General features: G+C 36.8%; 12 protein-coding genes and 1 pseudogene across 20 annotated transcripts; 7 read left to right on the plus strand and 6 right to left on the minus strand.

The window, feature by feature from the left end:
- Nucleotides 1-419: 419 nt before the first annotated feature.
- On the minus strand, nt 420-3415 carry LOC125189211 (zinc finger CCCH domain-containing protein 22-like). 4 transcript variants are annotated; one of them, XR_007170838.2, is made up of 9 exons: nt 2488-3415; nt 2149-2268; nt 1878-2057; nt 1730-1791; nt 1382-1639; nt 1201-1309; nt 904-1098; nt 737-796; nt 420-656 (listed from the first exon to the last, which is right to left on the minus strand). XR_007170838.2 is itself a non-coding variant. In XM_048086491.2 (9 exons), exons 1-8 carry the CDS (start codon nt 3264-3266, stop codon nt 783-785), a joined length of 1737 nt encoding a protein of 578 aa, XP_047942448.1. In that variant the 5' UTR covers nt 3267-3413; the 3' UTR covers nt 420-656; nt 737-782. The 4 variants fall into 4 exon arrangements, 1 of the variants encoding a protein (XP_047942448.1); XR_007170839.2 differs by having other exon boundaries at nt 733-796; XR_007170837.2 differs by having other exon boundaries at nt 733-816; nt 2488-3414.
- A 5534-nt stretch (nt 3416-8949) lies between these two features.
- Nucleotides 8950-11833, minus strand: LOC125186956 (zinc finger CCCH domain-containing protein 53-like). The gene is made up of 9 exons (XM_048083446.2): nt 11007-11833; nt 10784-10873; nt 10505-10684; nt 10342-10427; nt 9991-10251; nt 9773-9896; nt 9510-9692; nt 9363-9443; nt 8950-9285 (listed from the first exon to the last, which is right to left on the minus strand). Exons 1-8 carry the CDS (start codon nt 11576-11578, stop codon nt 9410-9412), a joined length of 1530 nt encoding a protein of 509 aa, XP_047939403.2. The 5' UTR covers nt 11579-11833; the 3' UTR covers nt 8950-9285; nt 9363-9409.
- Nucleotides 11834-12729: 896 nt separating this feature from the next.
- Nucleotides 12730-18910, minus strand: LOC125187177 (Saccharopine dehydrogenase). Of its 3 annotated transcripts, none has more exons than XM_048083707.2 (14): nt 18616-18910; nt 18375-18472; nt 18160-18242; nt 17911-18037; nt 17539-17602; nt 17035-17132; nt 16860-16944; nt 16155-16278; nt 15660-15761; nt 15494-15558; nt 15259-15340; nt 15108-15187; nt 14934-15037; nt 12730-13067 (listed from the first exon to the last, which is right to left on the minus strand). In XM_048083707.2, the coding sequence occupies exons 1-13, from the start codon at nt 18843-18845 to the stop codon at nt 14980-14982; spliced, it is 1296 nt and encodes a 431-aa protein (XP_047939664.1). In that variant the 5' UTR covers nt 18846-18910; the 3' UTR covers nt 12730-13067; nt 14934-14979. The 3 variants fall into 3 exon arrangements, with proteins under 3 accessions (XP_047939664.1, XP_047939665.1, XP_047939663.1); XM_048083708.2 differs by lacking the exon at nt 12730-13067 and adding an exon at nt 14076-14351; XM_048083706.2 differs by lacking the exon at nt 12730-13067 and having other exon boundaries at nt 14812-15037.
- A 792-nt stretch (nt 18911-19702) lies between these two features.
- LOC125187094 (NAD(P)-binding Rossmann-fold superfamily protein) lies at nt 19703-22590 on the minus strand. 3 transcript variants are annotated; one of them, XM_048083610.2, is made up of 9 exons: nt 22294-22588; nt 21737-21849; nt 21557-21610; nt 21329-21413; nt 21100-21205; nt 20599-20685; nt 20405-20502; nt 20079-20188; nt 19703-19915 (listed from the first exon to the last, which is right to left on the minus strand). In XM_048083610.2, the coding sequence occupies exons 1-9, from the start codon at nt 22547-22549 to the stop codon at nt 19850-19852; spliced, it is 975 nt and encodes a 324-aa protein (XP_047939567.1). In that variant the 5' UTR covers nt 22550-22588; the 3' UTR covers nt 19703-19849. The 3 variants fall into 3 exon arrangements, with proteins under 3 accessions (XP_047939567.1, XP_047939569.1, XP_047939568.1); XM_048083612.2 differs by having other exon boundaries at nt 21737-21862; nt 22294-22527; XM_048083611.2 differs by lacking the exon at nt 20599-20685 and having other exon boundaries at nt 22294-22590.
- A 10105-nt stretch (nt 22591-32695) lies between these two features.
- Nucleotides 32696-38064, plus strand: LOC148926650 (uncharacterized; annotated as a pseudogene).
- Nucleotides 38065-46621: 8557 nt separating this feature from the next.
- On the plus strand, nt 46622-59776 carry ATLIG4 (DNA ligase IV). Of its 2 annotated transcripts, none has more exons than XM_048084635.2 (27): nt 46622-47055; nt 47776-47867; nt 48135-48220; nt 48315-48451; nt 49326-49400; nt 49593-49684; nt 50208-50279; nt 50735-50814; nt 50907-50944; nt 51031-51037; nt 51256-51411; nt 51639-51714; nt 52387-52511; nt 52590-52624; nt 52718-52776; nt 54605-54688; nt 54977-55072; nt 55154-55202; nt 55441-55528; nt 55614-55814; nt 56105-56230; nt 56358-56457; nt 56572-56677; nt 56840-56967; nt 57064-57219; nt 57707-57862; nt 58812-59776. In XM_048084635.2, the coding sequence occupies exons 1-27, from the start codon at nt 46717-46719 to the stop codon at nt 59707-59709; spliced, it is 3657 nt and encodes a 1218-aa protein (XP_047940592.1). In that variant the 5' UTR covers nt 46622-46716; the 3' UTR covers nt 59710-59776. The 2 variants fall into 2 exon arrangements, with proteins under 2 accessions (XP_047940592.1, XP_047940591.1); XM_048084634.2 differs by having other exon boundaries at nt 46623-47055; nt 57055-57219.
- A 746-nt stretch (nt 59777-60522) lies between these two features.
- LOC125188222 (indigoidine synthase A family protein) lies at nt 60523-66413 on the plus strand. The gene is made up of 13 exons (XM_048084984.2): nt 60523-60679; nt 60752-60845; nt 61299-61409; nt 62158-62240; nt 62843-62902; nt 62993-63053; nt 63777-63883; nt 64134-64211; nt 64719-64764; nt 64851-64971; nt 65342-65427; nt 65613-65696; nt 66066-66413. Exons 1-13 carry the CDS (start codon nt 60608-60610, stop codon nt 66071-66073), a joined length of 1011 nt encoding a protein of 336 aa, XP_047940941.2. The 5' UTR covers nt 60523-60607; the 3' UTR covers nt 66074-66413.
- Nucleotides 66414-69279: 2866 nt separating this feature from the next.
- Nucleotides 69280-71257, plus strand: SCL3 (scarecrow-like 3). The gene is made up of 2 exons (XM_048084983.2): nt 69280-69530; nt 69607-71257. The coding sequence occupies exon 2, from the start codon at nt 69673-69675 to the stop codon at nt 71089-71091; it is 1419 nt and encodes a 472-aa protein (XP_047940940.1). The 5' UTR covers nt 69280-69530; nt 69607-69672; the 3' UTR covers nt 71092-71257.
- A 4830-nt stretch (nt 71258-76087) lies between these two features.
- Nucleotides 76088-88311, plus strand: LOC125189515 (PHD-finger and DNA binding domain-containing protein). Its single transcript, XM_089058115.1, has 9 exons — nt 76088-77796; nt 77887-78507; nt 80870-82022; nt 84318-84603; nt 84693-84817; nt 85133-85593; nt 86152-86180; nt 86435-87025; nt 87562-88311. Exons 1-9 carry the CDS (start codon nt 76262-76264, stop codon nt 88086-88088), a joined length of 5328 nt encoding a protein of 1775 aa, XP_088914241.1. The 5' UTR covers nt 76088-76261; the 3' UTR covers nt 88089-88311.
- Nucleotides 88312-92741: 4430 nt separating this feature from the next.
- ALB1 (ALBINA 1) lies at nt 92742-99971 on the plus strand. Its single transcript, XM_048086163.2, has 15 exons — nt 92742-93071; nt 93348-93526; nt 93981-94065; nt 94141-94457; nt 94844-94967; nt 96149-96241; nt 96716-96811; nt 97542-97682; nt 97832-98044; nt 98227-98382; nt 98546-98653; nt 98839-98973; nt 99299-99454; nt 99536-99656; nt 99739-99971. Exons 1-15 carry the CDS (start codon nt 92802-92804, stop codon nt 99822-99824), a joined length of 2280 nt encoding a protein of 759 aa, XP_047942120.1. The 5' UTR covers nt 92742-92801; the 3' UTR covers nt 99825-99971.
- Nucleotides 99972-101801: 1830 nt separating this feature from the next.
- On the plus strand, nt 101802-103001 carry LOC125191130 (transcription factor BEE 3-like). Its single transcript, XM_048088603.2, has 6 exons — nt 101802-102045; nt 102151-102270; nt 102341-102406; nt 102510-102578; nt 102649-102726; nt 102808-103001. Exons 1-6 carry the CDS (start codon nt 101857-101859, stop codon nt 102907-102909), a joined length of 624 nt encoding a protein of 207 aa, XP_047944560.2. The 5' UTR covers nt 101802-101856; the 3' UTR covers nt 102910-103001.
- Nucleotides 103002-110231: 7230 nt separating this feature from the next.
- Nucleotides 110232-112261, minus strand: LOC125187411 (ubiquitin-conjugating enzyme E2 19-like). The gene is made up of 6 exons (XM_048083999.2): nt 111979-112261; nt 111183-111210; nt 110861-111088; nt 110708-110771; nt 110556-110615; nt 110232-110454 (listed from the first exon to the last, which is right to left on the minus strand). Exons 1-6 carry the CDS (start codon nt 112092-112094, stop codon nt 110411-110413), a joined length of 540 nt encoding a protein of 179 aa, XP_047939956.1. The 5' UTR covers nt 112095-112261; the 3' UTR covers nt 110232-110410.
- Nucleotides 112262-115809: 3548 nt separating this feature from the next.
- On the minus strand, nt 115810-120761 carry LOC125190253 (hexokinase-3). The gene is made up of 9 exons (XM_048087501.2): nt 120198-120761; nt 119168-119318; nt 118885-119067; nt 118491-118565; nt 117817-117972; nt 117621-117719; nt 117384-117511; nt 116630-116711; nt 115810-116539 (listed from the first exon to the last, which is right to left on the minus strand). Exons 1-9 carry the CDS (start codon nt 120467-120469, stop codon nt 116156-116158), a joined length of 1530 nt encoding a protein of 509 aa, XP_047943458.1. The 5' UTR covers nt 120470-120761; the 3' UTR covers nt 115810-116155.
- Between the last annotated feature and the right edge of the window lie 11788 nt (nt 120762-132549).

Below are 132549 nucleotides of genomic sequence, written 5' to 3' on the forward strand. Positions count from 1 at the left end.
AGGCCAAAGACATGTGGATAGCAGAGGTCAGTGGGCATGTGAGTTTGTGGTGTGGAAAGTGAAAGGAAGCTATTATTATTATTATTATTATTAATTATTTTTATTATTTACTCCTACTAGGAGTACTATATCTCTCTCTCAAACATTCAAATTTTGTGTCAGCACCCATGTGCACTCTGCCCCTCATTTTATATCAGACAAATTACTCTACTATAAAAGTCCCTTTAATCATGCCTCAAAAACCCACCCTTTTCCTTTTTCTCTTGCCTTTCCACTTATTCTATGTTTCACTTCCTACTTTCTTTATGTGATGCATCATGACCATCATTTAGCTAATAATACCACCACCTGTGTTGCATAATAAAATACCAAGTAATCACACACCAAATGATTTTCACATTGCAAAAGTAAACACAGGATTTTGTAAATATGCTATTATATAGTATCATCACTGGTACCTTTTGTTTGTTATATGCTTTTGTTAAATAATGTGGTGGTCCCTTTACACATGAAGAGAGGGTACAAAATGTGGGGTAGTCAGAGAAAAGAGCCCTACTCCCATTCAATCAGCACTTTAGTAGTAGTAGTAATAGTAGTGCCATTATGTATTTTGTTGATGGAGGGGTATTGTTTTGCTTTAGCTATATTCAATCTTTCTGCATTAAAAAAAAGAAAAAAAAATCAGAAACAGGAATATCTAACTAATGAACTTGAAGATGAAATCAAGTTTACCTACATAAGTTAATTCTTGGTTGTTGCTATCCATTCCAACTCTAACAAACCTACATTTCAATGGCTTCTTGCCCAGCAGAAAACCTGAAGAGTCAATTTCACTTGTAAAATTTGGAATTCTTTCTTCACCTAAACTAGTAACTAAGCAATGGAGGAAGCTTATAATAGTACCTTGGTATTTCGACGCTACACGATTTGAGAGAAGCCAGGGCGGGAAGCACGAGGCTGGTAGTGTTCTTGGAGGAGGTCATTGTTACAGGTATACTATCATCAGCAGAGGCCGAAGCTTCAGAGAAAAGAGAACGGTGCTCACCGGCTACTTTTGTTGGAGAAGCAAAAAGGTTATCGGGAAGCATGTGATCAAAGCTGCACTCGTGTTTTATCCCAAACAAAAACATACAATCAGTCGAAATATGGGGATGGATGGATTTATCCACAGCAACCAAAACATAGTTTCATTTTGCATACCTGTGAGGGGTATTAGAATCATCGCCGTTGTCGTTGCCAACAACAATGTTGTTACAGAATTTAGTTCCTTCCGGCACCAAGTTAGTAGATTTAGCTGGACCATCAAACTCTGTAGTTGAAAACATGTTGTTAGACATAAGTACTAATTACTTTCCGCATACGAAAGAAAATTAGAGCAAACCTTCCGTGTTTTCTTGATTCGAGCCATCAGGGATGAAGTTTTGATTCATCAGAAACTGAGACTGGCGAGGCGAGGACATTGGAATTCCGGCTCTAAAACCTTGCAAGAGGTGATGATTATGCTGATGGTTTTTCAGGTCCATCAGTTGCAAATTCATGATCCTTCTTTCTTGAAGCTCGATCGCATGCTGTAATTCGGCCTCCTGCTCCAGTTTTCTCCTCAGCATCATCTCCGGTGTATTGAACAACATTCTAGATCCTAAAGCAAAACCAAGAGAAGCCTCAGCAACGAAGCGAACCACTAAATTCGCTATTACAACTCGATAATTCACCATCCACGCAAGCTTACCAAAGGGGAGCTCAATGTTCTCACTAGACTCCATGCCCAAATCCAAGTGGTGTTGTTGTTTCCTAGAACGAGCGTACAAGTCACAACGGTTCATTACATGAACGACCTAAAGTTTTTATAAAAGTAAAACGGGGTGGTTCGGAATTACTTTTCAGCGACTTTCCCCTTCTCCTTGTAAGGCTTGACAAGCACGCGAGAATCACAGACAAAGTGAGGATTCCCTTTTGCCAAGATGAGCTTGACCGTTTCCGGATACACAAACGTCACAAAGCCAAACATCCGCTTCTGCTGAAACGGAATCCTAACATCTTGAACAGGTCCAAACATACTTCAAAAGTAGATAGATCAGCTCACATTACAACAACAATTTGATCATCAAAACTAACCAACATCCAATCGAATCAGATCGAATCGCCTACCTAAAATAGCTAGAGACATCTTCCTCCTTGAAAGTACTATCTGCTGGAAATGTCAAGTAAATTTGCCGAGAGCTCGAACTCAAAGCAGCAGCCCCCAATCCCATAGGTAAAAACTCATTCCTGTGAGTTCAATACAATACCAATTCAGCATTTCCAACAGCATTGCTTCAAGAAACTCACCAAAAGCCACAACTTTCCTACTCAGTTACATTAGAATCTAACATTCACATTGCTAAATTAGATCATTAAGCCAGATTTTTACTGCTCCCAAAAAAGAACAAGACTTTACAAAAAAGGCAAAAAAAGACTAAATTTTTTCCCCCAATTTTATTTTTTTACCTCGGATTCTCATTGAGAAAGTCGATGCATTTATTGTAAGCAGAAAAATGGCCGCGAGGAGACGACGCCATGAGCGCAAGCCTCTGCTGCTGAATCGCCTTCATCCTCATCAACTCATCAAACCCCTTTCCCGGAGACCCCACCTCCGCCGCCGCCTCTTCTCCGCCGTGAAGGAACTTGCAAGAGCTCCCATTCTTGCAAAAGCCCCTGGCAAAGTACATGCAGGGGCGCCACCCGCCGCCGCCGCCGCAGTCATCCATGTTAGCAAGAAACGCAGCGTCGTTCACCGAGCTGCTCCGGCGGTGGAAGGGGTGGTGGGGGCTTGGCTCCTCCGCGCCATATGGGAAGACGAGGGAGTCACTCCGGCCACTTGGGCTCATCGCTGGATCCACGGAGGAGTCGTCGCCGCCGTAAAAATTGAAACTTTGGGCGGAGGGAGTGGTGGGGGCGTTGAGAGCGGCGGCGTAGGAGAAGGGCCTCGGGCTGAGGGAAGGGGTGGGGCTGCTGCTTGGGTTGGTGAAGTGGTGGTGGTGGTGGAAATTGTTGTTGGGAATCAAGATTCTTGGGGAGGAGGAGAAGGGCTTTGGGGAAGAGGAGAGACGGGACTTGGCTTGGTTGATGTAGGAGAGGAGGATGGAATCAGGGACGAATGCTAAGCGTATCATCTCCTTGTCGCCTTGATCCTGAATCAGAATGGAGCCCATGATTTTGGAGGCGTTTTCCGGATCCATGCTTTGGATCCTTGACATCACTACTTGAGTAGCTTCGTATGTGTCCATTTTGCTCTCAAAGTTTGAAGCTTTTTAGCTTTTTCTTCCTCTCCAAGAAGAAATGGGGGAGAGAGAAATGGGGGGGAGAGGAAGGGGTAGGGTTTTATAAAGGACACTATTGATAATCCATGGAGAAAGAGAGGGGGTTTGTTTATGTTTTGTTTTTGTTTTTGATTTGATTTATTGATGAAGGGGCGTATTTAATATGGGGAATTATTAGGGGGGAGAGAGGGGGTGGCTAAGATTCAATCATGTTAGAAAAGGTAATGATGAGTTGGTGCTTATATTTGGCTAATCATTACATTCCTAATATTAATATAATGAGGGTGATTATGAATAAAGAGGAAATGGAGAAAAAAATGCCAATATAGGCGGACAGGGGAAATGGGAGTGGATTTGTTCTTTTTCTCTCTCTCCTCTGTGTGTGTATTGATGAAGTGGGGAGCAGTTGTTTTTGGTGGTCAAAGTTTAGGGTTGGGAGGGGGCAAGTTTGCCCACGGAGGGGTAGGAAGGGTAGTTGGCGAATAAAGATGAGTATAAACAAAGTTACCATTCCTTTTCTTTCTTTTCTTTCCCAAAAGCTATGTACATTTTTCTTTTGTAACACAATACTCCCTCCGTCCCACAAAAGATGTCACATTTGTAGGATGATATGTGATTTTAGGAGGTTTTGTTTTTTGTATTAGATGGAGAGAGAAAATATAATTTTTATATTAACGTGAGAGAGAACTTTTTCCATGGAAATATGACATCTTTTGTGGGACAAACTAAAAAGGAAAGTGTGACATCTTTTGTGGGACGGAGGGCGTAATAAAATTACACCCATTTTTATATACTCGCTCCGTCCCATTCTAAGTAGAACATTTTTATTTTGGCATGAGATTTTTATTTTTCACAAATATATCATTTAGTTAGGGACATCCAAAAATAAAAATGGTTCACTTAAAATGGGACGGTGGTGTAGTAAATAGCAGTAGTGCTCTTTAATCAAGTGATGGCTGCATAGTAAAGTTAATTTGCTATGCAAGGTTAAATACTACTTCCTCCATGTCAAGTAAGATGACCACCACTTCCTTAGATGATAACATAATTTATACAGTTGATTTTGTGTATTAAGTGGAAAGAGAAATGAAAAGTGTTTTTATTTTTAGTAATTAATCACTTTAGTAGGTACAAACCAAAAAGAAAAGTCAGAACGATATAGTACATTTTAATACTCCCTCAGTCCCATAAAAGTTGAGTCACTTCATTCTGTGCACTTGTTTTTTGAAAAAATCGTAGTAATAAATAGTTAAAATGGAGAAGACTCTTATCTACATTATTCTCGATTTTACTTTATAATTTATCCATTCTAACTATTTATTATGATTTTTTCAAAATGAGTGCAAAAAATCGAATAACTCAACGAGAGGGAGTAAAATATATAGTGAACTTTAGTAATGTATGGTTCATTACATAACTTTAAAAATTAATTGAGAAAATTAAGAAGTCCAGACTTGTTCAAAAGTATCTCATAGCAAATCAATCAGGCTATATGTAGGAGTTATTCGCTTTGCAAAATTATATCTCGGGATTAAACATGTATTGTATTTGATTCATGAGATTGAATCTCACAACTAAATCTTAGATGGACAATCATGTGATAATTATTAATAGTCATCTCCTTCAACTAAAATAATCTCACAACTTAATTATAGACTACATCTCATGATTATTCTATGTAACAAACCAAACAACCACATAATATACTATTGATATTTTTCAATCATATAATATCGTTTTTTACCATTGATAACGTTCGCTTATGATTTCACGGCTTCATATTATATACAATTTCACTAAAAGAAATGTGTTGTAAAATTAAGCTTTAACATTTTTTTAGCTAGTTTTAAGTTGCAGGACAAACAAAAAGCCAAACTTCTAGGTTTTTTTTAAAGAAATTTGGTCAAACTAATATAGAATCGAGTTTTTAAAATTCAATTTTATTAATTTTCAATTATTTTTATGTAAATTGCTTAGTTTGGGTTAGGGTGCTTAAATTGTTCTCCGATTCTTGATTTATTGGAACCGGAACCAGAACTGATTGGTTAATTGAGGAATTGGGAATCGGAAAACCGAGTCTGATTCCGATTCTGGTACCGATTCCATTTAAGAAACGGTTTCGGTTCTAACCGGGATCAATCAGTTCCTAAACAAGAACCAAATTACAAATTCAATTCCATTTTTTTATAATTTAATATACTAATAAATTTAACTTAATTGTTTAATATATTGAACTGGAATAAAATAATTGTAAACATTGAGTGATTTTGATATTTAAACCATGTTAAATTTGCGAACTCTGTTTTCTGAAGTATTTAAAATGTTTAAACCATGATACTTTAAATCTAAAATTATTTTCCTAGTCCAATTTTGATGAATTAACTACTATAAGTAGGATATCATAACTTCATTTTTATCTCACACAGAGCTTATACAAATACTATGTTATTTATAACAAAATTTTTATGTAACAATTCATTTAACATGCGGTTTTAACATGTTTGTGAACAATTTATTAATTATTCAATTTTAAACCAAAACGTCACAACAATATCAATTAGTATTGATAATTCCGCTGAATATTTGTTTAGAAAAAGAAAAAGAAAAATGAAATTCAATTTAAAACTCCTTTTTTTAAATTGCTAATCTTTATAAGTCCTTTTTTCTAAAAAGACTTGCTAGAAAAACTAGTCCGACTACTATTTGTTAATTCTTTTGATGATTCTTTACAAAGTAGCAATCCATTCTTTCTGCTTTAATTGAAACGTTTCATTTTCTGCATTCAATTTGGAAAAATAATACTCCATCCGTTCCACTTTAGGAGTCTCATTTAAGTTGGCACGAGTTTTAGAAAATGTAAATGAAAGTTGGTGAAAAAAGATAGTTGAATGTGAGTCCTACTTTTATATACTAGTATTATAAGAAAATGTGAGTGAAAAAAAGTTTTTTTTTTAATTTTTTTTAATGTGAATGGAAAAAAGTTAGTGGAATGTGAGACCTACTACCGTTGATGGAATATTCCAATCAAGAGTCCTAAAGTGAGACACCCAAAAATGGTAATCCAGGACTGCTAAAGTAGGTTGGAGAGAGTAATAATTAGTTAAAGTGAAGAAAATATAAAGTGAGAGAGAGTAATGTAACGAAGACTATTCTATACATTATTCTTTCTTATACTTTATCCACTTTAACCATTTCATATTATTTTTTTAAAACGGGTGTAGAAAATGAAACGTCTCTATTAACATAAAAAGGAAGGAGTACTGCCCTTTCCAACATTAAGGACATGAATATTATTGTATTGTTGATTTGCATTTTTTTTTATGTTTATTTGAATTTTTAGGTATTATATTTTATCTCTCTAGACGTTGAATTATTATCTTTTACCATTGAATTATTTAAAATTACAAATGAATTCGGATAGAAATTACACATCGGTTCGAGTTTGGAACCGAACCTGCCGATTCTGATCCGATTCCGATTCTAAAATTTATAAAAAATTGAAACAGATTAATTGACTGAAACCAGTTGAACAAGCGGGCCTAATTTGGATTGAAATTTTGAATCAGCTTTGATTGTTATAACCAAATCAAACACTTTTACATATAAAATCTTACTGTGAAACGTAAGAAAATTACATTAAATATTTGCACATAAACTAACTACATTTATAATTAATTTAACTACATCAATAAAATGTTCAAGATTTCACTACCTTTGGTTTTCGAACCTATGCCCAAGAAGAGTTTTGATTTGAACCTCTTTATTTATATTACGATTGATGTTCAAGATTTCACTACCTTTGGTTTTCAAACCCATGTCCAAGAAGAGTTTTGATTTGAACCTCTTTATTTATATTACGAGGAATGATATGGTACATATCTTATGTGAGATTCTTACGTGAGCATCACTCTCGTTTAACGCACGTAAAATGTTGTTTGTTTCGATTTTCAATTAATATATTCAGTTAGATTGTAATACAATTAAAATGTTATTGAAATTTTTTTTACATTTATAAAAATCAAAACTAAGTTTATGTTCAATCTTAGCATACACTGGAGCATCAACTAGCAGGTCGAAATAAAAGTCCGAAAGAAAGTTGCGAAAAAAGACCAATGAACTCCATCCGAGCAAGAGCCATAATCGTCTGATAGCCTTAGGCGATCCGGGTGAACACTAGTCTCCCCAAACTTTTATTTTATTTTGTCTTTTTTTTTTCCCCCCATTTTGTTGTTATACCATGTGTTTAGTTTAGTTATATCAAGTCATATTCACACTAAAATTTTCTTGTTAACAAGCAAATACTAACAACAACAAAAAAGAAAATGTCTCACTTATAGTGAGACAGAAGGAATAAGATTTATGTGTGAGTAGGCGTAAGTATAGTTTTAGTTTTTTATTGCACAACATGCTAGTTGTTACTTTTGATCATAGCAGTAGGAGTCGTAACATAAAACCCATTGAAGGTGAGTGCAACGTTTGGAGCCTTGGGAGCCTTCCCATTCGTATTGGCTACTTCAACCCCATGGGGAGGCTCTCTAACTTCAGTCACGAGGAAAAATGCAAATTCTCTTTTATTGTGGTATTTAGATCGGTATAGGCACCGGTCGTAGAGTAATAGCCGAAGCTATCATTCGGGGCACAAGAAGCCTCAAAACCGTGCAAAACTGGGATTGCTTCGGATAATTGTCCGTTCTTGAACATCCGTCCTCCAGGCTCCAACTGTTGGCGAATGTCATCCCAATTATAGTCGCTAGGCCACATCTAACAATTATTGGTAATGATGGTGGCGAATTTGGAGAAATTTTTGTGCACTCAGGCCAGTGATCGTAATGACGATCAAGTACCCACACCAACTTCAGCCCATTGTACTTTTAGAGCAACATTCGCTAAAAAATTGATCATTTGGTTGTTGGTCTTTCGAAATATCAGCGAAGATGCGCGCCAATATTTTCATTTTCTCAGCCCCGTCTACTTTTTTGGCTCATTCTTCAGTCATCGCCTTCTCCTTTTCTTTTGCAGTCTTCTTCCCCATTTTCAGAAAATGTGTCAATCCACTCGGTCCGGTCCTATTTTACGGCAGCGTTAGTGATGCCCTAGACCCTCCTTACAAATTTACGGCGGGTACATCATCCTAATCCAAATTAAATTTGTTGATTAAGCCCGACAATTTCGTGAAAAACAACCTAGAGGGTAGAGACTAGACATAACCTTGTGTCATTAATCGGGAAATACAGATGATGACATCTTGAATCCACTTTATTGATTTTCATATTAAACACCAATAGTATTTTAGAGAAATATAGAAAAGATACCACATGAGTGTATGAGCTCTTTGCCCACTTTAAAGAAAATACAAAATGAGACAAAAGAGTACCATAAAGGCCTAAAGGTGGCCCTTTAATTATGGCACAAAAGAATTTACTTTTTCTTCTATTTCTCGTCTCGGTACAATTTATTTTGGTTACATGATTCAAAAACTTTTTCCTGCTTTATTTCCACAATAGTGATTCAAGAAATGTTAAAAGGTTATGCATAATCACTAAAAATTAAAAATAAACATTTCTCTAACTTCCAATTTCCTGTGTGTAAAATACTAAGGCATCCTATGTTTCTCCAATGCATATGTCAATACTATTAATTAAAGAGTAGCTAGAGGAACATATATGTATATTAATTGACAATATATTGTTGCTACTTGCTAGTGATTGTTATATGCTACTATTAGTTGTGTGGTGTGGTCCAGCACATAACTACAATGAGGTACAAAATGAGAGAGAGAACCCCACTCACATTAATGACTTCATCTGTCCACCCATTATGTATATCTTGAAACTAGTAATAGTATGGTATTGATGAGATAATGGCAACAATCTTGATGAAAAGCTTCTTCTAAAGATCATCTTTTGTTACTGCTGTGTGGGTATAGTTTTTGGCCATACAGCTAATCAACTTTCTTCTACTTCCTTGTATATGCTACACAAACTTTCTGCATTAACATAAAGTAAAAGTTTCATGGCATCAAATTAATGATGGAAATTTGCACATGGTTTTTCAGTTGCTTACCAAGCTAAAGCTAATTCCTGCTTCCTAGCATCACCACCTTCTAACAGCTACATTTCGATGGCTTCTTGCCCGGAGGAAAACCTGAACAGTGAAACCCGAGTGAGTTTAGAAAATGTAATTCGTGGAAAGAAATAAATATAGCAGTACCTGGGCATTTGTAAGTAACACGATTGAAGAGAAGCCATGGTGAGCGGAGAACCACCGGGCAGCAAAGTAGCAGCACCATTGGATGATGCAGGTGCGTTATCGTCACCTTCAGCAAAAGCCGGGTTTTCAGAAGCTGATCTTGTCGGAGAAGCAAACAGATTATCTGGAAGAACATGCTCCATGCTGTTTTCAATTTAAACAGAAGAGGATATTATTGTTTCATACTGACAGTTAACATTCTTGTCGAACAATTCAATGTGCACCTTTGATGGAGATCAGAATCATCAGCGTCTGCTAGATGCAGGTGATTGCCACAGTGAACATTGTTATTAAAAAATGAGTCACCTCCTTCAAAACCCGACTTCTCATCAGCAGCATGACTGGACTCTATAATAGCAAACACAAAAGGTGAACATAGGATACAGTCACTATAATTTCTTGAGAATACATAAATGAAAGATAAGCCATCGATTAAGCTGACCTTCTGCGTCATCTTCATTGATTGCATGATACGAAGAAGTGTCATGTTGATTCATAAGCAATTGAGACATTCTTGGCGAGGAATATGGGATGCCCGAAGGAAACATTTGCATATAGCTGTTATTATGGTTTTGAGCAGCTTCCCTCAGTTGCAATCTCAACATCCTTTGACCTTCGAGTTCAATGGCGTGCTGCAAATCCGCCTCTTGCTTCAGTTTCTTCTTAAGCATCATATCTTGCGGACTGAGCAACATTCTAGGTCCTGCACAAGAAACACAAACTTCAGCTAATGCAAACAAAAGCACTTTAGCCTATCTATTGGAAAACAAAAGCAGTAATTCAGTCGACTCACCAAAGGGGTGATCGAAATGCTCCCTAGAATCAATTCCCGAAGGACTTAAACAAGACGAATACTCCTCTTGCTGCTGATGATGTTTCCTAGAAATGATTCAATAAAAAATAACTAGTTATCATCGGCTGAAACAAAACCAAAAACCAAAGATGCGCATGCTTACTTTTCTCGAACTTTTCCTTTCTCTTTATAAGGTTTGACAAGCACTCTAGAATCACAAACAAAATGAGGATTTCCTTTGGCCAAGATGAGTTTGACAGTATCTGGATAGACAAATGTCACAAATCCAAACATCCGCTTCTGCTGATATGGAATCCTAACATCTTGCACAGGTCCAAACATGCTTGAATACATACAAAAACATCATCAAAAATCACAAATAAACGCATAAACACACCATCTCATCGTTCTTGAACAAAAATCACAAGAAAACCAATTATACCTAAAGTAGTTGGAAACATCCTCTTCCTTGAATGTGCTATCAGCCGGAAATGTCAAGTATATTTGTCGACTCGCGGAGCACATTTCAGCTCTACCAGTCCAACCAAATCAACCAAATCACAATCACAATAGCAGATAAAACAACAAATCATGAATTATTTCATGCTATACAACATTTTCCCCAAAATTAGGGCAATTATACTGCGAATTTGGGGGAAAAATACCTAACACTCTCATCCACGAACTTGTTGTAGGGAAAGAGGTGGTGACCCATGGCAGCGAGCCTCTGCTGCTGGAGCGCCTTCAACTTCATCATCTCGTCGAATCCGGCATCACCGTCGCTGCTATCGGCGTGAAGAAACTTACAACTGCTCCCGTTCTTACAAAAGCCTCTGGTGAAGTACATGCAAGGCCTCCAGCCGCCTCCACTCCCTCCTTGGTCGAGATTAGCCAGAAAGGCGGCGTCGTTGACGGAGCAGCTGCGGCGGTGGAAGGGGAGGGGGCTGAGAATCTGCTCCTCGTCGCTCCAAATCGGGCGGGGGCTGGCGCGCTGGAAGGGAGAGGAAGGGGCGGTGAAATTGAAGGGGGGAATGACTAGTTTGGAGGGGAAATGGGAGGAAGAGAGAGCGGCTTTGGCTTGGTAGAGAAGGAGAGCGTCGGGGCTGAAGGCGAGGCGTATCATCTCCTTCTCCCCCAAGTCCTGAATGAGAATGTAGCCCATGATTTTGGAAGCGTTTTCCGGATCCAAATTTTGAATCCTCGCCATCACCATGCTCGTCGCCTCCGATTTATCCATCACTCTAGAGAGAGAGAGAGAGTTTGCTTTGGCTTCTGGTTTTTTATGGTGGTTTTTTCAATTAAGAGAGAGAGAGTAGGGTTTTAAATTTAATTTAAGCAACTTTAAAGGAGTTGGTATGAGTGAAGGGGAATCTTGAATGTAGGAGGATTAACAACCTAAGAGTTGGTTAATTAAGTGGATAAGTAGTAAATATTTTGAGTTTGTTCATTTATGGTAAAGTGGCGGGAAATTAGGGGAGTTTGGTAATGGCATAGGCTGGTCAAACAAGGAGAGAAAACTTGGAACCATAATTTTTGGTGGCACTGCAAACCTGGTGTGTTGTCTTGGGCACTGTCATAACTTTGATCTCTTTTTTCTCTCGCTTGCTTTAATCAATTTGTTGTCGTTATGGAAGACGACAAAAGTTGGGAGATCTGAATCAGGAAATGTTCGTGTGTCCACTGTCTATTTCACATAATCACTTCATTTTACTCCAATTTTGGAACTATAGCTTGCTCCTGCTCACATACAAATATGGCTTTTCACTATTTTATTCTATGATTACATATTTCAATTTATACCTCAAGCTTGTTTATGCAACAAAACTACTATTACTACTACTGTACCATGTATTCTAATTAATTATAAATAATTATTACTCTACTAGTACTACTTATCAGAAAATTTTTAAACATTTTTTCAACTATGATTTCGTAGCTGCCCTCAATCATTTCTCTCAAATTTGTTGTAATACACCTTCATTTTCCTAGTATTGAGATATTTTTTAAAATGTGGTGTTTTTTTTTAATTAAGTGGAGAAAGTTAACACAAGATAGGTAATTAGGTAGAAAATAAAATAAATAACTGATATTAAAAATACAATTTTACTATTTAACTTGAGTCAATCTAAAAAGAATACTCCTATGAATCACGAAAGAAGGGATAAATGAAGTATTTTTTATATGTATACATCAAAATTATCAAATACAGTAGTATAGTTTTTATTAAAATTATAGTAATTATTTTGAACAGTCGAACATCATTTTACAAAGGTATACTTTAATAGTAGTAACTAATTTCATTTATACTGTTTTTTCATTAGTTTCATAACAAGTTTTGTTAATGCGTCATAGTAGTACATTATAATAGCAGTAACTTGATCAAATTAGTAAAGACGAATATCATATTTATATTTATAATCACAATATTTCAGTTCAATTTAGGACTCTAAGTTGCATCACTGTAATATTATTAGGACGTCGGTCTCATTGTGAGGCGAGCCATTCGTGCATCCACAACGCATACGAATAAGCGCTACAACATGAAGGGACAATCGTGTTGGATGGAGCCCATCACAACGATGTTATTTATTTTGGTTTTGACATTGTGAACGAAAGTGTTGGCCAGCTTTCTAAAAACGAGCCGTAAGAGCATTCACAATGGCTTTAGGCCAGCCACAGGCCAGCCACTCTCTCTCTCTACCATGTCATCAGCACTAAAATTCCACCTGTCACATCATCATTTTAAGCAAATAGACTAGCCGCAATAAAAATAATTAAAAAACAACTACATTTACGGAATTAAATTTACGATAAATTACGGAATTAAATTTACGAGACATATTAATTTACGGAATTAAATTTACCAGCAACTAGACAAGCAATAGGCTAGCCACATAATCAACACTATTAGAAAAAAAACTAAATTTACGGAATTAAACACAAAATACGGAATTAAATTTACGACACATATACGGAAAAATTCATTAATTTCATTTTTAAAAAAAAGTACATTAATTAAAAAAAATTACATAATTAAAAAAAACCGAGCTTCCACACACGAGCCCCCGCCGCACTCTACTCCTCACTAATTTTTTTTTAAAAATACATTAAAAATGCAATAAAAATGTAATAATTTTATATAAATTAAAAAAAAAGGTACATCCTAAAAAAATTACATAATTTAAAAAAATTCATAAAAAAAATACATTAAAAATGCATAAAAAATACATTAAAAAAATGCAATAAATAAAAAAAATGCATAAAAAATACATTAAAAAAATTCCAACCGGCTAGCCGAAATTGAGCCTACGATGGCGGCTAGCGGATCGGCCAGCGGTCGGCTAGCGCCCGCAAATCGGCTAGAGCTCGCCGATCGGCTAGCCTAAATTGCCGCAGTGGAGGCTAGCGAATCGGCCAGCAGTCGGCTAGCGCCCGCGATCGACTAGCCTATCCGCTAACCTCCATTGTGGATGCTCTAAAAGGGAAATGGAGTCCAATAATGTTATGTCTCATTTCTTGTGATTCGAAAGCACATAATTTTGTTTTACTTCTCAATTCTGGAAAGCTGAGAAATATCTTACTCCAAGGCCGTTAATCTTTGCATTAACGACGTTAGTTAGTCTAAACAATTAGATAGATATAGTAATTGTGGATATTATAGGAGTTGTGGCATAAAATGTTCAAAAATTAGTAAAAGCCTACAAAATCTTTAGGCATCCTATTGATTGCTATTGATTGGGTCAGTGCTGACCCTGTGTTTTTAGTGGATGTAACCAGTTTATAGTCAATATGAAAAATTAAAAATGAATGAACAAACACTTGATATTCTCAGTAATAAATGTTTAATAGAGATTTGAAATGCCTACCGGCTACCATCATGCATTAACTAAGAAAAATAATTTAATTTATAAAATACATTTACAAGTGTAATCTGCTGGTGCTGGTAGCCTGGAACAACTTTTATTGTAATGTATATATCTGGTCCAGCAACTTGTATTGGAATGGAAAAACTATAATGCAAAAGTACTTTCAGAAATGAATGGATCATATATACAAAAAGGGGAAGACACAAATATAACGATTTATTAATGATGACAAATTTATTAAAAAAGGCTTTCACACAGAGAAAAGAAAAAAAGTTTTCAAATAAATTAATGGCCAATAAAGATTAAGTCAACTAATTTTAGTATCTGCTTCTAGCCGTAGAATCTATCATAAATCTAAATATGATCGAATTTGTAAATGCAAGAGCAAAGAATATTTGAATTTGTTGCCACCATTTAATCATTCGAGTGCAGTGCATGTACCATTACTATTGTCTTACAAAAAAGGTGGTCTTTTGGCACTTTTCTCCGATGTTTATATGCTTTAAAGCAGAATTATTTCCAGCAATCTTTGTTTGGTGCAAGAACCTAATTCCTTGTACTTAATTCTATTTCATTATTAGTCCACCAATGAATACATGTCAAATAGATGAATGATAAGTAAGTACATCCCAAGACTCTCACCATAGGTATCATTTTGTACAATCAAAGAAAAGTGTTTTGGTCTAAATTCACTTGACATGAAAATTATTAGGAAAGCTAAATTACCTTTGCATCCTCAACAGCCAAAAGTGAACATGATGTACACGAGTTTTCAGTTGTAGATCCCAAAAGCTATCTCCTTTGGATTAGTCTCAACCATCCAGGGAGCCCTATCAACGTAACAAACGATTGAGTAAAACGGTGCAAGGAATAGACAGATTTCCTGATAAATGATCATACTTGTTCATGATGAAATTGTACGTTCCTTGTGCAGCACGACTTAGAAGGACTTCCCTTGCCTCCACTGCAATACCTTCAGGCTACAAGCAAGTGACGAAACGATTATGATGGGAGTAGACTAGTATGGTTTGTGTTTCGTGCTTCAGGATACCTCTTCAGGAAACCAAACTCCAGGCTTCGTGCTTCCTTCGAGAATTGCCAGGGCAAATGCAGCTGTAGAGATTCCTACTGATCTGAAAAGGATTTAACGGGACACCATATAAGTATAACCATAGAATGTGATACAATAACCTCAGTATGGCCTGAGTCCACTTAAATACTTGAAGTGGGAGAAAGATCAGATATACATTGATCAGACAGAAACAAACACGATGAACTGTACTTACTCAGATAGTTTTCTGTGGCTGAATATTCCTATTCTAGACTTTCCATCAGAACAGTCCAAATCAACCTGTTTGGCATTAAACATTGTAAACATTACTAGCTTAAATTCAAAACTTCCTCATAGCATAGTTAACAATTTACAGTTCTGGAAAACATAAGTAAATGTACCCTCATCGACACTTTCTCTCCAGCAATTGAATCAACTTTTCTGACTAAAGGGTCGAACAGGTCAACTAGCTGTTGAACTTTGCTTCTGTCTCTCAGGGTTTCCTGAAGATTATGATTCTCACAATATTATATTCAACAGAAAGCAACGTACCACTAAAGAAAGAGGTTAATTATATTACTCATTCAAGTGTGAAGCAGTTAAAAATAATTAGTATATCTCATTTGAGAGGGAAAGAATTTAGAAGTACTATATCATTGCAATGGAACAATGAAACGCAGGACTTAATTATTATTGCCGTAAAAATTTTACAAGTCTTCAGATGGGGAGATGATATGTCTGAGAAATAGGATGCATGAGACCACTGCACCTAGTGGGGTTTTTTTGACACATACACCTATTTAACTATATTGCAAAAGAAAATCAGATCTCTCCTATGAAGGAAGCACTGCACCACTTAAAAATGAATTTCAATTTCCAGAGATTAATATACATACAGCTGGAAGTAAGTATGTCATGGCTACCATCCCCCAATTCCAGAAGAAGGGTGCAGTCCCAAACCGTGCACTCACAGTTGGTACTCCGAGAATCTCATGGGTGCTTCTGACCTCGGGTAAATTCCTGAAAGAATAATTTTCTCAATTGCCTTCTCCAGATAACAGTGATTGGATAGTCCCTTTTTTCATGATGTCTTGGTCAAAAATCATTACTCCAACATGCTTTGCCAAAACATCACAGAAGTGGTCTAATAAATGTGTTTGCTCATAAGGCCACATGAAATATTAAGGGCGTCTTCTAAGACCATTCTTCTTTAAAAGGCTACTTACAAATAATTTTTTTAACATAACTAACTCCAAAATTTGACAACCTATTAAGAGTTGGCATGGGAAAGCCCTATACTAATGTGTTGTGTTAATGTGTGCAGTGGTGTAGTGAAATGCATGGTTTGGTTCCATAAGAAAACGACATTGACGATATTTTACGTATGAGTATGTTATCTGGATTAATACAATTGTCAAGATATAGAGTACTTGAGCACTGTTCCAGACATGCATAACACAGCTGGCTAATTGTGTCTCTCTCAAATCTCGTGGACTAGAAAGTACTAGCATACTGTCATTTAGCTGGGCCATAACTTAAGTACTAGTATCTTTTATCTGGAATAATTGATGCTAAAAACATAACTATTTTCATAAACTTACAACAGGAAAACATCCCTCTTCCCAATTCCACGTCCAAAATCAATGCTGAGCATCCCGCTATAAGGCTTCAGTTTAATTTTTTCCCCTGTCAAATACCGAGTAAGCATCTAACCAAAATTATCAATATGATGTCATGGAACAAAGAGAGCAGAGAAGGAAACAATCATCACCCAACCTTTGTTATATGCAACTACCTCTTCTCCTAGAAGTAGAAAGCTAGTAGATAATATTGTTGGGCCAGCACCACCAGAGCCTGCAGTATAATAATAGAACCTAAAAGCAAGAAAGCATGTTAATTAAACAAGAATTTCGAAACAAAATGAGAAAAGGATATCAACGAGTAGTTCGGATTTCCATCTCATTCGCAAAAAGCATGTTAATTGAACTAGAATTTTAGAAACAAAAGGAGATCAACGAGTAGTTTGGTTTTCCATATTACACATAATTTGCTCCTAAGTCTTCTAAGGTCATAAGTGTGTCTTCCTGTTACAGGCATCTATATTAGCATCGGAACAATAAGATAAAGCCAGCAGTAGGCTACCTGCAATTTTCATAATAATCAAGCTCCCCAGTTCAGTAAGTTTCAATTAACTTTCCCTTCATCAATCAACTATAATGATTATTCTAATGAAACAAGGGTTGATGATAACTACAATTTTACAGAGAAGATAAAAATCACCTCAGTCTCTCTGGTTCACCTTTGCCCTCACTTTTGACTGCACGAACTAGCTCTGCCGCCATTACTGCAATAGTACAGGGAATTATTTATGCAAGGAACTGAATATGTGCTTTAAAGCCAACCATGTACAGAGCAAAAGTTGGTAAAATGAGACAGTGATGCAAACGGGGCCAAAGGATAGCAATGATAATCAATTGATACATGAAGTCAATTTAGGAAATATTTTTGATACGAAAACCAACTCGCAATATGGGAGAGGACAAATGTATAAGAATGTAATAAAATGGACTTTTTCATCCCCATAAAGGGTAAAGGTAAAAATAGCAAGTTGTGAAAGAACTTAAAGGGTTTCTCGAGATAATGCGACAGAACTGTTGCTCACTCCTGGGTAAATCCCCCCAGTTGTTATTGCTGGAATATTTGCATCGAGTGCTCTGTTCATATATGATTTTGCACGCTGTGCGGTGCTTGAATCATCACACACGTCAAGATAGGCAACCTGGGAGACAAAAACAATCAATATCATGCTTGTGCATTGATACAGAGCTAATAATGAATAACAATGAGATATAAAACCAAGTATGTTCTGGAACAAAAGCATGCTCATTACCTTTCTCTCACCTTGTTCTGAATTGCAGCTTCAAGCACGGTACACTTGTCGGACTGCTGAAATGGCCCGGCAGTATGAACAACAAGATCCACACCTACACATAGGTAGCTGATTAAAGATAATCATCGAAACCAAGCCAACTCAGCAATTTGAAGCTAACACTTGTATAATCTAATTCATCTGACAATGATAAGGAATTGGAAAAGCAATTGGAAGAATCACAAACCCTTCAACGCTTTGTCTAGTGATAAACTATCATTGATGTCAACCTCCACAAATTCAGAGTTATTGCCTAATTTTGTCACCACTGCAGCACCTTTTTCCCTGCCAATTAACCACACATTGCCCTAATTAACTTAAGCCCTATTTAAACGACTGTGTTAATAGCAATACCAATTCAAATTAAACAACTAGGAATAGCTTTATACAGTAAATTCCTTTGAATTCATTGAAGACGTAAGAAATACCTGTTTCGGCCAGCGACTACGATGCGAAGATGAGGGCAGAATTTGTTGAGGGCGAGGGCAGTGGAACCTCCAACTCTTCCGGTACCGCCTAGTATCAGAATTCGGGAGGTCTTCACTTTTTCAGGTAGCTCGACTCTTTCGATATTACTGGCGCTGTCTTTAGAGGAAGCGATTGTGAGATTTCTGGCTATGCCATTGCCGGCGTTCAATTGCAGGCAGAATCTCGCCATGTTTAATCTGTTGATTTGTTTCCCCAGTTATCAGTTTATCGTTATTGGTAGTATGAATGATGATGATGTGGCATTGCTTTAGACACTCACTTCGCGCCCCATAGCGTTTAATTAATTCATCTTTATTCTAAATTTCAATTTTTATTTTGGGATCATTAAATTTTAATTTATAAATTTATGATATACTAGGTTTTTTACATAGTAGACTATAATTTTGATTGAATTCTGATGATAAATTTTGTAAAATATCACACCTTTTTTGCATGAGAGGTCTAGCAAAAAAAGATTGGTTTTTTTTAATTTTTGCTCAACTCAAAATTAGTATATATTCAAAGGGTGATGTTAGGGTGCCACCACCCCTTAAAATAACACCATACCACCATTCCTAGCCAATCATTTGTACACGTGGACGAATAATAAGCTGCCACGTGGCAAAAAAAAACTGAAAAAGACGGTCAGCAATTTATTGCTCTTTATACAACAATTTTTCTTGGTCAGCAATATCCGACACACTATACAGCAATCTATAAATTGTTGTGTAGTGTTTGTAATATTGTTGTGTAGCGTTTATAATATTGCTGTATAAGTGGTGTCACGATGTCACTTTAAGAGAGGTTGTCATTTTAACACAAACCTATATTCAAATTTATATCATTGTAAATTATTTTGGGTATATGGAACCATGTTCGTAATTCAATTCGTTGTTGTATGTGTTTGTTTTATTTTATACATTTAGTTTGACTCAAATATAAAATTTTTTGATAACATTTTTAATTTTAATTTTTATAATAATCACCATAAATTTAATTTGATCAAGTAAATTATTTTTAAAAATATTATGTAAAGACTACTTTACATTGTATGACCATAAAAATAATATTGTACTTGATGATTTTCAATCGTAATAGTTTTGCACGTACTATACAGCTAAAGAAGAGACTGAAAGATACATTTTCGCTTTGGTAATTTTTATACACAGGCTTTTGAAGTTTATGTGCATTGGGTCAGTTTAAAGTTGCAGCTTTGAATAGCTGTTCCCACTTTCTGGGATCCTTTCCAGGTCCTTCCCCCTGCATTCATTAACATTCAGTTTAACCACACCAAAACTTGCATTCAAACAGATATACCAACAAATTTGATTGTTACTGAAATAAACACAAAACACATTGTTCTATATTCAATGAGCATGGATTGTAACAAGTTTTGGTGAGCTAATAACGTAAAGAAAGGAACCTGGACTGAGTTGATTTCGTAGATCTGGCCTTCAGTGAAGTCGATGTCCAACGCCTGCACACAAGCTTCTGCTACGACAAGTCTACTTACCTCCCCGACAAGTTTATCCCCTGCAAAACCCATGCACATCAACAACGTGAAGATAACATAATACTGGCAGGTGTATAGATCACCATTGTTTGACAAATTTTACTCTATGTAAAGCTTGATTGATTAGTTATGTTCATCACCAAATTAGTTTTTCTCTAACTGCTATAAGAGAGCTACTGTCATTGCTAACGAAATTAATGCAAAAGAGTAGCCATCAATGTGAAAACACTCAGCACCTTGGCCTATAACAACTGCTCGGCGTTCCCCAGCAGTAGCCTGGAGTAGAGTATTCAGATCATAAGATGTGTAGGGTCCATCTGTTAACCTACCAGGTCTGCACAAAGAGAGTGAGAGAGAAATGTGAAAATATATTTTGATAACTGAAAAGTTAAAAAGAAAAAATGGCATCCAATTAGAAACTATATCAAACCTGATTATAGTATATGGAAGGCCAGAATTACGAACAAAGTCCTCCCCCATTTTCTTGTATTTTAGAACACCAAAAAGGTTCATGATGCTGGGCATAGAAGAAAGATGGAGTTAAGAAAAAGTTTGCTTTCTTCCATAAATTTATTTGAGTAAAAAAACCTGACATCTTTTATTGAAATCCATTCTGACAATTGGCATAAAGGAAGATATTACTACTATGCAAGCAAGTTTGTGTAATGAGTTTGTGAATCTTCATTAAGAACATAGTGCAATATTTAGGGTTTAGGCAAAGTATGAGAAGGCAAAGTATCATTTCAAACTTCGAAGCGGGTACTCAGTAGTCAATGTAAATCTCAGCACTTCACGTATGAGAAGGCAAAGTATCATTTCAAACTTATTTTAAGAAAGCATGCCCCTTTCCCCTAATTGCAAAACAACCATTTTTACCTCAGAGTGACATGCTCTCACTAAACATTGATACATCACAACATGGAAAGCATACCTCCATGGAATTTCATTGAACTTGGTGACTCCAACCGAAGAAACAAGAATGATTCTTTTCACTGATGAGGGCACTGCTGACACAAGATTTCTCACACCCTCCCAGTCTGCGAAGGAATGACATAAATGGTACATAAGGCACTGGGGATATAACATAGGATGATGGTAGAGAATACCGAAATACGGACAAACACCAAGCTTATTTATATTTGGGGAAGGAATATTCTAACCTGTTCTTTCAGGTGTGTTGTCTCCATCCCATCTCTTAGATGGAAAGGCTGTTGTTCCAGTGCAGCATATAACATGTGTAACACCCTGCAACATAAACTTATAGTATCATTTATGGCCCTGACTAGATTGCAAAAGATCATTTCACATACTACTAGAGCTAAAGTGGACGAAAATTTTCATATGTGAAACAACAAACCAAGAGCTAAACTGGACGGAAACCATCATACCTCAAATATTGAAGGATCCAAATCCTCTGGGTTCCGCGTGTCACCTTGCCGCACCTACCAAGTTTAGAAAGATACTTAAAGAATAAGACAAGCAAGAATTTAAAAAAAATGCTAGTAGTAGTTATTTTTCAGATGTCTAACTATAGCATGAAAACTTGGTGCATAGTTAAACTAGATAACCTGCAGTTTTTCCTCATCTTGCTCACCAAAGAGAGTGATGGCCTTTTCCGGATTACGGAGTAAAAGCCGTGCTCTAATATTCCGATCGAGCAGTGATGCTACAACCAATTGACCTAAATTGCAATACTGTAGTTTAGAGGTTTAATAAGAAAGTTTCTGTTAAAAAAGAGGTCAATGCATGGCTAGAATTATATACTCTTTTCTAACAAAAACGAAGTAATGGCATGGGAGGCCAAGGAAATTCCCACTCTAACAAAATTAATCATCAAGGCAGGAAAATCAATTTTTCATCAATTGATTTCGTGTGCCATCACTTCTGAATAAAGGCTTGTTTAATCCGTGCTCAAATTCACACCCCTGGCAACTGAATTGATCATCTTAATATGTAGATATTCATTTGAAGGTGAAACTGTATAAGAGCAATAACCCTAGATTTGAATTCAAAACCGAAATTGCAATGATTTTTGTTTCCCCCAGAATCATCATCATATCGAAACACCGAGTGAAATTGAAGTGTGCGAAAAGCGAAAAATTGGAAGAAGAGGAGAATCACTCACCCACGCCACCGGTTCCTCCAACAACGAGGACAAGCTTGGAGGAAGAAAGGGTAGTTTGGTTTGTGTGAGATTGAATAACTTGTTCGGTAACAGCATTTGAGCGGGACACCGAAGCTGCTAAAGTTGGCTTTCTCTTCAAGTTGCGAGGATGATACGGAGAAGTGAGAGTCCGGAAAGGAAGTAAAGGGAGTGAGTGAGAGGTTTGTGTGGGAGGTTTTAATGGAAGTGGGGCGAGTGTAAGGCTGTTGGGCGCCATGACTTGCTCAGTTTTTTTTGTTTGGGAAACAGATATCAAACATATTGTTTGTGGTGGAAGTTTAGTTATCAACCGCCAATCATGCACTTAATTTTATTTTTTATCAAAATTATTTTTATACATACGTTTTACTAGTACTACTACTATTTTTCTTTCAAATAAGATATAAGACCCTTTACAAATTACTCCACTTTTCTGCTAATTTAACTACTCAACATGCACGACTAAGTACTAGGAGTATATAGTAATCAGAATGATATAATTAAAAAGCTATAAATATTCTACTCATAGTAGTGTTTTTCGTAGCTAAGTTGGGACCATATCCAAGTGGTTTACTCTCGCCTTAGTTATTGAGTTATACGCATAGTATTAATTAAATTAATTCCCATATAATTGTATTTTAATAATACTAGTTTATAGTGTTATCGGTGCATAAGAGCATCCGCAGCGGTGCTCGCTGGAACAAATGCCGTCTGTGAGGCTGGCGCGACGCACCGCTGCCGCCGCTGCACTCTCGCCGCTGGTGATACGCTCGGATTTTGCACTGTTTTAAGGTCATTATTTAGTTCGTTTTTAATGTCAAAATCACATTACATGTCTATTATTTGCATATTTTATCTATTTCGGTATTTTGACGTGTTTTGTGAGAAATGTGCATATTTGAGCCGGAAAAGGGAGTCAAAATGCAAAGTCTGGAAATCTGGAGTTCAGACGGTGATAAGACTAATTTTATGCATCGGTTATATGGTGAAAAACACTATATTTTACTGGGTCTAACACAGTTTTTAAGCCAGGTGTGACACGAAATCGCTAGATCCAGGAAGAGCTGGAGGAAACGGACTAGCGAAGGAAAAGTGAGCAGAATTGAAGGAAAAGGAGGCTAGAAGAAGGGAGTCAATAGCTGAGGGCAACAAAGACTATCTATACCTCGCTGGGCCCCACTTCAACGCCTATAAATAAAGGAGCATGCAACACACAAAAGGACACACAATTTTTGCTCTTAGCTCACACACAACACACACACTTGGGAAATGGGAGTTCTGGGGTAGTTTAGGTTTTTAAGGGTCTCATCTTCCGAAAGAAGTCAGTCGTAACACCGTCCGCGTGAAGGGCGAAGAAACAATCTATTTTCATTCTGCTTTTGCACTTTATTTCGTTTGAACTTCGCGTTTGGAAGTCAAATTTGGTTGTTGCTGTTACAGATTATCTATGCATTCCTTTAGTTTCTGTTATATTGGTGTTATCTCGTGTTGATCTACGTTGATCCTGTTTGTTTGAAGTTTTATTTCGGCAAGTTGCATGTTAATCTCTGTTTTTGTCACTTTGGTGCTTGATCTGGGGAATTTGGCTGTAGATCTGTGGTGTTGTTGTTGATCGGAGGTTGTTTGGTGATTTTGTAGTTATGGAATGTTTTTGGCCGGAGTTTGTGTCGGATGCTTGGATCCGGAGTGGATTTAGCATTCGAGGTTGGATCTAAACAGGGGATTCAAGTTGTGCATGGATTTTTTTTGAGTTTTCTGTTTACTTTCTTTTTACTTCGTCTAGTAGCCGTAGATCTGTTTAGTTCCTAATTGTTCTTCGTTAAATTGTTAAAATCCAGTCTGCTCTGTTTTCCGATTACGCTTTGTACCTGTTTCTTCTGAGTTTTTGTGCAATTTGAATTGGAGAAGATGATGTCGCTGTTAGTTAGTACTTTAGTTAGTTGTTTTTCCAGCTTTTCGTCCGTACTCTGCTTTTTCAGCCATGGTCCCCACCGTCAGTTTATTTCCCAGGTCTAGGTAATTTAGAATAGTTTCTTAGATCTAGTGATTGTCTCGATTTCAGTTTACATGCATGATTTCTGTCCTGCCTAGATCTAGCTGTTAGCGTAGCAGATTTCAATTCCAAGTTTAGTCTAATTTCCTCAACCCAAAAAAAATGCGTGGCAGCAGCCAAACCAAAAATAATTTCCAAATCCTTGAGCACATTTAAATTACGCATCCGTCTCTGTGGGATCGATCCCTACTTCCCTGTGCTAATTTTTAGTATAAGTGGTTGAGGGTTTTTGAAGAAGTATTATGTGTGTCCGACGACCGAGATTTTCCAACGACCAGTGAGCTCCTAGACCCTGTGATCTAGTGGATTTGTTGGACCTAGGAAACTTGTTATTCTTTTCTGTGCACACAGTATAAAGAGATCCGATCTTCAAATGGCGTCGTTGCCGGGGAAGGATGGCGTTTATTGTTATTGCGTTTGAGGATTTGGTGTAAATAGTTTAATTTCTGTTATTTTGTTCTCCTTGACAGTTTATGAACACGGGCTTCCATTCTGGAAGTTGGGTTAGTTCATCTGGGTCAGGGAGCGGCCAATACAAGTGGCGAGTCAAGGAGTCTACGTCCACCATCACCACCAGATCAGGTTTAAGGACGGAGGACCCATTCCCGTTCGAATCAGAAAGTGAGAAGGAGTGGAATTCGTCAGGAGAAGAAGACCCGGAGTCGTCAACAGAAACAGAGCATTCCGAGACTGAGGAGGAGGAAGACCCAAATATGGCTCATTTAGTAGATCCCGATCCGGAGATAGGGTCACTCACCGCACATCTCGACGGTGAACCCGCCCATGCTATAGTCTCAAACCCACGCCGGAGGTCTATTGATATCAAGACAAATGTGCTCGGAGTTTTGCCCACATTCTCTGGACGAAGGAACGAATGTCCTTACGAATTCTTGAACGAGTTTAGTAAGCTGTGTAGCATTCAAAAGCGCCCCAACGAGGCAACTGAGGAGGACTACCGTTTACGCGCAGTTCCGTTTGCCCTCAAAGGGGAGGCTAATACTTGGCTGCTGAGGCTTCCACCAGACTCGATTAACACATGGAAAGATTTCAAGCTGGAGTTCTTGGATTATTTTTTCCCTTCCAACAAGACGAATGCCTTGAAGAAGAAGATTCAGGAGTGCAAGCAGGAATATGGTAAGTCTCTGAGTTCTTATTGGTCCCGGTTCAAGGGACTGTTGGATGCTTGTCCGAACCACAGGGTGATTGAAGCGGAGACTTACTATCTGTTTTACGAAGGAGCAAACCCTGAGTCAAAGGACTTGATTAATTCATCGAGCGGGGGAAATTTTACCAAGAATAAAGCAAGTGAAGCCAGAGAGACTTTGGGAAGGCTGATTGAGGCGAAGAAGGCCTATGATAACCCACGAAGCATATTGAGGAGGGGGTCAGCCAATGCAGTAACGGAACAAGATGACAAGAAGGTGGAAGACATGATAGATAAATTGGAGAAAGCACTGTTGAATGCAATTGAGAAATACAACCCTCATGCTCCACCAGAAAATGAGAAACCCCTTGGTCCAGAGGAAAGGCAACTTCAACCTTATTACAGTCAGCCCTGTGAAGGGGAATGCCAAGCTCAAGCAAATTCGATGGGGAGCTGGAATCCAGATGGAAGTTGGAACCAAGGAAGACAGAGGGATGCCCCATGGAGGACTCACCCCAATTTTAGATGGACTGACCATGATCAAAGTCAGCCACCCCCACTGCAGCTCACGAATTATGCACACCCTCCAGAGAGGCAGTCCAACTGGTCAGGAAAAAGTCAAGAGGGGCAATTGCAACTGGGGTACAGGAATCAAGACCATACTAATTGGGGAAATAGGAATCAGAACAACCCACGGAGCTCTTATGTGCCACCTCACCAGAGAAATAACCAGGGGAACTATCAGAATTCCCAACCGAATCACCAAGGGAATCAAGGGTCTAGCAACCAGTACAATAACCACCAAGGAAATCAAGGGAACTATCGACAGAACCAAGGTCAAGGATCGAATTTTAATCAATTCAACTCCAGGCCACAAAGGAGTTTGGATGACATGGTCCACGACTAGAGATGTCAAGTGGGCCGGGCCGACCCAGGCCCGACCCACCAATGAAATGGTGCGGGCTTGGGCTGGGCTTAGTAGATTAATCGGGCTCCAATTGGGCCTTTTTACAAACCCAGGCCCGGCCCAGGCTCAGGCCCACTCAAAGCCCGACCCAGCCCAGGACCAGCCCAGGCCCGGCAGAATGTAATTATGAACTTAGTTTTATACTATTAGGTACATTAGTTCTTTCAAGTTATTTGTGCATATTTCTTACTTGTTCATATGTATTATGCATATGGGTGAAGTTTGAATATTATTCATATATAATAATATATCGAATAATCATATCTCCTAGTTAATTTATTAGATGCATGATTATGGAGTATTATATTTGCACATTTGTTTCCTATAATTACATAGATTAGTTATTGACTTTTAAAAAAAATAGTGGATCCTATAATTGTTTGTGTTATAATAATTTTGATTTGCTTAATTATAGAGATCGGTTGTCAATCATTTATCTCTATCAAATATAATTCCATAAATATAGTGATTGATTAGTTATTTATATGTATATAATATATGTATATGAGTATGAAGATTGATTGGATGTATATATGTATTTGTATGTTTTTATGATAATAATAGATTTTATTAATAAAATTATGCAAAAATAATCAATTAATTCAATCACTCAACCTAAACCAAAATTTATAACAAATTTATTTTCATAATTACATTTAATTTGCATAATCATAGGGAGTAGGTTTTTTTATAGATTTATCTCCATTAAAAATAGTTTCATAATTATACTATTATGATTCCTAAATTTGGGGATTATATATAACATTTATGCGTGTATAATCTATAAATATAATACCCAAACTTTGTGGGAATATATAAAACTTCATGCTCAAAATCTTGATTCCTTATTTTGTGGTAATATGTATTTTTTACATCATTAGTACTACACTAACCCCCATCATTTTGAGGTGTTACTATATTAAATATATGCATGCACAATGATACATTTCAATCTTTACTCAGTTGGTTAGTGTAGCTGATTGGGAACCATTAGCACTTGGGTTCGAAACCTTCTGACCAATTAATTTTTAATTAGTCCAATTAAAATTTGAGCTTGGCCCAGCCCAGCCCAGCCCGGCCCACTTACTAACTGGGCCCGGGCTTGGGCTGGGCTCATTCTGTATTTCAAAACTCAGGCCCGGCTTGGCCCGACGCAAACATGGGCCTGGGCCGGCCTGGGCTCAAATACTGGCGGGCCATACCAGGCCCGACCCACTTGACATCTCTATCCACGACCTAGTGAATTCACAGCAGTTCATGCAGAACAACTTGCATTCCAACAACGACGTGGTGCACAAATTGCAAGACGCTCAGTCGGAACATAAAGCCGCCATGGACATGATGGCGAAGCAATTGTCCCAGATCGCAGTTTCTTTGAATGAGATGCGGGGAAATGAAGGGAAACTTCCTGCCACGGTTAAACCACCGGACCGAGCAAACATTAGTCAAATCACCTTGAGATCCGGGCGGGGCTATGAAGGATCGACCCTAGAGACTGACGAGGAGGTACCCATACAAGCGAATAAAGGGAAGGAAGGTCAAGTGTTTCAAGGGGATAGCCCTAGACCCAGAGAAGTCCTTGTTCAGGAAGACCTCCAGAAGGGAGATTTAGGGGGATCTCTGCCTCGACCAAGTGACCAATTTTTTCTAGATCCAGAACCTGAGGTAGTGAGCAAGGAAGGAAGCAGGGAAGTTGGTGAAACCCAGGCTGGGACTTCCACGAATGCAGTAAAGCGAGCAAAACCATTTCCATACCGAGGGGAAGCAAAGAAAAAGAAGGATAATACAGAGGATCTCATGGAGATTTTTAGCAAGCTGGAAATCAACCTGCCATTCTTGCAAGCCCTGAAAATGCCTGCCTTTAGCAAGTTCATCAAGGAATTCATTGCAGGGAAGACCAAACCAAACGGGAAGATTGTGATCGGGGAAAATGTGTCTGCTGTGATACAAAAGAGAAGGATGCCCTCGAAATGCACAGACCTAGGTATGTTCACATTACCCATTTCTCTAGGGGACATCAAGGTAGAGCATGCTATGTGTGATCTAGGGGCGTTTATCAATGTTTTACCGCTTTCGATCTACAAGAAATTGACAAGAGTAAGGATGGTCGCTATCAAAGTGGTAATCCAGTTAGCAGATAGAACTTGAATTTGTCCTGAAGGTGTGCTGGAAAATGTCATAGTTAAAGTGCATGATTTTCTATATCCTGCTGATTTCCATGTGATCAAAATGAATGATAATGAGTCTGCTGAGTTTAGTGGCGTACTTTTAGGGAGACCATTTTTGCGTACTGCTAAGACCATTATCGATGTCTTCGATGGAACAATTTGTTTAGATTATAATGGGGAAAAATATACATTTAGCATAGATGAGGGGATGAAAAGGCCATTAGATGTTGAGAATCTGTATGCTATTGATGTTATTAACCCCCTGGTCCAAGAATATCTTGAGACGGAATTGATACAGGAACAAATTGACAACTCAGAGTTGAGCCATTTAATTGACAGAGAAGTTGTAGGGTGGTGTGCAGCAGTGAACACAACGGAGTTAACAGATGAGGAACTCACAGAGGCCATCATGGAGTTTTGCAGAAATCCTGAGTCAGCTAGATCAAGGGGATCGGCTCACGTGGCTAGTCTGGAGAATTCTCCTGGGTCTGGGAAGGAGGCATTACCGGATATTGCAGAAAAAAATCCCTTGCCCCAGGAGACGAATGCAACAAAGAAGGAACTGAAGACACTTCCACCAGGCCTCAAGTATGCTTACTTGGAGGTGAATGAGACATTTCTAGTAATAGTCAACAGTAACTTGACCAAGGACCAGGAGGAGGAATTGTTGGAAGTAATCAAGCGAAACAAGAAAGCAATAGGGTGGACCCTCTCGAATTTAGTAGGAATCAGCCCTGATCTCTGTATGCACCACATCCGTCTAGAGGAAGGTGCAAAGGCTCATCGAGATGCACAACGGAAACTAAATCCAAACATGCGAGAGGAAGTTCTGAAGGAGGTGTTAAAATTGCTTGCTCTAGGGATCATCTACTCCATTCCGGACAGCGAGTGGGTCAGTCCTGTCCATATGGTGCCCAAAAAGTCTGGAATACAGGTTGTCAAGAATGATAAGAACGAATTGGTACCCACTAGGCTGGTAACGGGGTGGAGGATGTGCATCGACTACAGGAAGCTGAATGAGGCCACAAAGAAGGATCACTTCCCTCTACCTTTCATTGATCAGATGTTAGAAAGATTGGTTGGCAAACAGTATTTTTGTTTCCTTGATGGATACAGTGGCTACTTCTAGATCTACGTTAACCCAGAGGACCAAGGGAAAACCACGTTCACATGCCCCTTTGGTACGTATGCATACCGAAGAATGCCGTTTGGGTTGTGTAATGCACCAGGAACGTTCCAGCGGTGTATGATGAGTATTTTTTCAGATCTGCTAGAAGTATGCATTGAGATATTCATGGACGATTTTACCGTATACGGGAACTCATTCGATACTTGTTTGGCCAGCCTTGATCTAGTGTTGAAAAGATGCCAAGAGAAGCATTTAGTGTTGAATTTCGAAAAATGCCACTTCATGGTGACGGAAGGCATTGTCCTGGGTCACGTGGTTTCTGAGAGAGGAATACAAGTAGACAAAGCAAAGGTAGATGTGATATCAAAGTTACCATACCCCACGAACCAAAAAGAGGTTAGAGGCTTCCTAGGTCACGCAGGTTTTTATAGGAGGTTTATCAAGGATTTCGCGAAAATCGCGCAACCACTCACTCATTTGTTGCACAACGAGGTGGAATTCGTCTTTGACGAAGGGTGCAAGAAGGCATTTCAGTTGCTCAAAGACAGACTCGTGTCAACACTAATTATCAGGGCGCCAGACTGGAATCACCCTTTTGAGATAATGTGCGACGCGAGTGATTTTGCTGTGGTAGCTGTCCTGGGACAGAAGATTGACGGAAAAAGTTATGTGATCTTCTATGCTTCTAAGACTCTGAATCAGGCTCAGAAGAATTATGACACCACGGAGAAGGAAATGTTGGCTGTCGTATACTCGTTTGAAAAATTCCGACCCTACCTTCTTGGGTTGAGGGTTATAGTCTTCACAGATCACGCAGCAATAAAGTACTTACTGGCTAAGAAAGAGCCTAAGCCGAGGTTAATCCGTTGGGTGTTGCTCTTGCAAGAGTTTGATTGGGAAGTGAGAGACAAAAGAGGAACGGAGAATAGAGTAGCCGATCACTTGAGTAGAATATATCAAGGGGAAATAGAAGAGGCCATACCCGATGCTTTCCCTGAAGAACATTTGTATTTTCTGGGGAAATTTCCTAGACCAATTAGCTGGGAAGCAGTTTTGGCTTTAACCGGTCTAGGAGAGGCTGATAAAGGGAAGCGCACGCTTAACGCAGAGCCATGGTTTGCTGACTTAGCTAACTACTTGGTCACGGGAGAAGTTCCCAGCTCGGACGAAGTTTTCCGGCCCCAGAATATGAAAATTAAAAGCGAAGCCAAATATTACTTTTGGGATGATCCTTACCTATGGAAGATGTGTTCAGATCAAGTGATTAGACGCTGCATTCCCGAATGAGAACAAATAGATGTGTTAATTCATTTCCACACTTTGGCATGCGGAGGTCATTTTGGACCTAGGAAGACAGCAAAGAAAGTATTGACTGGCCGACACTCAATAAAGATGCCTTTGAATTTTGCCAGTGTTGCGAGAGATGCCAACAGACAGGGGGAATTTCAAGGAGGGACGAGATGGCTCAGGTTCCGGTGATTGTGTGCGAAATTTTTGATGTATGGGGGATAGACTTCATGGGACCATTCCCATCATCCTATGGGAACACATATATATTGGTCGCGGTAGACTATGTGTCTAAGGCCACCATAACATGTGAATCGAAGGAGGTGGCAAAATTTCTGAAGGCTAATATTTTCAACAGATATGGAGTCCCTAGAGCCATCGTCTCAGATCAAGGAACAAATTTCTGTAATCGCACTATCGAGGCTCTGATGAAGAAATACAATGTTCACCATAGAGTATCTACCCCGTACCACCCTCAGTCTAATGGCCAAGCGGAAATTTCTAACCGCGAAATCAAGGCAATATTAGAGAAGACAGTTAATCCGTCAAGGAAGGACTGGAGCAAGAGGCTCGGTGACGCATTGTGGGTCTATAGAACTGCTTTTAAGACGCCTATTGGGATGTCGCCTTATAGGCTTGTGTTTGGCAAGATGTGCCACTTACCCGTGAGTATCGAGCACAAGGCGTACTGGGCAGTAAAAGAGTTGAACATGAAGCCTTCAGCTTGTGAAGAAGAAAGGAAATTACAGTTACAAGAACTGGAAGAGCTGAGGCTGGAGTCGTATGAGTCTGCCATGTGGTACAAGGAAAGGACGAAGTTATGGCATGACAAAAATCTCCGGGTCAAGGAACTCCATGTGGGACAGAAGGTGCTCCTTTTCCAATCCCGGCTCAAGCTGATGCCAGGGAAGCTGAAGTCAAAGTGGATCGGTCCATATACCATCGTCGGCCTCCGCGCAAACGGAGCAGGAAGTGCCTCTAACTCGGTCCCTTTTCTTGTTAATGGTCATAGAGTGAAAGTCTATAGGGATAATTCTGAGCTGTGTGTAGTGGAGGAAGTTCCACTACGCGCACTCTCTACTATCGCCTAGACAGACTAGGAGGTATTCTCGATGAATTCCTGAGTCAGGTAAATTGGTTGACATTTTTGAAAATATGTACTGAACCAAGGAATCTCGGGGATACTCAAAAGGAATATAGTATAAACAATTTAAATCTCCCAAAAATATTTTCGAAGTACCAGACTCAAAGTGATAACCAATTTTGTATTCTCTAACCTTGACCTAGGAGTCTGGCGTCTTCATTTTTTTTTAAGTGTAGGGTCACGGTCAGGGAAATCAGCTAGGGAAGGGAAGCCTGGAGGAAGAAGTCAAGAAGAGCCTGGTCGAGGAGGGATGAAGATAATTTGAATTTCAAAAATTTGGCCGATATTTATGGGAGGTGTACGGTTGCTTACATCACGCCTGCAACCGCACCATCTTTTCATCAGAAAAGGCAAACCGTCACTTCTCTCTCCAATAATCTAAGTCGACGAAAACTGCATTTCCTCTCCCTTCTCTCTCCTTTCGTTCTCTCTCTAGAACACAAACCCTAACCAAATTCGACCAAGTTTCCTTTTTATTTCAGATCTACAGAAATGGATTCAACCCAGGCCACCGGAAATTCGCAGCCAACGGTGTATGATGCAGTTCTGTTAGCAGAATTGACACAAAAATTGGGAAGCGTTGAGAAAGCGAAGGAAGTATACGCTCTGTTCTCCGCTAGCCTAATGACATCCGCGGCGGCCATACCATCACTGACAATTCCAGCGGATTCATTGGCACAACCCGCAGTTCACCAGGAAGAAAAGCTTCAAGATTCAACCGGGGTGCCGGACTCTGGATCTCAACATACAGAAACCGCTTCACGGGAGGCGGATGCAGAAGAGGCAACGCATGAACGGCCGGAGGATGGTGGGCAGACGAGCGGCGGAACAGAGGTGGAGACCGAACGACAAGGTGACGAAAACCCTAATTCTGAGGGTAAGAAAGATGTTGAGGCGGAAACCCATGTTGTGGAAAGTACTGTTGAGGGGGAAACCCCTGTTGTGGTAGAAGTTGCTGAGGGGGAAACCCCTGTTCAAGAATCGATGGCTGAGGGGGAAACCCTTATGGAGACTGGGGATGAAACCCCTACGGATTTTAGGGGCGCGACCCCTGAACCCATGGAAGAGGGGGCAACCCCAAGTGATGTCAGGGGGGAAACCCCTGTTTATATTGAGGGGGCAACCCCGATGGTGGATGATGTGGGGGAAACCCCGGAAAAATTTGTGGAAGAAACAGATCTACATGTTACTGGAATACTAGAGCCCATTGAGGAAGGGCTCAATTTGATCGTGGACCTGGTGGATGACCAGGAAGAGGACAAGAGGACAGAGAGGAGACGAGCCAGGAGGAGTCTGCTTGACGAAGTTGATGACTTAGTTCCTGCGGAGAAGGAATTTCCTGCCCGTGGGACAGATGCTGAAGAGGCAGAGGAACATCGTCTGGTCAAGGAGAGAGCGAGAAAAGGAAAGGCAGCGGCGACCACGTCTACACAGTCAAGGAAATCTCCCTCCGTCCAGGAGGTTGAGGAGACTCTTTCCCCAGTGACCAAAGATACCTTTGCCGAGGAACAAGACAAGCCTACCCATGAGTCCGACTCTGAACTTGGGGAATCTGAAGAGGAATTTGTCCCCGGAAGACCAGAGATTTGGCTGACTAAGGAACTGCTAGAGTCGATGAGGCAGTTCGACGATCAGAAACGGGCCACAGTGTACAAGGAACGATACAGTGCAGGGAAAATGGCTAAGTCTGGGAAGCAGTACAGCTCCAAGGAACTTCAGATGATCGCATGCGATGAAGATTTCTGCGCATGTATCTATTCAATAGGGTTCGAGTGGTTGCTAAAGCACAGCCAGGAGAAAGTACCGGTGGACATAGCACGGGAGTTCTTCTCCACATTCTGACTGAAGAACACCTCTGACCTTGATGCGGACTCCGTAACTTTCAGGCTCTTTAATGAGGAACACGAGATGAGCATCCGGGAATGGTCCTTGAGGATGGGGTTGTTCACCAAGGCTGAGGATGATGAAGGAATATGGAACGAGAGGATGATCGGTGTGCCAAAGAATACGCCGGGATTCAGAGTACAAGCAGCATGGGAACTAATCACTCACTCCAAGGCAGGGACATTCAAGTCAAGCTACTCCAAGGCTTCTCACATCGAGGACAGAATCCTCCGTTTTGCTCAGACGTTTATCAGCTACAACTTAATGGGAAATGCTAATTCAGCTCTTACAACTACCGACCTTTATTTCACTTGGTGCATGGCAAAGGGCGTTAAGTTACATCTGGGTTATTGGCTGGCTCAAGCATGTCATCAAATGACCAGCAACCCTGCTCGACATATGTATACCTGCCACCTCCTAGGCGTCTACCTCCAGCGGAACGTTGAAATGAAGATAGCCAAAGCCGCACCTTTAGTCGTAATGTGCGAGCCCCCTGAGGTTTTCAGTGTTGAATACTTTTTCAATAAGGGGTTGCTTTAAGCCCACGAAAAACAAACCTTCTTCTACACGGTAGGAGAAAAGGTGAAGGCGGAGACAGAGGAGGTTGCGGAGGCCATGCCGAGTGAAGAAGTTGAAGAGCTGCGGAAGGATGTTCAGGATGTGAGAAAAGAAATGCAGGTAATGAGGAAGGAAATGGTGAAGGAACTTGGGGGGATAAGAAAAGAATTGAACGGGAGCCGGGAGGAGGTGAAGACCCCGCGGGGCAATATTGCAGATTTGGCGGTGAAGTCCGCTAAGCAAAACGAGCGCATGACGGAGGCGGTGGACCTTGTAATGAAGATGATGAAATGGTTGCAGAAGACACTCCCCTTGACCCAGTCGAAGGTAACTCATGGGTCCAGCAGTGAGGTCAAGCAACCCGTCCAGAGCAACCCCTCCGTCCAGCGACCACTGCAACCGCTCAAGCAGATGGTCTCCCCACCCGTCCCCAAGCAAGTGTCAATCCCTATGAAATCAAAGTCTCTGATTAAGAAGCCAGTATCTGACCAACCAGAACAGGAAGAAGAGGAACCGAAGCAGCCGGCGAAAAAGAAAGTGAAGATGACCCGACCCGGAATCCCACCCCAGTCTGGCTCTCGAGGGAGCTAGCCCCAGAAGTGAATCACCCCCATGACCAAGTAACTTTTTATTTTTGCTTTCAGTTATCTGTCTTTGTTTTTGTTTTCTATTTGCTAATTGCTATCTGTTTTTTTGTTTTCTCCCACTTAGCCCAATGCTTGGTCTAAGTGTGAGAAGTTTATGTTTTCTGTTTTGTTGTGTCTTCTCCCACTTAGCCCGTTGTTCGGTCTAAGTGTGAGAAGTTTTTATTTTCATAAACTGTTGTTGTATGTTGCATTGATCTCCCTGTTTCCCCCCTTCACAACGATGGCTTGGGGACAAGCTTGAGTGAAGTGGGAGGGGGAGAGGAGTTAATGCATGTAGTCGTCAGCATGATAAGAGTCTTTAGGTCTAGTTTTTGTTTGTGTTGCATGAGCCAGTGAATATAATACGGCATGATCTCCTTAGTGAAAGTAATTGAAAATAGGAGGTATTTCAACTTAGAAGCCTTTTCCTTTAATAAGCCAAGTCAATTTGAATGAAGCAAGAACGATAGATGATGCCTTTACTTACTTACTTGTGAAGCCCTACTATAAAAGCGAGTTATAAGCCTTAAATAACTTCGAGCTAACACATGTAAAGGGGCCGCCACTGAATGCTTAGGGAGAAGAGTCATGAAGGAGAAAAATAGGGGAATTGGGTTATGAAGGTATAAGCTGGACAAAGTCCAGGGTAAGGAGTTATAAGCTGGACGAAGTCCAGAAAAGAGAAGAGGAAAATGGAGGAATAAGCTGGACAAAGTCCAGAGAAAAAAAGGGGGAAAAAAAAAGAAAAAAAGAAGGAGATATAAGCTGGACAAAGTCCAGGGGGAAGGTGTCTAAGGGCAGGAACAATAATAACCTGACCCAGGAGAAGAGGAGGAAACTCTCATAACCCGACGCTTCAGTGGTACGGCAATAACTTAAGAGAGAATCGATCCTAACATCCCTGGCGAGGAATGAGTGATCGAGTGAATCCAACAATTGGGTAAGTAAAAGACTATCTTGACAAACTGACAGATTCGCTAGGTAGATGAAGGGAAAGGGCCTATTTGGAGGATTGCAGCCTGTTGGATTGACCTTAATCTTGTGGGGACGGTTGCCTAAAAGTTGGAGCTCATGCATATGTGTTTATGTGTTATGTGTTTTTCTTTAAGTGTTTTGTTTCAAGTTGTGTCTAGGTCTAGGAGTCTGTCTAGAGTCTAAAGAGTCGGACAGGGGATAACCTTGCTTTGAAATTCGCCTTATTCTTTTTCTTGTCTTTATACTTGAGGACAAGTATGGTTTAAGTGTGAGCAGTTTGATAAGGCTAATTTCATGCATCGGTTATATGGTGAAAAACACTATATTTTACTGGGTCTAACACAGTTTTTAAGCCAGGTGTGTGACGAAATCGCTAGATCCAGGAAGAGCTGGAGGAAACGGACTAGCGAAGGAATGAAGGAAAAGTGAGCAGAATTGAAGGAAAAGGAGGCTAGAAGAAGGGAGTCAATAGCTGAGGGCAACAAAGACTATCTATACCTCGCTGGCCCCCACTTCAACGCCTATAAATAAAGGAGCATGCAACACACAAAAGGACACACAATTTTTGCTCTTAGCTCACACACAACACACACACTTGGGAAATGGGAGTTCTGGGGTAGTTTAGGTTTTTAAGGGTCTCATCTTCCGAAAGAAGTCAGTCGTAACACCGTCCGCGTGAAGGGCGAAGAAACAATCTATTTTCATTCTGCTTTTGCACTTTATTTCGTTTGAACTTCGCGTTTGGAAGTCAAATTTGGTTGTTGCTGTTACAGATTATCCATGCATTCCTTTAGTTTCTGTTATATTGGTGTTATCTCGTGTTGATCTACGTTGATCCTGTTTGTTTGAAGTTTTATTTCGGCAAGTTGCATGTTAATCTCTGTTTTTGTCACTTTGGTGCTTGATCTGGAGAATTTGGCTGTAGATCTGTGGTGTTGTTGTTGATCGGAGGTTGTTTGGTGATTTTGTAGTTATGGAATGTTTTTGGCCGGAGTTTGTGTCGGATGCTTGGATCCGGAGTGGATTTAGCATTCGAGGTTGGATCTAAACAGGGGATTCAAGTTGTGCATGGATTTTTTTTGAGTTTTCTGTTTACTTTCTTTTTACTTCGTCTAGTAGCCGTAGATCTGTTTAGTTCCTAATTGTTCTTCGTTAAATTGTTAAAATCCAGTCTGCTCTGTTTTCCGATTACGCTTTGTACCTGTTTCTTCTGAGTTTTTGTGCAATTTGAATTGGAGAAGATGATGTCGCTGTTAGTTAGTACTTTAGTTAGTTGTTTTTCCAGCTTTTCGTCCGTACTCTGCTTTTTCAGCCATGGTCCCCACCGTCAGTTTATTTCCCAGGTCTAGGTAATTTAGAATAGTTTCTTAGATCTAGTGATTGTCTCGATTTCAGTTTACATGCATGATTTCTGTCCTGCCTAGATCTAGCTGTTAGCGTAGCAGATTTCAATTCCAAGTTTAGTCTAATTTCCTCAACCCAAAAAAAATGCGTGGCAGCAGCCAAACCAAAAATAATTTCCAAATCCTTGAGCACATTTAAATTACGCATCCGTCTCTGTGGGATCGATCCCTACTTCCCTGTGCTAATTTTTAGTATAAGTGGTTGAGGGTTATTGAAGAAGTATTATGTGTGTCCGACGACCGAGATTTTCCAACGACCAGTGAGCTCCTAGACCCTGTGATCTAGTGGATTTGCTGAACCTAGGAAACTTGTTATTCTTTTCTGTGCACACAGTATAAAGAGATCCGATCTTCAGACGGCGACCGCTACAACATGTACGGCGACCACCGGTGCCCGGCGGCCAGTGGTTTGTAGCGGCCCGCCTCGGAAATCTGTGCTAGAAAAGAAGTCTCGCCGGGCGACCGCCGGAGGACGTGTGACAGCCCGCCGCCTAGGAGGCAGAGACTATGTGGACTCTCGCGCGGCGACCGCCAAAGAAGGTGCGGCGGCCCGCCGTGAAAAGGCGGTGAATCTGATTGCCCTAGATTTCTCTCCAAGATTTACCATATTTTGAAGATCTTTTCCTTCTATGATGAGGTAGGCATGTCAAAATGGATATGGAATACCCGATATCCAAACCCGAAAAAATCGGGTAATTGGATACCCGAAACTCGATTTTTTTGGTTTCGGATCGGGATCGGGTAGTGAGAATTTGGATTATCGGGTAATAAGGCTAATTTCATGCATTGGTTATAGGGATAAATTTTGTGATTTCCTGGGTCTAACAAGGTTTTATAAGCCAGGTGTGTAGAGAAATCGCCAGCCCCAGGAAGAAGACGAAGATTGCCTGGAGGAAGAAGCTAGCGGGAAAAGTGAGCAGATGAAGGAGGAGTTACTAGACTGAGGAGCATCCGATTGGAGGGCAAAATGGGAATCACAGGAACAATGTAGAAGCTCTATACACTATAAATAAGAGCATGCGATTAACATGAATATCTCTCTCATTCCATTCGGCTCTTAGCTTAGTTTTTCCACTTTTCTCTACACACACTTGAGGGGAAACATTCTGGGGAGTGCCCTTTCGGATCTAGCTGTGGTGTAACACCGTCTCTGCGGAGGCGAATATACAATCCTTTACTGTTTTTCGCTTTACATTCCGTATTTCCCCGAGTCTTCGTTGTTCGAAGCTCGGTTATGCTTTGTTACTGTTTCGCTAGACACTTCGTATTTTGCTATGGATATTTCTATTTTGGTTTCGGTTATGATATTGTCCTTTTATTTGTTTGCCTTGGTGGATATTGTTGGTTGATTTGAGTTTGGAATTTGAAGTGCTTGGAGATTGTGGTTGGTCGGTTGAATCTAGTTGAATCTGTGAAGATCGGAGATGGAAATGGTGTTTGATTGTTGTGGATGGCTTAGATCCAGAGTGGATGAAGCATCCGACATATAGATCTGTTCGCATTTGCATGGTTATGATATTTTGAATTTTATTTACTTGCTTGCCTCGTCTAGTAGTTATGGATCTGTGTTAGTTTTAGTCATTCTTTGTTTCCACCAGTTTAATTTCGTCAGCTCTGTTTCGATCTTTGTTGCTCTGTTTTTCACCGGTTGTTTCGTAATAAAAATTAGAGAAGATGATGTCGCTGTTAGTTAGTCCTTAGGTTAGTTAATTTGCAGCTTTTTCAGTCGTACTATGCCGTTTTGGGAAATGGTCCCCACGTTTCGCTTTTCGTCTGTCTAGGATAGCTTAGGAAGCTGTTTACCCAGTCAAGTAGTCATTTCAAATACTTTTAGTCATTATGCATGTCCCTGCCTAGATCTAGCTGTTAGAGTAAACTATTTCATTTACCCAGTCTAGGAATTAAAGCTCAACCCCAAAAATTGCGTGGCAGCAGCCAAAAATAGCTTCCAGGTCTTTGAACATGTTTTTCTTACACATCCGTCTCTGTGGATTCGATCCCTGCTTCCCTGTACTAATCTTTTTAGCTATATCGGGTTGAGGGTTTTGAAGGGCGAAGGAAGTGATTGTATGCCCAACGACAGGTTACCTAAGGATTCTATGAGTTCCTAGACCCGGTGTCTAGTGGATTCTCTGGATCGGGGGATTTTATTTCAAACACATCTCGCTTACTCTTCGACCAACTCTTCATCGGGTATCGGGTTATACCCGATCGAGTATACCCGAATTATCCGATTTGTTTTTTAAAATTAATAAATTATGGTTTTATTTTAATTAAATGTAATTATCTTTCTTAATTATATTTTAGTAAATAATTAGCATAGGCCCCAAAATTCATAGCGCCTCCCTCCCCTTCCCCTCTCCTGCTCTCTTGCCTACGTCTCCCTCCGCCACCGTCGTGTTGTCTCTTCTCCCAGCGCCGCGTGCTCTCCTCCCAGTCTCCGCTATCCGCGACTGCCAAAGCCATGGAAGACGCCGGAATAATAGTCTTGTCACTGCCTCTTTGGCTCTTATTGACATTGTATTAAATCCCCATGTCAAATTAAAGTTGCTGCCACCTCCACCTTATTTGAGTTGGATTTCTTAGATTATGTTTGAAGGGAAAATTTAATGTCTTGAGAATTACAATAAGTTTATAATTCAAAGCCTTGATTCTAAAACACAAACTAAAAATGGTGTATTGATTCTAAAAAAACAAGAAAATGGATCTTGATTCTAAAACAGAAGAAAAATGGCGTCTGGATTCTGAACACTAAAGAAAAAGGTGTCTTGATTTTGTATAGTTTAATTTCTTATACATATATTTAATATCCAACTAACAGTAAAAATAATCTGAATATAGATGGCAGAGGGTGAGGATTCAACTTTGTATTAAATTTGCCATTCGGGATAAATAAGAGTATTAAATCAATTTTAAAAGTTTGTAATTAATTTTAGAAAAAAATCAAAATCACAATCGGGACTGGATACCCGAGTCGGGTATCCGGTTATCCAAAATTAAATTCAGATAGGGTATCGGGTATTGATTTTTGGGAATTTTGGGATGCCCGAAAATTTCGGATCGGGTATCCACGGGTATCCGATTTGACAGGCCTAGATGAGGAGTGACTTTCCCCTATAAATAAGACCTCAAGCTTCATCAAATTAGAGCTTCTTTTTGCAACATAATTCCTAGAGATTAAAAGCTAGAGTACTTCATTGTGCCAGGAGTTGAAGAAGGATTCAAGAACATCAAGAACGACAAGGATTCAACCTACGGGTTTTATTTGCTTTAGTTTTATGTTCCAATTGTTTTACCTTCAATTTATGTGTTTAGATTATTCCATTATGTGTAACTAAACTCATAGGATTCTAGGGATGTGTTAGTAACGACGTTGGTTATACAATTCTTTTTTCTATTTAATATCCATTTTGTTTTTATTTTGTTCTTCCTTAAGTTATTCTTGATGCTTCACGTTTGAGTGACACATTCTGTGTTGATCCAATATAACTTGCTTCATAACTGTAAGAGAGTTCTAGCGAGTTAAGTCCAGTTAGTAGACACTACAATTAGCTTTCTTTAAAACGACATTGTTAATTGAGAGTGGAGACTTTTCAAAGGTCTTAGGAGCTTTTCGGAGTTACGTGTTAGGATTGACAACCCTAATGTTAGTAACCAACGTTTGCATCGCATTAGCATAAGCTAGGTGACTCATCCTATCAAAGTAATAATTGTGCTAGGTTATTGTAGTTTGGAATTTGTATAACCATAACTGTGAACGCACATCCCTGGGATTCCCTTATCTCTATATTTTTATCTCCGTGTTTTATCTGCAACAAGTTGTTTATTGCTCTCTATTGCTTTCAGTTTTCAAAATTTTCAAAATCTTTCGGTTCTCCAGATAGTAATTGAATTTTAGTAGAAGGTAGACATTCTGTGTTTGTTTTCCCCGTGTTCGATATTCGGTACTGACCTTTAGCTATACTGTTGCTACTTTGTATACTTGCATGTATTAATTTAATAGTGCTAAAAAATAGTGCATCAGCTGGCATGGCACTACTCGATGCATCGAGCATGTCCGTGCCAGTGAGCACACTGACGTGGCATGACGGGATTGGCCAACGGCTTCGCATCGCTGCCGCCGCTGGCACGATGTTGCTCGATGCATCGAGCACGTCCGTGCCAGCGAGCACACTGACGTGGCGCGACGGGATTGGCCAACGGCATAGCCGTTGGCATTTTCAGCATTTTTTAAAAAATTATTTTTAATTTAAAAAATCAAAAAAAAAAAAAAAATTATTTTTCCACTTCCCAAAAAATTATATCCTTTTTCTTCCCACTTTTAAAAAAAAAATTTCAATTTTTTTCCCCCAAAATTCACATTTTTCATCTATAAATACCCCCACTTCCACACCAAAAATTTCACACCATACTACACAATTCTCATCTAAATTCTTTCATCAATTCTCAATCTTTCACTCTTACAAAAAAAATGTCTGGCTCTCCTGCTCCCGCGGTTGGAACCACGATTGGTTCGGCTCAGATCCATTGCTTAGTCCGGAAACGCAATTCTCAGCCCCTCCTCAAACCCAAGGTTCTCAAGTTCCGGATGGCTACCGGCCTTACCCGGTGGACGACCAAGATTCCCCCGATGGGCGATACGGGTGGACACTCGAACCCGGATCGAGCGGCTCTCAAACTGCTTCTCCTCCTACTCCTCCCCCTCCTCCTCGTGGCACCCGAACCCTGTAGACACCAGCGGAGATGGATCCGTTATTCAAAGCCTATTTGATCATCTCCGAAGATCCCGAGGTTGGCACGAACCAAACCGGGGATAGGTTTTGGTGGCGCGTCTCTCGTCGGTATAATGAATACCGGCCGGTTGGAACCATCATGCGCAATGAGAGTATGGTGGGCAATGCCATATTCAGAGCCACCGACGAAATCCAAAAGTTTCAGGGGTATTACCTCCAGGAAGAGCGGATGGCGGGGAGCGGCAAGAGCGAGCTCGACATCATCAGTGCCGCCTTGGCGACCTAACAATCCATGAATTTGAAACCGCTCAAGTACCTTTGTAACATCCATGACCCTAAGTGAATATAATAGATGGAGTAATATTTATAATAAAACGTGTGACTGTGACCGTGTATAGTAATTGCATTATTGCATACACAAATACGGTAACATGAGAATGCACGTGTGTGGGAGGAAAAAACATACGTGTTTCTTATATGATATAGTAACATAATTATAGTACCTATATATTATTAATAAGGAGGTGGCTTATATTATCAATTAATAAGGAACATATAGTTTCGAAGATAGTGTACATACGTGTCAAATTTTAAGATTTGCATGCATAAGTAAATAATAAATTATTTACAAGGGTTCGGAAGCAATAGTTATTTGGTTTCTCCATGTCGGCCAAGCCGACTTAAGCATATATATTTCATTAACAGTTCATTTTTAAAAAAAAGAGGGAGGAAGAATAGTTAAAAAGGGAAGGGGAGAAGAGAAACAGGGGATTAGAAAGAGGGAAACTAGTGAAGGAAAAAGAAATGAGGAAGAGAAATATCATTTCAGTAGGAGAAAATTTTGAAGGAACAAGGGTCGTAGATGGCAAAGATGAATTCAAAGGTTTAGACAACTATTATCATAGACACGTGGGTATAAATCACACTTTTAATTTTACATATTTTATGTGATTGATTGCTATGTGTTAAAATTGAGTGAATATTTGGATTATATGATATGAGCCTAAAATAATTATGTGTTATTTGATATTGATGGTGTAATATGGATATGTAATTGGTGCAATGGATATGTTTGACATATGGTATTGGAATACTTGAATCATTGGATTAAAGAGGATCTGTGACAGTCATGCCCTGGGTCTGATATCAATGGCAATGGAACTGCGGGTCATATACAATGACAATGGACCTTGGGGTCATATACAATGACAATGGACCTTGGGGTCATATACATGTATACAATGGCAATGGACCTACGGGTCATATATACAATGGCAATGGACCTTCGGGCCATATATATGTATACAATGACAATGGACCTACGGGTCATATATACAATGGCAATGGACCTTCGGGTCATATATATATGTACAAAGGCAATGGGACCTTCGGGTCATATACAATGGAATCCCGGGCAGATACCAGGCTTGATTTGTCACAGAATAATAAAATGGAATAGATTGGCATATGCATATGAACATGAAATTATTTATGATATTTGATGTTTGTTTATACATGTATTGATTAAATAATATGGTTGATAATTGTGATGTAAAATTAAATGTATGGTTTATTTTCACTAAGTTGTGACTCATGCAAGCTAATGCTATTATTTTTAAGGAGTAAGATATGGTTGATGTTTTAATTTACGCGAGTTATGTGTATTATCAAGATCGACAGTTGATGCATTTCTTTACATGAAATAAGCCTAATAAATGATAAATTTTGTAATTATAGTATTTTGGATGGCGAAATGATTAATATGTGATTTATTTACATAAATTTGTATTTATTTTATTATAAATATATACGTCAAAAAGGTTGGGGTGTGACAACCTCAGTTGTTGGCAGGAGTCGCGCCATCATCCGAAGTATAAGGGATGCGTAGTATCCTCCTCCAGCAAACGGTCAAGGTCGGTAGCCCTATCCGACAGTGCCTCCGATGAGGTGGCTACCCAGCTTGCCGCAACTAACTTGGGTAGTCCTGACGCTGGCCCGAGCAGTTCCCAACGCCGGCTGCAAGGAAGGAAGAAGGCGACGACCAACCGCCGTTGCACCGCGACTCCATCCGCCCCCGATCCCGATCCCGCTCCCTTTGTGCCACCTCAACCCTCCAACCACGCGTTGTGGCCCCTCTTGGCTCAACTCAATATGGCCGATACGTCTCGGATGACTCCCGAGCAACTTGATTCACATGTTCCAATGATATGGGGTCTCTGAAGAACATTGGGGATAGAGGACTAGTCTTCCACGAGGGTATTTTTTAGCTTTTAATAATGTAATTTTTAATTTGTAGGATTTTAATTATATATGTTTTTATTTTCTAAGATTTTAATTATGTATTTTTATTTATTAGGATTTTAATTATGTAATTTTTATTTTTTAGGATTTAATTATGTAATTTTTATATTTTAATGTATTTTTATATTGAAGACATGTTATTAGTAATTGAAGTATTTAAATTAAATAATGCAATGGTGGGACCCTTGAGCATGTCTTTGCGGAAAAGCATGAATGTGGGTGTTGTGCTCTTGCCTGAGAGCAGGGAGTAAAAGTCGGTCTGGGCTCACGTTCGTGCTCTTGCCAAAGAGCACAAATATGGATGCTCTAATGTCACGTTATTTTGAAAATTTTAATTTTGCCCATAAGTCTCACACTTGGTAAATAATATCACAAACTTTGACTTACTTATTAATTTCCCACTCGATAAATGTTAGCTAATGGGGCAAAATTTTGCGTAGGAGGCTAGTCAGAAAGTTGATGCAAACTACGGAAAATTATGAAAAGAGATGCAAAGAGTGAGGTGGAGATGGTCAAAACTCAAATGAAATAAGTGTATGTAAAAAGAAAAATTATAACTTGTTCACGATAGGTCATTTGTTTTTTTAAATAAATATTAAATGATTTTTCACATCATCAATTAAATATCGATTCGTCTTCCATGTTACTTTCAATAAGCTAGAATCTATCATCAGTGGAAAGTTGATACTCTAGTCGAAAATTGTAATATTATTTGTTAAGTTTGAAGTTTGTGGAAAAAAATTAAATTTTCCAGAAGTTGCGCAATATTATATGCCAATAACCCTATTTTGTATTATACTAACTAATATTGAACTCTTAATGCAGTGTCAAATTATGAATAATCTGAGCAACCATTTAATTAATTATTAGCTCATGTTTAAGACGTCTAAGATTCTGTTATTAATTGAACATCTTGCTTATTTAATTTAACTAACCTATTTTAACATTTATTATAGGGATATTGGTCTCTAAAATCATGAACTTTACTCAAATTTTGGTATTTCTCATGAACTTTAAAATTGGACTATAAAATCACAAACTTTACATTTTGTTTGTTATTTCTCATGGTGGCTCAATCACCATATCCAACCAACTTCCGTGCTTTTTTTATCATACTTAGCACTACTAAGTCAACATGATTTTCTATATGGTCTTTTATCCTACTTGTCACGAATTTAAAAAGTAATCTAAAATATTATAAACATCTCACGATTGCCAAGTATAATAAGATTTTTGCCGAAGATTTCTTATTTAGGCTGCCATGGGAAATAACAAACAAAATGTAAAGTTTGTGATTTTTTAGACCAATTTTAAAGTTCATGGGAAATACCAAAATTTAAGCAAAGTTTATGATTTTAGAGAGCAATATCCCTTTATTATACTGCTATTAGATAAATTTCAAGACTTCAAGTGATATAGTTTAGGTAGTATATAATAAAACATCAATCTTAAAACACATATAATCAATATAATATCGATCAAGATAAAATTTTAATTCAATAACAATACTAACCTTCTGGTCAATAGTTACTATCCAAGATGTCTTGATCAAGTACGGTTGCAAAAAAATCAAACTCATGTTAACAAGACAAATCAATAGAAAATCAATATCATACACTCAATGATATAGATTAACCTATAAACAATAATTTTTGAGATGTTGTCTTTCACTATGACAAGAAAGATTTCTCTTAATATGGTATTTTCATTGCAATGCCACAAACTAGTGCCATTCCTCATTCCAAGGTTAGGAAGATTATTTAAACTTGACAAGGTAACCTTTCCTATTGCCTAATTTTTTTGCAAGGAACATTTTATATTTTATTTCCAATAAAAATATACACGTACTAACAAAATGAATAATTCTCATTAAAAATGAAAAAAAGGATTATGTAAAGAGTAGTAGAAACGCTTTAGCAAGTGGAAGTAGTAGAGTGTAGCAGATACGCTTTGGTCGTCGAAATAGATCAAAGTTGACAAACCGAGGCATTAAACACGAAGAGAAAAATAGCGTATTCCTTCTGCCGGCAAAAATGTCGGCCACAAAGTTCAGTGTGATGGTGAGCCTCTTCAACTGGATGCAGAAGAGCAAGTCCTCCTCCCTCAAGCGCTCCAAATTCCGCAAGTTTCTCGACACCTTCTGCCGCCCCAAAAACGGCGCCGACTACTTCGCCGCCATCCGCCTCATCCTCCCCGCTCTCGACCGCGAGCGCGCCTCCTATGGCCTCCGCGAGCACGTCCTCGCCACCTGCCTCATCGACGCCCTCGGCATCTCTCGCGACTCTCCCGACTCCCAGCGCCTCCTCAACTGGCGCAAGGGCGGCGCCAAGTCCGGTGCCTTCGCTGGAAACTTCGCTCTCGTCGCCGCCGAGGTCGGTTATGCAATCGATTCACATTTTCTTCCATAAAGCAATCACTTGTTTTCAATGTTATTTTAGGTTTTGTAGTTTTTATATGTCTAATCCGAATTACATTTTGTCAACTACTTTCACCGTTTTGGCCGCTTGTAGTTGTCCAACGATTAGGGGCAAATGAAGACAAATAGTAGTTTGATAGAATCTGAAATATTAAATATTAGGATAGATGAAACATAAAAATTGGTTGGGGGTGATTGCTAGTTTTCTGGAATAGAAGTGTTTCTGAAGCATAGTTGTCACTCTGATTACTCGTATCTATGTGATAGCATTATTATTAGGAGAAATGTACACTCATCATCAGTCATTCTATTGTTCTACATGGCTCCATTTGTTTTCGAATTTTCATTGTTGTTACGAATGTTATCTTTTGCTTGTGTTCATTGGTGCTGCTCCTGCCAGACATAAAGAGCGTCTAACTTTGATTTTCTAGCATTTATCATTCTTTTCCTTAATTGTTTGATGAGTCGGCAGGCTATGTACCAGTATTCAGACTCCAGTCTCTGCATGCTACTGTTTTCCCAATAGTTAGATAATAATCCCCTGCTCTCCTAATCTATGTCAATTTGTTGATTTAATTGACCATCATTGCATTTTTTACGCATCTTATGTACCCACATATCGGTGTCATGGTTTACTCTCTTATAAGATGTCATTAGTTCTTGCATGTGTTGGCAGGTGCTTCAGCGGAGGCAGGGAATGTCTTCAGGGGACCTTACTATACTAGAGTTAAATGAACTACTTGATCGTTTATCCACTTCTGAGAATAGGTAGAATTTGTCCTATAGGCCTATCACAGCATATTTTCTTATTTCCAGTGAAGTTATTGCGTTCATAGCTTGCCTTTCAATATATGTTCTTTTTTGGCCTTCCTTTTTAGTGTCTTGAAATTGTTTTTGATCCGGTCTCATGCATTTAGAAACAAATGGATCCTATTCTCACTCTGTAGACCACACATTAAATAATCAAGAAGATAGATACTTTGGTTGATTCATATGCATCAGAATTAATACATGGATTTGGGTTTCTTGGTGCAGATCAGAAAAGATTTCTGTTCTTTCTGAACTGATAAGGAAAACAAATGTTCAAGAAATGAAGTGGATAATCATGATAATTCTCAAAGGTGGTTTGGGTTTATGTTTAATTCATCTCTTATCTTGATGTTTTTCTCTTAAGCTTTAACCTTCTTCATCTTCTGCAACTCTTCCAAATTTCAGATCTTAAGCTGGGAATAAGTGAAAAGAGCATATTTCATGAATTTCACCCTGATGCTGAGGACTTATTCAATGTCACCTGTGATCTAAAACTCGTTTGTGAAAAGTTACAAGATCGCAGTCAGCGGCATAAGCGACAGGTTGGTCTCAGACTCTGGACTAAGTATCATATCTAATGACATTTATTTATCAAAAAACCATTAACGGGGGAGGCATCAAACTTCGTATGTCCAACTCTTTATAAAAAAACTATGCCTGTATGGCTGTATGTGTCCAGTATGTGTATTAGAATTGACCTAATCAATAGATGTATGTTATTTGACTAATGGAATTTTATTCACCTAGTCTAATTATTTCTAAGACTGCCAGTTGAGTTTGCACTGTCCAGAATCACAATTTCATATTCTCTTGGATTTTTTCTACGTCATGCTGCATTCACTGTATTTTCTTTGTTTTAGAAAGTGATTTACTGGACAGTTATATCTATTAGACTCTTGAAAAAGTAACTTTCATGACCGATATTGCTGTTTAGCTTTTCTTTATTTTCCTAACTAGGTTTTACTCCATTGCCAATATTAGGCTAAAAGCATGGGGCCTTTTTGACTTTAGATAGATTCTCATCTCAGCAGACTATGCTTTGTCAACTTCTGAAATTAATATCCAGATTTTACGGATAAATTAAGGTTTGTCAAGCTGTGACTTCAATTTCTTTCTCAACCAACCACAACACAAATGAGAGACCTCACCCACTTTCTTCCCTGCTAAAATGGAGCGTCTCTTTGCTTTTTCCTTTATCCCATCTGAAATCCCCTGATCGGTAGAGAAAACACCCTATTTAACATTATTCATACTCAGATAGCTCGGTTGTTTAATATTCTAAATTTCTAATCCATGCTCACATGTCTTTTCTTTTATCCCTTCTGTGTTATCTCTTTTCAAGTTTCGTATTAGATAATTAGTCCTTTCATCTGCAAACATGTGATTATGATCATGATGTTTTTTATTCTTATGTAGGACATTGAAGTTGGCAAACCTGTCCGACCTCAACTAGCTTTGAGAGTGAGCAATGCTGCTGCTGCCTGGAAAAAGGTTGGCCATTCAGTCAGAAGAATCATTTGTTAGAAACAATTTTATTTATATATTAGTATTATTTATATATTAGTATTATTTTTTTGTTTATTGGCAACATCGAGTTCAACTATTAGAAGGATATAAAATTGCCTTTTTGCCCCTGAATCCCAGCTTCTTAATTGTCTTGCATATTTCTTTCCGACCAAATAGCTTCATGGAAAGGAAGTAGTCGTTGAGTGCAAATTTGATGGTGATCGCATCCAAATCCACAAAAATGGAGCTGACATAAAATTTTTCTCAAGGTAGTTTGCTTTCTTAGAACCAACTCTTTAGTTACATGTGCTGAGTAGTTCAAATAATTATGCACCTTTCTAACTGGCTGGCTGGTACTACAAACTTTTATTTTTGGTTACCTGAGTGTCAATTTAGAAAGTAACTTGGGATCGTCTATATAAACAAAACAAAACTAAGGCGATTCAATCTAATTTAAAGTTCACAAGATGTCATGAAAGTGCTTGTAGTGCAGTTGATACTTGGTAAGGTGTTGCTTCAAAAAAATTTGACAAACCAGTTCAACTGGCTGACTGTTCACGGCCGAACTAACCGTTTTTCTGGTTCATAGCGGCAAAAAAGTTGCCAGTTTTAATGTTTGAATCAGACGGGACCAAGCACTGATTTGCGGCTGAACCGGCCACTCCAGTCCAGTTTTAAAAATAGTGTGCACCCCATACTTTAGTTGTCACCTTATAAGTTTCATGAATTATTAACAGCTATGCTTCAATAATTAGTTACTTCTTTTTTAATGTTGACACTTGAGTTTGACAGGAATTTTCTTGATCATCCAGAATATGGATATGGCATGTCAGACATTATAAGAGAGAATATTCTGGTGGACAGGTGAGTATTGCGAAAACCAGTAGTTTGCCTCAGCTTTTCGTTCATCTCTCTATATTTAACCTTTATTTAATTCTATCATCTAAAAAATGCTGATTACCTATTTTATTCTTGATTTATAAAGAAATGCTGTTATAATTTGAAAAAAAAACTCCATCCTTTGAAAAAATTGGAAAGGGCATCTTGGCTGGAAATAACATTTTGACCAAATAATGCTAATTAATAAATTGAACTTTCTTTCCCTCCTTTTGCAACCATGACTAATATTTCATCGGATCCCTCATTTTCCTCTCTCACTCTAGTCTCTACATCAAGAAACAGGGTTTTAGGAAATTCGAAATCATATCATGACCTTAGCAGTATATCCAAAAGAATCTGAACAGATTTTAGATGCCATTACTTCATCTTCATGTCAACTGATGATTACATGGCATAAATAGTTGCTATCTCTACTACAGATGTATTCTTGATGGTGAAATGCTGGTCTGGGACAAATCTGCAAATCGTTTTGCAGAGTTTGGTTCAAATCAAGAAATAGGTGTCATTTCACTGCCTTTGACTGTGTTTGCTGTATCTCTAGTTGCTATGTGTATAATGTTAAGCAGTCTTATGTATCCCTTGTTTTGTCAGCCAAGGCTGCCAAGGATGGGCTCGATAGCGATCGACAGGTCTCTTTATTTGTAATATATGCAAATAAATTTTCAAATTTAATTACATCCATTCTGTTTTTGACCTTCACTTTCTTCTAATGCAGTTGTGCTGTATCCATATATGGTTTAAGCAAAACGGGACATGATTTTCTTGAATTTCATGTTTGGTTCTAGTTGAGGTGTACAAGAAATAAAATTAATTCCTATCAGTTAAGAAGTTTTCTGGCCTTTGTTACAACCTTCTCTTCCCTTGTTCTCCTATTTTTCTTCACTGCTACTTCCCAGCCCTCCCCCTTTTTTGAATTTGCCTTAACATGACATTTGGCTAGATATTGCGTTTGACATCCTTTATGCTGGAGATACCAGTGTTATTCACCAGAGCTTGAAGGAGAGGCATCAACTTCTTCAGCAATTTGTCAAACCTATAGTAGGTCGTTTGGAAATTTTGGTTCCTAATGGCGGCCTTAATACACATCGTCCTGCTGGTAAAGATAATGCACTTGTTTCTTACTTCTTTTGCGGTATAATCTGTTGCAGTTATATTTATAAATGTCAATGTTAAGGAAAATAATACTCCGTTTTACTTTGTAATTATGATAGTGTGATAGGTTTTTACCATTGTATAGTACTAGTCGGCAGTGCTTTGATGTTGCTATAAGGAAACAAAATTCATAGATTTCCTGTCATTCTGAAGCATATTGTTATGACACAGGGGAACCATGTTGGTCTCTAATTGTTCATGATGTTGATGGCATTGAAAGGTTTTTCAAAGAAACCATTGATAACAGGTTATGTTTCCCATCCTTCTCACTTTCTTGCTTCCCCATTTTCTCTCCTCTTTGAGCTGTTTTTGGTGCTTGTGTCCTTGCATGAGCTTGTATTCCATCGATCAATTTGGCTTTTGCAATCTTTACCATGTGATTTTACTTCACGGAAGATAAAATATTGGGCACACTCACTTAACATTTTCAACGTTTACATTTCAGTTGAAATTATAACTAATGAAGTCCATTAAATTATCACGATTTATCTAGCATGTTACAAAGAAGACGATTTGCCCCATTTAATGATGCCATTGAACAAGTAGAATTGGTCTGTCTCTTGATATTTAACTAATTAATAATGATTAGAGGTTTGATTTCATTTACAGGGTTAGGTTCTTTGTGACCATCTTGTATATGCTGAAACCAAACAATATTTAAAGCCAGACTTCATACATTTATTTGTTTCTATACAGCACATATCTTTTTCGAGCTTCATTTCTAGGTTCTTGTTTAAATATAATCTACGATTAGGGTAATGGGACTATAAATATGAGGATGAAGGAGAGGATAGCAGACGTGGAGAATTGTCGCAGTTTTCATTTTCCAATGATGCTTTCACTTGAAGCTGTATTTATTTTGTTTAATTTCGTGATATCCAGCTGAACTTAGTTTCCTTTCTTCTACTGGTAATGTTAGAGATGAAGGAATCGTCCTGAAAGATCTCAGCTCTAAATGGGAACCTAGTGATCGTAGTGCAAAGTGGATGAAGTTGAAGCCTGATTACATCCGAGCAGGCTCCGATTTAGACGTTCTTATAATAGGTCTGAGATTTACACTTCTAACTTAATTTTAGAAGTAATTTTGGTGTTACCATCCTGTACTTAAGCTATTCAATGCAGGAGGTTACTACGGTTCTGGACGTCACGGAGGCGAGGTAAGAAAAGTTGCTTTAGCTGGTTGATTATGATTGCAATCTAACTCCCTCAAGAAACTATTTACATTGTGTTCAATGATTGAATCATTGAAGGTAGCACAATTTCTTGTGGGCCTTGCAGAGCGTCCAAGCCCAAATGCATATCCAAAACGGTTAGTCTTTCTGCAATCATTGGCTTCATTGTTTAGTCATGTGTTGCATCGGAGTTATGTATAGTGTTAAAAATGTATTTCTTTTACTTTATTCATCTGTTGCTTGTTGATTGTTTAACATTTTGTGGATGAAAGTTGTCTCTGCATCATGTATGTAAACTTCACCGGTTATAATAATAGGTATATTTGGGCATTACTCTACTTTAGCAATTTGTTACTAATCGTTTTCCTGAAATTATGTAGATGATTACATGGATTTTGTTATTATCTTTAGTTATTATTTTCTCAGTTGTTGATTAGTGGTGTCTTAGAGATAGGTTTAATTAGTAGAGTTCGAGTAGGAGTGGTGTCTTTATGTAATTGTGACAAATAGCTCTTCATTAGATGAGCTATGGGTCTTTGGAAAAATTAGATTATGCCGATAATTTATCTTAGCGATGGTAGTTTAGGCTAGCCGTAGGGCCTTGAAAGAGGATTATCTTTGTAATCTGTCGTTCAGTTTCTATCAATTATATTCAGTTTTTTTTTCTGTCCCTTGCTGATATTCCTGCTTGTCTTATGTTCGTTCTTCATAACAGCCGCCATATTTCAACACAATTATGCTCTTAAGTGGGATAGATTCCACCACCATAGTTCACCCAAGTAATATTATAAGCTAAGAAGCATAGTTTCAACCGAGAGAGCCAAGTATATATTTGTTGAGCAAGAAACGGCCTTGCTTTGATTAATAAATGTTCCATGTCCTAATATTAACTAGAAATCCCTAAGTCCTTCATTCAAATATCTTGGCCTGACATCTTTGAAGCTATAATCAGAAAGATAAAATTCTTAGTAAGTTATGCAAGAAAAAAGATGCATGCCATGGAAATTCAGTTCTAGAGTTTATCCATCTTTCTTTCAAGTAGTGGAGTTTCCAGCTGTAGGCAGTGTTTGAGATTTTTGGAGGATTTTTGGGGGGAGGATGTTTCCTTTGCTGTGTCTCCATCATTCTATCAGCACCTTCATTCCATAATCAATCGTTTGCTTCGCTTATCCACTTTTATTCGCCCCGCGTTCTGGATCTGCTCTCTCAGTGGAACTCTGGCACATCTGATCTTAGTAACATTTTGGGCCGATTGCAGAGTACCAGGATATGCAGGGATCAATTGGGTTTCTTCTGATGTTTTTTCTTGTAGACCTTTATACTGATCATACTTTTCTTCTCGTCCTTGTTTTCTTTTTCTTAATTTAAATAAGGATATAATATAATCGGTCTACCAAATTTTTAAAATAAGGTTCTTTTTAATAGACACAGATTTGGAGTGGATTCCTTACACTGTTTGTATCTTATCTTCTCATTTAAAATTTCAGCTTCTTCTAAACGACAATACATACAACACACTCATACACAAAACACCCTAAACGATCATTCCTGTTTTTTACTCATGTTAATTTTACGCTATTATCTTGCCATACTAACTATATTTATTTTATTTAAGATTCCTACTGCTTGTTTGGCATTAGGTAATTGGAATACTAAAACCTTGTTTATCTTGTATGCAATTTAATCAGTGAAGCTCCTGATGTAAATGGATATTTTTATTTTTGGACTTTGCAGTATATTTTTGTACGGAAGAAATGATGTACCATAGCTCATCTTATGCCTTAATTTTCTTTCTCCTTTTCAGAATGCATTTGCTTCCTCATATACTATAGCATATTAATGGTAGTTACTGCAGTCTACTCCTATAAGTTGAAATATATTTAGCGTTGGAATGCTGTGGGGGGTTTCATCATCAAAGTTGCAGTGTTGGTATTAGCTCCGATTCTGATTTTTCTGGTATTGCAGATTTCTTTCATTTTGCAGAGTGGGTACAGGACTTTCTGACGAAGAGCTCAATGCTGTTGTCACCAAATTGAAGCCCTATTTCAGGTGACTCTTAATTAACTATGTTTGAGATTGGGAATTGGGTATGCAATTTTTTTGGCTGCAAATTCATGCTGGGAAACTGTCACCATTTTTTATGTTTATCACAATTTACAGAGTTTGTTGTTTAGGAACTTGTGCCACTGTTTTATCTTTTTAATGCATTCCGTTACTTCTTATTTATATGCATACCACAAAGATGCATGCATTCTTACTCTTTTGCTGAGTTGTTTCTACTTAAACGGTCAACACTATGTCCTAACAGTTCCCTACATTGCATATACTCTATTCCAGGAAGTATGAATATCCAAAGAAACTGCCTCCAAACTTTTATCAAGTTACAAATAATTCAAAGGAGAGGCCAGATGTTTGGGTTGAGAGCCCAGAAAAGTGAGCTGAAAGCTTCAGTGATTTGTACAACTGTTTAAAGTTTTTATCTATTTGCTTACCATTACCTTGTTGTATACACAGATCAATTATAGTTTCCATAACCAGTGATATTCGAACAATCAGGTCAGAGGTATACAAATTGAACTGCTTCATTTTTTTCATAGTTGTGTACAAGTATTTCATCGTGCAGTGATACTAAAACTATCAGGGACTTTGATTGTGCTCCAGTTCCTTGTAAATTTGTTTTTCTCCTTTTAAATATTATTACTTGAGTCAAATGGAAATAATTCTTCAACACTACCCTATATCCTTTTGGGCAGTGTCAAATGCAATTAATTTAATATAACTTGCAATCTTTGGTGATCAAGGTATTTACTGCTCCATATAGCTTGAGATTTCCGCGGATTGATCGTGTGAGATATGACAAGCCTTGGCATGAGTGCCTTGATGTCCAGTGTGAGTATATATATTGATAGTTAGTTATGACAAGCATTCTCATCCATTTTAGGGTTTCTTATATAGACCATTTTACCTCTTGCAGCTTTTGTTGAATTAGTCCATTCAAGCAATGGTACTATGCAAAGGGCAATGGACGACACAGTTATTCCGGAAAATAACCCAAGACGTAAAAAGTTATCTAGAGGAACAAAGATGAATGTCTCTGTTGTTCCTTCCCACTTCATTCAAACTGATGTTTCTGGGGTTAAGGGTGAAACATCGATATTTTCAAACATGATATTCTGTATCCTATTACCACGAACATTTTATATCACTGACTTATTATGCATCTTGATTGTGATGTTTCCTATCAATGAGAGGAATGCATCATGACCTTTAACACTAGCATGGTATTATGCTATTAACTTGAATAAGACTGAGGAATTAATCAAAATTTTATCTGTTACTGCTGAAAGTCACTTGTAGAGCTTGTAATGTTTTTCAAATGCTGCACAGATGCCTTACCATGACACTTCTAATTTGTATAGTCGATTACGACAACTTCATTCGTAATTGTTCTTCTTTAACATTTAGACTTTGTTAACGTGCCTATATTGCATTCTCTTGATTCCTTGCACAAATTGGTGGTTGAGAATGGCGGCACTTTTTCAATGAATTTGAACAGTTCGGTTACTCACTGTATAGCATCTGAAAGTAAAGGTCAGTCACTCTTGTCCGAACAATCTCACACTCTAGTCACTCTACGTAACAAAACTTGGCCATCAACTTTAACCAAAGTAAAGTAACATGTGCTTCAAAAGGAATGACTGCTGAATATATATAATAGGAATCAAATTTCAAGCTGCAAAGCGCCAGGGAGATGTTATTCATTACTCTTGGCTCCTTGAATGTTGTTCGCAGAAGCAGTCCCTCCCTTTACACCCAAAGTCAGTCATAGACTCGTATCTTAGCAATTTCTCTCTCTCTCTCTTGGATTATTTCCTTGATTTTCTAACTGGCCGTTCTCTCTTGGATTATTTCCTTGATTATTCGCCTTGAAGGTATTTTCTTTTTCTATCCGAGGAAACAAAGAAAAAGCTGGAAGAAGAAGTTGATGAGTTCTCCGATTCCTACTTTTTGGATTTGAATGTGACAGAACTGCAACAGGTACACATATTAATTAGTTATACTTGTTTAATCTCATGAGAAAGTTAGCTATTAGTATTGCTTAGTGTGAAGTTGTGAATTGGGAGGTATAGATTTACTGTATCGAACACGGATGTTTAAGCCAATTTTTCATCTTCATTTGGGTTTAATGTTGCTTTGCAGATATTAAACAACATCAATAAGATTGAAGATTCCAAAGCAATAGAGTACTGCAAGAAATTCTGTCCCAGGGAGGAGTGGGTACGCTTTCATGGTTGTCGTGTTTACTTCCATCTACCCAGGCAATCTTTGTAAGATAATTGAGATTTATTATTTGATTGGGATTAAGTTCATCCTGGTATGCATTTGAGGCATTTACATTTTTCTTTGGTACTTAGAAAATATAGAAACTGGGAAGTTCCATTTGAACTAGCTATTAGAAGGATGAAGGTTGGAATCTGCAGTGGAGGTGGCAGTATTGCAGACACACTTTCTCATGCTACTCATTTGGTGATTGTCTGTAGTCCAGAACTTGGTTTCGACTTTGATACACTTTTGAATAGGTGAGCTGTGCTCTAAAAAGCATATTTTATAACGCTTTCTGGTAAAATATAATCTGGGTGTGGAAATGAAATTGTGTGACACTTTTGGTTTCTTCCTATTGTATGACACTGGTTGATGTTTTCTAATCCTCCATTAATTAGCGTTTTTGAAGGATAAAAAGTTGTATTAAGGTTTTAAGGTTTTCATAAGTAATTCCATCACACAAAATGTAGTCATTATTTTAGCTGCTGTTCCAGCTTGAAGTTAGTTTATCATTGATTTTTATTTGTTAAATTCTTGACAGTGTTTCTGTAAAAAGTTAACTTATATTCTTTACATGCAAAGGAATTATACCTAGATCATCTATTCATCTCTATGTAGACGATGGCGTGATTTAGTCACATTTAAATGAGAATGGAATTGAACTAGATCATTGCTTTGATATCGATTTCTGAGGAGTTTTCAATTTCAAAGGATCATGACCTTTTCTTTTCTCTATTGTGTCAGTTTTTCAGAAGCACAGAGGCTTCTTTTGCACCGTAGAAATTTGCAAATTGTAAAGTCCCAGTGGTTAGATGATTGTTTTGAGAGAAACCAGAAGTTGCCTGAGGACATATATAATTTGAAGCCCTTGCAGTTCCAACAAGTATCAAGTGGGGAGAGGTAAGTGTTTTTATGAATGTTTTCTAGTATGTAATAATATGATTGTATCATAGTGACTCATGGTAATATGATTCCTGGTAGTAACAGTGTAGCTGAAACTCTATTAGTGAGATGACGGTTGTCAGATTCTGACACATAGATAAGCCCCACTGTGGGGATGGTGCAGGAGTTCTAAAAGAATAAACTTTTTTCCAATATTGTGACTGTCTGATTCAGTAATTGAGAATGTATTAGGTGAAACTACCTTTCAGACCAATAAAATTTCTGTAACTATCACTACTACTGGTTTGGATAAAGAATGTAACTTGAAATCATAGGTGTTAGATTGAACACTAACTCATTGGAGGTTTATGTGACTGTCCCTATCGAATATTGATGTGCTAGGTGACATTGGCGACATACATCACTGACTTATCCGTAAGATGTGTAATTTATTATTTTCTGCTTATAGATTAGTATATTGCAATTTGTTATACTAATACTTTTGCACTTCTCATTGTTTCAGTTTATGCAATATATGGTGATGTAATGCATACTTTATTCCTTTAACTATTCCAAATGAATCTATGAAAAACAATTTCTCCCAGACGTGTCTCCTACGTTTTATAGCAATTTACTCCACACGACCACACCCACGTGCAACTTGTTCCCTGAGGCGATTTTCTAGGTTTGGAGTGTTACTGAAATGTGAAAATAGTTTGTATATAAAGCTTGTGATTGGTTGATTACAGTGCAAACTGTCTGATTAACATTGAAATTTTGGGACTATCTTGAATGCTGCTCTTGGTATTGTTGTACCAAACTTTGCTACGGGTTAATTCTAGCTTTCTAGGAGTAGTAGGGAGGTTGGTGTTGTCTTTTATTTCCTAAACGACGTGCTTGTGCTGTAATATTAACGCTAAAAAAATCAACAATTTGACTTGTATTGTGTATGTGCTGTTACTTGCAGTGATGAACACAAACTTGCTGGAGAAGAAAATGATAGCTTGTCGAGGGATGCTTCGTCTTCTTTTGGAGGGGTGAGAGAAGAGTATGCTGCACCACACGAGCCAAGAGTAGTCAGCCTGCCGGATAGGGTCACGAAAAGGAGAAGAGGCAGACCCACTGGGACGAGTACTGGAAAATGCAAACCACTGGCCAATCTGCCCCGGAAAACAAGACCACGGGCTGGAAAAAAGCCTGCTAAGATCAGTGAATATGAATCCGATAATGATGCTTCTTCTGGTGACAAGGCACACTTTGAAGTCAGCAGCGCAGATTGTGGGAGTTCCGCAAAGGTAGACAATAGAAAGAGAGCAGCTGTAAATCAACCTAGAAGAGCAAGGGCAGCCCGGCTTAGAAAAAAGCCCGTCGAGATCAACGACGACGAATCAGAAGAAGGCGCAGCAGCAGTAGAGGAGAAAACCTCGGATGGAAATTTCAACCCTAATCCAACAACAAATGAGAGGCTCCGCGACACTTCAAGCCAACAGCCGGTTCCCGATTTGCATCAGACCGAGGCAGTGAAAGGTTCTATACCAGATACTGGCAAAGCAGTCGAACAAGAGATTGCAGAACCGAGCGAGTACATTGCAAGATTTGACAAGTCTGGAGTCGGGCAGAGCAGCAGCAAGAACCCAAGTGAAGAATATGTTGATCCGGTTCAGTCGATGCTACTAAGCATGTTACCGGGACTTGCAACGAACAAGGTGGAGAGTGTGGGACCGGTTCGTGAAGAGGCTGGAACAAGAGCTCCTGATCATGTCAATGAAGAATATAAAGTGGGAATGGATGCAGAAAATAAAGCAGTTAAGAAACGGAAAGTAAGCTACAAGGATATGGCAAGTGAACTTCTCAAGGATTGGTGAAGTTAACTCAGCTTGTATATATGCTAGAAACACTGATGGTGGCTATGAACTTTTCATTTTGGTTCCACTCTTGCATAATCTTTCTGCTAGGTTTTAGGTCATGCATTCAAGTGCAACTATTGATAATTTATAAGTAAATTAAGTATTGATAGTTAAAAAGTAGTGTACTGAGTAGTACAAACTGTACAATTATTGGTAATGAATTTTCTCCGAGTAAAATTGAGCTAAAATTAGTACTACTACTACTACTACACAAATCTAGTGAATGACAATGAATGGAACATCAGAATTCACAAACTGAAATTTAAATCTAGTGAATGACAATGAATGGAACTCAGAATTCCCAAAATGAAATTTCTATTTCTTTATATGCTTCTCTATATTATTTTCTTTTTTATTTTATTATTTTTCCACTTTAATTATTTGTTGTTATTTTTTAAAATGAGTATAGAAATAAAATGTTTCTATTAATATGCAACGAGGAATACTATTGTAAGAGAGCTCCCAAATGTAAATCAATATGAACTATTTTCATTTATAAATATAGTGAAAATGGATGGGTAAAAGGTAGTAGTACATCAAGGGACGTGATCGAGTGGCATAAAACTTGCTCATCATTAACCAAATGTTCAGGGATCGGTTCCTATTTTGAGTATGGAGCAACTTTAAATTATCGAGTTAGTTGTCCCACTACAAACAAGAACAGAGAAAAGTCGCTGAGTCTGTCCGCATGTGGATACCTCAGTAATTAATAGAAAAATAAATAAAAATTTGCTCAATGAAAAAGATTAGAGCATTAAATGGTAAATAAGTTTAGTATATGTGATTGAATGAAAAGTCTAAATTAAAGAGACCTCTCTGAAACATAGTGGAAACACAGCACTGACAGAGAAGAGAAATGGCGTCGTGGGCTCTCTCTAGAATCAGCAACCTCCAAAAACACTTGAGCCCAAATATTCCCTCTCCGAAGGTACTATTTTTACTTCTCAAATTCATCCTATTCTCCCAGTTTTTGCCGTTTCCACTAAGTCAATTTATTTAGGGTGAAGGGCTAGTTAAGATATCACCAGAAGTTTCAGAAGCTCTGTCACTTGGGAAACCGGTGGTTGCTCTTGAATCCACAATTATTTCTCATGGTATGTAGTACAAAATTATACACTATCATTTTCCACAATTTGTGGACTGATACTACTTCCCAGTAAATAGGGGTGATCGCCATTTTGCTTTCATTCTTCGTTGTTGGTATTGAAATGTACAATTGTGAAGAGGAGATTCATTATTCATAGGAATTGCATTGTTCAATTTGGCCTTAGATTATTTACTAATTTGTGGTTTTTATGCGTTTCTTTGGATTATGATTTGAAAGACCTGCTTAGTTTACCCTTGGGCATACTTAAAGTCTTCAATCATGTCTTCTACCAAATTACTTGTTAAAAGAAATGAGGTTAAAGTTTTGGAGTTTGCAAATTGCAATGCTGTTTGGGTGCCGTGACGTCTTATTTACTTTTTGATTATGTGATGTGAATTTCATTGCTAATAATCGAAAAATGAATGTTATTCACCCCCTTCTTCATCTATCTTGTTCATAGGAATGCCATATCCTCAAAATTTGGAAACAGCTAAAGAGGTTGAGGCTATAGTAAGACAGAATGGAGCTATAGCTGCCACTATTGCTATTTTGGATGGTGTACCTTGCATAGGTGTTCTTTCCACGGGTTTCTTCTTTCCGTTTACTTTTAATTGCCTTTGTTTCTTGCTTGTTTTTCAATTCAATATCGAAATAACAGCATTAAGTTTCAATTAACAGAACTAAATTATAATCATGAACGGGTATATAGAGGGTCAAGCTAACCCCCCAAAAAAAAGTGATATAAGGTTCATAAGCATGTATCAAAACTGAAATTCATCTACACAAAAAGATCATGGTAGAATTCGAAGGGGTTTTACTAAGGAATTGACAGAAACTTGTGAATTTTGTAACTTGAATTCTATAGACGTACCATGTTATCCTCTCTATGTTTGTGTGCTCTAGTGTATAATCATTTTCCTCTTGTTGTCTAGTCAGTCGTAATGTGTTTGAGAGTAAGGATCAGATATACGGTTAAAAATTTCGTCATATTATGATTTACAGACCTTTTTCAAAGTTTCGTACTACATAGGAATGTTTTCCTCTTTTTAATATAGGAACTAAGTTTCTGTCACCTTGGTGAACTGATTATGCTCAGAGCTACTGATGAAATATAAAATATTAATGGTATTTTGTCAAGGAGCACTTCTTCTCTGATTTGACTGTTTCCATCTTTCCATGAAATCTCAAATTGTTCATCATTGTTTTTTGCTAATCCATTTATTTCTAGTAAGTTGTTGTCATTTTGTATCTTAACTGCATGAGATGGGAAAAAATGGTTAAGAATGCTGAATGCCTAATGTTTAGCATTATATTATAAGGTTTATCTCCAGAAGAACTTGAAAGGCTTGCTACTATAGGAAGAAAAGCTCGGAAGACAGCTCGCAGGGATATTGCACATGTTGTGAGTATTTATTGCTGAATTAATGTTACATGTCCGTGACTATTAATAGTTTAAGCTAAAGATATTAGAAATGCTGCACAAAAGTAGAGCAGAACCTTAATCATATAACTTCTGAGGAACTCCTTCAAGGTTCCCATTTTAAATAAGTTAATCCTCCACATTGATTGATGGAAGAAACTTTAAATGTTGTTAAGTGATTTAATTGGCAGTCTCCTTGGGAGAAATACTCACTGGGAAGTCCTGCATAGGACAGAATGCAATGACAGACATCACATGATGTCTCCGACTCTCTAATGGATAAAACTGTAGTGTACATTTTCCCTGAGAAAGAAAATATTAAATTTAAAAAGACGGTTCAATACACTTCTCTAATAATTTCTGGTTCCCATTTTGCAAAACTGTAGGAGAATTTTAAGAATTTTCTAGCATAGTCCATTGCAGTGTCATATTGTTGATGTCCCCTCCACCCTGCCTGTGGCCAGTGATGTTACTGAAAAATTATTGATGCCTCTAAGATGATTAGATGAAAGATACCTTATTCTCCATATCCTAAGCTAGGATTTATGTTCTTAAACCTAATTACTATGGGGCACCTTTTTCAGGTTGCCACGGGAGGGAATGGTGCCACTACTGTTTCAGCAACAATGTTTTTTGCATCCATGGTAATCACCCCGTGCTTAGTCAAATATTGTGATTCTCTTCTCCTTCCACAAAAAACTTAAAATTTTAAGTTGTATATGCTCACTGTGCAGGTTGGGATCCCAATATTTGTTACCGGTGGTATTGGGGGAGTTCATAGACATGGGGAGAGTAGTAAGTTCTTATTAACTGCTCAATCCAGTATTACACTGCAAATGTTAAAAATAACAAGCATTGCGATCTAATTACTCTTGGTTTCCCATTCTTGAACTTATGGTTGACCGATCAAGACCTCAGATAATCGGGCTGTATGGATTATCATCATACAGTTTTATAGTGTCAGAATTTTAATTAAAGTTAATGATGGGCACTTTTGATCTATTCATGAAGGGATCAAGGCTAATTCAATAAAAATTTGTTCTTGCTTCAAGATCTAGGAATTTAAAGAGTCTGGGACATAGTTTTCTTTTCTGGTAAGGAGTAGAATTCTATTTTGTTATCAAGGAGACCAATAATTTTGTCTGGGAACAATTATTGATCATCTTGTCATATTTAAATTGCTGAGAGTCTCCGAATTTGACTAGTAGATCACTGGAACTTTGCTTAGTTTGTTGTGCTATGAATTTGTCCCTTAATCTATTGACAGTACCAGTGTACCACATAAAGATTTTTATGGCTATCTGGAGCAAACATTGACTCATCTAATTTATGACTCAGGGCTGTGCCTGTGTTACAATTGTCTGATTTAGTATATATATAACTAACAAACATATTACTCTTGTTTAGGTCCTTAAAGTCCAAACCTTTCCCCTAATGTGCATGAAATTGAATAAATTCTTAATATTGATTAGCAGACAGCATAATACCATATTTATATTTTTGCACCATCTGTGACAGCTATGGATATTTCTTCTGATCTCGTGGAGTTGGGAAGGACCCCCGTTGCTGTAGTTTCTGCTGGTGTGAAGTCAATATTAGATATTCCTAGAACGCTGGAATATTTGGTAATTGTCCTTTAACTTCTATATGATTATCAGTACTTAGTAGGTCTCTTGTAAGATGAACTCACATACTACACTAATGTTTATTACCGCATAAGTATTACTCTAATTATCATTGTCAGAGATATTAGTATCCAGTACTACTCAGATATTTCACAAATTTTGGTCCACTAAACTGTTTTATACAAATGTCTGACTATTGTTCTACCCTTATTTACTTATCTATAAAGTATAACCCTTTGATGGAATACAGGAAACTCAAGGAGTTTGCGCTGCTGCATATCAGACCAGTGAGTTTCCTGCCTTCTTCACTGAAAAGAGTGGCTGCAAGGTATTTCCTCTCATATACTAAGCTGGTGGTTATTATCATTACGACTACTGCTTACTGCTCTACCTAAAAGGTTGAAAGTCCTTCGAGCTAACATATGAAATATGTCAGAACTTTATATGGATCACCATCATAAGTGATAATGTCTTTCTGTCATTTTATTATTACCTCATACAGATCGTCATAACTGATAACTCAAATAAAAGTCTAAAGCATTCATAATAGGCTTTGACTTGTTATGAAAGCACACCTCTGTTTAGTAGTCTGTGGTTCATCTTACATGTCAAATTCATAATATGTAGTGTGTCTCTGATAAAACCTTTATTCCAATGCAACATTATATGTGCTTCTTGATAAGTCGTAGGGAAATTTAAGTTGCTGGTTTTGATAGAACAGAACCCTAAATGCCTATCCATTTTCAGCTGTGCAATTGTTCTTTTGACAATTTATGTTCTCTTAAGCTATTAACTCATTCTTTAATCTGCTAATGGTGTTTGCCAATGAGTACAGGCACCCTGTCGTGTTGACTCAGCTGAGGAATGTGCTCGATTAATAGGTGTGGTTTCTAATTTTGTCTCATTGTTAATATGTTACCCATTATTTTGTGTGACCACACTGATTTGATGTTCTCAAACTTCCCAGAAGCACACAATAGTCTTATGCTGGGGACTGGAATTCTTATATCAGTCCCTATTCCAAGCAAATATTCTGCCTCAGGAAACTTTATTGAGTCAGCGATACAAAAAGCTCTAAAGGAAGCTCGGTAGTCTGTTCTTTTGTTGTCTTTTTTTTGTGAAAAATATGTTACTCCCTCCGTCCCGGATAATTCGGGTCACTTTGATCGGGCACGGGTTTTAAGAATTGTAATGAAAAGTGGGTTGAAAAAGTTAGTGGAATGTGGGTCCTACCTCTATATATTAGTTTTATAATAAAATGTGAGTAGGAATGAGTTAGTGGAATATGGGGTCCACTACCAAAAATGGTAGAAGTGAAGTGGGACAAATTATGTGGGACGGACCGAAATGGAAAACTGGGACGAATTATCCGGGACGGAGGGAGTAATAGATTAATGTAGATTTCATTCACTTATTCATTCTTATTCTCTACAATAATGTAATGGAGGTGTGATACAGGGAGCAGAATATTACTGGCAGCAGTGAAACTCCGTTTTTGCTTGCTAGAGTGAATGAGCTGACTGGGGGAGCCTCCCTCTCTGCAAGTATTCTTTGTCAAATTCCTTCATCTTCATAACCAAATACACTGATAAATTGAGACTAAAGTATGCTACCATTATTAATCAATCACGCCTTACATGATGCGGACCCCTTTTGACAAAAGTTTAGAGATGTCTTTAACTGCTGAATTTCATTTCATCATGACTTTTCCTTAATAGAGTGCTACTAGACATTGCTCTTGTGAAAAATAATGCACGTGTAGGCGCTCAGATTGCAGTCTCTCTCTCTCAGCTGCGCCAAGAAAGTTATAAAGGTGAGTTTGGCTGTTCAAAAATCATGCTATCTAAATCTGATTTATAGAATATATCTTGCAGTTCTTTAAAATGAAATCATTTATCTGTACTTTGTTATTGATTCTGCAAGATAAACAATTCTCTCTTAGTAAAATTAACAGTTGAGATATGTGAAATACTTGTGAAATGTTTATTAGTACATCCCATTATCGATGCATGTATATTACAAGTAGTCGCTCTTCAAGAAGATTTATAAAGTCGAAACAACTGAACATCCATGATGTATTATTTGTTTTGCAGAATACAGTTATTTTTAGATAATGTCCAAAATGGTAGTTCAGCAAGAACAATAGCAACTAAAGCACTAACTGTTGAATTTCTTATTTTAGGTACCTAACGGTGTAGAGGTGAGGTCGATTGGAGAAGCTAACAACTCCCTTTTACCAAAATGAAGTTTTCTATTTACCACACCCACAAGTCTTATAGCTCAGTGTTATTTGTCTCCTTTACAAGGAGAGAGATATCTCCATGACTCCAACTACGTACGAGCTGCCGATGGCTATATCATGTCCCTCGTGAAATGAATGACAACGATGCTACCGGATTTAGGGTTGTAAAAGAATTGGCAAAACACATCTATAAAAGCCCTTAAGCTTTGTAGTAGTACTCTATTAAGTACATTAAATCCTTGTATAATTTTTTTGTGTTTTAATAAATCCTTTCACTCTTACATTTAATTTTGTTAGGTCTTTATTTAACAGATTTAATAAAGCCCGTCACCATTTTAGTTATCTCATGGTTCCTTTCTTTTTCACTGTTTCAAACCCCAATCTCTTTGTTAATGATCTTGGTGTCGTCTTCGTAGGCGAATTGCCCGGAGATAGATCTCTGTAGGTGAAACAGCTGCAGAGGATGTAGAAGATGGTGCTGACTGCTGCATAGTAGTGTTGCATTCTTAATCACCTTGCACTCTAATGGTAATGAATAGTTGTTGACAGAAATTGGAAATTAACCAAAAAGATAATCAATAATTTGAAGAATTACAGTTTGAAGAAGGAACAGACAAACAGTACAACTTTTCCAAATAAATATTCTAATCTAATTAAAGCAAAAAATAAAACTGTAAGAATCTCTATATAGTGTTTTGCCTGTAAAATAAGTTAGGAGTACAATAGTTGGGCAAAATTACAAGCTCACCATACTTTTAGAGTTGGCAAATACTGTGAAAGGGTATAATGAATAGATATTATACTATAGTAGAAAAACAACCACAGTTTATGTAACAAAGTAAAATTCACTAATTAGATTATGACAGTGATATTATAATTGAAGTTTGTTGCTACTTTATTGTCTTATATCTTTAATAAAATAAAAAAAGAATAAAAATTACTCGAAGTGGGTAAAAGGGGGATGGTGGGATGAGTGGCAAATCCTACAATATGTGATGTATAGTTTTGGATGGTTGGTTGAAAGAGTCGATAATACCAATTTGAAGGTGCATGAGAAACAAAAACAGTGGTTGGAAGTATATATGAGAATTTCTTGCAATTCACAAACTAGTGATGGCACATTGTTTGTCTTTGTTAGGTTATGTGTTTGGACCTTAGTGATACTCCAAGAATATTCAACACTTTAGGCACCCCTTGATTCCCCTTCCACCTTATGTCATGACAAATATACCACATTTAAAAGTAGTTCCTACTACAAAACATAGACATATGGGTCTCTGTCTATGTCTATGTTTATGTCTATGTCTATGTCTTAGTGTGTGTGTTTGAGAGAGAGAGAGAGGGGTCTCATGGCTAAGCAATTAGAGAACAAGAGTACTAGAATATGTGACAATTCTTAAGTTGTCCATCTTTCTTTCTTTGATGATGGGACATTCAAATTTCAAGAAATGGTTGCTTTGAAATTTCATAATCTCTTATGAAATGATGTTGGTCATATTTGGAAAGACCAAGTTTTCTAGCAAATCTTTTGCACTAAGTTGTGAAGTAGATCTTGACATCCAAAACACACACAAAAAGTCACTCAATTTTCTTGTCAAAATAAGCTTATGAATATGCCAAATATTTCAAAATAATTATTGAAGCGTCTATCTAATAGCGCACTGTATAATACGCCCAAAATCAAAATTAACTTCGATAGAAAAAACAAAGAAGAAAGAAATCAACTTTGAATAGGATGTGTTACATGATAAAAGCATACGAGGCCGAAATTAAAGTGTATATTTACAATTTGCATCTCTCTTAGTTCCGCAGTATTGAAGTCATTTTGTCTTATTGGTATGTTCCAGTAGAGTCTTTTCTTTTTGGGAAATTGGTCCCTAATATCATGAACTTTGCCCAGATTTTGGTTTTTTCCATAAACTTTTAAATTAGTAGCATAAATCATTAACTTTCGGATTGGTTTGGTATTTCCCACAGTGGATCAAGAGTAAAATCCGGCTAATTTATATAGCATTTTGAATCCTATTTAACAGAATTCTTATAAGTTGCATGTCATGTTATATCTATTTGAAATATTAAACACAATCTACTTTTATTTGACAAAATAAAGCTCTAAAAATAAAGGAAACAAAATAAATTTAATAAAAACACAAATAATTTAATTAGAAATACACATATGTGACGCTATGCTACAAAAATTAAAACAAAAAGGCTTGTTTCTCTCTTTCACAAACGCTAGGAACACATTTTAGGGAATTTCCTAAAAAATTCTTGGATTATTGGGGAAATACCAAACCAATCTGAAAGTTCATGATTTATGGTACTAATTTGAAAGTTCATGGGAAAAACCAAAATCTGGGCAAAGTTCATGATATTAGGGACCAATTTCTCTTTCTTTTTCTAGCAAAAATCAGTAGTATATTTTATTTTACTTTCTCTTACTTTATTATTTCTTTCTCTCTACTTTTTCATTTCTTACCTTATTATTCTTTTACTTAATTTATTTAACACAATTTTTCTTAAATCGCGTGCTGAAAATAAACTCATGAGAGAGTACCGTTTGGTATGATAAATTAAAGATAATCAGACTTGGCCTTATCTTAAAATGAAAATTTCAAGTGCTACATTTATAGTACCCCCTCCGTTTCATTGAAAATGATCCATTTTCCTTTTTGGATTATCCTAATCAAGATGACCCATTATTAAAATTAGAAACATCTTTTTTCTCTACTTTATTTCTTCTCCCTTACTTTACTCTCTTCACTCAACACACAAAACAAAAGTGTACAAAATCCTGTGTCGCCTAAGAAATGAATTATCTTCTTTGGGATGAAGAGAGTATATCTTAGAAAAACGATTGAACGTGTCAAATTGTCTACCAAATGAAAGAACTTGGTGGGTCAATTCGATGATGTTGAATGTAGAAACCATCCCACCATTGCTCAAATTACAAGAAAAATTCGAACAAGAACAAGATTTTGGTACTATAATTTTCTTCAATTCATTGTTCCTTTTTAGCAATTAAATTTCTAGGAAAAAGCGAAGATAGTGGGAATTTGGCAAGCCCAAGTAATTCTGGGTAGAAGAAAATGACAAGAGAGAGACAAAGAATGAGAACAAAATTCAAAAATGGGCACTTGTTCTCATAAATTCCATATTCCTTTAACTCGCTCACGACAAAATCTCCCCTCACGTTTTACTCCACAATGCTGCCATCTAACAAATCCCCCAACACTGACTAATCTCTTCCCTCTCTCTCTCCCTTAAATCCCACCGATTTCATTCAAAACCCCTCTCTCTCTCTCATGAACCAGAATAGAATTACAAGAGCTTGCATGTGCCTTTTTGTGGGTTTCTTCTAAATTCAATAACCCACAAACGAATTGAGATTTCTTCGCTTGATTGGTGAGTTCCTCAATCGAATTTCCCTTGCTCTGTTTTCGCGCTTTACTCGTTTCAACTCAATTTCGCCTCGTTTCAGTGAAATTCCGCTAATTCAATTGCTGAATCGTCGCCCCAAACCATAAAGCTGCCTGCTTTTGCACTGATGTTTCAAGAGGACGGATCTTCATCTGTGACCTCATCACCGCTGCAAATGTTTCCGACGCCGTCGTCGTCATCGCCGCCTAGCTTAATCTCGCCTTATCCATGGCTCAAGGATCTCAAACCCGAAGAGAGAGGATTATACCTAATTCACCTCCTAATCACCTGCGCAAACCATGTCGCCTCCGGCAGCCTCGAGAATGCAAACATAGCCCTTGATCAAATTTCCCACCTTGCTTCCCCTGACGGCGACACAATGCAGCGAATCGCCTCCTATTTCTCCGAGGCTCTCGCCGATAGGATCCTCAGAGCCTGGCCGGGTGTTTACAAGGCCTTCCGGTCGACTAGAATGTCGGTTTTAGCTGAGGAAATCCATGTTAGGAAGATGTTTTTCGAGTTCTTGCCGTTTATGAAGGTTGCATTTGTGATTAGTAACCAGGCCATCATTGAGGCTATGGAAGGGGAGAAGATGGTTCATGTGATTGACTTAAATGCGACTGAGCCAACGCAGTGGTGTGCCCTTATCCGAGACCTGAGCGCCCGGCCTGAGGGGCCGCCTCATCTCAGGATCACGGGGATCCATCAGAAGAGGGAGGTGTTGGAGCAGACTGCTCATGTCTTGATTGAGGAGGCTGAGAAGCTGGATTTACCGTTTCAATTCCACCCCGTTGTGAGCAAATTGGAGGATCTTGATGTTGAGAAGCTTAGAGTCAAAACAGGGGAGGCTCTAGCTATTAGTTCAATAATGCAGCTGCATACATTGCTAGCTTCTGATGCCGGTGGGAATAGGTCCCCAATGGCCCCAATGAAAGGCGTAGGCGTGCAATTTCAAAGGGCTGTGCAGATGAATCAAGGCACTTTAGGGGAGTTGCTTGAGAAGGATATGGTTAATGGCTATAGTCCAAGTACTGATTCTGCCTCCTCGTCGCCATTGTCTTCCATGCCCTCCTCGCCTAAGATTGACGGATATCTCAGCGCTTTGTGGGGCCTTTCTCCCAAAGTCATGGTGGTGACAGAGCAAGACTCAGACCACAATGGGAAGAGCTTGATGGAGAGGCTGTCGGAGTCATTGTACTTCTACGCTGCTCTGTTTGATTGCCTGGAGTCTGCGTTGCCAAGGGCATCCATCGAGAGATTGAAGATGGAGAAGATGCTGTTTGGGGAGGAGATCAAGAATATCATAGCGTGTGAGGGGGGCGAGAGGAGGCAGAGGCACGAAAGGCTCGAGAAGTGGAATCAAAGATTCGAGTTAGCTGGCTTTGGAAATGTTCCTCTAAGCTATTACGCGATGCTGCAGGCGAAGAGATTGCTGCAGAGTTATAACTGTGATGGTTATAAGATCAAAGAGGACAACGGTGGCGTGGTGATTTGCTGGCAAGATCGACCGCTCCTTTCAGTATCGGCGTGGAGGAATAGAAGGTGAAATCTATGTCTGATTTTAAACCACCATACTGTCTGATTTAGGTGTAGAGTTTTTAGTATTGTTCTACTACTATTTTATGCTTTCATTGTGTGCTCACAGTTTTTGTAGATATAGCTGGAATTCAGACAGTGTGTTTGCCTATGCTTAATCATCCATATTTCATTTATTTTGAGTTGCTCCTTTACATTTATTTGGCTTGTGCTTTAGAAAATAAGAGAAAGGAAGCTGCATTTTCTTAGATTAGCAGAAACTGCTTATAACATAACTAGCTTAGTAATGTGTTAAGACAAAGTTGCATAGGAAATAAACATTCAAACATTATACAAAGTGTATATGCAGCCATCTAATCCAATCTTAAACATTCAAACATTTCTTGAAATTTCTTGGTTTCAAAGTTGGTTTCTTATTATTTATGAGTGTAATGTTTGTGGTTTGGTAGTCACCCTGAGGGAGAGGCTCACTTCACTTTGACCATAATGCAGAAAGAGGAATTCAGAAAAACATTAATTAGTGAAGGACAAAAGAGCTTTGAAAAATGTAATTAAATAAGAATAACAAGTTTTTATGGTTTTACTTGGAAGTTTCCCTGTGGATGCATTTGAGAGGCCTACACAATAAAATCATCTTAAATTTTGTCTTTCCTTATTAAATATGGGGCATTATGAAAGCCATATATAAACCAGCATAATAATCACATAAATCTTCTGGAATAGAATGGTGGCAGCAAATATTAGATACAAAAGGAAGATGAATTTGGTTGAGTTACACTATTTTAAAATGAAAGAAGAAAGAAAGTGAGGTGTATGAAGCAATGAAGAAATAGAGCGGTATATATAGAGGTTTTGGGGGCTATATTTGTGAAGAATCTCAATCTTCTAGTGGATATGTTGAGTGGTACATTTGATCCATTGAAGTGACCATATCGCAACTCATCCCAACCTCTCAATCTTAAACAAGAGTTAATTGGCAAACGAAATTATGTAGTATGTTTTTGGCAAAGGAAAAATATCATGTGTACAAAACATTTAACTATTTAAACGACGTCATTTAATACATTTAGTTAATTATGTCTTTAATTTTTACATATGCATGCATTATGTTGATAAATATAGAAACATAACATAATGAAATTTTTTGCTATGGGACAATTGAGAAAAATATCAAAGTTATAATTTAATTGGTCATTTTCAAAATCACGTGATTGACCAGAATTTGACCAAATTTTATGATTTTTTAGACATTTATCCTAAAATTTATTAAGTATGAGGTAGAAGTCTAGTGAGGATACTTGCATTGATTCGGTATCTATATATGTTAATAGAAAGTTACATGAAGGCACAACACAAAATAAGTTAAATTTTGTGGAATGGTATACTCTTATTTATATGGTTACTTATTATCTTGATATAAATCAAAAACCCTGATTATATCCAGTTTACTCTCATCCTTCTCTACAATCTATAGATTATCCCTACTTCATCGCACTAAAACAATATCACATTCAATTACTAATGTGTTAGAAAATAATCCCATAGCATATTAAGTAGTATTAACATGGAAATAGGATGTTAGATTGTTGAATTGCATGAGCTAAAGGAGAAAAATGAGAAAAAGAGCAAAGTAATGGGCCATCACTTATAATCCATGTGCCTAAAGCAAGTAGAGTGATGGACGAGTCCATAACATGTGGAATCACATGCCCCTTGTGTTTCTTACGTAAATGTATATATTATCTCCCACCATATACAAACTAGATTTGTGACATATAATTGCACGACTGATTTTTATAATATTTTACTCAATATTGATTTTTTTTACATTTTAGCTCAAATTTACAATATTTATCACATACTAATGTGAGCTTTATCTCAATTGTTCCTTCTATATGATCTGAGTTAAAATTGGCCAACTAATGTCGTTGTATTGATGGGGTACGTAAATTATAAAAAAAAAGAATCTATTTGTTGAATACATAATTAACTGAGTTCATGTTAATTCAATTAATTGTTTGCTAAATAATTCATGTAATAGCAATTAAAATCTAGATAATGAAATATATAGTTACACTAAAGTATTGAATGATTCTCTAAAGTATTTCCCGAACTCCTTATTTGATCTTTGTGTGAGCAAAACTTATCGAATAATTCAAGGACTAGACTAGAAGAAAGACAGAAAGGGCTTTAAAATAAAATCTAACAATTTTTAAATTTCCAGTAGGAAAATTCAAAATTTACTAGTATTATGAAACTCAGGGTTTTTGTATTATGTCTAATATTTCATTTATAGAGTTGTAACGAGTCAGATCAGGATCCGTGAAGGTTAAACTAGATCATATCTGTTTGGACTATCTTTTAATTAAAATAAAACTAAACCATGGTTTAATTCAAGGTAAAAAGAATATTATTACAATAGGACAATATTGATTGTTCATTTAAGCCCTAACTTATGAATAATCTGGCATTTCCTCTTTAACTAATATTATTTCCCCGTTCAAGATAGAAATATCTGTTAATTAATTTAAGTATGCTAATGACTCTAATTAACTAACTTCATTTTTAAAGAGTGGTCGAGTTCAGAAATATTATGTATTATTCGTGTAATATTTTTGAACAGGCAATTCTTCTGAACACCTTTTGAGAATATTATCAAACCTGACTCTCCCAAAATGCGATTCAGTTTAATAACAGTCCAAGCCTCTAGATGTCAATTACCACTACTCAACTTATCAGGATTCTTGGATTAGAAAAAACTAGGACCTTTTGATAAATCAAAACATGCATAATTTCTTGTTAAAAATGGAGATACAAAAATACTAGCCGGGCATAATACAATTCAAAAGAAGAACATAGAAATTACAATAAACTGAAACGTACTAAACTAGAACAGAAACCACAAAACCGTAAAAGAGGATATGCCGAGTCACAGAGTACTCTTTCTGCAAGATGATATACGCCCTGGTAGTGCTATCGGATTGACATATCGTTTCATAATGATGAAATGGTTTCTTTTTGTTTATTGCAGCACCACAGACAGAACAAATTCCGGCAAACTGGATGAAGGCTAGGACATAACTTTGACATAAGACTATGTAGAGAGGGGGAGAGAGCTTATAATGCATAATGTTTTGCAGTGTTATGTATAATGCATGGAATGACTAGCCTCTTTATAGGCCTAGTCCACTACATGTAACTGATGTTGTCAATATGTTTGTTATGATGGCTTGACTATAACCGTCTAGGTTTACAGGCCGCTACGAGTTGGAGGCAGAGGCTGATCCTGGACGGGATGTATCTGGACATGCCTCGTGTCTAGGTTTGATGATATGTTCCACTATTCAACATACAATGCACAAGACTTAAACTCGTTTACTTATTTATGTTTATAAAACATATGCTAATAAGTCAAGAACCGTGATCAAATGCAAACTCTAAATATTATACAAACTCCAAATTATGATCTGAACCGTTAAAATGTCAACAGATGATAAAATAATAGCAATAAAAAATATCAACACAGTGTCAATGGTTAATGCTGTGCTGACATTGTGTTGAAACTGTATTGACATTTTTTATTGCTACTATTTTGTCATCTGTTGATGTTTTTTAACGGTTCAGATCATAATTTGGAGTTTGTACAATATATGAGTTTGCATTTTATCACTACTCAATAAGTCAAACTGTATGTGAAAAAATTATTTATTCACATATCAGGTAGAAAATGAATATAGAGTTTATTATACTATCATCTTGATTTATATAAGGACTCGAAACATGTTTTTTAGTACACTAATTGTAATAAATAATACTACTTGAATTATACTCGTTATATTGAGACCCACTTACTATATTTTATTAACTCATTATATTCACATTTTATTTTAAAATATATATTTCATTTATCCATAAAAAATAGGCATAGTTTTTCATTTTGGTCCATCTACCAAAATTAGTTCCATTTCTATATATGACTTTCTTACCATCTATTCTCCTCTGATCCCTAACTTTTATCCACTTTTTAGTCTCTTTCTCTTAGAGTATCCACTATAGGGGAGCCGCGGCTCGTGGTCAGCCACGGTTCCCTATAGTGAGAGCTACGAAAGGCCGCGGTGGGTGGGCGCGCCCATGGGAGAGCCACGACGGCGGCTCGGCCAAGAGCCGCGGCTCAAGCCAATTTTGAATTTATTTATTTTTTTAATAATTTCAAAATTATTTATAAATACCCCATTCCACACATTTTCACCTCACACACATTTTTAATATTTTTGAAAATTATTTATAATTTTTTAATCTTTTTATTAAATTATGCACTTTTTATAATTATTGTAGTTCGATAATTTTTATGCTACTTAAATTAAAATACCTCAAAAAATAAAAAAAATTAATATTTGGTGGCTTGGGCTTGTCCACTATAGTGTGAACAAGTTTTTTGTTGTCCGGCCAAGTTTTGTGGCTTGGCCAGGACCACGAGCTTAACTATAGTGGATACCCTTAATAACCAATTACATGTCAATTTTTGAGGTCATATATATATAAATGTAAGATTTTTATTCCACTGACGTTCACCTTCTCATTCTTTTAAAATCTGTCTAAATGAAAGTGGGAATATATTAGACAAGAGAGTATATTTATAGTATAAAAATTCGGATGTTTTTTCCTTTTCTGTTATTCAAGTTTTAAAACATAGAACTCACTATTATTCAGTTTCAGCAGTCATCGACTTTTCTCTTTTTGACTGCAATTTCTTTATAATGTTTCATTATCCAAAAATACTCTTAATCATAGCTATATCTACTACTAGTATTTCTAAAAAAATAAGGAAAATTTATTAATTGCAGACCATATTAATTTCAATATTAAAAAACGCAGGGCAAAGTAATTTGTTCGAAATCTGAAATGAGAGCAGTAGTAGTACATTCCGCCTAAAGAGTTGTACTCAAAATTTATTGTATCACGAAAAAAGGCTCCTCTAATTTCGTGTGTATTGTAGTCCCCACTTCTTCACACCATCAGCACGCCAAACTTTCCCCTTTTTAGAGAGAGAAACAAAACCCCTCAACCATTTTCTCTCTCTAACCATAGGGCTTTCTGCTGCCCAATCCAATTCTCCATTTTCTCAATTCAACTTCGAATTTGTTAATTTTGGGGATTTTTTTTCCTTCTGAGATCGGGGGATGGAGTATGTGGGCAGACAGGTGAAGAAGAAGTTCAAAGGGCACGGCACGTTTTTGGGTTTGGTAAAGGCGTACGACGCGGAGACTGGTTTTTTGAAGATCGTGTACGACGACGGAGATTCCGAGGAATTGGAGTTGACTGAAGTCTCTTCGCTGTTGATGCCAGCTGAGCCTCAGCCGTCGGGATCTCCTGCGGGGAGGCCGGGGCGCAAGCCGAAGAAGCGACGCCGCATTGGCGTTTCCGGTGACGATGTGGAGAATTCAGCTGATGGGGCGATTTCTGACGGTTTGGAAGGTAGAGATGGGGAGTCTGGGGAGTTTGACTTGAATTTGACTGAGAGAATAGATTTGAATGATGATGGCGTTGATTGTTTGCGTGATGTTGGTCATGCGAATGGCGGGGGGAGTAAGCTGCATGGGCTAGATTTGAATGAGTTGGTGAATCTAGAGCTGAATAAGGAAATTGTTGAAGATGGCTCCCAAGAGGGAAAGAAAATGATTGACTTGAATCTGGATGTAAATGAGGGTTTTGAGAAATTGAGTGACGAGAGAGAAGGGCGATGCTTTGACTTGAATTTGCAGCTAATGGAGGATGAGGTGAGGACTTTGGAAGGTTGTGATGCGAGACTTGGAGAAGGTGACAATGGTTGTTCTAGAGAAAATGAGAAAATGGAGGAAGGGTTGGTGGTGGAGGATGGTGCAGTTGAAGTGTTAGAGAATGGAAATGGAGATAATAAGGTGGATCATGTAGTTCACATAGACAAGGAAGAAGATAGCCAATTGACGAACCATGCCAGTGTGGTTGATAATGAGAATGTGGCTCCATTAAATGTGCAAGTCAAGAGAAGGGGTAGAAAGAAAAAAAATGTATCAAATAACATTACTGAATTGGCTCCACAATTGGATACTGAAACAGGGAATGTGAACTTAGAGCTGGAAAGAAGAGATGAAACCCCATTGAAAAATGTTAGTGGTTTAGTCGATCATGATAATGAAGTCTCAGAAACAGTATTGAGCGGGAGAAGAGGTAGGAGAAAAAGAGAGCCACCAAATAATGAAGTTACCTTGACAACTCCCGAGACTGGACTGAGAAGGAGCAGCCGCAGAGCAAAAAGAACTGCTTTGTCTGATCTAGACCAAGTATTTAATGAAGCAGAGCTTGTTGGCATCAATCAGCAGTTGTCCTCTCCAGCCATAAGCAACGTGTCTCAAGATAGGGTTACGGTGGCAGCTCGTGGAAAAATTTCCAATGATGTAGCTCTTCCAGAAAAAGTGAAGCTGCCGCCACCTTCTTGCAACATGGACTTAGTTGGAGTTTCACTGTTTGATTTGGTTTCTGTTTATACGTTTCTGAGATCATTTAGTACTTTATTGTTTCTAAGCCCCTTCAAACTGAACGATTTTGTAGCCTCTGTTAAATGTAGTGATTCATCATCATTGTTCGACTCTATTCATGTTTCTCTTCTAAAAACATTACAAAAACATTTGGAGACCCTGGCATCTGAAGGCTTCGATTCTGCATCGGATTGTTTGAGGTAATGTTTCCACTCCTGTTAGAAATCAATCAATTTACATTTGAATCCAGTTCGTTGTACTTATATTTTCCATATCGGAATATTATATAGGTCGCTTAATTGGGATTTTCTCGACTTGATTACATGGCCAATGTATGTGGTTGAGTACCTGTTATTGCACAGTCCTGGCCATATTCCTGGTTTAGATCTTTGTCAACTAAAGTTTTTCCAGAATGACTATTACAAACTGCCGATTTCAGCAAAGGTTAAGATCCTGCAGCATCTTTGTGATGATGTAATTGAAACGGAAGCCTTTAAGTTGGAGCTGAACAGAAGGATTCTGACAACAGATAGGCAAACAGATTTGGACCGAAAGATGAAACTTGAGAGCAGCAGAAAAAGAAAGACCACAGTCGATGTCGCGAGCACTTCCTGCATTACAGGAGAAGGGATTGGCGCTGAGGATCCTGCAGATTGGAACAGTGATGAATGCTGCCTGTGTAAGATGGATGGGGACTTGATATGCTGTGATGGCTGCCCTGCAGCATTTCATTCAAGATGTGTAGGGGTAGTCAGCAGCATGTTGCCTGAGGGTGATTGGTATTGCCCTGAATGTGTGATTGAAAGGGATAAGCCTTGGATGAAAGTGAGTAAGTCAACTCGAGGGGCAGAACTGCTGGGGTTTGATCCATATGGCCGACTGTACTATAGCAGCTGTGGTTACCTGTTTGTGTAAGTTCCATTTAATAGTTAGCTAAGAAATTGCATGAATTAATTTTCTACAAGTTAATATATAACTTTTACCTGCATTATCCGTCTCTAAGTGTGGACCGAAAGTGCATATCTAAACAAATTGGCTTTTGTTACTTGTTAGGTACTAATATCAAGCTCAAATTCAATCCTAATAACTCTAAACTATTAAAAAACCTAATTCCATTTAAAGTTTTGTTAGTGTTTATTTCATTGCTGGTTGCTGCATTGTTAATATTGTTATGAAAAGCTCTGAAGGCACATGAGTTTGTATTTGAGAAATTAATATTAGGACGTCCCAAGAAATGCTCATCTCATTGTGCATAGACGTCGCTGTCAACTTGGAAACTTATCATGGACTAGAAATCGTGGCATGTGATATGCAATCATTTTACTAATAAACACGAGTGTCATGATTATGCTTCTTTAAGGTTTAATCTTGAAGGGGCTAACTTTAAATTGAAAAATTCCTCAGTTGTTGCATATCAATCAACTCTGGGATTTACATAACATAACCAATATCATCTATCCCTCTAGTCTAGAAAATGCTCATAGTTTGATGCTCTTAATCTGTTATGATAATTATTTCAATTCTTTTTCTTCCTACCTAATGTCAAGATTATATGAGGTTCCAAATATTTGTAGCTTATGTTTTCAAGTTTATGTGATGATTTGATTCTGTTGTCATGTATAAATTTGACTTAACTTCCCTGATTAACTGTGTGATTGGGAAGTCTTTTTTTTTATGAGGCAATAGAAAACCTCATGATAGTCTTGTTGCCCTCTCCTCATGTTAAATGTCATGAATTGGAGTACTTCTTCTGGAAGGAGTATTGCAAATAGCATTGCTGTATCTAAACATTTAAATTAGGCTTAAAACTTTAGTTGGCTCGGCATGCATTTTTCCTGGAGCTTCAAGCCTTTTTTCTTACCCCATAGAATGTAGATTAGTTATAAAAGAAGCATTGACTATGTGTTTTTTTATGCGGGTATGGGCATCATGCTGAGGGGTTTCAGTGTTTTGCCAATCGGTCTCATCTGAACAAAAAAGTTTTTTAATTACTTATGGTTCTCACTGGTGCTATCCTTGCTATTCAGCCGTATCAATGCGTTGGAACACCTGAATAAGTACTGCGTCTCATAACTATATTAGGGCAATAGTCAAAGAAGTGACAGGTGAATCATTTTCAGGTGATGTCTAAGTCTTGTTTCATCCTTGAATACAAGTCAGGGCGTTCTTTTCACCTGTGACCTCAAGCCTTTGTTTTCATTTTGCCTCTCTCATGAATTCAATATACCTAATCAACTTTCTTATAATAGTGGTGATTGCTTGCAGTTAATTAAAGGTCAATGTGACCTTGCAGAAGCTTTGTTCATGGGGTCTTGAGTGGTCTGTAGGGTTAATTCATTATTTTATTCGGAGTTGCTTTTACTTTCCTTGGTCACATACGTCTTTAAAAGTTTAACATTATTTTTTTTTCCGACTTATTAAATTATGGTTGTGGTTAGTCTGAGGTCTCACTGTCTCAATCATATAGGAATAAAGATTTGATTGTGATAAAAACATTGGGTCTGGTTCGATTTGAAGTTCTATTTACCATAAAAATGCCAAGAATCTTTCATCGGTTTACTTCTAATTTGACTTGGCAATTTCATACTATCTCAAATTCAACCACATTGAACTTTAGTTGGACTTCTACTGTTAGTTTTTGCTCAATAAACACTGTTTAAGAACAAGTTGGATTGATTCTGTTGGTGATATCCAACCACTTCGGAAACTCCATATTGGCTCCTTTAGTTTTATAGCTTTTCATTTTCTAAGTAACATTTGATGTCATAAGTTTCTCAATGATATTGCCATTATATCTTTTGAATTAAGAAGGGCCTTTCGAACAAAATCAACATAAAGCGGTCTTGCTTCTTTTTTTTGTTCCGAGTGTTGGCGCATTTGAGTTCATCTTTTCGATTTTAGATAAAGGAAATTCCTGATTTGTGGATCTCTCTATATAAATAATACAACAGACAAAGAAATGAGAACAAAATTACTCCTTAGATTATGTGTAATTTAGTATTCTTGTTCTTTCATAGGATGAAATTTTCTGCAGCATATGAACAGTAGAAACCAACAAACTACCGGTGTCATTTTAATCAGATCATCATACTGTTAGTTTGTTTCTTTTACTGGTTATGTAGCATCACGACCGTCATTATTGATTATACAAGTAACATCTTTGTATGTGTGCTTGAAGTTTATGGCTCTACAAAAATTGTATCATAATTATTATTAATAAACATTTTTATCAATGTCGATGGAATTTATATTGACTCCCATGTTGCTTTGCAGGTTAGAGTCATGCAATGATGAATACATGTTTTGTGCCTACAATAGAAATGACTTAACTACATTGATTGAAGCTCTAGAGTCGTCACCATTCATCTATGACAAATTGATTAATGCTATCTGCAAAAATTGGAATGTAAGTCGTGGAAGTTGTGGTGCCAAAACTGATTTGGACACTCGGTCTTGCTCTATTCAGTCAGTCTTTCCTGAAAAAATCGAAATGCCAGATAGGCTTATGGTACCTTCAGAATCCATTATCAGGAATGTCAGTTCTAAAAAAACATCAGATGAAAAGTCTATGGTGACTACTTATTCCAGTAATGAAGAAAATCTGAATTCTGAGCGTGTTACAGCTATGCTGGAGATTGGCAACCATGGACTGAAGATGGAAAATCATTTAGCAAGTTCTGAAGGATCAGCTGAAGTCTCTCAGACTTCAATGAAGATTGATAACCCAAAGGAAAGTGTGCTGGAGTGTACAAAAACATGCTTTGATCCTTCAGATTGCTGCGATATTCCAGAGAAACTTATCAATGCTGGTGATCATGATATGGCATCTACTTCTTTAAACTTTGAAGAAGGGAAGGGTCTTCGTTCCAAAAGTTATAGCCTTAAACCCTATTCCATGAACTCTAACGTAGAAGTGGGTTACGGGACAAATTATGTGAATTGCTATGAGTTTGCTCGTACAGCTTCAGATTATTACGAAGAGTATTCTCGTAAATCATCAGATAAGACCTCTGGTGATGCCCCAAGATCTATTGAAGAAGTCTTATCAGGACAACTGAAGATTGTATCAAATAGATTTGTTGAATTTTCTTGGTCAAATATTCAAAATTCTAACATGTCCTCAAGGAAAGAAAGGTGTGGATGGTGCGTCTATTGCCGGGTTCCTGGAGAAGAAAGGGACTGCTTATTTTTTATGAATGATAGTATCCCAGCAGTAGAGAAATTTTCCCATGAAGTTTTAGGAATCCCGTCACAAATGAATGTGAAGAACCATCTGATTAATATAATGTGCCACATTATATGCATGGAAGATCATCTGCAGGGTCTTCTGTTGGGCCCATGGTTAAATCCAGACTATTCCATGCTTTGGCATGCCAGTGTTCGTGGAGCAACTGATATTGCTTTGTTGAAAAATTTGCTGCTCCAGGTATTTATAGCATTCTGGATCCTTTTTCCATAAGCTCATATACCTTCTGAACCTGTATTATGATTTCATTGCTTAGATCAGTTTGTTGGTTTTATTGGTTTAGTTTAAAGGCTCTGTCCCTTTAAAAGGATAATCTAGTCTTAATCACACTAATGAAAGTAACTTACAGTAAAAAAAGAAGGAATGATTAGGCAAGTGTTTGATTAGCACGTGCAGAAGATCTGGGGAAACTCAAAATTGAATTTAGTCAAAGAAGGTGATAAGAGAAGATGAGGCTGCTGAACTGGAAAATAGGTAGAGAATACAGAAAATAGAAAGAACATGAAACTAATGGTTGGATAAACAATTTAATTATAAGATATATTCTTCTCCATTGGGGCTGCTCCTCCGAAAAAGGCCACAAACAACACGACAAACTCAAAACTATTTTTCTTAAAAATTAAAAGATAGGAACACAAGCCCCATTTATAATAAGCTACTGACATACTCTCAACTGAAATAAAACTCTTAACTTGATTCTAACTCTTAAAGATAAAACCTGTCACTAACAAACTACTAACTTGACTCCTCAAGTAGCAAAGACCTAATTAATTAATTAACAACTAAAAGATTATGCAGGGACAGTACAAATGGACGGTCTCTATCAGTAACACAGCAGGAACCATTGTTGTTAAAAACGCGCAGGGCGCACAAGGCGTGGCTGGAATTTCCCCTAGGTGGCTGGGGTGAGCGAGACCTAGGGGCGAGGCTGGGGCTTTGTGTAGATCTAACGTCTAAGAATACACATTTATACCTCTCCACCCTCCTTTATAGTTGATCTCTCTCTCCGCCCTTCATTAACGTGTCAAACCATGGGGATCCTATACTCCCTTAGTCATTTATATCTCTGCACCTCCTTTTATAGTTGATCCTTTAATATCTCTCTCTTCTCTCTTCTGACTGGTTGACAACACCGGTGTCATTAACGAGTGCTTTACTCCCTTTACGCCATTAATGTGTTGATCCATGGGGACCCTATGTTTGTATAATCCCTGCACCCTCATTAATTTGTGACTATAAACACAAATTGTTGTTTCTTCTTCAAATCCATTAGTAAGCCATGATTTGTGTAGGTGGGGTGGAGGGGGGGGGGGGGTGGAAGCTGGAGTAGGAATCGTCCATGGATAGCCAGAGGATATTGGAACGAAATGCTGCTGCGGCAGGTGCAGGTGGTGCGAGAGGCTTGGATTAAAGCAGGGGTGTAGTTGTAACGGCCAGTGGTGTTGCAATAGCATATAGAGTGGGGGTGATGGCAGAGAAATGGAGGCGGAACATTAGGACTGGATAAAAGCAGGGTAGGGTGCGACAGGAAACAAAAGATTCCATTGTTACCAAACTTAGACGATCCCCTGGCTGCAAGACTACCCTAGGGGCAATGGCCTTACCAAGCAAAATGGGCTGGGTTTGGCAAGGATAGAAAGCTACATAGTTATCTCGAACTTCATGTTGATCGAAGCATGTTTGCCTAGTCTTCATTTTGCTTGCTGCCGGTACCAAAGCCGCCTTCTCTAAACCCGCTAAACGAGCATAATTGTTTTGTATGTTAACCATTGTTCACAGCACCAAGCACCAATTGATTGAGAAGATGCGGTTGTTGAACTGGAATAGATAGAGAATACACATAAGAGAAAGAACAGGAAACAAACGATTGAATAAAGTAGCAAGTAAAAGATAAATTTTCCTAGTGGTCGGTCCTCCGAATAAGGCTATATCAAATTATCAATACTCTGAAATCAAACTGTATTTCTTAACAATTAAAATGTAGGAACATAAGCTACTAACATATTCTCCAACTGAAATAAAATTCGTAACTTGACACTAACTCTAAAAGATAAAACCTATCTCTTCTTGTTAATCATGAATTACTTTGGAAACCTTACACAACTCTCGACATGTAGGGTAATACCTCAAAAATATTAGGGGCTTAGCAGGAGAATTCATTGGCATTTATGATGAATTGATGACCATATGGTAATGTTACGAGGGTTAAAGTAACATGATTAATCGCTGAGGTATATGTGTGTCAGTGTATGTACTTACTTTCATGTTTGTAGCCTTTTTGTGTAATTGTTCTTTATCTTTACATTTGGAATCCTAACAACCTTCATTCAAATGTAAATATCATATGAGGAAATAAATTGTCATTTTGTTTGTGGTTTTAGTCATCTTATCTTGTAGGCTGAACTGCTGAAGTTCTTTTTTCTTTTCCTTCCAATCGTTGATGTTCCATTTCCAAATTTTGCCTTTTGGCTCCAGCTAGCGTCAAATTTACATCATCTAGCACTATCTGCTGACTGGAGAAAGCATGTCGATTCTGTTGCTACGGTTGGCTCTGCCACTCATATTGTCAGCACATCTGCACGAGCATCGGCAAAACATGGAATTAGCAGGAAAAGAGCGAAGTCTTCTGATGTGAGCGGACCATCTTCGAATGCTGCAACTGGTCTGAGCTTATTCTGGTGGAGGGGTGGAAGGGGCTCACGCACACTCTTCAGTTGGAAGGTTTTGCCTCACTCTTTGGCTTCCAAAGCTGCCCGACAAGGTTAATAGTTTTGTTTATTGGTCCTCACTTCAATTTGTGATCTGTCAAATAAGTAATTGACCGAACATTTCTGTGTGGAGCTGTTTCAGGTGGACGTAAGAAGATACCTGGCATACTGTATCCTGAGATTGGAGATTATGCCAAGAGAACTAAATATGATTCCTGGAGAGCTTCTGTTGAGACCTCAAGAAGCGTGGAACAGCTTGCTCTGCAGGCATGTTTATTTCACTTAATTCCTAATGCTATCTAACATAACGGACAAAATAAATATAAATGCCAGTAACTTGCCTTTTTATAAATTTATTTTGGTAACCTATAAAGTTTCTACTGGAGTTTGGCCATATTGTGTATAATATCAATCTGCAGATGGAAAGTACAGATTTGGAACTATGTCCCTCTATTAACGCGTCTAATGGTGTTAATACTTAATAACTAATCTTTCAATGGCGAAATACTAGGGATATACTTTTTCTGTTGTAATATTTTGTTAGTACGAACTGAGAGATAATGAATATTTTCATGTTTGCAGGTTAGGGAGCTGGATGCTAATATTCGATGGGATGACATTGGAAATAATAAGCTTTTTTCCAAGATAGAAATGGACTCTAAAAAACCTGCCAGATCATTTAAGAAGGTTATAATTCGTAGGAAGTGTTCTGAGGGAGCTGTGGTCAGGTACCTTCTGGACTTCGGCAAAAGAAGGTTCATTCCTGATGTTGTTGTCAAACATGGGTCCAAGCTTGAAGATTCCTCGAATGAGAAGAAAAGATATTGGCTTGAAGAGTCTCATGTTCCATTGCACCTCTTGAAAGCTTTTGAAGAGAAAAGAATCGCTCGCAAGTCCAATACTATGAAGTCTGGAAAACTTAGTGAGAGTAGTAGAGTAATGAAGAAGCCCTTAAAGGAAAAAGGATTTTCATATCTTTTCTCAAGAGCAGAAAGAGTGGATTATTATCAGTGTGCTCATTGTGAAAAAGATGTCCTAATCAGGTACTCCCTCCGTCCCAAGATATTAGAGCAACTTTCCTTTTTGGGATGTCCCAACATATTAGACTCATTTCCTTTTTTAGCAAAAAATCATCTATCTTACTTTATTCTCCACCTACTTTTTTCTCTCTTCTCTCCTCTACTTTTTCCCTCTCTCATACTTTACTCTCTCTACTTTAACTATTTAAATATCAATTCCTTAAATCCCGTGCCCAAAAGAAGTTGCTCTAATATCTTGGGATGGAGGGAGTATTATACATTGACATTTTGTTGTTATATTCTTTTGAAGCAGGAAAATCTTTTTCCTAGAAATGACTTCCCAGAGCTTACTTAATGAACACCTTTTCTGTAGTTGATTATAAATCAGTGTCCTGTCTGAAGGAAAAATATGTACACTCAAATTCGATGGATAGATGATTATATTTTCTGCTGAACACCCAACTATATGTTGGCATCTTCTGCTCACTAAAAAAATGCCTTTTTCAAAGAATTTTTCTTCTTCTATTTTGGCTGTGTTTGATTTGCAAGGTCACTGATCCAGTATCTTGTGCTGATATACAGGGAAGCAGTGAGCTGCCAGCATTGCAAAGGTACCTCAGTTTGCATAATTAATTATTTTTTGAGTTATTATATTTTTCCCTTTTCCGTTGTGAGATTCTCATTACCCTAACAATTACTGCTGCATTGTCCTTTTAGATTTAGGTTTTCATTTTATTGAGTTTTACTTGAGGTTTGTATTGGTAATAGTGGATGGGCAGCTAAATGATTTATGAATATTTTCTAGTTTTCTCTTATCCTTTTGGCATGGATTATAACAGAAATTTGTTACTTAACTAAATTTCAGGCTTTTTCCATAAACGACACGTTCGGAAATCTGCTGGATATATCACTAAATGTAAATATACTTGCCATAAATGCCATGATCTAAAGGTTGTGAAAGTTGATACAAGGAAGGGGAAATCTGAATCCACAAAAGTTAAGAATGCCTCCAAAAGTGTAAAACTGTTACGCTCAGGGAGAGGGAGAAAAAGGGGGAAGGGAAAGCTACTAGTGAATTCTATTAACAAAAAAGGCGTTTCTGTCGCTCCCTTACGTCGTTCAGCTAGGAATGCTGAACGTACTGCAAAAATTCCAATGCAGAACAGTAAGTTAAAAAAAAGAAAAAGGGGAAGAAAGCCGAAACCAGAGAAGTATAAGTCTATGAAGCCCAAGGCTATTAGTTGCAAGAAGCAGAGAACGACTGTTACGAGCAGTTATTGGTTGAATGGTCTACGACTTTCAAGAAAGCCAGGTGACGAAAGACATCTCAGGAATAGGAAGCTTCTTGTCCTTTCAGGTGAGGTGGATTCCATCCTCAATGAGACTAAATGCAGCCTCTGCCATGAAGTGGAACATAATTCTGAACTGAATTATGTGGGTTGTGAAATTTGTGGAGGTAATTTTTAGATTTTATTAATCTGCACTGCAGTTACACCCACACCCACTAATTGTCTGCCTGCCTAAGCTCTTCTCTAAGTAGCTCTCCACTCCTTTTGGCTGTTATGCGACTCTTTTGTGCAGTAGTGTCCGTTAATTAATACTCTCACCGTCCATAAATATTTGTCTCATTTTGATTTGGCACAAGTTTTAAAAATGCAAATGAGAGTGGGTGTACAAAGTTAGTGGAATGTATGTCCTACTTTTATGTATTAGTTTTATAATGAAATGTGAGTGTAATGACTTATGAGTTATGGAATGTGAAGTCCATTTACCAAACTGGTAAGAGTGAAATGAGACATTTGATGGTGGACATCCCAAAATGGCAATATAGGACATTAATGGCGGACGAAGGGAGTATCTTGTTGTGCAATATTTTATCGATAGATAAAAAATGAAAATCTTGTCAGTTGATTTGGCATTGGTTTCCTTTTGATTGAAGCCATTAGTTGCTTCATTGAGCTTATTTCTTTTACTTCTTGGGCAATTCTGCAGATTGGTTTCATGGAGATGCTCTGGATCTTGGAGCTGAAAAAATTGAAAACCTTATTGGTTTTAGATGCCACATGTGTCTCAATAAGCCACCTCCTTTTGGCTCTTGTAGTCTAGATGAAAACAGCAAGCCCGATTTTATTCCAGAAAATAATGCCAAAACTGAATGCAATGAGGGAGGTCCTTATTGTGTGGCCAACCCGGAGGATGGATTAGCCTATCAAAAGACACATTTAGATGATAAATCCATCGATACACTTGCAACTGTTAAAATGGAGAAGCAGTTGCAAGGATCTGTGCCTGAGTCAGACCTAAAAGATAAAGATTTAGAGATGGCTGAGAAGACTTTTTTAGGGAAGGATCCTACTGAACTTGGTGGAGACAGAGGAGATGTGTTGAATACTCTTGAAACTGAATCTGTTTTCCCAAACTCTGACATCGTCAAGGAAGCTGAATGTGAATCTGTACAGCCTGACCTTGTGGAGAATGGTGTTGCCAACAATGATCATTCTGATATCTGTACCAGATAGAGCTCATTCTGACACAGCTAGAGTTGTATTCAGAAACCAATTTTTGATGTCGGTCACTTGGGTAATATGCTGTTTGCGGGGAGAGCAAAACTTAGATTAGATGTGTTCATAGTTTACCCTTCACAAGGCATTGATTGCTCTAGTATTAAAGATGTTAAAATCTTTTATGGAACTTGAGATATTAGCTGAAATTCAAAAATTTATGGAGATGATTTTCTTGAAATTAGAGCAAATATAATCACATAAGCTAATTTTCTCTTCGATATTGATATGTTTTCCATCCCATAGTTTTCCATCACATTGGAATTTAATCTAATGTGAAAGGTAGTGTCTCTCTTTATGTCTGTGTATATAAATGTGTATGCCAGAAAAACATTTGACATTTTAGAGCTCTTGCTATTAACTTGAACTTTGCCATAATGTGAGGGTGTTTTAATGTTTTTTCATTTTTACTGGTCAAGAATGATCTGTGAAAAGTATCAGGCCAGTTATAGATTTTAGAGCTCTTGCTATTAACTTGGCTTGATGCTACTCCGGAATTATAGATTTTGCGACAGTTATGCAAACTGTTAAATAGCACTGTTGTTTGACGATAAAGCTTTATCTCCAAGTTGAGTGGTGTTAGTTTTGATGACACCGCAGCTACAAAGCAGAACCGTCCAACATGTAACTGAAGCAAATTGAAGACATTGATCAAAATTCGAATGTACAGATAAATGCTGGAGCATAATATGCAGTTGATTAATGCTGAACAATCATCTTGCCCTTTATAGAGGTTTGCTGTTCTTTCCTATTTAATCTGATTTCTTTTATTACCTATCATGGCATTGATGTGCTTTAAAAAGCCTTTGCCTCCGTAAGATTGACAAATAAATCTGGGAACAAATCATAAATTAGCAAAAGTGTCTTAGCGGGTAAGATCAGAGTTTGGATATTCTGAGAATTTTATTTAATGTCACAAAAGTAAGTGGAGAGGTTGTGGTGAAAAATTGGCTAATTAGTAGTTTGATGCATAAATGGGTAATCTTCTCCTTGTGAAACTGTCTATTTTAGGTAATAGAGAGACATTTAAGCTAAACTTAAGGCCCCTTGATATTTCTATTGTAACATACATATACTATCTTTTTTGTCGAAAATGACAACAAAGTTAGTGAAGTGCAGTGATCATTGGTCTGCTTTTAAAATCTTGATATACTCCTTTTAAATAAGGGGTTTGAATCCTCTTTACTTCTTTCCATGATCCATCCTTAAACTTTGAAAATTCCTTTTCTTTAGAGTTCCGATTGTGTCCTTTTTACTTGTAAAAATTATTGACAATTTATTTTCTGCCACTGCCCAATAATAATGTCCTTCTAACTTTAAAATGCAAACCTTATAAATATCTTGAAACTGTAATTGTATTAATTGTTTCATGTTTTAAATTAAAAGGAAAATATAAGTCTATAAATTAAAGGGACTTACTCTTAAAATAAACCTTCCCTTTATCACTTCATGGACAATTTTTCTTTTTGAAATAAACACCTCTTTAGGAAAAATTTATTTTCAAGTTTCAACCTCTGCTGCCATCGATCAGATTATAACTGATCTATTTTGAATTTTAATGTTTTATAATTATTACAGTAATATACTATATTTTTAGTAAACTAATAAATAATTTTCCATTTAAAAAAACAAGAAAGATGAAAATTAATTTTTTTACATTTATGTTATGCATACTCTTTTTTACATGTATGTTTGTTTAAGGTTTTGCCTCAGGCCCACAGTTCTCTTGATCCTGGTTATCTTCATTGAGCGCTTGCCGCCATACATTTACTGGTACATCTTTTGTTGGTGCTATGCATGTAACAGAGTGAGTGTGCTACACTCAGATGTACATGGTATGTGTTTTAACCCCATCTTGAACTTGAGCTAAATAATCATGTCATGTCCCATCCTGATGTAAATGGATGCCTCTGATGAAAAAATTCTAGAGGGCGACTCAAGTTATTTTAGGGAAAATTTTCTTGATTAGTGGGCTAGTTAATAATGAAAGATGTTGTCACAAGCTACTAGATTGAAATTGGATTCAAATATACATTAAAGAAACATATTTGAAGTCCAATTAACAATAACCAGCAACATAAACCTTTTGAGAGTCCGAGACATGATGACATAAATCAATAAGATATGGCATGAAATAAATTGAAAAACCATCCATTGTATTTTTTTTTATCACACATTGCTTTTGTTTTGTGTTCAATAAACATTGGAAAGTCTTTTTCACTTTTAAGTGGTTAGTAGTTTATATTGCTAATCTTTGTTGCTCGCCTTTGTGGTTTAATGTTGACTTCAAAGCGAAGAGTCTTAGCTTGATGTCAACGCACTGTGTAACCCCCCTCCCCGCTCTTCTCTCTGATGGCGACTTCAATTATGCTTTGGATCAGGTAAGTTAAACTCTTGAATGAGATGCTGTGGTGGATAAGTTTGTGATGTTTTTTATTCTGTCCCCTTTACCCTTTTTGAACTACTATAATTTATATAAAAGGGAGGTACTTCATTGGTGCTGTAAGATATATATGTACCCACAGTAGATTTGAATTTTATGCTTTTGTTGTTTTATACTTGGCAATGGAATTCTTACAAACACTGTCAATGGTTTACCGTTTATGACTTCTTGTGAAATGCGTCACAATGAGATGAATAGGCATTGCATTTGCTGAACTTTCTGCAGAATTTATTATGTCTACTAGTGAACTTGTTCGTACTTTTTACTGGAATACGCATTTTGGGAGACTGCCACACTCCATCTATGAGGCTGTTTATTGTAACTGACAAGGCAGCATGGTTGACAGATTTTGGATTTTGCAGTTAAATACAAGGTAGCTACTCTTGCAGGACAGATCCGACTTTGCACCCTCTTAGCCTTGTTGCTACAGCTGAAGCATCACGCTAGCAAGAAGTTATGGGATCACCACCATCACTCTACTCTATGCTTGTTTTAAGCGCATCATTATAAATGAATTTTCAGACTAAACAGAGACAAGTACGTCGCGATTCCTTCCATATTGCAATTTTGATAATGTCCATGCTGAACAAGTTGATCAGGTTGAGATTGTGCGTGTTGCCCTACACAGATTCATTGATTTTGCATGGCAATCAGACCTACCATTTTTTAATTGGAAAACGTTAGAAAGTTGTGTGAAATGAATTGGTTGATTAGTACATTTATTAAATGTGTTTCATCACCATTGTTGAACAAGAGCCACTTTGAGGAGAATTAGTTAGAGAAAAGGCGTAAAAGCCCCCTATTGTATATCCTGAGGCGTCCATTTCTCATAAAGTTTGTTGGTTTTGTTTGGTTAGGTTGAAAAGGATGGGAACACCCTCTTTTCTCATGGTTTTCCTCTGTTTGATTGGATTGGTATGTTTTCTGCTCAACCCGGGCTCAACTCTGCAATCCCACAATGTGAGGTAAAATTCTTTCCCATCTTCAGTGCTCTATTCGGGTCCTAGTTGTCGTTCTCAAAAATCATCCAGATGCAGTACTGGCGACACAAGGTGCTCCACTGCATCTAATTTATTGTAGCAGATCTATGGATATGGAGGGCTTAACAACCTGCGTCGATGGGTTCTTTCTAAATTTACGAGAGCTTTTTGGCACCACCACCACCACCACCACCACCACAACTGATGCTCCGAGCTCGTATTCATTATTCCTTCTACAACATATGGATAATGTGTTCATTTTCACTCGAAATTGAATCCATAGATGCCAAATAATTATAGGAAATAAAAGAGCTTTTGCACTCCAGGCCCAATAAATCATTGTAGACTTGTACTCCCTCCGTTTCATAACAATGGTGTTATTTTGCTATTTTGGTATTTCCACAGTACTAGTGGAGTTATTTCCTTTTTTTTTATAGTAAAAGTCAATATATTTTTTTTTCCCACTTTTCTTTCTTTTACTTTATTTTCTCTTCATCTCTTTTTTTTATTTTTTATTTTTTATTTTCTATTCTATTCTTTCTTTACTAACCTCACTTAACACAACTTTTTAAAAATATCACGCTACAGTTGCTCGTTTTTCATTTTTCATTTTTCATTTTTCATTTTCGCTTTTCACTTTTCTTTATTATACCCAAAATAAACATTACAACTATTATCCAATTTTAAAAACATTTATTTATACACAATAAAACAAGGGCCTTAACAGTACAAACAATTTACGCATTCATGTAGCAAAGTAGGTTTTCAAGAATAAACCAAATACTCCCTCAGTCTGCGAATAGGAGTTCCGTTTTTCCATTTTAGTCCGTCCGTGAATAAGAGTCTCGATTCATTTTTACTATAAATGGTAATAAAGTCTCACCTTCAACTAACTCATTTTACTCACATTTCATTAAAACTAATATATACAAGTGAGATCCCTATTCTTCTAACTTTTTTTCACTCACTTTTCTTAACATTTCCTAAAATCCGTGCTGCCAAGGAATGAGACTCGTAGTGGCAGACGGAGGAGGTACAATATCGTTTAATGAATTAAATCATGCTACAAACAAAACAGTAGCTGGGAATAGTAAGCACTTTTAAAAAAGTGCTGAAGTGAAGAAACACGAGTTTGAATGAAAAACAAGTGAGAAATCTAGAAAGATAAGATGAGTTGGAAATGCAAAGGGATAACATTTGGTATTCTTAGTAGCAGGCAGCAGCTACTTTTCGTATGATTTTAGTGTAATGGCGTTTTCTTCTGCTCCAATTCCACCATATTCGCCATCAAATTCTTTGCTAAGTTCCAAATCATTCAATCCGCTGCTTGCATTGTCCCGCTCTTTGAAGCCTCCAACATATTTCGTGCATTCAAAATCTAGGCGGGGGAGGCTGAGTGTGGCAGCCACCGTCACTCTAGATTCCAAAAATGGCTCTCTCAAAGTTGACGAAACAGCCGATCAAGCTGCCAATCCCTATGGCAGACAGTACTTCCCATTGGCCGCTGTCGTTGGCCAGGTTTTCAATTGATTTATTGTGATCACAAAATTGGCTCATTGTGATTCTATTTCTAGACATATCTTACTGTTAGTTTTAAACAGAGAATGAGATTAGGATGGAATCAATTCAGAGATTAAAGTCCTATCAGTAAAATGAATGACTGGATTTTCATGGTTGCACTCCACAAATTTGAATAATTGGCTAACTATCTGAATCTGTACTTTATTCATTGCCCCAATCAGCTACATTTATATGTGAGCTCTTCTATAAATTGGAAACATTGAATTTATACAGGATGCCATCAAGACTGCTCTTCTGCTTGGGGCTACAGACCGTGAGGTTGGAGGAATAGCCATATCTGGAAAGCGGGGAACCGCAAAAACTGTAATGGCACGTGGTTTGCATGCAATTCTTCCTCCTATTGAGGTTGTTGTCGGATCATTCGCAAATGCTGACCCAGCATGCCCAGATGAGTAAGGTTTACTACTTTAGAAACATTATTATATGTTATGGAAACTATGTAATGCTAAACTATGAAAATAAAAGATGGTTGACAATTGTTTTAATGGGAAGCCAAATCGACTAATTGTACAATAAAGACTGCTCAAATGAAAATCTGGTTTGTTAATCAGTTGGGAATTTATGGTAAGAAATGAGTGGCAACTCTTAATATTCATTTTATTTTATTTAATGGATGCACACCACTGAGTCGAGATTCTTCAGTCTTCCTGTAACAGTGGCTCAGCTTGATATGAAATACAAATCAAATAATTTCAAAACTGAGTTGTATTGGTTCAGCTGCTTACATGATATTTTAATTGTTGTTCTGTTTCTGTTGTCTTATTCCAAAATTGGAAAATAATCATGTGGTTTAATTTCACTGTTCTACAAGCGTTATGAGGTATCTCCTTTTTCATTAATTTAAAGGTGGGAAGATGGGCTTTCAGATAAGTTAGAGCGTGATTCTGCTGGTAATATAAAGACCCAAATTGTCAAGTCACCTTTTGTCCAGGTAGTTTCTGAAGAAGCAATTTTTTCAAGTAGGATATCTGTTATATATGTTATGTTAATTTCAATTGTCTTGCAGATTCCACTTGGTGTTACAGAGGATAGACTGTTAGGATCTGTTGATGTTGAGGAGTCTGTGAAATCTGGAACAACAGTTTTCCAGCCGGGGCTTCTTGCAGAGGCTCATAGGGGAGTATTGTATGTTGATGAGATAAATCTTTTGGACGAAGGAATAAGCAATTTGCTTCTCAATGTATTGACAGAGGGGGTCAATATTGTAGAGAGGGAAGGCATAAGTTTTAGACACCCATGCAAACCACTTCTCATTGCTACTTATAATCCTGAAGAGGGAGCTGTCAGGGAACATCTATTGGATCGAATTGCGATAAATTTGAGGTAAGACCAGTGATCAGTTTGAATTTTGAATGCCCCGGTATTGAGGCTGGTATATGAATTAAGTCACTGGGCTCATTATTTAAGCAACAAATAGTTTCATGTCTAATGTCAAGTTGACTTTTGGACGTTGATAAATAATTCTTTTAACCAAGATTAATATTATCAAGAAGATATCTTTTGTTCAGCTATCCATTTTGATAGAATGGTGAATTTCGGCAATATAATATTTGTTTCTGTACAAGCATGGTCCATGTTTTACATGTTTCAGTTAAACTGAGATTTTTTTAACCAAGAATAATAACCTCTAGATGATATATTGTGTTCAGCTATCCATTTGGTGATATTCTAAATTTGAATTCCAAGGCTGATGACACCCTCTTCTGCAGTGCAGATCTTCCTATGAGTTTTGACGATCGTGTTGCTGCTGTTGAAATCGCCACAGAGTTTCAAGAAAAAAGTGGTGAAGTTATTAAAATGGTTGAGGAAGAGATGGACATGGCAAAGACACAGGTACTTTGTGTCTAAAAGAATAACCTTTGCTTCCTATGTCCACGAAAAACAAGCCAATCTTTCCATTTTCATCTGTCCACAAAAAACATGCATATTCCTTTTGTTGGACACTACACCAGAAAAATCTTCTTCATTACCAACCTCAATTCACCAGAATATGTACACAAACACCTCTATTGGGCCCACCTCTGATATTTAAACATCTCACAAACACCATAAAATACTGTGGGACCCTTCATCCCTTACAAACATTCAACCAAAAATGTTCCAGTGACACTAAACATTAGGAATATTTTTTCATGGGAGTATATTATAGTGTAAAACATGTTATCAGTAATCAACAATGGAAATGTCAATTCCCATACATTGAAAATTTTCACGAAAATAACCCAATGTACACGTAACTACAACAAGGTAGCATACATTTTCGTTTATTTTCAGATATAACTCCCTTAGAAAAAGAACAGTTTCACATCAATGATATCTTCATGGCTTATGTGGTCTCCTTCCCAAAGAATGAGAAATAAAATGGTATTTACCCTTGGTATCATCACTTGTAATTATAGTACTAATACTGTAAATGGAGATTTTGTTGCATACCCATGCTTCCATTGACACACAAACTAAATTGTTGGTTTTCTACCTTGACACATTTTTATGTTTACAATGGTTTATCCTGTTTGTCAGAAGCTATTATCAAGAGTAGTAATCTAGCTGAGTGGACAGTGTCGGAGATGAAGATAGATGATTTTGCAAATACTCTTGCACACCATACTGATCAAATGGACAGTTTAATAGTTATTAGGATTCTCTTTTGTAATTTCATTTACTGTACCATGTCAAAGGGATTACGTACTTGCTGCTGTTTAGATTGTTTTGAAATGCATCTGGCAAATGGTACTTTTAGTTGCCCTGTTAATACTAAAGTGTCCGATGAGAATGAACAAATTAAATCCATGAACAACAGATTAAACAAAAACATGTAATACATACACGATCACAAATCAACTAAATGTGATTGTACATGTGTTACATTTATCAGTTCATCTCTTGTTAATGGATTTTTATGTGTTTGTGCATGTATTCCCATTTCTAACATAAAAACTCCATTCTCACTTGATCTTCTTTCTCTCTCTATATAGTTAATGTGTCATTGACTAATAATATTATCTTCTATGCAGATAATTTTGGCACGGGAGTACTTGAAGGATGTGAGCATAAGCAGAGATCAAGTAAAATACCTTGTCATGGAAGCCCTCCGAGGTGGTTGCCAGGTTTTTGGTTTGAAACTCTTCTTAATTTTCCTAATGAGTTCTCTTATACCATTATGAAAGCTTATACTCATTGTTACGTTGACATAAAACTTTCTATATTGATTAATTTGATTATACGTTTATGTATTCTTGTCTATTCTTTCCCTTGGTCAGTCGATTCAAACGACTTTCTTTAATTCCATATAGGGAGAAAATCTGTTAGTCTTATGTTAATACAACTTACCATGCAACTTATACTTTTATGGTGTCTTTTAAGTCTGGTGCCATACTGCTAACACCAGAAACTTATCCATACAACTTGGTGAAACTCTCGCATTCCTTCTTGGGCATTTGATATTGTCAGTTGCCATTTCATTAAAAAGGATATGCATCTGTTTGTTATTTATTTTATGATTGGTTTTATATATGCAAGTGTAATGAAAACTTTAAAAGGTTATGCATGAATCGCATATTCTGTCCATATTTGAATTGCAGGGGCACAGAGCTGAGTTATATGCTGCACGAGTCGCCAGGTGTCTAGCTGCTCTAGAGGGCCGAGAGAAAGTCAACGTGGATGACCTGAAAAAGGCTGTAAGTAACACTGCATAATTGAATTACGTCATTTTATTAAAATGTCTATCTGAGAGATGCCTTAGAGTCGAAAGTGATGATGTGGATATCACTGTTGATTATCAATGTATGCAATGAATTTTTTAGCATAAGTCTACCGATTAGGCTTTTGCCGCTGACAATATAGGCAAGCCTATGGTGGCTGTTTATCAGCATGCTTAGCTCATATTTGATTGGGTTGGGACTGAGTTAGTTCTTAAGGTGCACAGTTTCTGAGAGGATCAAGCTTTTATGACAAGCATCTGTTGCACATGAATCTCAAATATGTCTAAAGGACCTTGAAAGCATTATAAGTAGGAATTATAACATGATCGGACCTGCCAATCAGAGATACCTGAACCATCTGATACATACCAAACTTTAGCAAAAACTTAACCAACATTATCCCAACATGACCTAAATTAGTAGATAACAAACCCCAATTCGAAGCTAAAAAAAGCACCAGAAAGATCCATTATGTTGAAATCTACAAGCACTCAGTGACATCACAAATTTAAAAGATGGACAGCAGACTATGCTCGAGTTTAAATGTAAGAAATGAAGATATAAAAGTGAATGAAAGCATGTCCAGTCATCGATCCATAACATCATTCAGAAGAATAACACTGCTTAGAAATAAGTTATAACCCTCTCAAGACACCTTAAAAAAAACTCTAATGGAGAGAATTATGAGAGATTGCTGTTAATGCAGGTAGAATTGGTTATCCTTCCACGTTCAAGCATTAATGAGACTCCCCCCGACCCGCAAAACCAGCAACCTCCTCCACCCCCTCCACCACAAAATCAGGATGCTGGAGAAGAGCAAAATGAAGAGGAAGATAAAGATGAAAAGGTTTGCCAGTTCATTAATTTTAATTGATTTGCTTGCCTTTTCCAATCAACCATTTGTGACTAATTTGATGAGTAAATGAACTCCATTATGAGAATTCCAACGCTTGGCCTTGCTAATCATCATGAATGTTCTCTTGTGTTTGGTAATAGGATGAGAATGACGAGGAGAAAGATGAAGAGAACGAGCAGCAACAGGACCAAATACCTGAAGAGTTCATCTTTGATGCTGAAGGAGGTTTAGTGGACGAGAAACTTCTATTCTTTGCCCAACAGGCACAGAGACGAAAAGGGAAGGCTGGAAGAGCAAAGAACGTTATCTTTTCTGAGGATCGAGGTCGTTATATTAAGCCTATGCTTCCGAAGGTCAGATGTCTTTCCTTTCATCTCATCCCTGAGGAAGCTTTACTTGGGCTCTGAGACATTAAAATGGTCAATAAGCTACTAGTTAAATTTCACTTTTACATATCTTTTCTTCTAAACTTCTACATAGAAGTGTGATTAATTGTGTAGAAACTTCTCTTATAGAGTTCTATAATGAAAAGCAGGGTCCTGTAAAGAGGTTGGCTGTTGATGCAACACTAAGAGCAGCTGCACCTTATCAAAAGTTGCGGAGAGAGAAGGATCTCCAGAAGACAAGAAAAGTTTTTGTAGAAAAAACAGACATGCGTGCTAAAAGAATGGCTCGAAAAGCAGGAGCCCTGGTAAGAGTAAAAGAACCTACATCTTTTGATCCTTACTTCTGTCCTTACTACTTCTTGGTAATGCTAACAGAAGCAATATTTTGTGTCTTATATCAACCAAGCTTCTTGATATTCTCATTCTTTTTACAACAGAACTAGTAACTGAGATTACTAATTATGGCAGGTCATATTTGTTGTTGATGCAAGTGGAAGTATGGCACTAAACAGAATGCAAAATGCTAAAGGTGCAGCACTTAAACTACTAGCCGAGAGTTATACGAGCAGAGACCAGGTGCATCTAAAATGATCCTCTTCCTTTCCATAATTTCTGGGATTAGCTTCTGTCTACTCAATTGTTTCTTCACTTCAATATTGCTTCCGGAGGTGCTTTTGCATGGACTATTTTAAATTAGCATATGTAATGGGGGCTTGAAAATGAACTACTTCCATGTTCTTATTTGATGCTTGAATATATAGGTCTCCATCATACCATTCCGTGGAGATTCCGCAGAAGTTCTGCTGCCTCCTTCCAGGTCAATTTCCATGGCAAGGAAACGTCTAGAGAGACTTCCATGTGGTGGGGGCTCCCCTCTTGCCCATGGTCTTACCACGGTATGTATATCTGATGCTGTTAATGATCTGGAGCTTTTCTTGGATACGCTGCAATCAGTGGACCTGCTATTTTGTTAGGTTTCAATTCATTTACATTGCATGGATAAAGATTACCAAAATCTAGTGCATAGAAGCTTCTAATTTTTCATAAGCTTCAAATAGACGGTCTCATATTTGAGCAGATCATGTTTTCCAACTACTAATCTTAATGTGAAGAAACTGCAATTACTGATATCATATCATTTACACTTGAGTAGTTGCTCGATAACCCTTAATTATCTCGTATAATGTATTCTGATCCCTGTTTGCCAAACATTTTCCGTAGGCTGTTAGAGTTGGGATGAACGCAGAGAAGAGTGGTGATGTTGGGCGCATAATGATTGTTGCGATAACAGATGGAAGAGCCAACATATCACTAAAAAGATCTACTGATCTAGAAGCTGCTGCTGATCTGCCTAAACCCACCGCTCAAGAATTGAAGGTAAAAACATCGAAGAGTGGTGGAACATACTAAACCTAAATAACTCTACTCATCTTAATGAACAAGTCTCATTTCTTTCAGGATGAAATTCTTGAGGTCGCTGGGAAAATATTTAAAGCAGGGATGTCGCTTCTAGTTATTGACACAGAGAATAAGTTTGTTTCGACAGGTTTTGCCAAAGAGATCGCACGAGTGGCACAAGGTACGTAACTTTAATTAGTACATTTAGACCCTTTGAAATGAAGCTGTTATTTTGATGTCACTTTTGTGTGTTAAATTTCCAGGAAAATACTACTACCTCCCTAATGCTTCAGATGCTGTAATCTCAGCAACTACAAAGGATGCTTTGTCAGCTTTGAAAAACTCATAAAACAAATGAAACATGCTGAGCATTTTGTTCAATTTTGCACTTTCGATGTTCTTTTTGTGTAAAGAAATGTAATTTATACAAGCAAAAACTTGTAGTATATTTTATTATGGTGACAGTAGAATATATATTCTTTGTTTCCCTGTTAAATTAAGTAGTTAGAGAAAAAATACAAAAGGTTGTGTTTATTAAATTTGGATAGACAGAAATGTGAATTTTGTTAGATGTAAGATTGCCATTCTTGAGAATAATGGAGATAATAGTAGAATTCGTTTAAAGTTATTTTTTCGTGATAAAAAGAAGCAAACGTTTTTGCGTGTAAGACACTTGCACTACTTACTTATATTCACCTAATATCTTTTTTGGGTAAATTTCACAGAAGAATACTCATTAGTCATTTGGAGGTTAAATTAGTTTAAGAATACACAATTCTTTTTTGGGTTGATTATAGATTCTATCCTAACCTTAAAATATTTTCAAATCTATCCAACACTTACAAATTATCAAATTTATACATAATTTTTAAAATCTTTATTAAATCTATAACCAAATTCAATTTCCAGTATCATATTAATGACATGGCATGCTAGAAAGCTTACGTAAATTGTGCAGATTTTTTACGTGATAGAAACTATGTGCTTTTGTAAGTGAGTGTTGCAGTTTTTTATGTTACTATATGGAGTAGTATATTTGTATGCAGTTTTATTATTTTTTATTTGGGAAATGACACCTAGAATTTTATTTGAGACATTGCATTAGCTTTTGGCATGCCATGTCACGAATATGATGTACAAGAAATTTAATCTTGTGAAATTTGATAGTAATTTTTGAAAATACTTACAAAGGTTGGGGTAGTATCTATATTTAGTCCTTCTAATGGTGAGACGGTTTAAGTAATTAGTCCTTTATACGATAATGTATGGAGAACTTGTTATTTTGTCTCATCTAATGATTCTGATGAATTATGTATGGCATTTCACCACTACCTATTGTTTTGGTTTGTTGAACAAATAAATGACATCCCCCCTCTTTGAATGCTCCGTGCCTCAAGGCTGAAGCCTGAATGCGACAACCAAAAATGTTCTAGTTTAGATAGACAACAGAGAGAGAGGATGGTAGAGTTATTGTGCAATACAGTAGTAAATTCTGACTTGTGCAATTCACAAATAAATTTCCAGCTGCATCTCAGTTTTTTCTCATTAAATTTGTGGCATATTCCATTCGAGATTGTAGCTACTACCACTTGACTAGTAGTGGGTAATATGAGTGGACCCCAGTTTTGTGGATGTATATACGCCACCTCCTAAGGATGGGTCCCACACGTCTCGAATTTGTACTGCGGCGTGGCACTCGTTCTTACTCATTATTAATCGAAAATTAAAAGAAAAAAAAAAAAGAAACCAAAGAAAATATACTATTCCATCCATCCCAAAATAGAGATTTTGGGAACAGTATGACCTTTTTGGTAAAATAGAAAAAATATAGAAAGAAAAAAATGATCAAAGTATTGTTAGTGGAGAATATGAACCACTCGTACAGAGAGAAAAGACTTGTCAAAAATAGAACGACGAACTAAAATATAAAAAGAAGACTATTTTTATGAGACGGATGAAGTAATTGAGACGCGTATACTAATATTCCCTTCATCCTTACTAGTTTGAACTGTAGTAGAACATTTCAAGATAGTAGTTAAATCGTTTTTTACTTTTTAATTTTCTCTTTTACTTTAGCTGGTTTAGGGGGTAGAGTTGCAAGAATGTATAAGGATCGATTCTCACTACTCCCGTGTGTAGTTGCAATATTTCTCAGGCACAAGTGTGAGACGATGGAAGGTGGGCTTCTGGCCGGACAGTGGCTAGCGTATCCTAATTGAACACCCCTTGCAATACTGTCGACCTGACAATATAAAATTTTGAAATAAATGTTCCAGTTTAGGTGGGACCGATTGAGTACTATAAATAGGGATATATGGTATGTGAAGAATTTGAAGAGAATAAAACTATCCACGCACAAGTGGTATAGCTACTTGGCTTCAATGGGCAACGATGAAGAGATGGATGTCTCCTCGTTGATCAACAATTTATACTCCCTATTTGACGATCAATATTTCAATCTCCACAACTCATTAAACCAGCCTCAGATTAATCAAAGGAAGAGGAAAGCAGCCGATTTGAGCACTTCTTCATCTTCTTCATCACCTCAACCAAACCTACTTAATGCTAATGTCAGCTTCTCTCCTTCCTACCTATTCAACATTTTGTTCAATTCAAATTAATTACTATATGAACTAATTATATATATGTGTGTGAATTATTACATCACATTACAGCGTCGTCGAGGAAGAAGAGCAAAGAAAGAAGACGAAGAAGAAGCAATTAAGAGAGGTGAAGTGATTCATGTAAGAGCCAAGAGAGGCCAAGCCACCGATAGTCACAGTTTAGCTGAACGAGTAAGTTTTTAAATTTATGTTCATTTATTAATTAAAAAAATAGTTAAATAATCATCTACATATATATCAGGTTAGAAGAGGTAAAATTAATGAGCGATTAAAGTGTTTGCAAGATATTGTTCCTGGATGCTACAAGGTATGTGTATGTATATATATATATATATTTTTCTTTTTAATTAATTAATTTGGATTTAGTGTTTTATAGTATGAAAACTAATTAATGAGATGAAATGAAACAGGCGATGGGCATGGCAATGATGTTGGACGAGATCATCAACTATGTGAAGTCGTTGCAAAATCAAGTGGAGGTACCAATTAATCAATTAAATAAATTAGAGTATATAGATAGTTAATTTCGTGATCCAATTGTGTTGACAGTTTCTGTCGATGAAGCTCGCAGCCGCAAGCTCCTTTTATGACTTCAACGCGGACACGGATGCCATGGAGGCAATGCAGGTGCACACTTGGTTCAGTCATCAACTATCGATCTCTATCACTCAAATTAAGTGCGATTTTTGACTTTTTTTCAATTTTCAGATGGTGAATGCATTAGAAGCAATCAAGGCCGAGAATGTAGTGAACCAAGGACTCTCTTCTGCAGCTCAACTAGGCTACTACTATCCACATCAACATTATTAATTCAATATTCTTTAATTTTCTATTAAAAATTTGTATAACCACTCATCTCTCTATATGGAAAAAAATGGAAAATATAGTGTTTGTTTTCTTCATCATCATATACTATGATATATATCTAATTGGATTGGTACTGGTTATCTTTATTGTATTAATTCATGAATATATATGCTTTTCTAATCTAATTTAAAAAATATATATAGAGGGTAAACTTAACAATTAACATGGAGTACTTCTATGTTTTGAACACGTTATAATTTGGTTAAATTTGATCCATATATGCGGATATGGACTCGGAATAATTATTTAATTTATTGGTTTGAGATGGACGCGTTCACTTCACTTGTTTGTCCTCACCAAATCCACACTCTGTTCATCAGTAGCTATCAACTTTGTATCAATAAAGAATATTTTAATATTTATGTCCAAAGGTAGGGCCTCATCAACAATTTGTTGAGTAATTATTGGTAGAAGAAATATCTTTTTCTTTTCTTTTTTAGACAAAGCGTTTGGTTGTTTTTCTTCAAACTATCCACACAAACTTACTTCATCAAGCCAGTAAATTTTATTTAGACGTAGTTTTGTATGTCAATTTCATATTTTTAATGCATGTATAGCTAGTTTACCAAAGGTGTGTTGATTTTTGTAAAAAGCGTAGCTCAGTTTGTGTGTAACTGAAAATATTGTGTTTAATTTGACGTTTCTATAAGTTATGGTGGAATAATCATTTTAGATTTGTGGTTAATTAGAACTATCGACGGTATTATGGAATACTACTACAGTAATATTTTAAGTGGTGGTTTCGATAAATGTGTGATATAAGCTACCTCAACAAACTATTAGAGGCATGGAGCAAATAACTAATAGGGGTGACAAATTTTTTTTTTTTATAAGCTAAAATGCTCAAGCCAAAAAAGTGGCGAGCCAAAGAGTACAACAGGAAAGTCCAGCAACAACCAAAACAATAAGGCCAAGCAAAACAAGTGCTAAACACCACAAAAGGAAAAACGCTACCAAACAAAGAGGTCCCTGAAAACGCATTCCACGCAGCACAACCAAAAGAGAGGAAAGAGCAACAAACAAGCAGAGAAAAGACAAGGAAAACGAACCGTAACACACACCCAAGTCAAGCCCAAAAAAGCAAGCAAGCACCTCTTTGCATCTTCTGTGGTCACAATGATTTGAAGTTTCATCCACGCAATCAGTCAAGAGACCCTTTTTTAGGGGAGTTTCAGCACCAGCCCTTTGCTCGGGTATCTTGGAGTCTTCCATCCTCTGATGTCACCAAAATTTTCCATTGCTTGCATCGGGGAAAATGGGAAATCGGGGCACCATCCTTTCACCCATATGCCTAAGCGCCAAAAAAGTCATCTCTTTTCGAATTTCCAATTAGGCTTGAAAGCTTGAAAGATAATCTTATTTCGAATATCCCAAATGGACCATGTGATGACGTAGAACATGGAGATCCATAGTTGCTTGTCAAAGTTTTTGAAAGGATCACCGAACCAAGAGAGAAGACACATCCTTATATGCTTGGGGAGGCAGAGAGACAAGTTCCACTGATTGCAACAATAATACCAAAATCTGCTGGATATCTTGCAACTAAAAAAGAGGTGATCAATGATTTCTGGTTCCTCCATGCATAGAACACATCGATCATCCTCAATGCCGCAAATTAACCTATATAATCTTTCTTTTGTATTGAGTCTTCCTTGGAGAATGAACTACAACTAAACGGGGTGACATAATTAACGTAACATTGACTCATATATTTGATACCCTTTAATTAATTTATTTATCGATTAATTTTATTTTAGTTCTTTGTTAATGCTTGTATTCTAATTGTCACATTAGATAGATCTATATTTCTGTAAATTTGTAATACGAATTAATAAAACTAATTAACGTTAACTACTATCGTAGTATATATCTTTATATTCTTAACCATATTCTCAACTTGTTAATGCATACTTAATTACGAGTATACTGATCAATTATTGAAATAGAAAACCTTAATTTATGTGCCAACACTATAACGTGAAATTAAATTAATGCTATTGTAACATAATTATCGTATTTTCTTAACCCTGCTGTTAACCTTATTTTATGTGCCAATATGATTACACTTACAAGCATATAAATATTTTGTTGGGGGCTCAAGTTCAATTAGTAATGAATGCGACACTATTACATGATCAGTCCACTACATATATCAAGAATAACAACTAACTATTCACCATTTAAAAAATTAAAGTAAAGATAAGAAATCTAATCTAGCTACAATGCACTAGAAATTAACCCTTTGATCACTTTACCCACTATAGTTAAATTCAAGTAGATATATATCGAGATGTGCAAGTGGATACCCAACAAATTAATAATGCAAAGTTCAAATCTGATGGATGTTGCCAATTCATGATATGAATGATTGAGATAGGGGATTTTTTTTCCTTGTATTTTTTGAATTGATTTATAAAATAAAGTAGATAGCTAGATGCAATGCATTGTCTTGAAAGGTGGGGTAGCCCTATATCAAAGAGGATGAACAATGTGTGTTTCCCTAATTTGATAAAAGATTATGAACCCACTTTATATTTTTCACTCAAAAAATTTCTCTCTCATGTGGAATTCCTTTTGACCAATTGCTATTTTGTTGTATGTCATGTTCTTTTGTGACATGGCATGTCCCCATTCTAACGAGTTTGATACATGTATTTATACTTTATAGTCGCTTTATATTCTTTCATGCGTTCATTACTCATCCTATCAACTGAATATATCAATGTCTTTAAGATATCTACACAAATTAAGAATTAATTATGGATTCATGTCAATTAACATTTCACAATAATTTGATATACATTTTTTAACATAAGTAAAAGATAGTATTTGTAAATGATCATGAAAATAGGTAATAGGACAAGATAAAATGGAATTTATATGGAGTATTTAGAGCATAAGATATTGTATATACGAAAATTCCAATGTTCCATATTATTTATCGACGGAACCTCAAAGCCCAACTCATATTAATAACATACATTTTGATCGTATGGTGATATAGATTTTAAAAAATTAATTAGGTTGATATTGTTTTTATAGTATAAAATGGCCACATCAAGAATAATACGCAGGAGTAAATAGGTGTTAGGTCATATGATGATGGGATATATCATATGCTAAATTCTTTTGTAAATAAGAAAATACGATATTAAATTATAAGGATTGAGTGCGACAGTTTTAACAAAGAAGAATAGGTTATAATTTTTAGGTGGACATGTTTTTTAGGTAATTGTTGAACATATTTTTATGGATGAAGAAGGTATATGCTATGTATACATGACTTCAATAGCTATAAACTATATATGTGGGTGAAAGTGAAATAAGGTAAATCTTAGAGCATCCGCAGCGGTTGAAGAGGAGGCGTCCATCCGTCCGTGCCGCTGAGCAGAGCTCGTCCGTCTGCCGCTGGAGCTCGTCCATCCGTGCCAGCGGCACAGCGCTGCTCTTAGCTAAGAGCACGTCCGTACCGCTGAGCAGCCCTACGTGCCGTTGGCCAATTCGATTTTTCTTTTTTTATAAAAAAAAATTCATAAATAATTCGAAATAATACCAAAAATAAAAAAAAATAAAAAATGGATTCCCAAAAAATAGAGCCGTTTATGGACGTTTTTTTTGGATTTTTGTGATTTTTTTTTAATCCCAAAATCATCTATAAATACAAACATTCATCATCCACTTTTCACATCAAATTATCTCTCATTCATACTTTTTCATACTAAATCATCTACATCTTACTTTCTCACCTAAACCCTCTCTAAAAAATTCAAAAATAGATTTCACCGATCTCATTGCGGAAGCGGAGCGCGAAGAACAAGAATATTATGAACAATATCGTGCCGCCTATGTCGCTGCCAATACCCTCGCCCCTCCTCCTCAACCAACTAGAGCAAAACGTCGCTACATCCCTCGTGATCGAGAGGGAACCCACGAAAGGCTCGTTGCCGACTATTTTTCCGACCAGCCGCGGTATCCAGAAGATTACTTTCGGCGCCGTTTTCGCACGTCAAAACGGTTGTTTATGCGTATTGTCAACACATTGTCCACCCGTGTTGAATACTTTCAATCAGGTGCAGACGCAACCGGTCGGCAAAGTCTCTCAGCGTTGCAAAAGTGTACTTGTGCCATTCGACAACTTGCTACTGGGCAAACGGCTGGTCTCTTCGACGAGTATTTGCATGTCAGTGAGTCAACTGGAATCCTATGCCTTAAGAATTTTTGCGACGGCGTTCGTTCTGCTTTCGGTTAGGAATTCCTTCGGGCACCCACCACCGATGATTGTCAACGGTTGCTTCGTCTTCACGAACAGTCCACGGTTTTCCCGGTATGCTAGACAACATTGACTGCATGCATTGTGTGAGATATATGGACCAATTGTGAATTGGGCTGAAGGAATTAATTGTGGGCTTAATTAATTCGAAGCCCAGATTCTATTATTTGTGGCCCAATGTATTGTGGCCCAAAACTTACCTGGGATTAACCGATGGCTGCCATGTGGCTGCCACCCAGATCGTGAATGAAGGACGTTGGATCTAGGCCATGGTTGTTGTGAGTGATTAAACTCGTCTCTCGCTTATCCGCCTCTCCATCTATTCATTCTAGACTCTCTCTCTCATCTCAGCCTTCTCTCTAGCGATTGCTCTCCCTCTCTCTTCTCTGGTTATCTTCTCCGATCATTTATGTGAGGAAGAGTGAGATCCTTTCAACGTTGTGTTGATGTGGTGGATCTGTTGGTGATCGAACGGTTGAGTTCTGATCTTTTGCATTCGGTGAAGTTTTGAGAAGATCTCGGTGTGTGAGAGACAATTGGTGATGTTCTGGCAGTGTTCTTGGTGATTGGGACGAGTCCTTGTGATTTCTGTGGTGAATCGCTTCTGTGAAGTAGTAATCGGTTAATCCCTAGGGTTTGGGGCTTGTTCAGTCTCACGGTGCTCCCTTGTGACTCGTGGTGCAGATTGTTCTTACTTCAGATCCTTTAGGGTCTGAGTTCTTATTATACTAATCGTTCTACTTAAGTGTGCAAGTCAAGATTCAAGAATATAGCTATGGAATCTGAACTAGTCAAGGGTTCAGATTAGAGCTAGGGTTTCTTTGTATCTTGTAGCATCTATAGATTGTTTAGTTCGATTGTATACCTTGTATCTTGACTTGTAACTCTGAGATTATCCAACTCAGAACAATTGCAATAAAGAGGTCCCGATAATTAGCGAATCCCGAGTGGTCTGATCCCTACACATTGGAAGTGGAAGAATTGTCCGACTGCTTAGAGGGGGCAATACTTAAGCGGCCACAAAGGCGGCGGCCCAATGCTTATCCTTGAAGCGGTCGCCGACTACCGCCTATGGATTTGGCATGCATATTTCGGTGTTGCCGGATCCAACAACGACTTGAACGTGCTATATTGTTCACCACTCTTCGATGATGTTTTGAATGGTGTAGCACCGGCGATCGACTTCACCGTCAACGGAAATGCATACCAAATGGGTTACTATCTCGCCGATGGTATCTACCCAAGGTGGTCGACTTTCGTGAAGTCGTTCAGCAATCCACAAGAGCAAAGACGGATTCTTTTTGCGCAGCGTCCAGAGTCTGCTCGGAAAGACGTCGAAAGAGCTTTTGGTGTCCTTCAAGGTCGATTCAACATTGTGAAGTCCCCTTTCTTGGCTTTGATACGTTAAGAATATCGTCGACATCATGTACACGTGTATTATCTTGCACAACATGATTATAGCTGACGAAGGACCGAGAACGACTAACTTTTACGACGAGGTTGAGCCGGAAGCTCAACCGCGAGGTCTTCCCCATGCCGAGGTGTGCATACGACGGTGAACGAGAGGATCGAAAGAAGACACACAATGCGCGATACAAGAGCCCACACTGGGCTACAAAAAGATCTAATCAATGACATTTGGGCGAAATTCGGCAACGAAGTGGGTCTTTTTAATTTTATGGATTTTAATTGTGTAATTTTTAATTTTTAGGATTTGAATTATGTAATTTTTAATTATTTTATAATTTGTAATAGTATTTCGGGTATTTTTAATGCATTTTAATATTATGGAAATGTTTTTATTAAATTGAATAATAGAATGGTGGGACCCTTGAGCTTGTCCTTAGCTAAGAGCACGGATATGGGTGTTGTGCTTTTAGCTAAGGATAAGGAGTAAAAGTGGATCCGGGTCCACTTCTGTGCTCTTAGCTAAGAGCACGGATGGGGATGCTCATCATAAAATTAAAACAATTAATGAAATTCTGATAAGGCCTAAAAGCGCATCCATCTAGCCCAATGGGCTGCTTCTAATCTAGGCCTAAACCCTATCTAATCTCTTGACCAAATAGTAGCAGGGACATGTTTTCATTTTTAGTTCAAAAAAGGGATAATAGTAAAAAAAAAAAAAAAAAAAAAAGCAGCATCAATTTCATATTTTTCCCACGAATTTCGAAAGTGGTGAAAAATACACGAACTTTGAAATTTTTAGTCCATTTCCAACAAATTTAATTTAACCAAACCGTGATGTCCATAGAATTTTTATTATTTTTTGTTTAACCACAATTCAAGCTTACGAAGGTAGAGTACATAGAATATAAGTTGGAAATTTTTAAAACAAAATGCAAATTCAAAGCAAATTCTAGTATAATTAGACCATGATCATTATTAACCAGTCAGGTTTGTACATGATTATCCCATGGAAAAGGAACCTAAGATTTGATCACCATAATATAAAACCATATTAGCAAAAGTTGCTATATTTTTTTTGACAACATTTAAAGCTCGTGTAATGTTTTATAATATTCAAACTTCGTGTATTTTTTCACAAAGTAATGGTCAGCCGCTCAGGTGGCATGGGCATCCCAGTGAGTCAAGTTATCAAGTAGGATTCAATTTGGGTGAAATTGACTACAAACTCAAAGTTCATGTATTTTTTCACCATATATAACGTTTGTGGTGAAAACATTAATTAACTAAAAATTGATAGCATATTTTTTACTTATTATCCCTTCAAAAAATTGTACAAGTGGTTTTTACTGCTCTACACAAATGAACCTAGTTACTTCCAACTTATGGTACAGCAAAACTTTATTTTATTCATTCCATTGAATCAAATTTTGTACTATTTAAACTGAGGCATTTTATCATTTTTTCATATGGAGTGCCGATGTTACTTGTTGAGGTGGAATCTCCAATATATTCAATTCATTATTATCACTTTCAGCACTAAATATTTTACCAAGTCAAAATTAAAATTTTTCATGACAAATGTATAGGCTTTAAAAGTTTAGTAAAATTGGGATATAGTATCATTCAACAATTCATTGTGGACCGAAAAGGTTCACTTCTCAACAACATTTAAAGAATTATGCCAACACTGTAAATGTAAATTGTAGCAGTAAACATTTTAATTTCAATCAAATTCTAAACCCAATTCCATCCAACTATCTTTTTTCAGACCACTGGCTTGTACAATTTCTCCACCATTTTCCGGTACTCTGCAAACCAAAAAATCATAACAAAAAGATTTTAATTCACTAGTATTATCAACATGTATTTGATAATATTAACCCAGTCATGCGTATATAAATATTTATACCTTCTTGGTTGCTCCAAAGGGCTGCTGCCTGGGTATTAAGTGGTGAGCTTATGTTGGGCTCTATTCATATACAACCATTGCTCAGTTAGTATCACAATGAATATCAATAAACAACTACATTTACACATCAATAAACATTGTTGATGTATTACCTCCAAGCAAGCTCTGAATCGACAGCAAGATAGTTCTAACGTCATACGCGGATGACCACTTATCCTGCAAATATTACACTACACACAGTGAGTTTTGGCTGACAATGAAGAAAGAAGACAAAGCTAATCGTGAGTTATAGTAGTAATGGTAACCTGCAATATGTCCAAGCATATGTTCCCATAAATATCGACGTTCGGATGGAAGCAAGATGTCTCGAATTTGACCTTGGGAGCCTTGAAAGGATACTCCGAAGGGAAGGACAGTGACAGCTTGTAATCAGTTCCTTCAAAGACGGTATCTTTGCTGCCGCTGATCGTCCCTTTCCAGCAAAATATGTTGTCTTCCTCGGGGAAGGCAGATATCCCAGAATCACCACCCATCTAAGGATTATTAAAAGCAAATTGGAATGAGTATTAGAGCTTACAAAGACGCAAATAAATGTTGCACCATATGACACAAAGCAATAGTTCTTACCATCAGTGCCATTAGCTCAGACTGCAATCTGTTTCAATGAACAAACTTGAGACAGTTAGTCATCGACATTATAAAAGAAGGCGAATGGATCAAGTCCGTAGATATGCAGGTCAAATGGATAACAATAAACAAGAAATGAACAAACTTAAAGGAGAAAATTTCCTAAATTACTAAATAAACAGCTATCATCATAACCAACTTGATAGAGCAAGCACAGAAGCAGAGATTAGCATCAACGAATAGGCAACTCTGAATAGCCAAATTTGGTGCAATTTATATACTACATTATTTTGATCTAATCCAATAAAAGGAATCTAGCTCTATCCCATCAAGAATGATGTTTGCAATCCTCAAATTCATGCATATAACAAAATTGGGCATCGAGCTCTATCCCATCAAGAATAACATTTTCTTCAATAATATATGTAATTAGATTAGTCATGTTATTATCAGATTAAATCTGCATAGAATAATTTACCACAGACATAAATACCCTTTTCAAGCCAAAGTACTCATCCATGTTCATTTACCCTAGATTTCAATTGTAAATGCATCGCACATTGTAATCCACAATACACAACGATTTTAATTAATTCGATACATTAAACAACAATAGGGAATTTATATGGGTAGATCAAGCAAAAGAATGCACAAGAGTTCCCTCTTTCTTTTTCCAGAGAAACTACGAAGGCCTAAATTGAAACCCTAAACACAACAAATTGATCATCTGGCACACGAGTTGAGGAAATCGGATCTTAAAAATTGAAAAGGAAGAGAGGAATAATCTGAAGAGTACCTTTTCAAAACGGACTGAGTATCAACGGTTTTGGCGGCGGGAACAGCCTGCTTGGGAGGAGCGGCGGCGGCGGCTGGGGTGTTAGGGTTGCTGTCCTGGTGGTGGGTGGTGGCCATCGGAGAAGAGAATGAGGAATTTCAAGAGAATGAGATTCAGAGATGAAAATTGTGTGCAAATCGGAGAAGAAGAGGCAGTTTATGGAGAGAGAAAGGGGGATCTGTCACTACTTCTTCCGCGATCGCAGAGAATGAGAGAATTGAGAGAGAGGGATGATGAGAGATGATGAGAGAGTGGGTTTATAAAAGAAAGGGGCTTCTCGATTTTGAACGTTACAGCAAAGGTATGCCTGTGTTTAACGGCTAGTTTTTCCTCCATTGCTAATTAATGGTCTTCTTTTTTTCATTTTTTTCTGTTTCTTAAATTAATCAACTTCTATTTTACCCAAACTTTTGTTTCCTACTATGACATTCGTTATATTAAGTTTTAATTATTTTTTTTATTTCTTCCACTTTATTAATTTTTTAATTCAAAATCGTGTCATCTTGATGTTATGAACTACGTACTTATTTCCTTCTTCGTTCATTTCGAAAAAGTATGAACATTCTAATTTTAGTAATCCAATTACACTAATAATGATGTGGACTCCCATTACATTATTAATTTATCAATTATGCGTTAAAATACGTGCTAATCAATTATTTTTACAGGACTAAGTACTATTATAATAGTAATAATTATTATTATTATTATGTCATGGGAACTGGGCCTGTTTTAATTAGGTTTTGGGCCCATTAATCAGGGTGAAAGATTGACCCTGGTATAATATGCAACAATTAACCCTAAGAATAAACTCTTAATTAGAAACTACTATAAATTAATTTTTTGTAAAAAGTTTATGCACCTATTCGGATATAAAATTGTTAATGTAGTATATGTAAAATTAAAGTAGCATCCAAAACACTGAAAAGTGAGAATGTTCCAGGTGAAATTGTTGACTTTCTCCTACATAGAATAAATAAATAAATAAAATCAAACTAAAGTAAAAGAAATATTTTATTTAATGTTTTGAATACAGATCACAAACCCTACACTCACGAATAATGAATCGTTCGAATTTTCGATTTATTTACTGAAGAAAAAGTATTATACCAACTAAATTTGTGAAAACTAATAAACAAGTTGTGTTTTATATATTGAAGCAGTACGTAGGAGCGAGCGCTCCACAAATTAACAGAGACCTCATTTGATAGCTATCACATAAAATGGTTAATCTCACAACCAATAGGCCGATTGAAACAAATAGAAATCAAGAAATACAAGTGAAAGTTACAAATACAACACTCATTATTAAACAAATTTATTAAGGGGGTGGGTGGTATCCTAGAAATAGGGTGAAATTGCATTATTCACATTATCTTTTCAGAGTGTGGTAGCTATGAAAACAATCTCATGATCGGTACAAAGTAGGTGGTTTTCCACTCCCCCCACACCCCATATATTGTTTATCTATGTCTTTGATAGGGTTCTCGATCTAGCAAATCTCATCGAAAATCATATTCAATATATCTTTCCTAATTTTATTTGATTTAGCGTCTCTTATTTTAGTTAGTTATCTTTAGTTATTTTCCATATCTTTTGTAATCTTTTATTTTAATTATCTTCTTGATTAGTAAGACGTGTGTTAGGGTTTAGAATTCTATCGTATTTTCATTCATTGAGAAATAAAGTACTATAAACTTATTTTCATTCCCGGTTCTGGCGGAAATCACCCCTAACACCTCAACTAGGGTTTATCCTTTCTTCTATTTGTTCGTTCAATTCATGGTGCTCAGACTCGATTGGTCAAGAACCTATCAACTGGTGCTTTCAAGAACCTATCAGTCTTCCTGATAACACAATCACGCTCAAGGGCAGATATTAGGGGAGTTGGTTTTCCCCTTGTACTCCCTTTGTCCCACAAAAGATGTCACACTTGTGGGACGACACATGATTTTAGGAGGTTTTGTTCTGTATGTTAAATGGAGAGAGAAAATGTGATTTTTATATTCATGTGAGAGAACTTTTTCCAAAAAAGGAAATGTGACATCTTTGGTGGGATAAACTAAAAAGGAAAGTGCGACATCTTTTGTGGGACGGAGGGAGTACCAAACACCAAATACTACTATCCATGTGTTCATGAAAAGCCCACATGATGTCGGCCGGAACGTGGGGGCCGCTAAGGCGACGGAATCGCCTTTTGCTGCAACGAAAAGCCCAATATCTCCACTCCCATGAAAATTACTTTTCAAGATACCACCCGCTCTCTAAGAGTAAAAGATCTAAGAACAGTAAGGTTCGGTCTAGAACAGACACTTGTCTTTCAAAATTCACACTTTTATCGAAGATTTCTAAGGGAGACTAGCGACAAAATCCCAAACCCTAGATCTGCCTATGAATTTTCAGCCAATTCACATGACCTTGCAAAACCCTCACACAAGATGATAAATCTTGAATTGTTGAATAATTTAACATGTAAGAATAGTTTACGATAGCTATTGACATTAACATCTAATCTAAGATTTTTACAATAAAAATAATATACACACATTTAAAGAAATTTCAAATGAGTGTTAGGATTCAAAATATTTGTTATTGTTTGCATTTTCCAATTCATTTATATGTTAGTATTATATTTCATTAACAAAAACTGAACATTCATGTGTATTAAATACTCCCTCCGTCCCAGATTTATAGTCACATTTAGTTATGGCACGGGTTTTAAAGAATTGGTGGAGTGTGTAATTAATGAAGTGAGATAGTGGAGTGTGTAATAAATGAAGTAAGATGGAGGAGTGAGATGGTGGAGTGTGTAATAAATGAAGTGAGATGATGGAGTGTGTAATAAATGAAGTGAGTTGGTTGAAGGTGGGTCTCTTTTTGACTTTTTTGGTTTTTTAATTTTGTTTTGGTTTATTTTTGTGTTGATAATGACATTTGAGTGTAATTTCAGTGAATAATAGGGTAAAATTTTATGTCCAAATATGAAAAATTCTAAATGTGACTATAAATGTGGGACGGACTTTTATGGCAAAATGTGACTATAAAACTGGGACGGAGGGAGTATAAAAAGAAGATTATTGTTATAGTTATATAACAAAAGAATAATTATTGAAGTAACAAATCAGTTGTTTAAGATGGAAAAATAAACAAAGAGTGCACCTAAATTCAACCATCGATTCTCGAGGCAACCTTGGATATTGGACAACCTTCTCAAGTTGTGGTGCTATTCAGATTATAATTTTATTGGGTCATAAATTGTCAATCCTAATCATCTAAATTTAATGGATTATTTAGGTCAGCCACGAGTTTCAGGCTGGACTAACATCTCTACTCTTTTGCTTTAGGTTTTATGACACTCACCATGAACCTCTCAAAAGTTATTTAAGATCATTTGTCTATTTTTCCCTTTTTCAAATAGACAAATGAACATAAATTAAAAGATCACATTCCCATAATGAACTCAAAATCTTTTTTTTTCTTTCTTTCTCCCTTAATAAAGCTTCAGTTCCTCAAACTTTGGTATTTAAGTTTCATTGTTAGTCATGCAGAAATTAGATGCGTCCATTCTTGACACAAGATTTTATAGTACGGAATAGGTTGCTATTTATACCTATCGTGTTGGCCCGAGAAATATTCAGTTTGTTATCACATCAACAAAATAATACTCCAACGATTTACTTTTACATTACTTACTAAAAAAACGCTCTGAATTTTAAGTAGTTATAATTCTCTCATATTTACGTTTATTGTAATAATGCTCTGAACAAAATACATATGGTGGAAGAACACAAGGAGAGGAAACACATATGATCAAATTTATCATTAATGTCAAAGATGCAGCAGCTCAATTTATAATAATAAATAAATGAATGAATAGAATTGAACTCAATTCTTCATACCTATACCTATTTTACAGACTGGACTGGACCACAAATGAGATTCCCACAATTTCTTATATTCTAAAATGAATTTCTCAAATACCTTCTATAATTGAGAATACTGTAAAACTATGAGATAGACCTACTATGACACATATGCACAACCCTTTCCCCTTCACCATTTGAGCTACTCTATAATTTCTACAAATTTACAGGGGCTATTTAATTTTGTAAGGCATATACTTGTGTACATAAAGCAACTATATGCTATCAATAGCCAAAGAAGCTGAATGAGATGCAGCAAGAAGTGCTGCTCCAATACCTGATCCGTCGTCCATCACTCTAATTAAGACATTCTCAGCCACGTCTTCGCCTAATATTTCTCCCATCGCTTCATTTAGATACTCTCTGAACATTGTATAGTTTGTATACAAGCCCCCCTCGACTGCTACTACTGTTCGTCTCATCTTACTCTGGCTTCCACCTTTAGCTTTACTACTACTCGCAGTTCCACCATTCCTGTCCCACCCAATCTTCTTTAATAATCCTACAATACCTGCAGCAGCCAATCTCGCTGCTCTGCGAGTTACCACATCACACACTTTTACAACAAGCTTCCGAACATTAAGAGGAACATCAGGGATCTGAAAGGAAAAATCATCATTAAGAAGAATAAGAATTAGTGGTTGAAACATTTACGGTTTGAATAACTAATGTGACGAAGGAGGGTCCACCTGCAGAGTGTCTCTTAATATCCTTGCAACCTCCATCAAGTTTGGGGAATCATCCTCATGCATCGCGGCAATCATGGGTGTCCTAAAAAGTTCATAACCAATCAGATAACAATTCAAAGTTCAAAATATAGTAAACAATAAATAATAAATAAAAATGTGTAGATGCTAGATACAGAAGTGATGAAGGCCTCAACCTCAAGGCAGGCAGCAGAAAACAGCACATATTCAATTTGTATACAATTATGAAAATCGTGCAGTAAACTTGCTTCCAGTCATAAGATAAAGTTAAGCTTCTGATTCATAGAATTCAGTCTGTCGGTCCAGGATATAATTGGCTGGCCTAAAATGTGGCTTATGTGTACGTTTTTGCATCTTTTTAATGTGTATAAACAAACATACTTTAAATAATGATGCGTTTTTAACTCATAAAAGCATCTTTAACTTTCTTCGTATTTTTTTCTACCAAACTGAGCTAGCCTAATCTTTCACAGGTTTCTAAATTTATGCATAGAAAATAATTAACTTAACGAAGGAACACCACAAAGTCCGCTCACGTAAAGTCGTAAACTACAACTCATCTTCTCCCATTTAATAACACATTATGATTGTTGTAGATGTGAAGAAGATATACATAATTGCTTTCTGGCAATAAAAAGAGTAACATATATGCCCATGCAGAGAGCACTATATACTGTGGTTTTTAATATGCTATTTTACAGTTGGGGAATATTAACTCTAAAAATGATATCATTACCTCAAGATGAAAGGAACAAGTAATCCGGAAGAAACGGGTCCAAAAACATCCGATTCCTGAGACATCCGAAGAACTACTCTTCGGACAATGTCTCCTAGATACATTCCTGAGATCATTTTCTCAAATCCCTACAGCATGATTTTCATAAGTCATCCATCGACAAAGCATAAACTCAGTGTATAATGCATGGTCAATTGATAAATCAGGGAAAAGGCCCAGGAAGAAGGCTAATGCTACCTGATCATTTGGGTTGGGACTTTCACAATCCAAGTCAACATCATATGATGTTCTTGGCAAATGAGATGACCAAAAGTTTCCCCATTCCATGTTGACAACCTACGACATAGAAGGATATATAAAGCCAAGATTGACGAGCACGCACGTAAGTCTGCAACATCAAATCATTATCTAATCAATGGATTGAAAACTTTACCATGGCTCCTGACGTTGAAAGCAGGCCTTGGCATTTAATAATGGCATCTGCACGCTCCAAATAACAGGCATTGGTGCCTGTTCCAAAAATCACAGAAGCTACAGTGTCTTGATCATGATAATGTCCAAGAGCCAACGTTCCTACAGTGTCGTTTACCTGGCATAAACAAGAATAAAGTTAAATTATACAACTGCAAGCGTAGAAACAGAGAAACAGACAAATGGCAGAAAAAATCGTATGTGGCAGCAAAAAACAACACAAAAATTTCAGAAATAAGACACTAGCTCTTGAGCAAGCTACACAAGAGAATGTATATAACTTGGTGTTGCTATGGAAACATGGAACTACGATTCCAGCAAGGGCTTGAAGAATAACAACTAGTAATAAAGAATGGATCGAATAGACAGCAGAAAAACTACTTAATGCAGTGTAGCTCACCATAATGAAATTTCAAAAAAAGGCATATTTGCCCTCCCTGTGGTCAAATGAAATAAAAGCAACATTTGTAAAATTCTTTTGCACAATTTTGCAAGAGAAAAAAACTCCTCCACAAACAGTCATGTAAATTGGACCTGAATAACCCAAGACCCAACATAAAAAAATTTTATTTCCCCTTGTACAAGCCTTTCAGATTAACATACTTCATGCATAAGTAGACGAAATATAGATCTTACCAGAGCAGCCACTCGCATATTCAGGCCATTTCGAGACATTGCCTCCTGTAAGCACTGAGACACATCTCGACCAACCTGCAATGAAGTGTTATGAATATAAGATCTTCTCGCACAGCAACTTTGATGCAACAGATGAACAAGAAATCATTTATTTCAATCTTCTATTATTTTAGTTGAATAAAGACCTAAATCCACCTGTTATAATAACAAGACAGTAGTAAGCAGCAGCAGAACCAACCATGCAATAATTCCCTGATATTAATAAAATGGTCTTTTAAAACACATTTATGAGAAGGGACAACCGGACAAGGGAGGATGATTATATTTTTCTCCAACTAGTTTTACGCCAATGAGAATGACGTGTGAGTTGTGAGTAACTAAGAAGGGAACCAACCATGTCTTGAATAGAGAATCCTTTGGTCCATTTTAGTAAAGTCCCCGTCGATGAAGAATTTTGTTTCACAGGAAACGAAAATGTGAAGCCAAGTTCTCGTGTTTCCTCTACCGAAGGCTCAGAGACATTTTCTTCCCTTTCAACAAAATCCTTTAATTTTGTTGCAATGAAATCAAAAAGCTCCTGAAAGTAGAAAATGGATAGAACAAGAAACATCCGATATTACAAATCTCACTCACCAGCACAGAACTAAAAATGGAAGTGAGACATAAAGATCAGTCACCTCAGTTGTGCTTGTCATTAAATGTTGTGGAATGGGTTGTCGCTCAACATTGTGTTCAATTATAGTAGATCTCTGGCCTCCTAACTTAACCCGCAAGACTCGGAAATTAGTACCACCAAGATCTAGAGCATAATATATCCCTTTCTCCGTCCTGGAAATTTGATTTTTTTTTTTTATTACATGGTGAGATATACTTATAATCATAATATAGGAACAATTTCAATCAAGTAGCAACAATATTAACCAAGAAAGCTCATCAACATGATGCTAATGAATGGAAATCTACGAAAGCATGGCTCTGCAGATACACCCTGCATTATGGCATAATCATCGTATTTGCAGTAAAATGTGGCAATCATCCCAAAAAAAAGAGCTCACGTCTAACTTAGGCTTTCCGAGCAGTGCATTTAATAATACAAAAGGAAAATGCATTCATCACTTACCAAAATTACAAAGAAAAGAAAGTAAAAATCAAGTAAACCAGGAGATAGGAAGAATGGTTTGATCCACGCCAAGAGAGTACAGAGTAACAAAAACTGAGCAATTTTCACTTGTGGAGGTAAGGAAAATGATCATCATGTAGTACATTGAAGCAACGCACGTTTGCTAAAAGTATAGGCAGAATAGCAGACCAATTGCACTAAAAACAGATGGGGAAAAAAAACAGTAGCATACGCGGTCTCATTAATACCAGACCTCCTTCGGCAAGTAATGAAACACGAAAAGATAGACTCCAACCAGCACAATAATGATAAATTATTCATCAGCCTTGAAGTCAAATTTCAATTTCAAATCATCTTAGCAATAAAAACAGGGATGAATAAATCGAAAAATTGAACTCCAATAACATATGCTAGGTCTTAGAAAACAACAACCATTGCATCATTTCAGAAATCAAGGCAGAAACTTCAAAATCAATTACATAATCGAATAGAATCAGCATAGAAATGGAAGCAAAACCAAGGAAAGGTGTACAAAAAAAGAAACATGCAAGAGATGGAGAGGGAGGGTGAAGCATTAGGGGGTTTACCCAGTGGGAAGATTATGCACATATGTGAGAAGCATCTTAAGCTTGGAGCCGCCCTCAGAGGCGAGGCCAGCGTGCATCTCAACCGCCATAGCATCGACAACCTGGCGCAAGCGCCCTACAGGGGTGGCGCATCCCTCCTCCAGCTCCTCCAGCAGCGTGACCACCTTCCTCCACCCCCGCCTCCGCCTCATCCGCCGTCTCACCATCACCGCCGCCGTGACGCAGGCCGCCGCCGCACACGCCGCCGCCAAGGCTACCCCCACTTTCCCCATAGAACACGCCGCCAGTCCCCTATTTGCACTCTCAGCCAACCAATTCGCCTATCTGAGTCCAACGCAATCGAAATCAATCACCATAGCCAACCGAATTAGGCTTGGCTCCGCCGTTTCAGGAAATTGCGATTCCACAATAGTGAGGCAGCCTGGGTTTGAAAGCAGAACAACCGGCGTCGAGGGTGTGGCGAGATTGCGTGAATTTCAAAAGTTGTCGCTTTTTGCGACTGTGGAGAAACGCAGAAGAGTAGAGAGAGAGGAGAGAGGGGGGAAATTGGTGGGAGTGTGTTGGAAAGCGAACTGTTGGGTACTTATAAGAGAGAAGAAAATGACTAAACTAACCTTGGCAAACGCTGGAATGCCTGATTTGTTCACCTTTTTGCTGGATTCTGGTTTGACCACGCCTCAAATGACGCTTTTGCCACTGCCTTTTAAGGAATGGAATGGGCCGCGCTAGGTTTTTGCCATCTACTCTTCATAATCATCGTCAACTTGTATTTTCATTCCCAAAATCGTCTCCATTTTTCTTTTTCATTTCGCTAATTCACTATAAATTTAATTGTTTCCATATTCTGCTTTATTCTTGGAATTTTCAATATTTCATTTTCTCTACTTTCGAGTCTACTTACCAAAATAATTTTACATTATAGGCACCTTTTTTCTAAAATCCGATGATTCGATAAATCTCACATCTGTATTTGTATATACATAATATAGGAGTTAATTATGAAAATTAGTCGGTGTTTTTTCGGGGCAATCTTCTTTACGTTTGTTAATACCTTTAGTTTTTGTTTGTTATTGTCATTATAGTATAATTTAATGCTCCACGTTATGGGGCAATATTTTCTTATACTAATAACTATCATTTTGATTTTTGATATCGTGCTTATTAATTTTGATTTTGTTTAAATGTTTGACTTCTGGTTGTATAGGAAAGAATCACATTAAATTCTCTAGCAAAAGTTAATTATAGTCTTGTAGGATTGTACTAATATCACAATCACTTTTAGGAAAGAATCACATTAAATTCTCTAGCAAAAGTTAATTATAGTCTTGTAGGATTGTACTAATATCACAATCACTTTTAAAATGATAATGTACTATCGATGAGAATGCTTAGATTTATTAGCAAATTCAATCTTATTGTGACAGGCTTGCTTGTTTATGTATAGTAGATTTGCTAGATTATCTTTGATTTCATATCACATATTGCTTGGAACCATATGACGAGTTGCTTGCCTATGAATCGCAGATTACTTCTATGTATATCGCAGATTTTGCTTGTCTAGGTTGTCATTTTAATTATGATATCATTATATTGCTACAATTTCGTATGCAGATTGCTTGTCTATATATCATAGATTGCTTGTATTAGTTATCATTTTAATTATAGTATTACTATAATGCACCCCTAGTATTGTAGATTTATATATAAACAACGTTTCTCGCCCAAATTTTCTATGCATTGTAAAATGTATATTTGGATCACAGGGCCTTCATACAACAAGTGATTCAATGGGATGAATTGTGATGTAAACTGATAATTCAAATAAAAATGATAAATTCCTTAATTTTTGAAAAAGCTTTAAGTGACTAAATTGTCCCGAAATTGTAAAAGGAGTATATATTTATCTTTTCAGTCCACAAATCAATATTCACTTATTTTTCAATTTTGATCTACTAAAAAAAATATTCTCTTTCTACTTTTGATAAATTACTTAATTACTTAATTATCAAAAAGCTTGACAATGACAAAATTGTCCCAAATTTAAAATTATTAGCTTTCTTTCCACAATTAAATGTTCTATTTTTTTTTTACTTTTTAATTATTCAAAAAAATATAGTTTCTTTCCATTTTTGGTAATTTGGCACACCACACCCCATTTTTTTTCTCACTCTCTCTTCTTCTATTTTTTCTCACTTTTTAAATACGATTCTTACAATTTTTAAATTAAAAATCTCTAGTTACACCTAAGCAACACACGCTTATAACAAAAATACACATTTCTATTAAAGCCAAAGGTCTTATGTTGTAGTCCATCATAAAACACCTGAAAAGAGTAAGGATTGACGTCGATACAGAAGCATGATTAAGGAGTTGCTTCTATGTATGTATGTATCAAGTGGAACATAGATAAACTGAAATATACTGAAAAGATAGGGATTCCAATAATATGCAGGTATGAAATTACATATTCGAGAAGAGTTCAACAGATTTGATATGTGCTACTCGTAAAAATCAAGCAAGAATCAAGAGGAACATAGATAAACTGAAATACACTCAGAGATATGAAAGTCTGAAATTACATCCTCAAAAAGAGTTTAATAAATTTGACATGTGGTACTCATAAAAATGAAGCAATGCCATATTTGTAAAACTGAGATGGAGATTAGTAATGTGTTAAAAAAAGAGGAAGGCCATAGTTGTAAAACTGAGATGTGCCCTAACTTTGACGTACAAAATGAATCAAATTAAGGTAAGAGGCATTATAAGAAGAAAGGAGGAGAATATGGACATTTTGAAAATTGTGGTGCGCGCGTCAGTTTGTGTGTGAGTGTGTGTACGCTTTAGCATTGATCCTCCCACATATTTATTCCACTCCTTTTTTCTCGTCTCAAATAAATATATATATATATATATGGGGAGTGTGTGTGTGTGTTTGAGTGTGTGAGAGAGAGATAGGAGTATTGAATATGAGGAAACGGCGACTGAGTAGCTGCGTAAACCTCTGCTGCATCTTTCTTCCCGTATATAGTGCCAGCTGTGATCCGCTAATTCCAGCTGTGCACCAAATAAAGCATTTGCACCTGCCATTTCATATCTTTTTGTATTTCTTTTACATACGCCATAAACTAGTATTATTTGTACCTCCCGACATCACCTCCTCCTTCAACTTGTCTCCTATTTTATAATTATAAACATATTTACCAATTACCATTACATATTTGTGTCGGCTGCGATTGTAAATTGTGACCTAAATCTAACTCAACTTCGCTAAAATAAAATTATTTTTATTCCGACAATATTTGTAATCAAACAAATCAACTTCTTTGTTTATTACATACGGTTTTCCATAACAAATTGTTAACTTATCGGTTTAATCAAACTTACTCGAGCAATGCGAAACTCTAGTTTATTAAGGTAATGTTTATTCAAATTAATGTACTAGTACTACTTTTATTGTTAAATTATACTCCTACTAGGAATTGTTGTAGTGATTGAGTTAGCCTTAGAGTTTAAATGAGACACCAATATGGGGAGACACTATTTTACTTATTTGAAGTATGAACACATTTATTAGGTACTTATTTTTACTATTAAAAAGAGTTTTTCACATTCGATTGTTTCCATGTTTTAAGAGAACTTCCAATGACACTCCCTTATTTCTCCCTTATTTCTCCCTAACTCCTGCCACATCAGCGCCACATCAGCATCTATCCCCAGCTTTTAGCCAACTGCTACATTGGTTTCTCCCTTATTTCTCCCTTATTTCTCCCTAACTCAACATTTCATTTTTACATCATTATTTTTTATATTATTTAATTTTCCCTACAAATGTATTTAATAAATAGACTAATAATGAACAATTTATCGTTGTATTAATCATTGGAAAATATAATACAACGAGAAAAAAAAAACTACAAATAAAAAACGCAAATAAACAAAGATTTTTTTAAAAAAAAACTAAGACGGAGGGGCCGGAGGGGCGTCGGGATCGAGGCCCATCGTAATCTGCAGGCTTTGGATGCATTTCCAGAGGGCCGCCTTTTCTTCAGGGGTCCCGCCGCCGGTGAAGTACAGCGTGTACATCTGCGTCAGATTGGCGACATTGCTCGAATAAGTGGCTTTTTCTAAGTCGATGTGGGGTTCCGACTCGACTTCCGACGTTGTGCCCTTCCCCTTCCGCCTCCCCTTCGCCTTCTTCGCTCCCTCCGGGCGCTCGTGCGGACCATCCCCACTCAAGTCGATGTGGGTCGCGCTCCCCTCGCTCTCCGAAACGCTAAGTCGCGAGCGCACCGATTTCCCGTGCAGCGCGACGTGCATCCCCGTCCGGAATTTGGGGAGATCCTTCAGCTTATCGTAGATGTTCCAATACTTGAACCCCTTCGACAAGTACTTGCCACAATACCTCTGCATGGCCTCATCTCGGACCATATGCTCGTTCTGGCCACTGGGCATGTTCGCCAACAAGTTAGAATAAATACCGTTGAAGTGGCCGCAGTCCCTCATGAGGCGCTCCCAATGCCGACGGATCGCCTCGCTGCCATGGTCCTTCATTGAGGCAGTCTTGTGGCTCCTGTACTTCGCGGCAACCTGCTCCCATAATATGATCTCAGTCTGGTAGTTGCTGCGCTCCGCGTTCTGTGACGTGTCCGCCCAGCAGGTGGCTATCAGCTCGGACTCTTGCAGAGTGTAAGTAGTCCTTACCCGCTTCGGCCTCTCATCGGAACCCGTATCAGTCGCAGCCGACGACGCCGGCGCCTTCCCCCTCCCGCTCCTAGAAGGCGGCTCGGTGGGCGTTTCTTCCACCTCGAAGTCCTCCGCGCTCAGTGTCGCGGCCTGAGATTCTTGGTCGCCTGGGGTTGATCCGGGGGTGTCGAACTGGGGCCGATACACATCGTCGGCTGGAGAGGGCATTCTGCCGGCAGAGTTGAAGTACGGAGAAAGTCTCCGCGCCGGAGGAGTCTGCAAAGGAGACGGACCCGCGTATGGAAGTTGGCCGGGAGGAGAACCCATCGCCAACAACGAGTGCATCCACTGCTCGTTTGCTTCATCCGTGTTGGGAATTTGTGAACTCGACTCTTTCCCCTTACCCTTACCCTTACCCGAGCGGGAATTTTTCTTCCAAAAGCTCATAATTTTTGGAAGATTGATGAAGATTGAAGATTGGGAGAAGAGATTGAAAATGGAGAGAATGAAGATTGTGGGTGATGAATGGAGGAAGTGGAGGAAATATTTATAGGGGTGGGATGTAAAAATAGCCGTTGGGCCGAAAAAAAAAATAAAATTAAATATCGCCGATTTATCGCCGAGCGTCGCCCACAGTGGCCGGCGATCGCTCGGTGATAATCCGGCGAAAAAAACGCCGCTTGGCGTAAAATCGGTAGGATTTTCGCCGAAAAATCGCCGAAATCCTCCCAATGGCCGGCGATAAGTCGGCGATATCCGGCGATTTTTCGCCGGATTTTCGCCACCCCCATTGGGAGTGCTCTAAGTAATCAATTATGTGCATGGTTACTCTCGTTTATTTGATACACTTTACTATTGAATCACCATTGCTTAGGCTTAATTTGGGTTTGTTTCTTGTTCTTTCTATTGAGGAGCTTGTGTTATGTTGAGGATTCTTGCTCGTTTTGTATGGGCTTGAGCTTCTTTTTCTATAGAAAAAAACTCTAAATCTCTTAGTATTGCTTGTGTTAATTCCACATTAAAACCACTTTCCTTCGCAATAGTATTTAATTATTTATGAACATTAATATATAAATTCCAACCAGCTTAATATGCGATATGGAAAGAACTAGACTTGATTTTCTTTTTAAAATAAAATTTGTAAACTTTGAATTATGTGTGGAATTATGTACTTATGAATTTGTTGCGAAAATATATGAATTTCAAAATATAAAATCTTCATATCTTCCAAATTTCCATTCTAAAGCACAAATTCAATCAATAAAATAATTAATTCACTTTAAGTTTCCATAATTTGAAGATTGAAAACGATTTTTAATGTTACTATACAAAAGTGGACGCATATTAGTTAAGCGGTTAAGCCCGATATAATTTTAATTTCCAACACAAATTACATAGTCAAAGCTGAGAATGGTGAATATATTAGTTACTCCATAAAACAATTTGACAAGTATTTTTTTCTTCCAAGAGGTCGGTGGCCATTTAAGTCAACTTCTTTTTTTTTAAATTTTCACTCCGGTTAAAATTGAGAGAAAAAATGAATGCACTGTCTTTTCTTATACTGAAATACTTATTCTCCAATCCAATTTGATAGTAGTAATTGACAATACTTCATAGAACTTGGGCAGTTAGTTGAGAACTTCATTTTTCGGATTTATCGATCATAAATATATATGCTTATCGATTATAACCGTTTGTATATAAATAATATTTTAATTTTGTATTTGAAAATATTATGTAGAATCTGTAGTAATCATTTTTTTTAAAAATCATATTATTTAACAAAAATATTTTTTTTGGGTAAAGAAAAGGAACTATGCACATAATATTTTAATTTCGTATTTGAAAATATGAAAAGTTACTAAAATTCTGAACTTATTTTAATTTACACCAGTAATAATTGATAAACGTAATAGTTAAATTAAGACTTCTTAAATAAATTATTGTCTGAGAAATAAATAATAATAATAATAATAATTATTATTATTATTACTACTGTAATAATGATATTAAAATTAAGTTTTTGTGATAAAATATACTACTATTAAAATTCTGAAATTATCTATATTAAATTCAAATTAATAATAAACATAATATTTAATTCAGACTTTGTAAATAAAATCATTTACTCAAATAATAATAATAATAATAATAATAATAATCTAGTACAACATAAAGTTTACCCTATAATTTTAATTGTTACATTAAGATTTGCAAGATATATTGATTGAGGACTTAATAATAATAATAATAATAATAATAATAATAATAATATATTAATAATAATAATAATAATATAATAATAATAATAATTCATTGTGACTATTTTAATGGGGTAGTTCAATATTGTAATCATACTTGATTATAGTACTAGCATTTGCATGTATAAATCAGACATTATTATAATCACACTAGTGTTTTGTAGGTCAGAATGAACTTTGATATATTGTACTACTACAATAACATTTTTTATGGTAATTATATATGAAAGATTTAAATGATTAATTTTAGTTACGAAAATGAAATAGTGAAAAATCCTAGTAGCCGTTGGATGAGTTGATTATTTTAATGCCAAAAATTAGCACATCGTTTAGTCGTGCATGTGGACTCCATAAATAAAGTGGTATAAATATTATTCCACTGATTCCCCACTTTCAGCACGTGGGCAATACTCAATAATGTTTGTGTCACATATTCGATTTATTATTGTTCGTTTCCGATTTCTCACTTTATTTCTACAAAAAGTTATTACTTCTATAATCTTAAGCTCATATGCATAATCCCTTTTACTCAATTTTATAATTTGTTACTTTATGATTATTGCGTGGATAAAATTAAAGATTTATATTGAAAAGAATAAAATTTTAAATCGGGGTGTATAATATTTTATGTATTCTTAATTATCTCACAATCTTTTTTCTCTTACACGAAAATTAGTAAACAAGCCTAATTTTTGTACTTTTCCTTGGGTAGGAAATGTCTTTTTCCGTGTCGATTGGTAGAAAATGCATTGGTTCTATGCCACGTTGAAAATTTGGTTGAAGTTACATCATTATATGTTATCTATTGTGTCATTGTGTGCAAACATTAATAATACATGGAGTAGAATAAAATATGGCTGAATTTAGTGAATTATTCAATTTTATACTTGGATTGATAATTGATTTCTCTGTGATCTAGGATAAACTGAAAGATTGTGACTAAAATGCAAAAATACATAAACTTGAGTACGAACAATACCGCGATAGTATTTTTATAAATATGCATTATATAACCATCATCAACTCAACTTTGGAATGATAAAATAGTTATATACGGTGATTAGTTGATAGTCGAATTACATAATTATGCAACTAATCATTCTAATTAAATGAAGTATTCAATATAATTAGATTGTTTTATCGGTTACATTTTTTGTAAGATTTCTTTACAATATAAAAATCTAAGGATGAGTTTTGAGGAAAAAAACAAAACTAAGTCATTTTTGTTGGGAGGTCCTGAAAAGTCAAAAGTCAAATTTTAAGTCATTTTGTTGAGAGGCCCTCAAAAGTCAAATGTCACGTAAATATTACTCCTATAAGTATAACAATGGAGGTGTATATTTTCAAGGTGGAGATTATAATATTTGATCACCTAATTTTTGCTTTTTTGACCACCGACTTTCAATTGATTAATTCGCTATGTTACACTAATTCAACAAGTAAATCTTTCTCGATGAAAAGATTTAACATGATTATACTTATAAGATTGAGAGGACTAGTAGTAAAAGGAAAATTATCATTCTTTAGGTAGTCTAGTGGTAAAGTGAGTACGGAGTAGTATTTATGAGATCAATTGTCAAATGTTTTAAATTTGAATACTAATTTTGGAAGGTCTAAGCCTAGGCATTTGGTCTTCACCTAGTATGGTTGATTTGCATATTATTATTGCATGAATATGGGTTTCTGGGTGTAGGTTTAAAATTGTGTGAAAATGGCAACAACACAATTCAACGAGAATTCAGAATCAATCTAATTTGCGCACCATCCTTTTAGACAGTCTATATCTTTTTTTTATTGGATGATAACATATAATTTTTACATTTTCTACATCAAACTAGGATTGTTTTATACTTGAGGATTTAATGCCAATATCAATCAATATAAAGTACTCCATCTGGCTAGCAAGTTTATCACATATTTTTAGTTCCGTTCGTTCCACAAAGTTTGTCACATTTTAACATGTGAATTTGTGTACTTGCAAGTACCGCAACCCGAAAATTCAAATTCCCAAAATTTCTAAAGTATACTATCTGATACCCGACTCGCATATAAATTTGGGTACCCTAATACCCGATGCAGGTACCCGAACCCAACTAATCAGGTACCCGCAAATCCCAAATTATTTTCAAATTTATTCTTATATTAGTTTGATTGTGATGAGTATAAGAATTAAGTATTAAATTTTAACATAACACTGTAACTACTGTTTAAAATTCAAACTTCATTTAGTCCTTTAGTTTTCTCATGATACTACGACTATACATATATACTAGAACTATCAATAGACACTAGAAACTAGGACTCCTTAATTTCAAAATGAAGAAACGTCAGAGGATGTAGCGCTGGCGAGAATCTGAGTGAGCAAATGAAATCAAGGAGTTGTAGTACTATCAAATAAATGCTAAATTTTGAAAATTATTTGTTGGATAATCACATATTCAGATCAGTTGGAAAATGGAATTGACTTCGTAAGAAATGAAAGTTGATTTCTTTTTACTTCTACTACTAATTAACTAGAATCTGCTAACAAATTTTTTTTTATATATAAATATGGAGTATTTATAATTCCATAAGAAAGAGTGCAAACACTACGACATGAAATGATTTTGTTTAATTTTTCTCCGAATATAAAATTAATGAGCTAGAGAAACTCTTCAACTATGGTCCCCAACCCATGTTGCAAGGTGGCCTGACCCAGTACTATATGTACACTTCCTTTTGTGTGTAAATTTGCAATTCTTCGTTAAACAAATAAATAAGGTAACTCGTTATAGGTGTTGAATATATGAATTCGAAAAATTAAAGACAATCAAATTTTAAATTTTAAAAATTAATTAATCCTATTACTTTTTAACTATTTTAATAATGAACATCACATTCCTCTATCTAATCTCACTCACCCGTTTTCACTATATTTCCTTAAAATATGAGTCAAGTAAAATGGTAGTACCAATTAATATAGGAGGAGAGAATATTTGTTTTGTTGTTGCTGCAATACCTTAAAAAATTTGATCGAAATTATTAAATTGAGTTTTAAATTTACATAAATTAATAATATCAATGGTAATTAAAATGTATTACTACTACAAATATAAGTAATGCTAAGCGGAGTCTTACTGAGAATGATGATAAAAGGGAGATATTCACATAGATGTGCATCACAACATTTCTGTGTACATGTATATCGTATACGTTAGAACCTGTTTTTTCTATTATTCGAAAATTTAATAATTTCGCCCAATCCGAATTATTTTATATAATGATTCATGCGTATATATGTACAGTTTAATTAGATCTATTTATAGTGTTCTTGCCAACTTCAATTTTGTGTTTTTGTTACTATGCTGCAGTGGATCAATAAAAAGTACTTATTCATTTCAATTTGTTTTATTTGTCACAAGCACACTTTTTGATTATTAACATTATTGGTAAAGTTCTAACTACACCATAAACGTAATTCATTTCAAATACAGTAATAATAGTATAGTAACATTTACTAATCCATTTCAAATAATAAACAGTATAGAACTTTTACTATCTTTAAATGAATTATTATTTGTTATTTACACTATCATATACTCCTACTACCTAAAATAGAAGTCGATAAAAATAATATGATAATAGTAATATTTGTCACATATGAGTCTTTTTTCTTAACAACATAGCTATATGTACTATTTTGCATATGGATTAATTAGGAACGAATCAAAACTACCTCCCATTTCTTATCTAAAATGCAAAATCATCAAAATATGTACACTTCAGAAAGCATAATGTGTATATCTATTTTGCTATATAGTTTAATTATAGTACTTAGTTGATTTGGTCATTGCAATATGTGCTGTTTTAAGAGAGAATTCTACAAAATACTAAGTTTGTCTATTATAGCATACAATGACAAAATAGCACATAATTATGCATGTAATCAAACAAAATAAAAATAAAAAATTTAAAACAGGCAATTGGGATGAAAGAATGATATCTAGCTACTATTACTTATGAAAAGAAAAATATCTAAGCTATTATAAGAAAGAATTAAAAAATAAAGAGATTGTTTTATATGGTGATTTTTGTGTGGTTTTGGGTTGGGTTTTGACAGAGCAAATAGAATATTCGAGATCTAATTCGACAATTCCACCACACCAAACACAAGTTCCATCATTATTGTTATTACTATTATTTTTTTATTTGGATATATCGACAAAATTTGACTTAATCATTGTCTCTATCAAAAGTAACCAATAGCAACTTCACATGATGCCGCCAATATCATTACACCTTTATTCTTTATTTATTTTTACTTGGGCCTCTTTTTACTTATTTACCCATGTGAACTTTATTAATCTTTGTTTGGACTTACAAAAATTTGATAATTTTATTTTTATGGAATGGACTAATCATCTATCTACATGGTGGAATATTGACAAATGTCTATTTTATGCTGTACAATGAGTTTTGTGGAGTCTAGAGTCGTGTTTGCACTCATTTGGTTTCAATTCGTTTTTTGTTGATATTATCACGTTTGTGGTATATTTTTTTATTTATTTTGGGTTGAAGAATAGATTGAAAAATGGCAAACTAACATTGGATTAACTTGTACTCCACAAGTTTAACAAATTTAAATAATTGAAATAACTTGTACAAATTTAACAAATTTCAAAAACCATGGTAGTATTTTTTATTATACTTTTGGTATATTAATCTTACAACAAAAAGGCATAACAAAGATATAAAAGGAATTAGCCATAAGCTCCGACATGCAAATTCATAATTATCAAATTTAACTACGTAACAGTAATATAGCTGTAAATTATTATTGGAACTTAAAATTACTAAAACTCCCCTTAAATTTCAAAATTATTGGGTGCCCATGGCCCCTTATCCACCACGTAACTCCGCCCCTGACAACAGCATAGATCAGTTTTTTTTTTTAAAAAAAAAAACTTGAATTCGTCGAATTTCAGAGATATGAAATAATGATAATTGATTCCTCATGTAGCTCATCAAATCTCTAGATATATTCTTATAGTTCAATAGCTATTTATGTGAGCATCGAACTTTTTTGAAGGTTTCCGAAATTAAAAGTTGAGGATTTAGGCGACATATTCTAGAGGTCGCCAATCGATTAACAATATTCTTATATTCAAATTGATTCTAGTTAGTCATGTGTAAATTTAGTCCGAAAACACTCACACTTTGCCGATTTTGGCCATCTGATATTATCTACGACCTTATCTCCAAGTTGGGCCGAAATTGAATGATCGTCAGAATTAAAAATTAGATTATACAAGGAAAATAATCGAAAGAAGAAGTGCATATAAAGATTAAAATATTATAATTACTAAATTCGATGAGAGAAGTAATTGCAAATGTAACAAATTATCGACACCTCACCATAGATCATACGT

This window comes from Salvia hispanica, chromosome 5 (assembly GCF_029641045.1).
Source record: "Salvia hispanica isolate PSC_SH4W2 chromosome 5, Shi_PSC_v1, whole genome shotgun sequence".
Lineage (NCBI taxonomy): Eukaryota > Viridiplantae > Streptophyta > Magnoliopsida > Lamiales > Lamiaceae > Salvia > Salvia hispanica.

What these genes read in the sequence shown, in the direction of transcription:
- LOC125188222 (XM_048084984.2), top strand. Translation starts at nt 60,608, where the DNA reads ATGGCGTCGTGGGCTCTCTCTAGAATCAGCAACCTCCAAAAACACTTG. An exon ending in CAATGTTTTTTGCATCCATG is followed by an intron (nt 62,903 to 62,992) that starts GTAATCACCCCG and finishes CTCACTGTGCAG; the next exon opens with GTTGGGATCCCAATATTTGT. An exon ending in AAAGCTCTAAAGGAAGCTCG is followed by an intron (nt 64,972 to 65,341) that starts GTAGTCTGTTCT and finishes GGTGTGATACAG; the next exon opens with GGAGCAGAATATTACTGGCA.
- LOC125187094 (XM_048083610.2), bottom strand. Translation starts at nt 22,549, where the DNA reads ATGGCGCCCAACAGCCTTACACTCGCCCCACTTCCATTAAAACCTCCC. An exon ending in TGGATCCTTCAATATTTGAG is followed by an intron (nt 21,414 to 21,556) that starts GTATGATGGTTT and finishes TTTATGTTGCAG; the next exon opens with GGTGTTACACATGTTATATG. An exon ending in CTTCCATATACTATAATCAG is followed by an intron (nt 20,503 to 20,598) that starts GTTTGATATAGT and finishes CTCTTTGTGCAG; the next exon opens with ACCTGGTAGGTTAACAGATG.
- LOC125191130 (XM_048088603.2), top strand. Translation starts at nt 101,857, where the DNA reads ATGGGCAACGATGAAGAGATGGATGTCTCCTCGTTGATCAACAATTTA. An exon ending in CAAACCTACTTAATGCTAAT is followed by an intron (nt 102,046 to 102,150) that starts GTCAGCTTCTCT and finishes ATCACATTACAG; the next exon opens with CGTCGTCGAGGAAGAAGAGC. An exon ending in GTCACAGTTTAGCTGAACGA is followed by an intron (nt 102,271 to 102,340) that starts GTAAGTTTTTAA and finishes CATATATATCAG; the next exon opens with GTTAGAAGAGGTAAAATTAA.
- SCL3 (XM_048084983.2), top strand. Translation starts at nt 69,673, where the DNA reads ATGTTTCAAGAGGACGGATCTTCATCTGTGACCTCATCACCGCTGCAA.
- ATLIG4 (XM_048084634.2), top strand. Translation starts at nt 46,717, where the DNA reads ATGTCGGCCACAAAGTTCAGTGTGATGGTGAGCCTCTTCAACTGGATG. An exon ending in ATTTTCAAACATGATATTCT is followed by an intron (nt 55,815 to 56,104) that starts GTATCCTATTAC and finishes TTTAACATTTAG; the next exon opens with ACTTTGTTAACGTGCCTATA. An exon ending in ATGTGACAGAACTGCAACAG is followed by an intron (nt 56,678 to 56,839) that starts GTACACATATTA and finishes GTTGCTTTGCAG; the next exon opens with ATATTAAACAACATCAATAA.
- LOC125189211 (XM_048086491.2), bottom strand. Translation starts at nt 3,266, where the DNA reads ATGGACACATACGAAGCTACTCAAGTAGTGATGTCAAGGATCCAAAGC. An exon ending in GATGTCTCTAGCTATTTTAG is followed by an intron (nt 2,058 to 2,148) that starts GTAGGCGATTCG and finishes CTACTTTTGAAG; the next exon opens with TATGTTTGGACCTGTTCAAG. An exon ending in GATTCTAATACCCCTCACAG is followed by an intron (nt 1,099 to 1,200) that starts GTATGCAAAATG and finishes ACACGAGTGCAG; the next exon opens with CTTTGATCACATGCTTCCCG.
- LOC125187177 (XM_048083707.2), bottom strand. Translation starts at nt 18,845, where the DNA reads ATGGCGAGATTCTGCCTGCAATTGAACGCCGGCAATGGCATAGCCAGA. An exon ending in GGTGAACCAGAGAGACTGAG is followed by an intron (nt 17,133 to 17,538) that starts GTGATTTTTATC and finishes TCTTGCTTTTAG; the next exon opens with GTTCTATTATTATACTGCAG. An exon ending in GAGTTTGGTTTCCTGAAGAG is followed by an intron (nt 15,188 to 15,258) that starts GTATCCTGAAGC and finishes ACTTGCTTGTAG; the next exon opens with CCTGAAGGTATTGCAGTGGA.
- LOC125189515 (XM_089058115.1), top strand. Translation starts at nt 76,262, where the DNA reads ATGGAGTATGTGGGCAGACAGGTGAAGAAGAAGTTCAAAGGGCACGGC. An exon ending in AGCTGTGGTTACCTGTTTGT is followed by an intron (nt 78,508 to 80,869) that starts GTAAGTTCCATT and finishes GTTGCTTTGCAG; the next exon opens with GTTAGAGTCATGCAATGATG. An exon ending in TGAAAAATTTGCTGCTCCAG is followed by an intron (nt 82,023 to 84,317) that starts GTATTTATAGCA and finishes TTTTGGCTCCAG; the next exon opens with CTAGCGTCAAATTTACATCA.
- LOC125190253 (XM_048087501.2), bottom strand. Translation starts at nt 120,469, where the DNA reads ATGGGGAAAGTGGGGGTAGCCTTGGCGGCGGCGTGTGCGGCGGCGGCC. An exon ending in TAATGACAAGCACAACTGAG is followed by an intron (nt 119,068 to 119,167) that starts GTGACTGATCTT and finishes TTCTACTTTCAG; the next exon opens with GAGCTTTTTGATTTCATTGC. An exon ending in CTTGTTCCTTTCATCTTGAG is followed by an intron (nt 116,712 to 117,383) that starts GTAATGATATCA and finishes TGAACTTTTTAG; the next exon opens with GACACCCATGATTGCCGCGA.
- ALB1 (XM_048086163.2), top strand. Translation starts at nt 92,802, where the DNA reads ATGGCGTTTTCTTCTGCTCCAATTCCACCATATTCGCCATCAAATTCT. An exon ending in GACCCAGCATGCCCAGATGA is followed by an intron (nt 93,527 to 93,980) that starts GTAAGGTTTACT and finishes ATTAATTTAAAG; the next exon opens with GTGGGAAGATGGGCTTTCAG. An exon ending in TGGACATGGCAAAGACACAG is followed by an intron (nt 94,968 to 96,148) that starts GTACTTTGTGTC and finishes TCTTCTATGCAG; the next exon opens with ATAATTTTGGCACGGGAGTA.
- LOC125186956 (XM_048083446.2), bottom strand. Translation starts at nt 11,578, where the DNA reads ATGGATAAATCGGAGGCGACGAGCATGGTGATGGCGAGGATTCAAAAT. An exon ending in GATTCTGATCTCCATCAAAG is followed by an intron (nt 9,693 to 9,772) that starts GTGCACATTGAA and finishes AATTGAAAACAG; the next exon opens with CATGGAGCATGTTCTTCCAG. An exon ending in TGTTACTTACAAATGCCCAG is followed by an intron (nt 9,444 to 9,509) that starts GTACTGCTATAT and finishes TTCACTGTTCAG; the next exon opens with GTTTTCCTCCGGGCAAGAAG.
- LOC125187411 (XM_048083999.2), bottom strand. Translation starts at nt 112,094, where the DNA reads ATGGCCACCACCCACCACCAGGACAGCAACCCTAACACCCCAGCCGCC. An exon ending in CTGAGCTAATGGCACTGATG is followed by an intron (nt 111,089 to 111,182) that starts GTAAGAACTATT and finishes AATAATCCTTAG; the next exon opens with ATGGGTGGTGATTCTGGGAT. An exon ending in TATGCTTGGACATATTGCAG is followed by an intron (nt 110,772 to 110,860) that starts GTTACCATTACT and finishes TAATATTTGCAG; the next exon opens with GATAAGTGGTCATCCGCGTA.